Source organism: Bos grunniens, chromosome 13, assembly GCF_055505025.1.
Source record: "Bos grunniens cultivar Pamir isolate PY7600 chromosome 13, Bosgru_T2T1.0, whole genome shotgun sequence".
Lineage (NCBI taxonomy): Eukaryota > Metazoa > Chordata > Mammalia > Artiodactyla > Bovidae > Bos > Bos grunniens.
Genome location: NC_141177.1, coordinates 78854076 through 78998254, shown reverse-complemented (window position 1 = coordinate 78998254; position 144179 = coordinate 78854076). Strand labels below are relative to the sequence as shown.

The window sequence follows — 144179 nt, the reverse complement described above, 5'->3', positions numbered from 1 at the left end:
TGACTGGGAAGCACAGAGGGGCTTGTACAGATTTGACAACCCCATCCCTAGAGCCTGGGGTTAGCAGGTGTGGGACAGACTCAGCATCTGCATTTTGGCACACCTGGAGAGGGCATGAAGCCCCACACCCTCTCCCCTCACGTTTCTCCATGTATTTCTCTCGCTGCTCAGGAGTTATAACCTTTTGTAATAAACTGGTAATCTAATGGGGGGGAAAGGGCACAATATTTTCTGAATTATCCCCAGATGTTGCCACTCCTCACTAAAATATTGTCTCCTAATGTTATCTTATGGACTAGACAGTAAGGTAAGTGGCTTTAAAAATAATAACAAGACTAAGATTTTAAAGATGATAATAAAATATTCTCATGTTTGCCCCAATATAGAGATGTTTTTGCTGATAAAAGGGGTGATTAACCCTAGGATGATTTGCAATCTTTGATAGAGAATAAATGATAAGGCTTTAAGAAAAAGAAAGAATCTGCATTTTGAGCAAGTGCCCAGATTTTGTGGATGTTGCTCATTCAGGAACCGCTCTTCAAGGGGAGGTCATTTTAACCTCCAAGCACCCACGATGAGGAAGATGCTATCATCTCCTTGAGTTCCAGGGTGGCTTAAAGGTTACATTGTCTCCAACGAGTGGCACAAGGCAGGTGTCAATCAATGAATCTTGAATAAAGCAGTGAAATGACTTGCACAGCATCATGCAGCTGAATGGCACTCTGAAGACTAAATTTACACTGTCATTCCAGAGACAAAGCATGTAGGGACTCCCCAGATTGCTTTTGAAGAATGTTAGACCAGCAGGACATCCAAGAAGCTGAGATTCAGGTGTCCTCCAGCTCTCACAAGACCTAGAATAGCTTCCTGCATGTAAAGATCACCCAAAAATCATCTGCTAAATTGAACTGAAGTGGTATATTCCTCATTCTTCTCCCTGGAGTAAATATTCAATAATTATGTTAAATTAGGAAATACTTGCTTCTTGTTTTCTTCCAGCATGTGGTCCTTTCTCTCAGGGATCACAATTTAATTTGCCTGCCACAGTGTGCTTTTGTATATTCTATTACCAATAGAACTTTTTTTTTTTTTTTTTTCATTTAGACTAACCCTGGAAGACAGAGAAAATGTGTAACGGTTTCTTGTTCATTCCTGGTTAACTTGAGCAATACAGGTATGTGATAAATATCTAGTTCAATTTCCATTGTTAGTAACAATGAAACATTGCCATCCCTTGATATGTTTCCTCAGAGGAAGTGAGAGCATTCAATCACACTTCATCCTATTCACCCTCCTGTGTGAAAGTTAGGTAGATATTTTTGGAAAATGGAAAGAAATCAAGGCACTGAGGTGGGAAATGGAACCCTACCATCACAGAAGCTTGGAATTCATACAACTCAGAATGTTGTAGGGCCTTTGCGTCACTTGGAAATTGAGCTGAGCCTCCAGTATTCTGGGTTTCCTTGGTAGCTCAGCTGGTAAAGAATCCGCCTGCAATGCAGGAGACCCTGGTTCAATTCCTGGGTTGGTAAGATCCGCTGGAGAAGGGATAGGCTACCTACTCCAGTATTCTTGGGCTTCCCTGGTGGCTCAGCTGGTAAAGAATCTACCTGCAATGCGGGAGACCTGTGTTTGATCCCTGGGTTAGGAAGATCCCCTGGAGAAAGGAACAGCTACCTACTCCAATATTCTGGCCTGGAGAATTCCATGGACTGTATAGTCCATGGGGTCACAAAAAGTTGGACACGACTGAGCGACTTTCACTCTGGGGTTCTGGATAATGTGTTTATGGAAAAAAGAGTTTTGTACACTATGTCAGAGAGATGCCGCCATCTTCCCTGTCCTCCTTCGTTTGGCCTGATTTTCCCTCCTGATATTTCTATCCCCAGCACAGGCACCTTCATTCTCCCAGGGCAAAGGGCCATGGGGTCTGTGCTGCCCTCGGTTCCCTTCCACTGGTCCACCGTCACATCCCATCAGTGACTCTATCCTCAGGCCTCACTCTATCCATAGCTGCGGCTGTCAGTGAGCCCCTAGACACGTGGAGCCGCTTCCGCCAGCTCAGCATGCCTATCTAGCAGGGTGTGCCACTTTGCTTCCAGTGGTCCGTACCTGAGGTCTGCTTCAGAAAGCGCCCTGAGACTACAGGAACTCTTCACTCTGGTGCCTGGGGGTTTATATCACCCTAGGCTTGGCCCACCACCAAGGGGTGACCAGGGCAGAAGGAAAAAAGCCCAGCTCCGTACTGCCAAACGAAACAAACTCCGAGGCGGTGCTGATGCTCCAGAGTGCCCCGTGGGGCGAGCCTGGGGCAGGGGCTTCACTGAAAGCTCCCTCTGGCCTGTCTCTTCTCCTTCTCTGACTTGTTTCCCTCCCCATCACTGGTTTCTGCTGAGAGCAACTCCATGGAAAGTTCCTTTCTATGGACCCTTGCCTAGAGAGCCCGCCCCAGAACAGTCTAGTGGAGTGTCCGCCTTTCCACTCTGGAAGCTACCACCTTAGTTCATGATCCACCATGGAAGTACCCGGATCACCATCTCAGCTCCTGACTCATCCTGCTCACCGACTGTTCCACATCATCCTAAGGATGTCCCTGAACACTGCACTCCTCTGATCAAAAGGCAGTGATCATTGCTCATCTGCTGTGGGATCAAAGACAAACTCAGCCCGAAGTTCAGAGCCCTCCACACCACGACTCCAATCCATCAATCATTAACTCCGCAGATTAACTCCTGCCATTGTATGAAACTCAATGCGGACAAGCCCCCACCCTACTTTCTCAGCCCCCTCCTTTGCTCAGAGCTGTTCTGTCACCTTAAGAGGGCCTCTCGTTTTATCTAAGTAACAAGTCATTCAAGTCCATCTCAAAGGCCTTTTCTATTATGAATACCTTCCCTTGTTTTTATTAGTTTCCTCTTGCTGTCATAAGAAGTTACACCACAGATTTAATGGCTTAACACACACTGATTATCTTGCAGTTCTGTAGGTAAAAAATCAAGGCAGGCTCACCTCAGCCCTTTACTAAAGATTCCCAAGGAGGAGGTCGATGTGTGGACCAGCTGGGCTCTTGCCTGGAGGTTTCATTTATTTATTTTTGGGGGCAGGTGGGGGGTGGGGGGATCTATTTTACAACTCCTTTGGGTTGTTAGCAGAATTCTATTCCTTCGGGTTGTAGTAGTGAAGTCCGTGGCCCCTCTGTTGAGAAAGCCAGTCCCTGTCAAGCTTAGGTTCTCTTTGACTTCCCCTTCTGTCATATCCCTTCTGCCTTCAATCAAGAAAGTTCTCTGCTCCTAATAGATCATGTGGTTAGACTGAGCTACCCAGATAATCCAGGACAATTTCCCCTCCCCCATCTCACGGTCCATAACCTTAATCACATCTGCAGAGTCCCTTTCACCAGGTAACCTAACACATTCATAGGTTCCACAGTTGACAGTGTGAGCATCTTTGTGGGGGCCAGTCTGCTAGTCACATTCCCCACCCCCATAAAAATGGTCTCTTCCCACTCTGAAATCCTATTTTCCTTCCTATCTCCCTTACGGTAATTTTTCCTCACAATAAAAAGTAGGAATTCTAACACTTCAGTTGTGCTTACAGGCACTCTTCCAAGCACTTTACACATTTGGACCCACTGAATCTTTGTGACAACACTTTGAGGTCAGGACTATCATCATCTCCATTTCACTGAGGAGGAAACAGAGACATAAGGAGACTTATAAGCCGACAAACGGTAGAACCAAGTATGGCAGAGCTGATGCTATGTGCGTGCCAACTAACTGTCCTTCCAGCTCCACGGGAGGACTTCACTTCCAACTGCCCCTGCATCAAGGTGGGGCCGCGTGATCAGTTCTGGCCACTGGAAGATGGGAAGAAGGGCTGATGGTCATTTTTCTAGCTTGGCCCTTCAAATACATGGCACAGTTTTCTATGTGTTTTCTCTTTCTCTCTGGCTAGAAGCAAATGACCCCATGATGGCAGAGCCACACCATGAAGAGCCTGGGCCTCTGAGTCAGTGCTTACAGGATGAGGGGGCCAGGAGGTCCTCTTGCCGGGGCAGTGGCATGTGAGTTAGGTCACCTCCTGGGCTTACGTCACTGGGATTTTGGGGATCTTTGTTACAGCAGCTAGAAATACTTCCTTTGATGAATACACCAACTTTCAAGCGTAGGAAGACTGGCTCTGGAGTCTGTGCCCTTAATGGAAATGCTGTGCCTTCCCTCTTCTTTTCCTGAAGAACAATACCTCTGGGATTACTGGATGAACCCAGCCTTTATGGAGATAACGTAAGGGTGATGTAACGTGTTCACCTTACACTGTGCTGGTCGCTCAGATACTTCTGAGTCTGGGAGGCTGGAGTCTGCTCACTCCCTTTCCCCCTCTTCTCACACTTATGCACTGTTTAATATATAGGCAACAAACACTTGCTGGGTTAAATGTAGAAGATGGGCTTTTCTGAGTACACTGATACATACACATTACCAGATGTAAACCAGACAGCCAGTAGGAATTCACTGTATGATGCACAGAACCCAAAGCCGGCGCTCAGTGACAGTGCAGAGGGTTGTGGTGGGAGGCGGGAGGGAGGTTCAGGAGGGAGGGAATACATGCATATCTGTGGCTGGTTCATGTTGCTGTATGGCAAAAACCAACACAGTACTGTAAATCAATTATCCTCCAATTAAAACTTTTTAAAAAGATGATGTTTTCTAAACAAATTAGTTATATAAAATAATTTCAGAGAAAATAGCCCATGTATCAATATTTGAAAAAAACCACTCACTTGCAGATAGTCAGAGACCATCCTATTGACACAGAACCTGCTTAAAGGTAAAAGCTAAAGTGCTCTTACCTGTTTGCTTACACCTGCCAGGTGGTACTTCCTTGTAACAAGTTTATCAGGAAGAAACTTAGGTTACATGGGAAATATCAAAATATAGTAGCGACTTCTGACAGAGTATTTTGCCTAATGATAAATGTGGTGATTTTACAGGTTCTGTGTCCTCTCCAAGCAGTGAAATAAAGAAGGTCACTTTCTCTCACATTAAAGGTCATAATATAGAGGAAACCCTTTGGTCTTCCCAATAAGAGCGTTCAAACAGAATAATTATACCTATTTCACTTTGGATTTTTCATCAGTTTACATAATCTGGTGATATTTGCTAGGCAGGAAAACCAGCAGAAAAGAGTGGGATGACTGAAATAAACAATCCCACTGTAATTCCCCCAGCTTAAGATGACAGATTCTCAGCAGGAGCAAGAAATGGACTTAAAAATCAAAGAAACAAAGAAACAGAAATACAAACTGTTTGCTTATTACAATACCAAATGTCAGAAGTCTAGCATAAATACATTCTGGTGTGGCCTCAAAGCAATATGCTTCTAAAATGCTCCTCAATGACTCTAGAGCCTCTAAAATTTATAAATCCCACCTTTCATTCCATCCATGCCCTACATCTACTTACTAACATCCTAGAATGTAAATAAAGCCTTTTAAATTTTACATTTAAGCAGATGTTTTCATATGAGTTTATCTTCATACCTATCAATATATTTAAATATTAAATTTTGTACTTATAAATGTATATATTATTCTTCAAATCTGTGCATATATTTTTCTTTTAAATGCTAATATGGATATATGCTACAACTTGGGTTGCCAAATTATAAACATTTGCATAAATGTTTACCTACAGTCATGATGATGAATGCTTTGCCCTCCAGCACCTGCCCCTCACCCCCAAGTTCCAGACCCAAATTTTTACTGTGCAGTAGACCTCTCCTTCTTGGGCAAACTCCAGGAGATGGTGCAGGACAGGGAAGCCTGGCATGCTGCAGTCCTCGGGGTCGAGAAGGGTCAGACACGACTTTGCAACCAACAACAACAACAAAGACCTCTCGGCAAGTATTCTATAGCATACAAGACTCTCACAGCCCCAAATCAATTCCATCATTTCCTCTCCAAAATGTACTCTTCCAGGGATAGTCCTGATCTGGTTGATAGTGCTGGCATCACCCAGAAGCCTGATATAACAAGGAATAAAGGCGCTTTTCTCCATTCCTTCCTTTCCCCTTTCTCCCATGCTTAAACAATCATCACAGCCCCTAGAACTGACCTATGAAACGTTTTCTTTAAACTCCTTACTTAACGCTCTAAAATGCCTTAATCAATGTGTACTAGGTCCCTGCCCTTGTGTTTCTGTACAATTACACTGTAATGAGAAAAGCCAGAAAATAGACTAGAAAAAAAAAAAAAAAGGAAGAAAGGGAAGGGGGATGGGAGGGAGGGGGAAGGGAGGGAGGAATTAAAAGAGGTGAAATGCACTCAGATAAATGCTGTGAAGAGAAGGAAACAAGGATGTGATGAACATGAGGCAAGGTAAGCTCTGGATGGGAAAGGAAAGAGAAGAAAGGTGTCTCTGAAGAGACGACCTCTGAACTGCGAGCAGAAGGATGAGAAAGGGCAGCTGCGGGCGGCCAGCAGGAGGCAGGAGAGCCCCCCGGGTGCGGGTGCGGCAGAGCGGAGCTCAGAGAAGGGCGCTGCGGGCTCAGGGCTCAGGGAAGCAGTGCGAATGCAGGACAGAGGGCAGCGCCCAAGGGGGAGACAGAGGACGTGACACCAGAGAGAAGGGCGGGGCCAGCTCCTTGAGAGCCTTCCACTCCCTGCCACCAGCGGAGTCTGCTAGAACAGGGCTTCAAGCCGGAACAATGCGGTCTGGCTTATGGTTGTTCGAGAAGGACGCTGGCTGCTCTCTAGCTCACACTAGTCTACGCTCTGCTTCTCTGGATTTGCCTTATCTGGGAAATCAGAGTGGGAAAGGGAAAAAGTCGGAGGCTATCTTCCTCATCGAGGCAGGAAAGGCATCAGCTTCGACTAGAATTTCTGCAGCAGATGTAGCGAAGCGTTGCCAGGCTCAGAACATTCCTGCGTGGGGAACCGGGTGTGCTCGCTAATGGAATTGCTGTCTGTATGAGTGTCGGGGTGGGGGCTGAGGGTGTAGACAGAAAAAGGAGAATAGAGGATGGCTCTTTTGTCTTGGGCTGAGCAAACGTTCTCTCTCCCATGGCCCCTGCCTTAGTCAAGGTACCTCATAACTTTAGCCGGGAAGAAACTGAAGTCCTGTCTTGATCTCAATTTTTTTTTTTCCCTGTCCCCCATTCTCCCCACACAGTCCTCTTCAAAATTATCCTCCGTATTATCCTGTCAACCTCAGAATCATTTCCCTGAAGAACTGGATCAGTCATGCTCTGGTTAGGATGCAAGAATGCACACTAAGTATTGTCAGAGAGGATTTAACAAAGGGAACTTTTTACTCAGGGCGTAAAGGGAGGCTTGGAGATAAAATCAGATATTAGCGACTTCAACACGATTGTCAGCTTTAGGGTTAATTAAGATCATGAATATGTGAAAGATACAGTTACTACAGTTACTCCCCTAAAGGCTGAGCTAAACAGAGGGGAAAGTGGGGACCCTAGAACTCTGGAGCTTAAAGAGGTTCCTAAATGTCCTAGATTCCAGACTTATTATTCTCTGAATCTATTGTGTTCTTTGGAATCTACTCTCCTTTCCACTCCAGACCACATTCTGTCAGTTGAGCTATTTCAAATCCTGAAAGATGATGCTATGAAAGTGCTGTACCCAATATGCCAGCAAATTTGGAAAACTCAGCAGTGGCCACAGGACTGGAAAAGGTCACTTTTCATTCCAATCCCAAAGAAAGGCAATGCAAAAGAATGCTCAAACTACCGCACAATTGCACTCATCTCACACACTAGTAAACTAATGCTCAAAATTCTCCAAGCCAGGCTTCAGCAGTACATGAACCGTGAACTTCCAGATGTTCAAGCTGGTTTTAGAAAAGGCAGAGGAACTAGAGACCAAATTGCCAACATCCGCTGGATCATGGAAAAAGCAAGAGAGTTCCAGAAAAACATCTATTTCTGCTTTATTGACTATGCCAAAGCCTTTGACTGTGTGGATCATAATAAACTGTGGAAAATTCTGATAGAGATGGGAATATCAGACCACCTGACCTGCCTCTTGAGAAATTTGTATGCAGGTCAGGAAGCAACAGTTAGAACTGGACATGGAACAACCGACTGGTTCTAAATAGGAAAAGGAGTACGTCAAGGCTGTATATTGTCACCCTGCTTATTTAACTTCTATGCAGAGTATATCATGAGAAATGCTGGACTGAAAGAAACACAAGCTGGAGTCAAGATTGCCGGGAGAAATATCAATAACCTCAGATATGCAGATGACACCACCCTTATGGCAGAAAGTAAAGAGGAACTCAAAAGCCTCTTGATGAAAGTGAAAGAGGAGAGTGAAAAAGTTGGCTTAAAGCTCAACATTCAGAAAACGAAGATCATGGCATCTTGTCCCATCACTTCATGGGAAATAGATGGAGAAACAGTGGAAACAGTGTCAGACTTTATTTTGGGGGGCTCCAAAATCACTGCAGATGGTGATTGTAGCCATGAAATTAAAAGACGCTTACTCCTTGGAAGGAAAGTTATTTCCAACCTAGATAGCATATTGAAAAGCAGAGACATTACTTTGCCAACAAAGGTCTGTCTAGTCAAGGCTATGGTTTTTCCAGTGGTCACGTATGAATGTGAGAGTTGGATGATGAAGAAAGCTGAGCGCCGAAGAATTGGTGCTTTTGAACTGTGGTGTTGGAAAAGACTCTTTTTTTTTTTAATTTTATTTTATTTTTAAACTTTACAATATTGTATTGGTTTTGCCATATATCAAAACCACTATGAGGTACCATTTCACGCCAGTCAGAATGGCTGCGATTCAAAAGTCTACAAGCAATAAATGCTGGAGAGGGTGTGGAGAAAAGGGAACCCTCTTACACTGTTGGTGGGAATGCAAACTAGTACAGCCACTATGGAGAACAGTGTGGAGATTCCTTAAAAAACTGGAAATAGAACTGCCTTATGATCCAGCAATCCCACTGCTGGGCATACACACTGAGGAAACCAGAAGGGAAAGAGATACGTGTACCCCAATGTTCATCGCAGCACTGTTTATAATAGCCAGGACATGGAAGCAACCTAGATGTCCATCAGCAGATGAATGGATAAGAAAGCTGTGGTACATATACACAATGGATTATTACTCAGCCATTAAAAAGAATACATTTGAATCAGTTCTAATGAGGTGGATGAAACTGGAGCCTATTATACAGAGTGAAGTAAGCCAGAAAGAAAAACACCAATACAGTATACTAATGCATATACATGGAATTTAGAAAGATGGTAACAATAACCCTGTATACGAGACAGCAAAAGAGACACTGATGTATAGAACAGTCTTCTGGACTCTGTGGGAGAGGGAGAGGGTGGGATGATTTGGGAGAATGCCATTGAAATATGTATAATATCATATATGGAACGAGTCGCCAGTCCAGGTCCGATGCACGATACCGGATGCTTGGGGCTGGTGCACTGGGACAACCCAGAGGGATGGTATGGGGAGGGAGGAGGAACACATGTATACCTGTGGATAAGACTCTTGAAAGTCCCTTGGAGACTTTCCAAGTCCCAAGGAGATCCAACCAGTCCATTCTAAAGGAGATCAGTCCTAGGATTTCTTTGGAAGGAATGAGGCTAAAGCTGAAACTCCAGTACTTTGGCCACCTCATTGGAAGAGTTGACTCATTGGAAAAAACTCTGATGCTGGGAGGGATTGGGGGCAGGAGGAGAAGGGGACGACAGAGGATGAGATGGCTGGATGGCATCACCAACTCGATGGACGTGAGTCTGAGTAAACTCCGGGAGTTGGTGATGGACAGGGAGGCCTGGCGTGCTGCGATTCATGGGGTCACAAAGAGTCGGACACGACTGAGCGACTGAACTGACTGAACTGAACTCCTTTGCAAATGTCATTGATGCTGGGATTTCACTCCCTCTGCACAGGAAATAGTTCTGGAAAGCCACTCTTCAAGCAGAGTAAATCACACTCTCTTCTTTGACAGCCTTGTGCTTCCAAAGCTCTATGTCAGCATGTATCATATGGCACTGTCATGGATCTACTTACGGAGCTGGCTTCCCCCCAGGACTATGAATTTCATGCAGGTAATAATTATGAACTGAAGACTTCTCAGCATACCTCTAAAGATGCTGGTTGAATTGATGGTAACCGCAGACAGGCCAGGAGATCCACACTGGTATTTAGTTGAAGTTCAAATTAGAGTGAAAGGGTAAATACCACCCACCTCTTCCATAGAAAAGGATACAGAGTGGTGGTAATTTTACTTGTATGACATCTACTGTTAGTTTTTATGCCATAAAAAACCACTTTGTGGTTAGCTCAGCTGTCTGTGGGTTCAGAGTTTCAGCTGGGCTCAGGGGAGTGGTCCTTCTGGACTCACTAGGCTCAGCCACTCATCTCTGGTCAGCTACAGGTAGGCGAGGGGCTGCTAGCCTAGGAGAGCTTATGTCTGTGCAGTATGAAACCTCCCCTCCAGCAGGTTAGGCTGGACATGGATAATGGGCAGGGCCCAAGACCATGGAAGGCTATGCTTGCAATAGTTCACCATCACTTCTGCTGCAATCTATCAGCCAAAGCAAATCACAAGGGCAGACAAAACTCAAGAAGTGGAGAAATGACCCCATCTTAGTCATTAGGCATATGGGATCGTAGTTCCCCAACCAGGGATCAAATGCCTGCAGAGGAAGCATGGAGTCTTAAGCCCTGGACTACTAGGGAAGTCTCTCTCACTCTCTTCCTTGAGAACTTATGTCGAGCAAGTGAAGTGAAGTCACTCAGTCGTGTCTGACTCTTTACGACCCCATGGACTGTAGCCCACCAGGCTCTTGGTCCACGGGATTTTCCAGGCATGAATGCTGGAGTGGGTTGCCAGTTCCTTCTCCAGGGGATCTTCGAGACCCAGGGATTGAACCCAGTCTCCCGCATTATAGGCAGATGCTTTACCGTCTGAGCTACCAGGAAGCCCTACCTTGAGCAAAAGCCTGTGTTAACCAAACGGAGAGGCTAACCACATGGAGCAGAGTCCAGTGGTCCTTGCTAAAATCACCCTAGACTAGTCTACACTCTGCCAGCTCTCACACATGAAGGATAGGGCAGCAAAGGCCAGCAGAGTAGCTGCCCAACCCACAGTGAACCACAGACACATGAGTGAGCTGAGCCAACACAACAGGTACCATCATAAACCCGTACTTTCAGTTTTGGGGTGGTTTGTTATGTGTCTGTAGCTAACTAATAGGAAACTTATTACCAACCTGCCATAACATTAATATCTATGCTGTCCTAAAGTAATTGTTCAGGAGCTGCTGTTTTCAATTTATTATCAACAGTATTTTTTTGAGTCTCCCATTGATACACACAATCTCTTTCTTTCTCATCCTTATAATGTCCATGGCCAGTTTTGCCTTCATGCTTTTTGAAAGGGGAATATATACAGCCTACAGCTCGAGTCAGCTATGTTACCTATTTTTCAGCAGAATCAATAGGCAGAGCAGTTTCCACAGTCAGACAGACCCATGATTAATCCTGGTTCTGACACCAGCTGGCAGTGTATCTCTGGGCAAGTTATTTTATCTGTAAGCTGAAGATGATGCAAACCTAGCACCCCCACATAAAGCTGTCCAGGTCGAGTACTGTACAAATCCAAATGTCACCAACTGTTGTTCTTCAGCACATCATCCTCATGGCCAGATACAGCAGGCCTATGTTTTGGGGGTAAATAAGAGATGCTTTGTATTGTGTTGACCAAAATGTTCCTTCAATTTTAAGTAAAAATAAAAGATACATTCTTCACTTTCATCAAAAATATCATTGAACAACATATTCACCATTTTGTTCTACTACCTTCTGCTATTTTTCAGGCAACTTGAATTTACATCTTCCCATAACTTTTTATCTTTTTGAGCAAAGAATTGTCCCAGGAGCCTTTTGCATTCTGCCAAGGAATTAAAATTTTTTCCATTAAGAGAATTTTATAAAGACCTAAATAAATGGAAATCCGAAGGGGTGATGTCTGGTGGATATGGCGAATGAATCAGAACTTCCCAGCAGTTCCCTTCTAATGGTTTTTGACTGCTTATCAAAGAAATATGCAATCTTGCTTTATCCCGATGGAAGATTATGTGTGTTCAGTTGACTAATTCTGGACACTTTGGGTCAATTGCTGCTTTCCGTTGGTCTAACTGGGAGCAGCACTTGTTGGAATTAATCACTTGATTTTCTACAAGGAGCTCATGATAGAGGACTCCCTTCCAACCCCACTACAGACACAGCATCACCTTCTTTGGATGAAGACAGGCTTTTGATGTGCCTGGCGGTGGTTGATGTCACCTGCCCCATGATCTCCTCCATTCCACGCTACTGTACAGTGTCCACTTTTTATCATCTATCGCAACTTGTCTTAAAAAAACGTTTTAGTTACATATAAGTAGAGAATCGCATGTGGAAATAGAGTCAAGAAGGTTTTTTCCACTTATGTAGAACCCAAACATCAGAATGATGAACATAACCAAGCTGGTGCAAATGATTTTCAGCACTTGATTTGGATATTTTGAGTGTGCCAGCTATCTCTCACGTGGTATAATGTTAACTGTTCTTAATCAGTGTCTTGATTTTTTCACTATCAACTTCAACTTGTGTATCTGACCACGGAGCATAGTCCAGTGAGAAATTTCCAGCATGAAACTTTACAAACCACCTTTGACAGGATCCGTCACAGTACCTTCTCAATACACTGCATAAACTTTTTACTGCATTTCAGTTGCTTTTTTTAAACCTTTCTTGAAATAATAAAGCATAATAAGCCCAACATTTTTCTTTTTTTTTTCTTCCATCCTTAATATTAAAATGGCTACACAAAAATTCACCAATTTTGGTAAGTTTGTTTTTTTTTAAGTGCACATGGATAGGATAGCTTTCACAATTACAATTTCATAAAATTGTTTCAAATGAAGTTAAAGACAGCTAAGTGCTGCTAGAGCCAGCTCACAGGGAAAGCAAATGAACTTTTTGGCCAACCCAGTACACAGCAGGCATTCACTTTCTTTCTTTCTGTTTCCCAACATCCAGACATACTAATAGTACTCAGTGAACTAGCTCCTGAGCCAAATCGGGCCCATTTTGCATTTTATGAATAAAATGTTTTTTGAACACAGCCATACCCATGTTTATGCTTACTTCTGCTTTGTATATAGTGACAGAGATGAGTAGTTACATCCCCACACACAGCCCGACAAAGCCTAAAATACTTATGATCTGGCTGGCCCGTTAGAGAAAAAACTTACTGATCCCAGCAATAAACTTCTATACCTCAAGTTTTTGTTGTAGATAAAAAGCGCCTGGAAATCTTATTTAAAACACAGATTCTTTGGGTCCTGCCAGCCAGAGACTCTGAATCAGTACATCTGGGTGAGACCTGAGAAGCCGCATTTCTAACAACCATCCAAGTGATGTTGATGCTGCCAGCTTGGGAACCATGCTTTAAGTGGTGCTACACTAACCATCTGCAGTAACTTAATTGTGCTAAATCCCTAGTTTTTAAATGGTGAGGTATTAGAACACTGAAAACCCAGACAAACAGAAGCCACTTTGTGAAAAGGCTCAAAAAGCAGAAGGAATGGAGCAATTAGCAAACTGTAAGCCATTTTAAGTACAAGGTTCTTTATGGGTAATTCATGTTTATTCACAGAAGGAAAAAGTTAATCTAGGCCAGAGACAGTAACCACCAGCCAAAGTCGGAAGTCACAACACAAAGACAAAATAAGAATGTAAAGCAGGCTCTAATTATTGGCCAGTGCACAAAATGAAAATGCCGTCTCAAGGTTTTCTTAAATTAGAAGCTTTGGCTCCTCCTAATTGTGCCATTTGTCCAACTCTCTCTAAAATATCTAATAATGGTGCATTCAGTGATAACCACATACTCCATGGCTCAAAATAATTTATATTTTTCCCCACTAATAACAGATTGCAGATGCTTGTCTGGCAGTCCTCAAGATTTCAGACTGATTACTAATGAAGCGACTTACTTAAGATACACCAGGTCAGATCTGTTGTGATCCAATGAATGGTATTTGAAAACCCTCCTATAATGAGCCTTTATAAATTATTATAATTAAGCTGGTTGTTATTAGCCTGCCCTTCCTGGATCTCTAGTTTAATTTCCTTCAGTGATTTCTTTCTTCTATCCATCTCTCTACTTCAGTGCTTAAAATTTTTAAAAAGGTAAATTATTTTCTTTTAAAATTGCATAATGTACTTTAATTTAACTTGATCATTTAGATCATACCACTGTATTAGTAGGAAAGTAACCCAAAACTATTTCGAGTCCATTTTAAATATGGAATAAGCTTCAAAGAGCAAAGGCTCTTAAAAGGGGCTGTGGGAGAGTTTACAGTCACGTCTGTGTCCAGCCCAAAGGCATAAAGTTAAAAGTAAATGCTAGTTTCTGTGATGTGAGCCCTTAGAGGGGAGACCTGAAACCAAAATACCACAACCTCATGTGCAAATTCAAAGATTTATTCAGTCTTATGACTAAACATGCACCCATGCACTCTAACGGAATTGTCCTTACAGCTCATGATGTCTTCCTGAAATAAATCCTCAAGCCAACTACAGTTTAGAAAAAAGAAGTGCTTTGGATGGAGAAAAATCTGGTGTGTGTCTTGGTTCTACCTCCTACTTTCTTCCTCCTCCTTCTCTTCCCTCTTCTTTCTTTAGCTGCAGTCCCTTGACTAACTTTCCTAATGCATTAGCTCTTTCATTTTTAAAATAGATTGAAAATTCCTGCGTTACAAACTTCACAAGTTCCAGTATGACTGAGTTCAGTTCAGCTGCTCAGTCATCTCCAACTCTTTGCAACCCCATAGACTGCTGACGCCAGGCCTCCCTGTCCATCACCAACTCCCAGAGTTTACACAAACTCATGTCCATTGAGTCAGTGATGCCATCCAATTATCTCATACTCTGTCATCCCCTTCTCCCACATTCAATCTTTCCCAGCATCAGGGTCTTTTCAAATGAGTCAGCTCTTCACATCAAGTGGCCAAAGTACTGGAGATTCAGCTTCAACATCAGTCCTTCCAATGAACACTCAGGGCTGATATCCTTTAGGATGGACTGATTGGATCTCCTTACAGTCTAAGGAACTCTCAACAGTCTTCTCCAACAACACAGTTCAAAAGCATCAATTCTTCAGTGCTCAGCTTTCTTTATAGTCCAACTCTCACATCTATACATGACTACTGGAAAAACCATAGCCCTGACTAGATGGACCTTTGTTGGCAAAGTAAAGTCTCTGCTTTTGAATATGCTGTCTAGGTTGGTCATAGATGGGAGCAAGCATCTTTTAATATCATGGCTGCAGTCACCATCTGCAGTGATTTTGGAGCCCACCAAAATAAAGGAGGTCGCCATTAACCCCACCATAGAGCTGCCATAACTTACACAGTATGGGAAACAGACTCTTGGAGGGCACAATAGAACCTTGTGCACCAGGACCCAGGAGAAAGGAGCAGTAACCCCACAGGAGAATGTCCTGGACTTGCCTGTGTCGGTGGTGGCCTGTTGCAGGGTTGGGGGCACTGAGTGTAGTAGTGCATGCATGGGACCTTTTGAGGGAGGTCACCATTATCTTCGTTATCTCCACCATAGTTTCAGTTCAGTTCAGTCACTCAGTCGTGTCCAGCTCTTTGCCACCCCATGAATTGCAGCACGGCAGGCCTCCCTGCCCATCACCAACTCCCAGAGTTCACCCAAACTCTTGTCCATTGAGTCGGTGATGCCATCCAGCCATCTCATCCCCTGTCATCCCCTTCTCCTCCTGCTCCCAATCCCTCCCAGCATCAGAGTCTTTTCCAATGAGTCAACTCTTCGCATGAGTTGGCCAACTGTCACATCCTTACATGACCACAGGAAAAACCATAGCCTTGACAGGACGAACCTTTGTTGGCAAAGTAATGTCTCTGTTTTCAATATGCTATCTAGGTTGGTCATAACTTTCCTTCCAAGGAGTAAGCATCTTTTAATTTCATGGCTGCAGTCACCATCTGTAGTGATTTTGGAGCCCAGAAAAATAAAGTCTGACACTGTTTCCACTGCTTCCCCATCTATTTCCCATAAAGTGGTGGGACCGTATGCCATGATCTTTGTCTTCTGAATGTTGAGCTTTAAGCCAACTTTTTCACTCTCCACTTTCACTTTCATCAAGAGGCTTTTGAGTTCCTCTTTACTTTCTGCCATAAGGGTGGTGTCATCTGCATATCTGAGGTTATTGATATTTCTCCCAGCAATCTTGATTCCAGTTTGTGTTTCCTTCAGTCCAGCATTTCTCATCATGTACTCTGCATATAACTTAAATAAACAGGGTGACAGTATACAGACTTGACGAACTTCTTTTCCTATCTGGAACCAGTCTGTTGTTCCACGTCCAGTTCTAACGGTTGCTTCCTGACCTGCATACAAATTTCTCAAGAGGCAGATCAGGTGGTCTAATATTCCCATCTCTTTCAGAATTTTCCACAGTTGATTGTGATCCACACAGTCAAAGGCTTTGGCATAGTCTGGTTTTTCTGGAACTCTCTTGCTTTTTCCATGATCCAGTGGATGTTGGCAATTTGATCTCTGGTTCCTCTGCCTTTTCTAAAACCAGCTTGAACATCAGGAAGTTCACGGTTCACATATTGCTGAAGCCTGGCTTGGAGAATTTTGAGCATTACTTTACTAGCATGTGAGATGAGTGCAATTATGCAATAGTTTGAGCATTCTTTGTAATTGCCTTTCTTTGGGATTGGAATGAAAACTGACCTTTTCCAGTCCTGTGGCCACTGCTGAGTTTTCCAAATTTGCTGGCATATTGACTGCAGCACTTTCACAGCATCATCTTTCAGGATTTGGAATAGTTCAACTGGAATTCCATCACCTCCACTAGCTTTGTTCATAGTGATGCTTTCCAAGGCCCACTTGACTTCACATTCCAATATGCTACTGGAGATCAGTGGAGAAATAACTCCAGAAAGAATGAAGGGATGGAGCCAAAGCAAAAACAATACCCAGCTGTGGATGTGACTGGTGATAGAAGCAAGGTCCAATGCTGTAAAGAGCAATATTGCATAGGAACCTGGAATGTCAGGTCCATGAATCAAGGAAAATTGAAAGTGGTCAAACAAGAGATGGCAAGAGTGAATGTCGACATTCTAGGAATCAGCGAACTGAAATGGACTGGAATGGGTGAATTTAACTCAGATGACCATTATATCTACTACTGCGGGCAGGAATCCCTCAGAAGAAATGGAGTGGCCATCATGGTCAACAAAAGAGTCCGAAATGCAGTACTTGGATGCAATCTCAAAAATGACTCAAGAATAATCTCTGTTCGTTTCCAAGGCAAACCATTCAATATCACAGTAATCCAAGTCTATGCCCCAACCAGTAATGCTGAAGAAGCTGAAGTTGAGTGGTTCTATGAAGACCTACAAGACCTTTTAGAACTAACACCCAAAAAAGATGTCCTTTTCGTTATAGGGGACTGGAATGCAAAAGTAGGAAGTCAAGAAACACCTGGAGTAACAGGCAAATTTGGCCTTGGAATATGGAATGAAGCAGGGCAAAGACTAATAGAGTTTTGCCAAGAAAATGCACTGGTCATAAAAAACACCCTCTTCCAACAACACAAGAGAAGACTCTACACATGGACATCACCAGATGGTCAACACTGAAATCAGATTGATTATATTCTTTGCAGCCTAAGATGGAGAAGCTCTATACAGTCAGCAAAAACAAGACCAGGAGCTGACTGTGGCTCAGACCATGAACTCCTTATTGCCAAATTCAGACTTAAATTGAAGAAAGTGGGGAAAACCACTAGACCATTCAGGTATGACCTAAATCAAATCCCTTATGATTATACAGTGGAAGTGAGAAATAGATTTAAGGGCCTGGATCTGATAGATAGAGTACCTGATGGACTATCAAATGAGGTTCGTGACATTGTACAGGAGACAGGGATCAAGACCATTCCCATAGAAAAGAAATGCAAAAAAGCAAAATGGCTGTCTGGGGAGGCCTTACAAATAGCTGTGAAAAGAAGAGAAGCAAAAAGCAAAGGAGAAAAGGAAAGATATAAGCATCTGAATGCAGAGTTCTAAAGAATAGCAAGAAGAGATAAGAAAGTCTTCTTCAGCGATCATTGCAAAGAAATAGAGGAAAACAATAGAATGGGAAAGATTAGGGATCTCTTCAAGAAAATCAGAGACACCAAAGGAACATTTCATGCAAAGATGAGCTCGATAAAGGACAGAAATGGTATGGACCTAACAGAAGCAGAAGATATTAAGAAGAGATGGCAAGAATACACATTAGAACTGTACAAAAAAGATCTTCACAACCCAGATAATCACAATGGTGTGATCACTGACCTAGAGCCAGACATCCTGGAATGTGAAGTCCAGTGGGCCTTAGAAAGCATCACTACGAACAAAGGCAGGGGTACCAGAGATCAAATTGCCAACATTCGCTGGATCATCAAAAAAAGAAGAGAGTTCCAGAAAAACATCTATTTGTGCTTTATTGACTATGCCAAAGCCTTTGACTGTGTGGATCGCCATAAACTGTGGAAAATTCTGAAAGTGATGGGAATACCAGACCACCTGACCTGTCACCATAGTTTGGCCCCAGGTAAATAGCAGGGAGGGAACACAGCCTCACCCATCAACAGAAAATTGGATTAAAGATTTACTGAGCATGGCCCTGCCCATCAGAACAAGACCCAGTTTCCCCTTCAGTCAGTCTCTCCCAATCAGAGGGAAGACAGACTGAAAACCACAATCACAGAAAACGAACCAATCTGATCACATGGACCACACACAGCCTTGTCTAACTCAATGAAACTATGAACCATGCCATGTAGGGCCACCCAAGAGGGACAGGTCATGGTGGAGAGTTCTGACAAAATGTGGTCCATGGAGAAGGGAATGGTAAACCACTTCAGTATTCTTGCCTTGAGAACCCCAGGAACAGCATGAAAAGGAATGGATGGATGGAGATAGATAAATATTCTAACACTTTGGGTCAGTTGTTAAGTGCTGTAAATGTCTTCTCCCAGTTTTTAACTTGACTTTTCATTCTCATTGATGTCTTACTTAAAATTTTATCTTATAATACATTTACATAACAATATAACATTTACTATCCAATTATAACTCAATCCTTAAATCAACTCTGTGATGTAGGAACTGTTATCAACTTTATCTTACTCTGGAGAAAAGACAGGCAGGGAGTGTCAATGATCTGCCCAAGTGTAAGGTAGGAAGTGGCTGAGCCAGGATTTAAACCCAGGGCATTGGTCTCTCAAGTGTGTGGTCCCAACTCCTGTACAGTGCTGCTTCTCTGTGCACTGAAAAACAGAATTCTATTTTTAATATATCTAAATTCATTAATCTTGTCCTTCATCAACTGAATTTTATTTATTTTAAGAAATCCTTCTTTATCTGAATATCATAAATATGATTGTATTATCTCCTGAGAGTCTTACACTTTTGCCTTTTAAACTAAAATTTTTTATCCAATGGAAACTGTGTGTGTTTAAAGGGCCCAATTTTATTTCTTTTCCCATGAGGATAAACAGTTGTTAAAATATTGATCTTTCTCAGCTGATGTGCATGTGTGCTGAATCATGTCCTACTCTGGCCGACCCCATGGACTTAGCCTATCAGGCTCCTCTTTCCTTGGGATTTCCCAGGCAAGCATATTGGAGTGGGTTGCCATTTCCTCTTCAGAGGATCTTCCCAACCCAGGGATTGAACCTGTGTCTCCTGAATTGCAAGCAGATTCTTTACCACTGGGTAAAATTTAGTTCTAGGAGTTTTTAAATTTATTTCTAATTAGTTTTAATTTAGTTTTATTTGATTTATTTTATATTTTTATTTATTATTAGTTTTTATTATTTCTAATAAGTGATGAAGCATCTCCAAATGAAATGAAAAAAATATACTACTTACAATAGCACAAAAATCTGAAATACCTAATGATAACTTGAACAAAATAATATTAATAAGTAATAGTCCTGTACAATGAAATCTCCAAAACACTGCTGAGGAAAATAGAGAAGACTTAAATAAAAGGAGATGTAAACCATATTTAAGGATCAGAGGAATCCATATTGTTAAGATGTCAATTCTAACCAAAACAGATATATAGAATCAAAATGACATCAATCAATATTTCAACTCGTGGTTTTGTGGAAAGTCACAGGCTAGTACTCAATTCCATTTTAAATAGGTTTTTGGTTAATCATCATTTCTCTATCTACTATTGATGGTTTACAGAAATAAAATTAAATTCTCTATACTGATGTCGTTTCAGCAAACTTGCTAAATTCTCTTGTCTATTATAATAACATGTCCGTAGCTTTTTGGAGGGATTTTTTTTTTTTTACTGGACAGTCATAGTAGCTTTGAATGATGACAGCTTTATATCTTTCCTTCCAATCCTTATGTTTTATAATTCTTGGCCTAGTTCACTTGATAATATCCAATAGATGCAGTGACAGCAAGCTTTTTTCCTGTCTTCTTTGTTCTTAAACTCATTAGAATTTTCACATAAAATTAGATACTTGTCATAGTCCTTCCTTCTTTCCTCGTAAGATAGTTATCAAACTAACACAATTTCTTTCTGTTCCTAATTTGTTCAGAAGTCTTTCTTAAATACATATAATAAATATAAGCTTAATATCATGAAACTTCCTTCCTAACTCTATTGAGATTTTAGTATATTTTCTCTTTTAACCTGCTATTTCTTTAACCTTTATTTATTCCTTCCCTAATGCTCTTCCTTTCTTTATGAAGATCTGAGTTTCTGACCTATATCATTTTCCTTCTCTCTAACAACTTAACATTTCTTGCAAGGTAGTCCTATAGGCAACAAGTTTCCTCAATTGAGAAATGTTTAGTTTCTCCTTCACTTTCGAAGTATAATTTTGCAGAATACAGAATTCTAGTTTGGTGGGGTTTTCCTCTCAACACTTAAAATATTTCACTGCACTCTTCTTGCTTGAATGGTTTCTGAGAAATCAGATGTAATTCTTATCTTTGTTCTTCCACAGAGTAGGTGTTTGACTTTGACTTCATTCAATTTTTTTGTCTTTATCTTTGTTTTTTTTTTTTCACTTTGAAAAGATACATTCAGCTGTAGTTTTTTGTTTTATTTTGTTCACACTTTTCCAGTTTGTTATTCTCTGAGCTTCTGAATCTGTGGTCTGGTATTTGCGAAAATTCTAAACCGTTAGTGGTTCAAATATTTATGTTGTTCTTTTCTTTCTTCTCTGTCTGATGTTCCATCATAGGTATGTTATACTTTATGTAATTGCCCCATAGTTGTTGAATAGTCTGTTCCTTTTTTTTTCCCCAGTCTTTTTTCTCTCAGCTTTTTAGTTCCTATTCACATGTCCTCAAGCTCAGAGATTCTTTCCTCAGTCATATTCCTTCTACTAACCAGCCTATCAAAGACATTCTTCATTTATGTTAGTGTTTTAGTTTCTAGCATTTCGTTTTGATTCTTTCTTAGAATATCCATTTTTATGCATTTTCTTGCATGTTATCTAGTTTTCCCATTAAAACTGTTAGTATGTTAATCATGGTGATTTTAAATTGCTAATCTGGTTGTTACAACATTCCTCCCATATCTGACTCTGGTTCTGATACTTGTTCTGTTTTTTTTTTTGGTTTTTTTTTTTTTGGTGTTTTTTCTTTTTTTTGCTTTTAGTATGCTTTGTCATTTTTGTTGAAATTGGTCATGATATCATGATATACTAGATAAAAGGAAATGCAGTAAATAGGCCTTTGTACTGTGTGGTGAGCAGTTGGGGAGAGGAAATGTCCTGTGGTTCTATGACAGGTCTTAGTCTTTTAATGAGCCTGTGCCTCTGGACTGTAGACTTCACAGGGGCCTCTTGGTTCTCCCCCAACTTAGATGGGGCAGAATGACTAAAAGGGATGAAGACGGGTGTTTTTTATTTCCTCCAGGTCAGCTAGACTCTGATAGAATCCCAGTAGTTTAGGCTCAGGTTAAATAGTTTGCTCTGAGGGCAGGCCTTGCTAAGAACGGAATGATCTGGCGTATTTCAACATGGCTGCTTTTCCCCCTGCCCCCATTGGAAGCAGGAAGAGATTTCTTTCCTGTCTTCTCTGCGAAAACATAACGGAGCTCCAGGAAGTAAAACTCACAGAAGTGTGGCATCCCTCACCCTGCCAAGACTGCATCCCCATGGACTTGTTCACCCTCAGACTTATCCACACTGAGCCTTGAAAAATTCAACTGCTGTTGGGACTTTCCTCCCTCTAAACTGATTCTTACAGAGGTTTCTGCTCCTTCAAAGGGATTCTCTTTACCTTCCTGACTGTGTCACCAATATTTAGTTCAGCAGTTTGCCCTGCTGGTAGGCCAATTGTCTGATGGATGTAAGAAGAGTTGTTGATTTTCAGTTTCTTCAATATTTTAGTTGTTGTTAGAGCAGAGTAACAACTTCCAATCTCCTTATGTGCCTGACTGGAAACCAGAGTTTTTTGATGTGTAAATATAGTGAGTTTTATTAATATATCTATAATTGTATCTAGGAAAAGACTCTGATGTTGGGAGGGATTGGGGACAGGAAGAAAAGGGGATGACAGAGGATGAGATGGCTGGATGGCATCACCGACTCAATGGACATGAGTTTGAGTGAACTCCGGGAGTTGGTGATGGACAGGGAGGCCTGGCGTGCTGCGATTCATGGGGTCACAAAGAGTCAGACAAGACTGAGCGGCTGAACTGAACTGAATTGTATCTATAATTTGTTATATAAATAGAATTTAACTGTATATATTTCTGAACCAACATCCTATTCCTAGAATGAATCTAACTTGGTTATGATGTGTTAGCTTTTCTATACTCTGCTCAATTCAGTTCGCTAAAATTTTCTTTCAGATTTTTAGACACATGTTCATGAGTGAGAATATCCTGTAAATCTCCATTCCCTGAGCTTCTTGTTTGGTTTTTGTGACATGATTATACTCACCTCATAAAATGTTAGGGGACAGTCTTTTCTCTTACTGTTCTTTAGAAAAGCATGAGTAATATTTAAATTATTCTTTCTTTGAATGTTTGTTACAACTTGCCTAGAAATCTGTCAGGACCTTGGATTTTCTTTGTGGAGAAGCTTTGAAGTGCTTATTCCTTATAGGGCCACTCAAATTTCCTGTTACTCTTGAGTCATTGCTGATACATCATATTTTGGGAAATCAGTTTCTGTTTACTTTTTCTTGGCTTTGTATCTTTTTGTGTTCTTTTTAAATAGCTATAATAGCCAGAGTTATGCCTCCTTCATCTTTAGGCTTATTTCAAAGTGTATTCTGACTCTCTGAAGTCTGAAGTATAGGTAGATTTCTTTAGGCACTGTTTGTTTCTACCTGTGCTAAGTGCTTGGAATCTATGGAACAGGGCTCATTTCTGTTTTACAAACAAGCTAGTTGTCCACCAAAACATGTTCTTCCTCATCCTAGGTATATAATGAGACTGTTTCCCAGGCATCCTTGTAGTTGAGGATTGTCTTGGGCCTGAATTCTTGTCAGTGAAATATGTGTACAGTATTTCACACATTTCTAAACCTGTTTAGATAAACCAGTTTCTAAACGTGTCCCATAGAAACCTGCCACTGAATGAACACCTGTTTGAGCTTCCTATTGACGTGTGACAAACAACTCCCACAACCTCGTGCCTTAAGACAGCAACTATTCTATTATTTCTTATGAGCCTGTCAGTTGACTAGGCAGTATTTTGCTATCTTACCTGGGCTAAGTTATGCAACTACGTTAGTCTGTAAGTTAATGTGGGCTGGGAAGTCCAAGATCGTCTCTCTCCCGCATCAGGGGCCCATTACTCATGGTAAGCTGGGGCACCGTGACTCTCCCCTTGGTAGCCTGTCTCTCCACTCGATGGCCCCATCCCTCATGGCCTCTGTGTGGCCTTTCTCCCCAGTGGGACCTGGACATCCTTTCTACATGGTGATTGGGCTCCAAGAGGGAAAATGTGGATGCTGCCAACCCCCTTCGGAGGCTTGAGCTCAGAATCCCCAGGAAGTTGTGTCCCCTACATTTCTGTTGGCCAACACACATCTCATGTCTAGCTCAAATTCAAGACGTGGGGAAGTAGATTCCCACCATTTATGGGAGAAGCTTCAAAGTCACAATGAGCAGGGGCACATGAAGGCATGATTCCTTGGGGCCATTTTTCATATTCTGCCACATCACCCATGAATGCCCCCACATAGCACCCTCTGCTTGTCCCCCCACGGATAGATGCAGGTGCTCAGGGAGCCTTATGAACCCCATGATAAAAACAAGGGCTTCTGTTAGAGAGCTTCCCAACCCCAGGTCCTGTTCTCTAGGAACCATATGTGTATAAGCAAGAAATCAGTAAGGGTTATGTTAATCCACTAATATTACAGGATTTATTAAAGCAGCTAATCTTACCCTAAAAGTAGAACTTGAAGCTCAATTCACAGCTTGAAATTTTTCAGACCATACAGGTTATAGGAATTGGATTGCAAACCTGGGAGAGGAGTATCCTGTGACTCTAGTATCTCAGAGGGTATTTTGCCCTTTTCACTGAATGCCATGGTCTGAGATGATCTGCTTGCCTTACTGATCCATGTGGTGTGAAGCTTGAGAGGGTTTGGAAAAGGTAAACAATGAGGACAACTTATTTCTCCATTTATCTTTACTCTGAGGACTTCACTTTACGTGGGTGAGCGCTGGCCTTGTCTCCTGATCCCAGCCAACTCTATCCCCAATTCAGGCTGTGGAAGCCAACAGCTCTCAAATTCCCTTGAACTTGCAAATGCCCTCAGCCTGAAGCTGCTTTGACTCTGCGGGCCTGTCTGGATTGCTGTTCCCAATCAGCGTCTGGCCTCTGAGAATTCCACACTTCCTCACTCACTCATGCTTGCATTTAAAAATAGGTTATTTATATTTTAGTTAGCATTTTAAATTGTTTTCACTCAGAGGGTCAGTCTCGTTCTGCAAATTGCAATACTGCTATAAAAATAATCAGACATTTGTTTGCAGAGACATTTAAAATCTATGATAAATTTAAGTGTTTCTCACGACTTCTACAGATGAACTCATCTCATTCTGCTTGTATGAATTTCCTATTCATATCCCCTGATTTCTTTTTAAGTTGGACAATAGTACCAAATGTACTCCAAGAAATGTCTTGGTGGTATTTCTACTCGCTTTGATCTCTGATGGCTAGTTTACATCCCAGAACCACTAGTCACATCAAAATTAACACTACCACCAACTCTCCCTGCACACAGGAACTTACTGGACAAGTTCATTCTTGCCTTCAAGCCCTGCTTTTCATAGTTAAGTAATGGTTGTTCCATTCCAGCAAGCTCTGTCCTATTTCCTGGGTAGCCTGTTATGAATTTTAGGTTTATCCATGTTTCCTTCAATTCAGCATTCTCAGCATTAAATCTGTGTCTCAGTCTGAGATCTCCCAGAAGCAGACCCTGAGACAAGGATTCAAAGACAAGTATTTATTTGGGAGGTGATCCCAGAAGGCTGGATCATTCATTAAAACAAACTCTGTTTGCACTATAAAAAGAAGAGAAATATTAATGTTCCAGGAGTCAGAATCAGAAGAAAAGAGGATTAAATGAATAGCACCCTGTTCTATGGAGAAGGCAATGGCATCCCACTCCAGTACTCTTGCCTGGAAAATTCCATGGACGGAGGAGCCAGGTAGGCTGCAGTCCATGGGGTTGCTGAGGGTTGGACACGACTGAGCGACTTCCCTTTCACTTTTCACTTTCATGCATTGGAGAAGGAAATGGCAACCCATTCCAGTGTTCTTGCCTGCAGAATCCCAGGGACGGGGAAGCCTGGTGGGCTGCCGTCTATGGGGTCACACAGAGTCGGACATGACTGAAGTGACTTAGTAGCAGCAGCAGCAGAAACCCTGTTCTATAATCACCTAAAATAACCAAAATGATTATGATGATGATTAACACTATTTTCCATGAACTTTTCACTAAGTTTAATTCATCTGAACCTCAAAAAATCCAATGAGATAGGGTGCGTCCTATATTTCCATTTTACAGAAAGATAAATTAAGGCAGGCATGGATTATTTAGTTGACTAATATCACAATGTAGTAACTAGTGGAACCAAGTGTGAGCTCAGGCACTCTGAAGAGGTCCATACTGTCAAATACTAAGCTATATATTACCTCTCAAGTTTATTCTACAAATGGATGTCCACTGAGGAAAATTGGGAAGTGAAGGAATAAAATTTGACACTTATTTCAGTCAAATTGAGAAGGGAATGGAGATGAGAATGGCAAACCACTTCAGTATTCTTGCCTTAAAAACCCCATGAACAGTATGAAAAGGCAAAAAGATAGGACATTGAAAGGTGAATTCCCCAGGTCGGTAGGTGCCCAAAATGCTACTGGAGGTCACTGGAGAAATAACTCTAGAAAGAATGAAGAGATTAAGCCAAAGCAAAAACAACACACAGTTGCAGATGTGACTGGTGATGGCAGCAAGGTCGGATGCTGTAAAGAGCAATATTGCATCAGTTCAGTTCAGTTCAGTCGCTCAGTCGTGTCCGACTCTTTGCAACCCCATGAATCACACCACGCCAGGTCTCCCTGTCCATCACCAACCCCTGGAGTTCACCCAGACTCACATCTATCGAGTCAGTGGTGCCATTCAGCCATCTCATCCTCTGTTGTCCCCTTCTCCTCCTGCCCCCAATCTCTCCCAGCATCAGAGTCTTTTCCAATGAGTCAACTCTTCACATGAGGTGGCCAAAGTACTGGAGTTTCAGCTTTAGCATCATTCCTTCCAAAGAAATCGCAGGGCTGATCTCCTTCAGAATGGACTGGTTGGATCTCCTTGCAGTCCAAGGGACTCTCAAGAGTCTTCTCCAACACCACAGTTCAAAAGCATCAATTCTTCGGCACTCAGCCTTCTTCACAGTCCAACTCTCACATCCATACATGACCACAGGAAAAACCATAGCCTTGACTAGACGAACCTTTGTTGGCAAAGTAATGTCTCTGCTTTTCAATATGCTATCTAGGTTGGTCACAACTTGTCTTCCAAGGAGTAAGCGTCTTTTAATTTCATGGCTGCAGTCACCATCTGCAGTGATTTTGGAGCCCAAAAAAATAAATTCTGACACTGTTTCCACTGCTTCCCCATCTATTTCCCATGAAGTGATGGGACAAGATGCCATGATCTTCGTTTTCTGAATGTTGAGCTTTAAGCCAACTTTTTCACTCTCCTCTTTCACTTTCATCAAGAGGCTTTTTAGTTCCTCTTCACTTTCTGCCATAAGGGTGGTGTCATCTGCATATCTGAGGTGATTGATATTTCCCCCGGCAATCTTGATTCCAGCTTGTGTTTCTTCTAGTCCAGCGTTTCTCATGATGTACTCTGCATATAAGTTAAATAAGCAGGGTGACAATATACAGCCTTGACGTACTCCTTTTCCTATTTGGAACCAGTCTGTTGTTCCATGTCCAGTTCTAACTGTTGCTTCCTGACCTGCATACAAATTTCTCAAGAGGCAGATCAGGTGGTCTGGTATTCCCATGTCTTTCAGAATTTTCCACAGTTTATTATGATCCACACAGTCAAAGGCTTTGGCATAGTCAATAAAGCAGAAATAGATGTTTTTCTGGAACTCTCTTGCTTTTTCCATGATCCAGCAAATGTTGGCAATTTGATCTCTGGTTCCTCTACCTTTTCTAAAAGCAGCTTGAATATCAGGAAGTAAGGAATCTAGAATGTTAGGCCCATGAATCAAGGCAAATTGGAAGTGGTCAAACAGGAGACGTCAAGAGTGAACATCGATATTTTAGGAATCAGCAAACTAAAATGGACTGGAATGGGTGAATTTAACTCAGATGACCATTATATCTACTACTGCGGGCAGGAATTCCTTAGAAGAAATGGAGTAGCCCTCACAGTCAACAGAAGAGTCTGAAAAGCAGTACTTGGATGTAATCTCCAAAATGACAGAATGATCTCTGTTCGTTTCCAAGGCAAAGCATTCAACATCACAGTAATTCAAATCTATGCCTCAACCAGTAATGCTCAAGAAGCTGAAGTTGAATGGTTTTATGAAGACCTGCAAGACCTTTTAGAACTTAAACCAAAAAAAAGATGTCCTTTTCATTATAGGGGATTGGAATGCAAAAGTACAAGTCAAGAAACACCTGGAATAACAGGCAAATTTGGCCTTGGAATATGGAATGAAGCAGGGCAAAGGCTAATAGAGTTATGCCAAGAGAATGCACTGGTCATAGCAAACACCCTCTTCCAACAACACAAGAGAAGACTCTACACATGGACATCACCAGATGGTCAATACTGAAATCAGAGTGATTATATTCTTTGCAGCCAAAGATGGAGAAGCTCTATACAGTAAGCAAAAACAAGACCGGGAGCTGACTGTGGCTCAGATCATGAACTCTCCTTATTGTCAAATTCAGACCTAAATTGAATAAAGTAAGGAAAACCACTAGATCATTCAGGTATGACCTAAATCAAATCCCTTATGATTATACAGTGGAAGTGAGAAATAGATTTAAGGGACTAGATCTGATAGAGTGCCTGATGAACTATGACAGAGGTTCATGACACTGTCATGAGACAGGGATCAAGACCATCCCCATGGAAAAGAAATACAAAGAAGCAAAATGGCTGTCTGAGGAGGCCTTGCAAATAGCTGTGAAAAGAAGAGAAGCAAAAAGCAAAGGAGAAAAGGAAAGATATATGCATCTGAATGCAGAGTTCCAAAAAATAGCAAGGAGAGATAAGAAAGCCTTGCTCAGTGATCAATGCAAAGAAATAGAGGAAAACAACAGAATGGGAAAGACTAGAGATCTCTTCAAGAAAATTAGAGATACCAAGGGAACATTTCATGCAAAGATGGGCACAATAAAGGACAGAAATGGTATGGACCTAACAGAAGGAGAAGATATTAATGAGAGAAATGGTATGGACCTAACAGAAGGAGAAGATATTAATGAGTTTTTCTGTGTATACACAGAAAAACTATTTAAAAAAAGATCTTCATGACCCAGATAACCATGATGGTGTCACTCACCTAGAGCCAGACATCCTGGAATGTGAAGTCAAGTGGGCCTTAGGAAGCATCACTATGAACAAAGCTAGTGGAGGTGATGGAATTCCAGTTGAGCTATTTCAAATCCTAAAAGATGATACTGTGAAAGTGCTGCACTCAATATGCCAGCATATTTGGAAAATTCAGCAGTGGCCACAGGCCTGGAAAAGGTGTTTTCATTCCAATCCCTAAGAAAGACAATGCCAAAGAATGCTCAAACTACCACACAGTTGCACTCATCTCAAACGCTAGTAAAGTAGTGCTCAAAATTCTTCAAGCCAGGCTTCAACAATACGTGAACCGTGAGCTTCCAGATGTTCAAGCTGGATTTAGAAAAGGCAGAGGAACCAGAGATCAAATTGCCAACATCCACTGGATGATGGAAAAAGAAAGAGAGTTCCAGAAAAACATCTATTTCTGCTTTATTGACTATGGCAAAGCCTTTGACTGTGTGGATCACCATAAACTGTGGAAAATTCTGAAAGAGATGGGAATACTAGATGACCTGACCTGCCTGTTGAGAAATCTGTATGCAGGTCAAGAAGCAACAGTTAGAACTGGACATGGAACAACAGACTGGTTCTAAACTGGGGAAAGGAGTATGTCAAGGGCATATATTGTCACCCTGCTTATTTTAACTTATATGCAGACTGCATCATGAGAAATGCTGGGCTGGATGAAGCACAAGCTGGAATTAAGGTTGCCAGAAGAAATATCAATAACCTCAGATATGCAGATGACAACACCCTTATGGCAGAAAGTGAAGAACTAAAGAGCCTCTTGATGAAAGTGAAAGAGAAGAGTGAAAAAGTTGGCTTAAAGCTCAACATTCAGAAAACTAAGATCGTGGCATCTGGTCCCATCACTTCATGGCAAATAGATGGGGAAACAGTGGAAACAGTAGCAGACTTTATTTTTTTTTGGGGGGGGGGGGTCCAAAATTATTGCCCAAAGAAGAAAACAAGGAAACTTTGAGGATAATTTGTCAATGTTTCAGAAAGTTAAGGGCTTCCCAGGTGGCTCAGTGGTAAAGAATCTGCCCACCAATGCAGGAGCCAAGGTACATGTGCATTCGATCCCTGGCTCAAGAGGATGCCCTGGAGGAGGAAATGGCAACCCACTGTAGTATTCTTACCTGGAAAATTCCATGGACACAGAAGCCTGGCTGGCTACAGCCCATGGGGTCACAAAGAATTGGACACGACTGAGCATACAGTGGAACAGGAAAGTTAATTGCTTTTATTTTTTATAAAATAAAAAATAAAAATAGCATTATTTATAATAAATGCTATTATCTTATGACCCAGCAACTTCATTCTTTAGAATATACCCTGGAGAAATCATTATTCCCATGCTTCAGGAGATTTATACAAGAATGCTTATGACACTGCCAATACAAAACAAAAACAAACAAAAAACACCAATTTCCAATATCAGTAGACTTAGTAAGTTGTGTTGTTCAATTGAACAGCTAAATGTACTGATCTAGCTGACTCTCAAAAACACAATAATAAGCCCCAAAAAGCAAGTCACAGTGAAATACATGCAGTTTGAGTCCCTTGATATAAAGTTAAAAACATGCAATATGAAAACAACATATAAGCATACGTGGTAAAAGAAACGACAGAAGAATGATACAACACATCATTCAAACTAGTTACCTCTGAGGGAAATGGGAGGTATGGGATCAGCATGGGGAATGGGGCACTTCAATTCCAATGGAAATGTCCTGTCTGTGTGCAAATGTCCAGACTGTGTCAATGGTACTAGGGTTTTGCTGCATTATTACTCTTTATATCCTCATATGCTTTATACCATATTTATTGTATCTACTCAATTTCTGATGGAAAAAACAGCAATCAATGCTAAAGTTATCACTAGTAGTAGAGAATTACAATGTATAACTCTGAAGTGACCTCAGAAAGAAAAACAGGAACAAACACAGTTTTGATCATGTAGCACAGGGATGGAAGAAGAAATCCCCCTCAAAACTTGGAAATCCTAAAGTCAAAATAGAAGGTTTTACAAATAAAATTAGCCAAAACAATTATAAAAACTTATGTTCATTAAATTGCTTATTATATGGCAATGATTCTCAGACTCTTTTCAAAACAAAATTTAACTATATGGAGAAGTATATTCCAGGAAAATACAAACAGAACAAAAAAAGAATAACAACATTATAGCTATTACAATATATATAATATAGCATAGCAAGTACTATCCAAAATTAAGCTTTTGAGACAGGAAGTTTTAATTTGGGCAAAGGGATTCATTTCCAAAATTATAAAAACTTCATTGAAAAGATTAGAGTCAGCAATCAGCCAATTAATAATCTCACAGTGTACAGCTGCTCCTTGTTGTCCACAGAGTCCATATTTGTGAATTTGCCTCCTTGAAAAATGTATTTATAAACCCCAGATGTATACTTGTGGCACTTTTGCAGTCATTCACAAATATGTACAGAGTGGCATAAAAACTGGGTCTCCCAATGCGCAATTATCTGCGGAAGTCAAGTCAGGTTGTGCTCTGCTTCCCTGTCTCAGCTCTCAGACTATAAACCAGTGTCCTTTTCATGGTCGATACACTGCTGCGTTTTTCACATCTCCATGCTTTTGTTGGTGATTTCACTGTTTAAAATGGCTCTAAGCAAAAAGCTCAACTGCCAGTAACGTCTCTAAGCACGAGCAGGCTGAACGCGCCTTATGGATGAAAAAGGTGTTAGATGCACTTCATTCAGGCATAAGTTATGATGCTGTTGGCCATGAGTTCAATGTTAATGAACTAAAATGCATATTAAACAAGACGTCTTTAAACAGACACATATATAAAATAAGATTATATATTGATCAATGAACAAAAATGTGATCAGAGGCTTGCAGGAAACTAACTTAAAATTTCCCGTAGGAGCAATGACAGTATTTGTAAATTCAGTTTTCCAGGGACTTTTAAAATGTAAGTAATACAAACAACAAGCATCAAACATACAAAACAAAAAATCATAATCACCTAGCAGGAAGATTTAACAGAAAGCTGAGAAGTCAACAAATCATATAGATTAAATCTATTTAAAACATAGAGAATCTAACAGTAAAGTAAGAGAAGACTCTACACATGGACATCACCAGACGGTCAACACCGAAATCAGATTGATTATATTCTTTGCAGCCAAAGATGGAGAACAAAAAGAAGACCAGGAGCTGACTGTGGCTCAGATCATGAACTCCTTATTGCCAAATTCAGACTTAAATTGAAGAAAGTAGGGAAAACCACTAGACCATTCAGGTATGACCTAAATCAAATCCCTTATGATTATACAATGGAAGTGAGAAATAGATTTAAGGGACTAGATCTGATAGGGTGCCTGATGAACTATGGAATGAGGTTTGTGACATTGTACAGGAGACAGGGATCAAGACCATCCCCATGGAAAAGAAATGCAAAAAAGCAAAATGGCTGTCTGGGGAGGCCTTACAAATAGCTGTGAAAGGAAGAGAAGCGAAAAGTAAAGGAGAAAAGAAAAGATATAAGCATCTGAATGCAGGGTTCCAAAGAATAGCAAGGAGAGATAAGAAAGCCTTCCTCAGCCATCAATGCAAAGAAATAGAAGAAAACAACAGAATGGAAAAGACTAGAGATCTCTTCAAGAAAATCAGAGATACCAAGGGAACATTTCAGGCAAAGATGGGCTCAATAAAGAACAGAAATGGTATGGACCTAAGAGAAGCAGAAGACATTAACAAGAGGTGGCAAGAATACACAGAAGAACTGTACAAAAAAGATCTTCACTACCCAGATAATCATGATGGTGTGATCATTGACCTAGAGCCAGACATCCTGGAATGTGAAGTCAAGTGGGTTTAGGAAGCATCACTACGAACAAAGCTAGTGGAGGTGATGGAATTCCAGTTGAGCTATTTCAAATCCTAAAAGATGATGCTGTGAAAGTGCTGCACTCAATATGCCACCAAATTTGGTAAACTCAGCAGTGGCCACAGGCCTGGAAAAGGTCAGTGTTCATTCCAATCCCAAAGAAAGGCGATTGCAAAGAATGCGCAAACTACCACACAATTGCACTCATCTCACATACTAGTAAAGTAATGCTCAAAATTCTCCAAGCCAGGCTTCAGCATTACGTGAACCGTGAACTTCCAGATGTTCAAGCTGGATTTAGAAAAGGCAAAGGAACCAGAGATCAAATTGCCAACATGTACTGGATCATGGAAAAAGCAAGAGAGTTCCAGAAAAACATCTATTTCTGCTTTATTGACTATGCCAAAGCCTTTAACTGTGTGGATCACAATAAACTGTGGAAAATTCTGAAAGACATGGGAATACCAGACCACCTGATTTGCCTCTTGAGAAATTTGTATGCAGGTCAGGAAGCAACAGTTAGAACTGGACATGGAACAACAGACTGGTTCCAAATAGGAAAAGGAGTATGTCAAGGCTGTATATTGTCACCCTGCTTATTTAACTTATATGCAGAGTACATCATGAGAAACGCTGGACTGGAAGAAACACAAGCTGGAATCAAGATTGCCAGGAGAAATATCAATACCTCAGATATGCAGATGACACCACCCTTATGGCAGAAAGTGAAGAGGAACTAAAAAGTCTCTTGATGAAAGTGAAAGAGGAGAGTGAAAAAGTTGGCTTAAAGCTCAACATTCAGAAAACTAAGATCATGGCATCTTGTCCCATCACTTCATGGGAAATAGATGGGGAAACAGTGGAAACAGTGTCAGACTTTATTTTTCTGGGCTGCAAAATCACTGCAGATGGTGACTGCAGCCATGAAATTAAAAGAGGCCTACTCCTTGGAAGGAAAGTTATGACCAACCTAGATAGCATATTCAAAAGCAGAGACATTATTTTGCCAACAAAGGTCTGTCTAGTCAAGGCTATGGTTTTTCCTGTAGTCATGTATGGATGTGAGAGTTGGACTGTGAAGAAAGCTGAGCACTGAAGAATTGATGCTTTTGAACTGTGGTGTTGGAGAAGACTCTTGAGAGTCCCTTGGACTGCAAGAAGATCCAACCAGTCCATTCTGAAGGAGATCAGCCCTGGGATTTCTTTAGAAAGAATGATGCTAAAGCTGAAACTCCAGTACTTTGGCCACCTCATGCGAAGAGTTGACTCATTGGAAAAGACTCTGATGCTTGGAGGGATTGGGGGCAGGAGGAGAAGGGGATGACAGAGGATGAGATGGCTGGATTGCATCACTGACTCGATGGACCTGAGTCTGAGTGAACTCCCGGGGTTTGTGATGGACAGGGAGGCCTGGCGTGCTGTGATTCATGGGGTCGCAAAGAGTCGGACATGACTGAGCGACTGAACTGAACTGAACTGAACTGAAACTTATTTTGGTGTCTAGTTTTCCTCTCTGCCCAAAGTCCTAAACGATATCTGTAAAGATGAACTTTCCAACACTCCAGATCCCTAGACCTTATCTTTTCACCACCAATGTATTCTCGAGTCCAACTAAGTCACCACCTCTCATCATATCTTAGATAATATCATCGCTGAAAAGGGCACTGTCTCTAAAATCTTTTTTTTTTTTTGTCTCTAAAATCTTAAGTTCAAACACCCAACTCTGTCCACCACACTTGCTCTACCTACTTCGTTAAGTCACAAACCCTCAGGGACAAAGTTCTTCAGTTCTTCAGAGATTGCCGAAATACTGGCCCCGTAATTCTCTGACTGCGTATTTCTTCCTCCTTTATCTGTCTAATCCCAAGAGCATGACCTTTCACTATAATTATTCCCTTGCAAGTACCCCCAGCTCCCTGTTTCTCTTCCATACTCTCTCCAGGGAAAGCTCTCCCTCCAAACCTTTACCCAGCCAGTAGGCTATGATCCTCTACTACGCTTCATGAGTATAAGTTCCTCTGGAGACCTTTCCTGATCACACCAATGCAAACAGAGTGCAGCCTGCTATCTCTGCCTCAACTCCTTTCCTTGATTTTTTCATAGAACTCACTGCATCTTACAAACATGTTATTTGCTATGTGCCCCCCACTGTCTCTTGCACTAGAATGTAAGTTCCATTGACACAAGGCTACTGTCTCGTTCTCCCTACATGCCCAGTACCCAACATCATTCCTTGCACATATTAGAAATTCAGTAAGGAACGGTCGTACTGAGGAATGGTTATCGAATATTCTAAGCCTAGAAAATACATACATAATTTCAAAGTGTCTGTGGAATGATTAAAATTTGATAACATATAAGAACACAAATATATACAAGCATCTGAGTGCAGACTTCTAAAGAATAGCAAGGAGAGATAAGAAAGCCTTCCTCAGTGATCAAGGCAAAAAAAATACAGCAAATCAATACAATGGGAAAGACTAGAGATCTCTTCAATAAAATTAGAGATACCAAGAGAACATTTCAGGCAAAGATGGGCTCGATAAAGGACAGAAACAGCATGGACCTAACAGAAGCATAAGATGTTAAGAAGAGGTGGCAAGAATACACAGAAGAACTATACAAAAAAGATCTTCATGACCCTGATAACCATGATGGTGTGATCACTAAAGCCAGACATCCTGGAGTGACAACTCAAGTGGGCCTTCAGAAGCATCACTATGAACAAAACTAGTGGAGGTGATGGAATTCCAGCTTAGCTATTTCAAATCCTAAAATATGATGGCGTGAAAGTGCTGCACTCAATACGCCAGCAAATTTGAAAAACTCAGCAGTGGCCACAGGACTGGAAAAGGTCAGTTGTCATTCCAATCCCTAGGAAAGGCAATGTCAAAGAATGCTCAAACTACCGCAGAATTGCACTCATCTCATATGCTAGTAAAGTAATGCTTAAAATTCTCCAAGCTAAGCTTCAACAATATGTGAACCATGAACTTCCAGATGTTCAAGCTGGTTTTGGAAAAGGCAGAGGAACCAGAGATCAAATTGCCAACAACCGCTGGATCATCGAGAAAGCAAGAGAGTTCCAGGAAAATATCTACTTCTGCTTTATTGACTACACTAAAGCCTTTGACTGTGTGGATCACAAAAAACTGGGGAAAATTCTGAAAGAGATGGGATTTACCAGACCACCTTACCTGGCTCCTGAGAAATCTGTATGAAGGTCAAGAAGCAACAGTTAGAACGGGACATAGAACAACAGACTGATTTCAAATCAGGAAAGGAGTACGTCAAGGCTGTGTATTGTCACCCAGCTTATTTAACTTATATGCAGAGTACATCATGTGAAATGCCAGGCTGGATAAAAGACAAGCTGGAATCAAGATTTCCAGGAGAAATATCAATAACCTCAGATATGCAGATGATACCACCTTTGTGGCAGAAAGCGAATAAGAACTAAACAGTTTCTTGTTGAAAGTGAAAGAAGAGTGAAAAAGTTGGCTTAAAACTCAACATGCAGAAAACGAAGATCATGGCATCTGGTCCCATCACTTCATGGGAAATAGATGGGGAAACAGTGGAAACAGTGGCAGCCTTTATTTTGGGGGGCTCCAAAATCACTGCAGATGGTGATTGCAGCCATGAAATTAAAAGATGTTTGCTCCTTGGAAGAAAAGCTACGACCAACCTACACAGTATATTAAAAAACAGAGACATTACTTTGCCAACAAAGGTCCATCTAATCAAAGCCATGGTTTTTCCAGTAGTATGTATGGATGTGAGAGTTGGACCATAAAGAAAGCTGAGTGCCAAAGAATTGATGCTTTTGAACTGTGGTTTTGGAGAAGACTCTTGAGAGTCCCTTGGACAGAAAGGAGATCAAACCAGTCAATCCTAAAGCAAATCAGTCTTGAATATTTATTGGAAGGACTGATTCTGAAGGTGAAATTCCAACACTTTGGCCATCTGATGCGAAGAACTGACTCATTAGAAAAGACTCTGATGCTGGGCAAGATAGAAGGCAGGAGGAGAAGGGGATGCCAGAGGGTGAGATGGTTGGATGGCATCACCCATTCAATGGCCATTAGTTTCAGCAAGCTCCAGGAGTTGGTGATGGATAGGGAAGCCTGGTGTGCTGTAGTCCATGGGATCGCAAAAAGTTGGACATGACTAAGCAACTGAACTGAAATGAAGGGTGTAAATATGGCTTCCCAGGTGGCTCAGCAGTAAAGAATCCACATGCCAATTCAGACATAAGAGACACAAGAGATGCAGGTTCGATCCCTTTGTCGGGAATATCCCCTGGAGAAGGAAATGGTAACCCACTCCAGTATTCTTGCCTGGAAAATCCCATGGACAGAGGAGCCTGGTGAGTGACAGTCCATAGGGTTGCAAAGAGTCTAACACAACCGCACACAACACAGAACATACACATACAGAGCGCACAGCACACAACCAGAACATACACATAACCTTAATTAATTTGGTAATAGGATAAGTTATATCACCCACATTCTTCCACCATAATGTAATAAAACCAAATAACTAATAACTGACTCTAAGCCATTGGAATCAAAATTGATTCTAACCCATTGAAAAATCTAAAAATTCTATTTCAATAACTCTTGGGAAGAAGGGAAAAAATGGGAGATTATAATTAAATTATAAACATTTTACAAATTGAAGAATAGTATATATTAAAATCAGCTGCATGCATCCAAAGTTACCTTTAGAAAAATGTACAGTAATAAATGCTTTTTATTATTAAGCAAGAAAAAATAAATAAAATATGTATTCATGGATAGGTAACTGAGGAAAAAAAAAATCACTGAAATGAACAAACATAAATGAGAGTTAAATTAACCAAATAGAAAACAATATATTGGAAATTAAAAGAAAAAAAAAGAATATTACTTGAACATATCAATAAAATAGATAAACTTTTGTCCTGTGCACTCAAGAAAAATGAGATAATACATAAACAAGTAGAGATAAAATCGGGAACAAATGTGCAGGGATATAAAGAAATTTGAGTCTTCTTTTAGGTAAACTTTCCTTTTTGCTTCTGTAGATCTCTGCCTGAACCAAGCATGGCTGGGGAGAGAGAGCTGCTTAACAGTTTACCCAACGGCTTCCCCATAAAGGCGCTGGTGTCAACTTCAAAAGGACCTCCTCAGTGTTCCCCTAAACGGTGTAAGTTTCTCTGTCCTTAGTGACAAGGATTTCATACTCTCCCTTTGGGTCTCCTCAAATCTCCACCAGCCTCCTTCCAGAAAGAGCCTGACTAACTTCTAAAAAAAAAATTGCAGCCACATTCAGTTCAGTTCAGTTCAGTCACTCAGTCATGTCCAACTCTTTCTTGAATTGCAGCACGCCAGGCCTCCCTGTCCATCACCAACTCCCAGAGTTCACCCAAACTCCAAACTCATGTCCATTGAGTCAGTGATGCCATCCAGCCATCTCATCCTCTGTCGTCCCCTTCTCCTCCTACCTCCAATCCCTCCCAGCGTCAGAGTCTTTTCCAGTGAGTCAACTCTTCGCATGAGGCGGCCAAAGTACTGGAGTTTCAGCTTTAGCATCAGTCCTTCCAAAGAATACCCAGGGCTGATCTCCTTCAGAATGGACTGGTTGGATCTCCTTGCAGTCCAAGGGACTCTCAAGAGTCTTCTCCAGCACCACAGTTCAAAAGCATTAATTCTTCGGCGCTCAGCTTTCTTCACAGTCCAACTCTCACATCCATACATGACCACTGGAAAAACCATAGCCTTGACTAGACGGACCTTTGTTGGCAGCCACATTAACACATAAAAAAAAGAAAAAAAATATAATAAAGAGAAATGATCAAAATTGACTCTAACTCCATAAGATCTTTGTCTGTGTCATTCATGCATGTATCTCAAGCACCTAAGACACTGCTTGGCTCAAAGCCATTGCTCTAACCCATTTGAGGATAGAGTAGATATGGCTATGCACGTCTCCACCCATTCTAAATCATTCTCTCTCCACCCTCTTCTGAATCAATGAAACAGGGGTCCCTCTTCCCAACCAAGATCAAGCCTTTCCGCCCATGCCTGAACTCCTGCCCATCCCTTCTTAGGGGTCTTACATTATCAGTTACCCTTTTCCTGTTATTCATACTCTAAACCACACTTTTCCCAATAGCTTTTAGACATGCTCAAGAGTCTGTCCCACTGAAACCATAACTCTCCTTCAACAATATCTCCCCTCCAACTTTCATCTCTCTACCTCCAGTGTGCTTCCTAGAATTTTTAAAGAACAGTTTCTATTTACCACCATATGCTATGGACAATCTCCATCTATCAGCTTCTATAAGAGAAAAAAGTAATCACTACATTTTTTCTTAACAGCATATATTTTATATTATATGAGTAACATATTAATTGTAGAAAAATTTAGGATACACACAAGGACCTATTTTTTGAATAGAAAATAAAACCACCTACAAACACAAAACCCAGAGAGAGCCACTCCCACTTAACATCTTGCTGCAAGCTCTTCCAGGCTCTTTCCATGCAGTCCCTGATCTGTGTGATGTTGACATGCAAAACTTCCAGCTATCATGGTTTAGTTGTTAGCTGTTTAGTCCCCCAACACCATGGATCTAATTTCAGTTTTCTTGTTCTACTGACCTTGAGTAATTGCACAAAGTGCAAACTTTGCTTCTAGCTCTTGGGCCCACCAACCACTTCACAAATAACACATGCATCATGATCAGTGACCAACGATATTATTTCCTTCAAAGTCTGTCAGGGATGGATCACTGCACATTTGCTATTCCATTCACACAGACAGCAAAGTCTGTAGCTGTGTTGCCTCTTTGTCTTCCAGGGATAAAATTGTTACATTTTTTTCAAAAAATGAATAATAGAAAGAGGAAATTGGCCAACAAAGTGAAAGTTAAGCAAAAAAATAATAATAATAATAATTTTTTTCCCTGGGATCTTAGTTCCCTGACCTGTGCCCCTGTAGGGATTGAACTTGTGCCCTCTGCATTGGGAGCTCAGAGTCTTACCCACTGGACCACCAGGAATAATGTTAGAAGTGAAGTAAGAATAGAATGTAAATGGACTATGGAAGAAATGAGCTTCCCAGGGGGTGCAGTAGTAAAGAATTCACCTGCCAAAGCAGGAGACTCGACAGACGTGAGTTCAACCACTGGGTCAGAAAGATTCCCTGAAGAAGGAAATGGTAACCTGCTCCAGTATTCTTCCCTGGAAAATTCCATGGACAGTGGAGCCTGGTGGGCTACAGTCCATGGGATTGCAGAACTTGGACATGACTGAGCAACTGAGCACACACACATGGAAGAAATAGCTGCCCATTGGAATGCTGACACTGCTACCATTGAAGAGGAACTACATGAAGGGACATTTATAGACAGAAATGAGAAATGTAGTTCTAAGAAGAAGCTGTCCCAAAGTGACGCCAGTAAGGAAACTCTCAGACAAATGTCGTGATTCATGATGGAAAGAATAAAATGTTGGAAGATGACCCAGACTTTCAAAGGAGAATGACAATGCACAACATAGCAAAGATGGCTGTTCCATATCATAAGTTATATGACAGAAAAGAAGACAGGCACTATTCAAACCACACTTGATAACTTTTTAAAGAAATGAAACACTTCAATCCTTAATGCTTCTAAGGTGGCTCAGATGGTAAAGAATCCGCCCATGATGCAGGAGACCTGGGTTCAGTCCCTGGGTAGAGACTTGGCAGAAGAAATGGCCACCCACTCCAGTCAGTATTCATGCCCGGAGGATTCCACAGACAAAGGGGCCTGGCAGGCTATAGTCCATGGGACCACAAGGAGTCAGACATGACTGAGTGACTAACACACACCCAGACAGATATAAATTTTATTTTTTTTTTCATTTCTTTATGCAGTTAAAACAGGTGGCAAGGAACAGTTTTCACAGTCCATTCTATAGACCACACTATTGTGCAAAGCAAAGGCTGCTTGTTCTCTCTCATTCTCTCTCTTCTCTTCTCTATGTCAGATCAGCACATGCCACTGTAATAAAAATGGTATCATAATAGAAATGTTGTGAATCCTACTTTTTTTGCTTCATATATACTATTTCCATGTCAACAAATTTAAATCAACAGTGAATGCAAAATATACCACTGACTGTGTCAACATTTATACAATGTTTTTCTTATTAAGACATTTGAATTACTGCTTTTGCTTTATGATTATGAGCATTGCTATAATGTGCTTCCTAAAAGTAGAATTGCTAAATCAAAGGGTAAGTGTGCATATTTTTTCATTAGATAGCACAACACTGAACTGAGTTTCTGAAAGTTATGCCAATTTACACTTCTTCCTGAAGTGAAAGAGAACTCAAGACTCAGATCAAAAGGAATCCACATCAAAAGTTATTATTAGTAATTTTTCTAATATTTGCTATCCAAAGCAGTAAAATACTACTTTTCATTTTTTTCAAATTGTGAGACTGAACTATATTTGTATTCAAGCAAAATAAGAGACCTCAAAAATTTCTATTTTATATTAGGAAGTATAAATGTTTAGGTCACATAGTTTAGAGATGGCTGTTGCTAAAGCTGAAGCTCCAATACTTTGGCCACCTGATGTGAAGAGCTGCAATTCACTGGAAAAGACTCTGATGCTGAGAAAAGTTGAAGGCAAGAGGAGAAGCGGGCAGCAGAGGATGAGATGGTTAGCATAACTGACTCAATGGACATGAATTTGAGCAAACTCTGGGAGATAGTGGAGGACAGAGGAGCCTGGCGTGCTGCAGTCCATGGGGTTGTAAAGACTCAGACATGACTTAGCAACTGAATGACAACAAACACTCAAAGAAGCCTTTTTGTAATTCTCCAAAGACTTTAAGGGTTATACAGCAATCAATGATACCTCTGTCTTCCTGGACAAGGAAACAGAGGTTACACAAGAACAGAATGCAAGTTTTAAATTCTGTTTATTGTTCTTTTCACTTTCTTATTGACTACAGATGTTTAGATGGTCATAGCAGTCCATATGGACAATTAGGTACACTAAAGATCCTTCTAACATTGGAACCCCCAGAAAAGAGAGCAGAGATTAACAGATATTGGTTAAGGGATTGGTTTTATATCAGGACTGTAAACATAACACTGAGACTGCAAAGGGCTGAGAAAAAAAGTAGATGTAAGTTAAAACTAAGCAATAAATCAAATTTACTTCAATATCAAAAGGTTAATTATAAACCTCAATATAATAACTTCAAAATTAAGCAATAACTTCATAGTTTATTCTGTTGTGAAACCATGTCCTTACAATTTATGAGGTTTGGCTAGCAGAGTAGTAGTTTTTTTTTTTAAATAATTGACAAAATTTTTATATTAGAAGTGCTCAAATTTCCATTTTTTATTGAGTCCTCAGAAGGTCTGATAACATGAGGCCTCTCATTACCACATTGCAACTATAGATAGGGGCTGGAAACAGAGCTGCTTCCTTTACAAAGGGCAAGGTCCATAGTTTCTAGCTCACTTTATCTTTTCATTTATATTCCCTGCCTATCTTTTGCTCAAGAGAGTAAATCAATCTTGAATTTCCTTACAAATCTACATTACTAGGGGAAAGAAATGAAAACTTATTAATGACTCTGAAGACTGTATCAATTATACTTGAAAGGGATAGCAGATAAATTTATCACTCTTTTACACATTTTGTTTCAGGGAAATGATTTTTTTCTTTAATATTGTTCCATTAAGTTCTTTATGACTAGCTGCCCAAACCCAGGGCCTAATGCCTAAACATTGTGAGTTAACACACCATGTAGGGAATACACAGATTTCCACCGAATTTTCCATGGTCCAGGTGGAAGCACTTATGACAGTGGATGCCAGTGTGATCTGCATTGTAGCTGAGAAACCTAGTCTTTTCATGTATGATCCCCACCAATCCTAGTCCACTTTTCCCTCAGAAAAGTGCATAGTCTGTCTGAAGTCATCCTCAATATTTTCTATCTGTGTGGAGTTACTTCTATCTATTTCAGTGCCCTCTGAGAAGGGTTAGGCTCTTCTACTCTTTTTTAATTTTTTTAAATTATGAGAGCATGATAGCACATTTACAGGAGACTTGGAAAACACACAAAAAGGTCACATATAGTTCCACTATATAATACAATCATTCTTTTAAATTAAGGGTTTTAGTTGGAGTTTCAATATCAAACTCTCAGAAAGTAATAGAATGAATATACAGAGAAGCAGAAGGATATAGTTGACCTAAAAAGCACTGTTAACCATTTCAATGTAATCAAGAATTATACAGTTTTAACACAACAGTAGGATACAAATTCTATTCAAGTTCCCATAGACTGTAAACTAGAATAAACAGGAACATATCCAGGGACAAAACACAGGGTACAAACATTTCATGATTTAAAGGTACTGAAATCACAGAGTCTGCTCTCTAATTACTGTGGAATTACGTTAGAAATCAATATCAAGAGATATGTGAAAATAACTCACATATTTTTGAGTCAATGCAACATTTACCAAGAGAGATTTTTGACCTAGCCATGGAAAGCCTCCAATAAATTAGACTGTAAAAAACATAAGGGGTAATTGCAAAGAAAGCATTTAAATGAGAAATTAGTGTCAAACAGACAATTCAGGAATGACCCAAATCAAATCCCTTATAATTATACAGTGGAAGTGACAAATAGATTTAAGGGATTAGATCTGATAGACCTACTGCTTGAAGATCTATGGACACACACTTGTACCACTGTACAGGAGGCAGTGATGCAAAACCATCCCCAAGAAAAAGAAATGCAAAAAGGCAAAATGCTTGTTTGAGGAGGCCTTATGAACAGCTGAGAAAAACAAGAGAAGTGAAAGGCAAAGGAGAAAAAGAAAGATACATCCATCTGAATGCAGAGTTCCAGAGAACAGCAAGAAGAGATAAAAAAGCCTTCCTAACTGATCAGTGCAAAGAAATAGAGGGAAACAATAGAATGGGAAAGACTAGAGATCTCTTCAAGAAAATCAGAGGTACCAAGGGAACATTTCATGCAAAGATGGGATCAATAAAGGACAGAAATGGTATGGACCTAACAGAAGCAGAAGATATTGAGGAGAGGTGGCAAGAATACACAGAATTGTACAAAAAGATCTTCATGACCCGGATAATCACAATGGTGTGATCACTCACCTACAGTCAGATATTCTGGAGTATGAAGTCAAGTGGTCCTTAGGAAGCATCACTACAAAGCTGGTGGAGGTGACAGAATTCCAGTTGAACTCTTTCAAGTCCCAAAAGATGATGATGTGAAAGTGTTGCACTCAATATGCCAGCAAATTTGGAAAACTCAGCAGTGGCCACAAAACTGGAAAAGGTCAGTTTTCATTCCAGTCCTAGAGAAAGGCAATGCCAAAGAATGCTCAAACTACCACACAACTGCACTCATCTCACATGCTAGTAGAGTAATGCTCAAAATTCTCCAAGCTAGGCTTCAACAGTCCATGAGCCGACAATTTCCAGATGTTCAAGGCAGACTTAGAAAAGGCAGAGGAACCAGAGATCAAATTGCCAATATCTGTTTGATCATCAAAAAAGCAAGAGAGTTCCAGAAAAACATTTACTTCTGTTTCATTGGCTATGCTAAAGACTTTGACTGTGTGGATCACAATAAACTGTGGAAAATTCTTAAAGAGATGGGAATACCAGAGCACCTTACCTGCCTCCTGAGATATCTATATGCAGGTCAAGAAGCAACAGTTCGAACTGGACACGGAACAATGGACTGGTTCCAAATTGGGAAATGAGTACGTCAAGGCTGTATGTTGTCACCCTGCTTATTTAACTTACATGCAGAATACATCATGAGAAACTTTGGGCTGGATGAAGCACAAGCTGGAATCAAAGTTGCCAGGAGAAATATCAATAACCTCAGATACGCAGATGACACCACCCTTATGGCAGAAAGTGAAGAAAAACTAAAAAGCCTCTTCTGAAAGTGAAAGAGGAGAGTGAAAAAGTTGGCTTAGAACTCAATATTCAGAAAACGAAGATCATAGTATCTGGTCCCATCACTTCATGGCAAATAGATGGACAAACAATGGAAACAGTGACAGACTTTATTTTGGGGGGCTCCAAAATCACTGCAGATGGTGACTGCAGCCATGAAATTAAAAGACCCTCGCTCTTTGGATGAAAAGCTATGACACACCTACACAGCCTATGAAAAAGCAGAGAGATTATTTTATCGACAAAGGTCCATATACAGAAAGCCATGGTTTTTCCAGTAGTCATGTATGAATGTGAGAGTTGGAACATAAAGAAAGCTGAGTGCGGAAGAATTGATGCTTTTGAACTGTGGTGTTTTAGAAGACTCTTGAGACTCCCTTGGACAGAAAGGAAATCAAACCATTCAATCCTAAAGGAAATTAGTCTTGAATATTCATTGGAAGGACATGCTGAAGGCTGAAGCTCCAATACTTTGGCCACCTGATGCAAAGAACTGACTCGTTAGGAAAGACCCTGAGGCTGTGAAAGATTGAAAGCAGGAGGAGAAGGAGACAACAGAGGATGAGATGGTTGGATGGCATCACTGACTTGATGGGCATGAGTCTGAGCAAGCTCTGAGCATTGGTGATGGACAAGGAAGCCTGGCGTGCTGTGGTTCATGGGGTCGCAAAGAGTCGGACATAACTGAGCGATTGAACTGAACTAAGAGAAATTAATATTAAAGGTACTTCAAACAAAATCCCATGTATTTAAAAATTAAATGTTCATTTTTAAATGTTGGGTATATCTAAGAAGCCATAAACTAGGACATATTTGTAATAGAATGAAAATGTAAACAGAATTTACCAGGATTTGTTGCACACAGCTAAAGCTGTGCTGTGCTGTGCTTAGTCACTCAGTCATGTCCAACTCTTTGTGACCCCATCGACTGTAGCCCATCAGGCTCTTCTGTCCATGGGGATTCTCCAGGCAAGAATACTGAAGTGTGTTGCCATGCCCTCCTCCAGGGAATCTTCCCAATCCCTGGGAATTGATTTAAGGATCAAACCCAGGTCTCCCGCATTGCAGGTGGATTCTTTACTGACTGAGCCACCAGGGAAGCCAAAGAATACTGGAGTGGGTAGCCTATCTCTTTCAATGCAATTACATACAATATGGAGTCTTGAATAACGTATGAAAACAAATAGTGGTCACTAGAATAAAATTTTGTGAAATTGGAACAAAATCTATATTTTAGTTAATAATACTGTATCATTTGTTAACTTCCTGTTTGTTTGTTTTTTTTTCTTACAACATAGTATTTCTATTATTTCCACAACTGGATTAGATGTTTCAAGTCTTAGTCAAATTTTTTTTAATAACTAAGATAATGAACTTTGTAGACTTTTAGCAGTAATATTAGATGCCAAAATACATGAAACTATATCTTAATTTTGAGTGAATATAAATTAGAAATCAAGTATTCTATTCATACTAACCAAACAAGTAGAATCAAAAGGTTATAAGTTTTAAACTAGCAAAAATTCATAAAATCTAAAATATATATATTATACATTCATATGTATATGTATGCATGTATATTGTTGCTTAGTTGGTAGGTTTTGTCCAACTCTTTGTGATCCCATGGACTGTAGCCCTCCAGGCTCCTCCATCCATGGGATTTTCCAGGAAAGAATACAGGAGTGGGATGCCATTTCCTTCTCCAGGGGATCTTCCCAACCCAGGGATTGAACCCTCGTCTCCTAGATGGATGGATTCAGATGGATTCTTTACTGCTAAGTCACCAGGGAAGTCCCATGTATATGTATACAAAAGCTTTTCTACTATGCTTGATAAAGGATTAAGAAATTACAACAACAAAAAGAAAAGGACAAACTGGAAAACATAAACCTAAATGAAATGGGAACACTGAGTATGAAATAGATAAAGGATAAAGTGAAACAAACTAGATAAAAATAAAAGATCATTGTTTTTAAACAAAAGCCAGTTGTTTTTAAACATGGCTGCTCATTAGAAACACAACTGGACCTCGTAGAAGAACAGCAATACCTGGGCATTTGTATTTTTCAAAAAATTCCAAGATAAATCTGGTATGCATCTAGATTTTAAAAAGTGATTGCAGGTTTTTCTATTAAATGCTAGTTTTAGTGACATAGAATTCTATTATTTTCTATTGACCAATCATGATACAATGGTATTAAGCCAATAATAGTTACATAATCACAAAGTAAAAGCTGTTTATCAGTTTTCACAATCAATAGACAAAAAAACAAAAGATAATTATAATTGCAAACCATACTGTAAACATGATTAACCTAAAAATATGAAATAATTACACATAATTTGGGGAGTTAAGTAGAGTGATCTGCTAAGTGGAAGTGCATACATGCACATTTTCTTATCCACCCAGCCAGTCTATGTCAGGAGAGCTTTTGATTTCTCTATCAAATTTGAAGGAGAGCCATGATGGGTAGAGTATTTTTGCTTGTAGGTTCTTCCCTTTCATCACTTAGAATATATCATGCTATTCCCTTCTGGCTTACAGAGTTTCTATTGAGAAATCAGCTGATAGCCTGATGAGAGTTTCCTTGTACATTATTTGTCATTCTTTCCTTGTTGTTTTTAATATTTTACCTTTGGCTTTAATTTTCAATTACTATATGTCTTGCTAACAGAAGCAGAAGATATTAAGAAGAGATGGCAAGAATACACAGAAGAACTGTACAAAAAAGATCTTCACAACCCAGATAATCATGATGGTGTAATCACTCATCTAGAGCCAGACATCCTGGAAAGTGAAGTCAAGTGGGCCTTAGAAAGCATCATTTTGAACAAAGCTAGTGGAAGTGATGGAATTCCAGTTGAGCTATTTCAAATCCTGAAAGATGATGCTGTGAAAGTGCTGCACTCAATATGCCAGCAAATTTGGAAAACTCAGCAGTGGCCACAGGACTGGAAAAGGTCAGTTTTCATTCCAATCCCAAAGAAAGGCAATGACAAAGAATGCTGAAACTACCGCAAAATTGCACTCATCTCACATGCTAGTAAAGTAATGTTCAAAATTCTCCAAGCCAGGCTTCAGCAATATGTGAATTGCAAACTTCCTGATGTTCAAGCTGCTTTTAGAAAAGGTAGAGGAACCAGAGATCAAATCGCCAACATCCGCTGGATCATGGAAAAAGCAAGAGAGTTCCAGAAAAACATCTATTTCTGCTTTATTGACTATGCCAAAGCCTTTGACTGTGTGGATCACAATAAACTGTGGGAAATTCTGAAAGAGATGGGAATACCAGACCACCTGATCTGCCTCTTGAGAAATGTGTATGCAGGTCAGGAAGCAACAGTTAGAACTGGACATGGAACAACCGACTGGTTCCAAATAGGAAAAGGAGTACGTCAAGGCTATATATTGTCACCCTGCTTATTTAACTTATATGCAGAGTACCTCATGAGAAACGCTGGGCTGGAAGAAACACAAGCTGGAATCAAGATTGCCAGGAGAAATATCAATAACCTCAGATCCACAGATGACACCACCCTTATGGCATAAAGTGAAGAGGAACGAAAGAGTCTCTTGATGAAAATGAAAGAGGAGAGTGAAAAAGCTGGCTTAGAACTCAACATTCAGAAAACTAAGATCATGGCATCTGGTCCCATCACTTCATGGCAAATAGATGGGGAAACAGTGGAAACAGTGTCAGAATTTATTTTCTTGGGCTCCAAAATCACTGCAGATGGTGATTGCAACCATGAAATTAAAAGACGCTTGCTCCTTGGAAGAAAAGCTATGACGAATCTAGACACTGTAGTAAAAAGCAGAGGCATTATTTTACTGACAAATGTCCGTCTAGTCAAAGCCATGGTTTTTCCAATAGTCATGCATGGATGTGAGAGTTGGATCATAAAGAAAGTTGAGTGCTGAAGAATTAATGTTTTCCAACTGTCATGCTGGAGAAGACTCTTGAGAGTCCTTTGGACAGTAAGGAGATCAAACCAGTCAATCCTAAAGGAAAACAACTATGAATATTCATTGGAAGGACTGATGCTGAAGCTGAAGCTCCAATACTCTGGGCACCTGATGTGAAGAGCCGACTCATTAGAAAAAACCCTGATGCTGGGAAAGACTGAATACAGGAGAGAGAATACAGGGGCTACAGAGGATGAGATGGTTGGATGGCATCACTGACTCAATGCACATGAGTTTGAGCAAACTCCAGGAGATGATGAAAGACAGGGGAGCCTGGCGTGCTCCAGTCCATGGGGTCACAAAGACTGAGTGGGACATGACAGAGGAACCAAACAATAACAATGGAGCTTACTGTGTCTCCAATGAAAAGTGAGACGGTAAACTATCACTTTAACAGCTTTGTTCTTGGCCACTGTAATGGGCGTGACATTTAAGGAGATCTGAGAAAATCACACCAGCTGTGCTGGTTGCTGGTTGAAGTCTCAGATGATCCTGAGACTTGTTTCATTGCTGCTCTTGTTTCACTCTGGGAATCTGGAGAAACTGAAAACTAAATTTGTGTCATCCTGCTATAATAGGCAGAGCCTATTCTTTGTATTGGAAAGATAAATTTCAACATGGAATGTCCAACACAGTCTTATTTATGGTACAAACTGATACCTCAGTTGGTAAAGTATCCACCTGCAATGCAGGAGACCCCAGTTTGATTCAGGTCGGGAAGATCCCCTGAAGAAGGGATGGGCTACCCACTCCGGAATTCTTGGGCTTCCCTTGTGGCTCAGCTGGTAAAGGATATACCTGCAATGCAGGAGACCTGGGTTTGATCCCTGGGTTGGGAAGATACCCTGGAGAGGGGAAAGGCTACCCACTCCAGTATTCTCGCCTGGAGAATACCATGGAATGTATGGTCCATGAGGTCGCAAAGAGTCAGACATGACTGAGCGACTCACCTTCACTTTCACTTCATAAAAGAAACCTTGTTTGAGGTGTTTTATTAAGCAAATGGTTTCACTGTTTTCTAATTTTCACATGCTGGTTCCAATAAAGATATTTAATTAATCATGATACACTCTTTGATTTTCTGGGTCATCTTTCATAATTGTGGTATTTTTTTTTGATAGTTCCAAATATTCATGTCTTGCTGCTACTGCTGCTGCTGTTGCTAAGTCGCTTCAGTCGTGTCCAACTCTGTGCTGTGTTTAAATTAAACTACAACTTATCAGATGATGGCCCGCCCTAAGTGGGCTTTAGAGAATGTTAATGTATCTGTGATTTGTGTTATATTTGAAATTATGTTTTTTCCCATTTTAATTGTATTGCTGCCAGTGGTATTTTTTTCTTTAAAAGTCTTCATCCTCTGCACTCTCTGTACCAACAGAGTATTCAAATAAAAGAAATTATGCTTTTTAAAAATTAGACTAAATTAAAACAAAATGCAGTATCTTTATGATGTGATACCACACCTAACAGAAGGAATAAGATGAAAAATGACAGATAAGATGAAGCGTTGGCAAGGATAAGAAATGACTCTCACACAATGACTGTTGGAATTGTAAATTTGTACAACAAATTTGTTGAGTGATGTCTACTAAGATGTCTTATACACAAATCCTCTGACTCTGCAATCCTCTTTCTAAGTATATATGTGTTAGTTGCTCAGTTGTGTTCGAGTCTTTGCAAACCCATGGACTGTAGCCGGCCAGGATCCTCTCTCCACGGGATTCTCCAAGCTAGAATCCTGGAGTGGCTTGCCCTTCTAGGTTTAAGTCCAGTGGAAATATGTCCCTGTGTTCACCAAGGACATGTACATGTACACCACTGTGGCTGGAAAACAGCCACCATGGTCATCAATGGTCACACTGGACGATGAAATTTTGAAATAGTCACACGTGGGATGAATAATCCGAATGACCTACAACCAAACCCAAAATCTGAATGGAGTTCAGAAACTTAACACTGAGAAAAGAAAGACAGAAAAGATATACAGTGTATGATTACATTTATAGAAAATCTAAAAATAGGCAAAATAAACCAATACTGTCAGAAACAAGTAAGGTGTTACCCTGGGGAATTGTGCAGTGGTGTTCAAAATGGGTATGTGGTGGGCTTTTGGGATGATGGTCATGCTCTGCGTCTTGGTCTGAGTGCTAGTTACATGGATGCTTCTAGGCTGTGAAAATTAATTGCTTTGCACAATTATGATCTGCATACTTTTCCATGCGTATGTTATACTTCGATAACATTTTTAAAATTTGATATTAAACACTGTCAAAGAAATATGATGTGATATGATGTGATAAAAATTTGCTTGTCTTACAAATAGCAATACCGTATGGTTTTGATAAAAGAGAAAGTGTTAGTTGCTCAGTCGTGTCTGACTCCCTGTGACACCATGGACTGTAGCCCACCAGGTTCCTCTAATCATGGAATTCTCCAGGCAAGAATGTTGGAGTGGGTAGTCATTCCCTTCACCAGGGGATCTTCTCAACCCAGGGATCAAACCCACGTCTCCTGCATTGCAGGGGAAGTCTTTACCATCTGAGCCAGCAGGGAAGCCTTAGTGTTTGCTATTTGTAAGACAACCAGTGTTTTTTTTCTTTTTGGTGGCTGCTCGACTTGCAGGATATAGGATCTTATTTCCCAGGTAAGGGATTGAACCTGCACACTCGGCACTGAAAGTACAGTCCTAACCTCTGGACTGCCAGTGAATTCCTGACAACCAAATTTTTATTTCAGTACACTATGTCCTCTGAATTTTAGCTTCCTAATTTTAAAAATGGGAAAAATGATATCTACTCCATTCACAGAGTTAATTTGAAAATCAAGTGAGTTAACAGGTATGAAAAAAAGAAACTCTGTAAACTGTGAAAATGCATACACAAGGAAGACATTCTTGTTGTAATAAAGCAAAGAGGGTTTTAATTTTAATTTTTAAATGATTTTTCACTGTTACGGATAACTCTCTTTGGCATATGACAGTAATTGTGTTTTAGATCAAGTTTTAAAAAGCAGGTTTGTCAATTATATAATGGTCTTTAATGTACTCAGATTGTTGCTTTTGTTTCAGAAAACAGAAAATTACATGATAGCTTGTAAATGGCACATTCAATTTCACACATTGAGAATGCCTGAAAAGCAAAAGGTCCACATATAATGCAGGAACTCAAATTTAATGGCATCAAATGATCCATAATTTGATTCGTTCAGCCACATTTCCAGAAATTAATCACTGAGTGTCAGTCTCTTTCTGTCCTTCGTGACTTGGTTTGTCAAAAGAAAACTGCCCTTTTTGCCATATCACTACTAATCGGCATTAGTTGGTTCTTTGGATTTAACATTTCAATTCAGTGCCCAGCATCTGAAAACATTTGAAAAGGTCAGAATGCTATTCCTTTATTCATTTACTCAAGTTTCACAAACATAATGAGCCTCCCAACATGCTTAGAAACACCTTTAGAAATCAATGGAAATTTTGTTAAAGCAAAAATTGGGAGTAAAGATTAGGAGACAAAATTGGAATGAATGACCTGTAGCTTCTTCCTTTCCGACTGATGTTTCTTCTCTAGATCAGAGTTCCCGAAGGATACCACAACTGAACGTTTAGGATGGCTAATTCTTTGTGGCATGGGAACTGCAATCCCGTGCATTGTAAGATGTTCAGCAGCAGCCTTGACTTCTAACCATCCTCCCCCCATGATGAGACAAGCAAAAAGGTCTCCAGCCAGTGCCAAACATCTCCAGGAAGGAAGAGAGGGTTAAAATTTCCTCCAGGTGAGAACAACTGCCCTGGATGGAAATTGCCTAATGCCCTTTCTTCAGATCATCTCCAAGTTGTTGATACCTTGGTACAATTTTCCCAAACTTTCTGCAAACAATTTGGATGTAAGGTGCCCTGCTCAGGTGTGCAAATAACTAGGTCATTTGGCAAACCCATGTTGTCCTGGGCATGAAGTGTCAGTCACTCAATCAAGTTTGACTCTTGTGACCCCATGTGAGCCTGCCAGACTCCTCTGTCTATAGAATTCTCCAGGCAAGAATACTGGAGTGAGTAGCCATTCTCTTCTCCAGGGGATGGTCCCACCCAGGGATCAAACCCAGGTCTCCCACACTGCAGAGAATTCTTTACCATCTGAGCAACCAGGGAATAGTGGGATCACTATCTGCTATGCATATCATTAGGGCATACCTCTACTGAGAGGTTCAGGAGATCAGAGAGGATCAGAGAAGAACTCAAGGGACAAGAGACTATCATTGAGGGAAATTAAAACAATATTGAGCCTCCCAGGGCCCTGGGACGGGCCTGATGATGCCCCTCTGTGTCCATGTATACCTGACGCACGTGGACCTACCCTGCTCACATCCCCTCACACTTACTGGTGCAAGATACCTGGCCTCCAATTGCCAGCAATTGAGATTCTTTGCCTTTTTTTCTGGTCACTGAACCACCTTTTCTTTGGCATTGCCTTTCTTTGGGATTGGAATGAAAACTGCCCTTTTCCAGGCCTGTGGCCACTGCTAAGTTTTCCAAATTTGCTGGCATATTGAGTGCAGCACTTTCACAGCATCATCTTTCAGGATTTGGAATACCTCCACTGGAATTCTATCACCTCCACTAGCTTTGTTCATAGTGATGCTTTCTAAGGCCCACTTGACTTCACATTCCAGGATGTCTGGCTCTAGGTCAGTGATCACACCATCAAGATTATCTGGGTCATGAAGATCTTTTTTGTACAGTTCTTCTGTGTATTCTTGCCATCTTCTTAATGTCTTCTGCTTCTGTTAGGTCCATACCATTTCTGTCCTTTATTGTACCCATCTTTGCATGAAATGTTCCCTTGGTATCTCTGATTTTCCTGAAGAGATCTCTAGTATTTCCCATTCTGTTGTTTTCCTCTATTTCTTTGCATTGATCGCTGAAGAAGGCTTTCTTATCTCTTCTTGCTATTCTTTGGAACTCTGCATGCAGATGTTTATATCTTTCCTTTTCTCCTTTGCTTTTCGCTTCTCTTCTTTTCACAGCTATTTGTAAGGCCTCTCCAGACAGCCATTTTGCTTTTTTGCATTTCTTTTCCATGGGGATGGTCTTGATCCGTGTCTCCTGTACAATGTCACAAACCTTATTCCATAATTCTCCAAGCCAGGCTTCAGCAATACGTGAACCATGAACTTCCTGATGTTCAAGCTGGTTTTAGAAAAGGCAGAGGAACCAGAGATCAAATTGCCAACATCCGCTGGATCATGGAAAAAGCAAGAGAGTTCCAGAAAAACATCTATTTCTGCTCTGTTGACTATGCCAAAGCCTTTGACTGTGTGGATCATAATAAACTGTGGAAAATTCTGAAAGAGATGGGAATACCAGACCACCTGACCTGCCTCTTGAGAAACCTATATGCAGGTCAGGAAGCAACAGTTAGAACTGGACATGGAACAACAGACTGGACTCCTTTTCCAAATAGGAAAAGGAGTACGTCAAGACTGTATATTGTCACCCTGTTTATTTAACTTATATGCAGAGTACATCATGAGAAACGCTGGACTGGAAGAAACACAAGCTGGAATCAAGATTGCCAGGAGAAATATCAATAACCTCAGATATGCAGATGACACCACCCTTATGGCAGAAAGTGAAGAGGAACTAAAAAGGCTCTTGAAAGTGAAAGTGGAGAGTGAAAAAGTTGGCTTAAAGCTCAACATTCAGAAAACGAAGATCATGGCATCTGGTCCCATCACTTCGTGGGAAATAGATGGGGAAACAGTGGAAACAGTGTCAGACTGTATTTTTCTCGGCTCCAAAATCACTGCAGATGATGACTGCAGCCATGAAATTAAAAGACGCTTACTCCTTGCAAGAAAAGTTATGACCAACCTAGATAGCATATTCAAAAGCAGAGACATTACTTTGCCAACAAAGGTTCGTCTAGTCAAGGCTATGGTTTTTCCTGTGGTCATGTATGGATGTGAGAGTTGGACTGTGAAGAAGGCTGAGTACGAAGAATTGATGCTTTTGAACTGTGGTGTTGGAGAAGACTCTTGAGAGTCCCTTGGACTGCAAGGAGATCCAACCAGTCCATTCTGAAGGAGATCAGCCCTGGGATTTCTTTGGAAGGAATGATGCTAAAGCTGAAACTCCAGTACTTTGGCCACCTCATGCGAAGAGTTGACTCATTGGAAAAGACTCTGATGCTGGGAGAGATTGGGGGCAGGAGGAGAAGGGGATGACAGAGGATGAGATGGCTGGATGGTATCACTGACTCGATGGATGTGAGTCTGGGTGAACTCCGGGAATTGGTGATGTACAGGGAGACCTGGCATGCTGTGATTCATGGGGTTGCAAAGAGTCGGACACGACTGAATGACTGATCTGATCTGGTCTGAACCACCTTTAACTCACGAACAAGAGTTGAATGGAAGTGCAGAGAAATCAGTTTTCCTGGGAGCTCAGATCATGAACTCCTCATTGCCATATTCAGACTGATATTGAAGAAAGTAGGGAAAACCATTAGCCCATTCAGGTATGACCTAAATCAAATCCCTTATGATTATACAGTGGAAGTAACAAATAGATTCAAGGGATTAGATCTGACAGAGTTCCTGAAGAACTATGGACAGAGGTTCATGACATTTACAGGAGGTGATGATTAATACCATCCACAAGAAAAAGAAATGCAAAAAGGCAAAATGCTTGTTTCGGGAGGCCTTACAAATAGCTGAGTAAAGAAGAGAAGCTAAAGGCAAAGGATAAAAGGAAAGATATACCCATCTGAATGCAGAGTTCCAAAGAACAGGAAGGAGTGATAAGAAAGCCTTCCTCAGTGATCAATGCAAAAAATACAGGAGAACAATAGAATGGGAAAGACTAGAGATCTCTTCAAGAAAATTAGAGAAACCAAGGGAATATTTCATGCAAAGATGGGCCCAATAAAGGACAGAAACGGTATGGATCTAATAAGCAGAAGATATTAACAGGTGGCAAGAATACACAGAAGAACTATTGAAAAAAATAAAAGATCTTCATAATCCAGATAACCATGATGATGTGATCACTCACCTAGAGCCACACATCCTGGAATACGAAGTCAAGTGGGCCTTAGGAAGCATCATGACAAATAAAGCTAGTGGAGGTGATGGAATTCCAGTTGAGCTATTTCAAGTCCTAAAAGACGATGCTGTGAAAATGCTTCATTCAATATGCCAGCAAATTTGGAAAACAGCAATGGCCACCTGACTTGCCTCTTGAGAAACCTGTATGCAGGTCAGGAAGCAACAGAACTGGACATGGAACAACAGACTGGTTCCAAATAGGAAAAGGAGTACATTAAGGCTGTATATTGTCACCCTGCTTATTTAACTTATATGCAGAGTACATCATGAGAAATGTTGGGCTGGATGAAACACAAGCTGGAGTCAAGATTGCTGGGAGAGATATCAATAACGTCAGACAAGTAGATGACACCACCTTTATGGCAGAAAGCAAAGAGGAACTGAAGAACCTCTTGATGAAAGTGAAGGAGAAGAGGGAAAAAGCTGGCTTAAAACTCCACACTCAAAAAATGAAGATTATGACATCCAGTCCCATCACTTCATGGCAAATAGATGGGGAAATAACAGAAACAGTGTCAGATTTTATTTTCTTGGGCTCCAAAATCACTGCAGATGGTGACTGCAGCCATGAAATTAAAAGATGCTTGCTCCTTGGAAGGAAAGCTGTGAAAAACCTAGACAGCATATTAAAAAGTAGAGATAATACTTTGCCGACAAAGGTCTGTCTAGTCAAAGCCAGTTTTTCTAGAATTGATGCTTTTGAACTGTGGTGTTGGAGAAGACTCTTCAGAGTTCCTTGGACTGCAAGGAGATCAACCAGTCAATCTTAAAGGAAATCAGTCCTGGATTTTCATTGGAAGGACTGATGCTGAAGCTGAAACTCCAATACTTTGGCTACCTCATGCGAAGAGCCGAAACATTGGAAACGACCCTGATGCTGGGAGGGATTGGGGGCAGGAGGAGAAGGAGATGACAGGATGAGATGGCTGGATGGCATCACTGACTCGATGGACATGAGTTTGAGCAAGCTCCGGGAGTCGGTGATGGACAGGGAAGTCTGGTGTCTGCAATTCATGGGATCGCAAAGAGTCAGACACGACTGAGTGACTGAACTGAACTGAACTGGGAGCAGAACCTCATTCTTTATGGTCTAGAGGAGAATCAGTGCATAATGATTCCAGTTCCCCCACCCACAGCACCGAGCTCCCGTTCAGTGTTTCACTTCCCCGTGTTTCACGTCCCCATCAGTGTTTCCTTGGACCACCTCCAAAGACACTACTTGCACTTAAATTCTGTTTGGAGGGCTTGGTTTCTGCGGAAAATCAATCCAAGACTGTCCAGTAGGATACAACTTCTTGCTATCACATTCCAGAATATTCCCAACTTACAAAGCTAACCTTGGAAGAATTAGACTCCTCAGGGCTTCTTCTATTCCAAGTTATTTGATCAGCAATAATACCTTTTCCAGCTTTATGGGGAGCTGCTCAGTAATAACCCTTTTGAGAATGGCAAACAGAGCAATATAAGTAGGTGGTGTTTTCTTCATCTATTTTTTGTCATTACTCATGTAGGCTTAGAATGTTGCATGGTAATTCACAGCTCCATGAACTGTAATTTACTCTTGTAAGGTTATAGTCTAGTAACAAACAACTTACAATGCCTGTTTAAAGAGAAAAAGGATAAAGGTTTCTATAGGACTCTGAACCTCCAAATAAGCCAAGTAAGTAAACCCAGAGAAGGAAATGTACTTGCTTATATTTCTTAAAAACACAGCTCAGTCATATAACCAAGTGATAAAATCCAATGCCTTTTACTTTAAAGTCTGGTTTTAAGAAAATCTCTCTATATTACTCTTTAGCATGTTTTCCTGAAAATTCAATCAGAAATTATTTTATATGATGAATTGAGCCATTAATTACAAATAAATACATTGGAAAACACACATGTGAACTACAAATGTTAAATGGATAACAGACAAGTAGGGAGTATTTATCAACACTGTATGTACATAAGCATTGGTTCACTTAATGATTTTGAAATCAGGTTAAGAATTTTGATGAAATATAAAGCATTTGAAACATTTTTGGAACTCAATACAATGCACAGTCTTTTGAACGTATTATATCAGTTTACTGATTGTTGGGCTGATCAAAGATTGTATTTGTTTTTGCTATTCATCTATAGAATCAATTTTAAAAAGAGGTTTTAAAAGTATAAAAATGACTAAACCCCAAAGAAAAGTTCTATAAGACAAAAGGATACTAGCAACACTCAGAGAAAGAGAAATCCTATCTACAATAGGAGGAGATATTCAACATTGCAATACCCAGAGCAGATTTATAAAAAACAAACAACAACAACATACCCTGCAGAGTAAGAGCAACTGGAAATACACAGAATCAAGTGTGATAAGACTAATCAAATAGGACCAAGGCATGGCAGATTGAATGAATCTACCTGTATCCCCTCTGGGCTTGCCAGTGGCTTACTTTGGCCAATGAAACAGTGTCAACTTCATGCAGTCAGATGCTTTAAAATATGCCTTCATACTTTTAGTTTTTGGAAGGCCACCACTGCTGTGAGAACACACTGGGCTAGCCTGCTGGAAGATCAGAGACCACGAGGAGCAGCGCTGGGTTATTCCAGTTGTCCAGTCTAGACCAGCTAGCCTCCAGACACCCACCCTACCAGCTAAATCAGGATGCTTGAGATTGTTCAGGCAAGATTAGGCAAGCCTGGCCCAGAGCAGAATTGCAGAGCAGACTCAGAGGCTTGATGGAAGTATTGATAATAAAGGTTGTTGTTTTAAATTCACTAACTCTTAAAGTGGTTTGTTACTAAGCAGTATTAAAATATATCTAATATATGAAGCACAGATAATCAACAATCACAGAGTAGAAACCAGGAGGGAAATATTTGTCATGAATGTGGGTTAGCTCTTATATTTTCAGTAAGAAGTTGGACACAAGAGTTAAACATATTAAATAAATGCAGATATCATAGAAAAATTTTGTGATTCCATTGTCAGAGGTGATTTCTCTATTAAGAGATTTGCTAAACAAACATAAAGTTAAAAATTCCAGGGAACAAATACAGAAATGTCATACTTAACAGTTCTCATTAAGAACTGAAGTTAAATCTTGACTGGAATTGTCCATGTTACAGCTGAATTCATGGCCAGATAACCAAAACGTGAAATCTTATTAGCAACCGTTAATTTTATTAAGAAATACTAGTGGACTTCCCTCAGAGAAGGCAATGGCACCCCACTCCAGTACTCTTGCCTGGAAAATCCCATGGACGGAGGAGCCTGGTAGGCTGCAGTCCATGGGGTCGCTAAGAGTCAGACACGACTGAGCGACTTCACTTTCACTTTTCACTTTCATGCATTGGAGAAGGAAATGGCAACCCACTCCAGTGTTCTTGCCTGGAGAATCCCAGGGATGGGGGAGCCTGGTGGGCTGCCGTCTATGGGGTCGCACAGAGTCGGACACGACTGAAGCGACTTAGCAGCAGCAGCAGCAGTGGACTTCCCTGCTGGTACAGTGGATAAGAATCCACCTGCCAATGCAGGGGACAGGAGATTGATCTCCGATCGGGGAAGATCCCACGTGCCACAGAGCAGCTAAACCCAGGCATTGCAACTACTGAAGCCTGCACGCCCTGGAGCCCATGCTCCGAAACAAGAGAAGCCATCACAATGAGAAGCCCACACAGCAACGAGAGAGCAGACCCTTTCTCTGCTGTCCAAAAGCAGAGACAGCCTGCAAGAAGCAACAAAGATCCAGTGCAGCCAAAAATAATTAAAATTTAAAAAAATACTAGTGATGTACATGTGCCATATATGGCACATCACTAGTATGTTTCAGCATGATTTTTAAATTCTATTGGTTTCAAGGACAATTGACACTGCTTTCATAACATTAAAGTTTTGATAATGTCTTAAATAAAACTGCTGCTACTGCTAAGTCGCTTCAGTCGTGTCCGACTCTGTGCGACCCCATAGACGGCAGCCCACCAGGCTTCCCTGTCCCTGGGATTCTCCAGGCAAGAACACTGGAGTGGGTTGCCATTTCCTTCTCCAATGCATGAAAGTGAAAAGTGAAAGTGGAGTCGCTCAGTCGTGTCCGACTCTAGCAACCCCATGGACTGCAGCCCACCAGGCTCCTCCGTCCATGGGATTTTCCAGGCAAGAGTACTGGAGTGGGGTGCTGTTGCCTTTGTTACATGTTAGAATCACCTGAATTTGTTTTTGAATTCCCAATGCCCAGCTGATACCCCAGAGCAAACACACTAGAATCATGGGACCATGACACACGTATCAACATCTTTTCATCTTTTCTCAGGTGATTCCACTGTGCAGCCACGTTTCAGAACCAATGACCAAGTCCTAGATCTTTGCTGTCCAGTTCTATGGCACCTAGTCACAGGCAGCTACTATCAAGGACTATTTGAAACTGTTGTCTGTATTAGGATGAGCTATAAGAGGAAAATACGAACCAGATTTTGAAGATGCAGTATGAAAACAAATGTAAAATAGGCCATTAATAAATTTTTTACATTTATTACATGATGAAATGATAATATTTTGAATATCTGGATAAATAAAAGACATTATTAAAGTTAATTCACCTAGTCTTACTCTTTAAAATGCTACTGGAAAATTTTAAATTTCATATGTAGCTAGAATTTGTGGCTACCACGTCTTTCCATTAGACAGCGCTCACCTCGACTCTCCCACTAAACTAGAATATAAATAATTTTAATATTCATGTGACTTTACAAACTGTTGCTTAATGAAGTATGTGTTTACATTGCAAACTAGATATAATATTCTGTAGGCAGTTCATTTTTAAAGAAATAACCCTCTGTAACCCAGTCCTGGGTTTGCCACACGGTTTTTATCATTGCTTATGCAAAATAATTTGTTGTTGTTTAGTTGCTAAGTCTGGAGAAGGAAATGGCAACCCACTCCAGTGTTCTTGCCTGGAGAATCCCAGGGACCAGGGAGCCCGGTCAGCTGCCATCTATGGGGTCGCACAAAGTCGGACACGACTGAAGCGACTTAGCAGCAGCAGCAGCAGTTGCTAAGTCATGTCCAACTCTTTGTTACCCCATTGGCCGTAGCCCACCAGGCTCCTCTGTTCAAGGGACTTCCTAAGCAAGAATACTGAGTTGCCATTTCCTCCTCCAAGGGATCTTCCTGCCCAAGTATTGAACCTGCGTCTCCTGCGTCTTCTGCACTGGCAGATAGATTCTTTACCACTGAGCCATCACAGGAACCCTGATGGAAAGTTAACTTAGGATTTAAAATTACAAGTATAATTAAAATGTGCAAACTCATCATATTGAGAAGCTATGTGTCAATCAATGACATTTGTCAGTGGGATAAAATATTAAAAGGGAAGAGGAAGGTAGGATCTGAAAAAACAACAGCAAATGTGCCTGCTGGGCATTCTAATAAATTTTGATTTTTGATAATCAAATATTCTTATAATAAGAAATAAGTTCACAGGTGGCTCAGTGGTAAAGAAGCTGCCTACCAATGCAGGAGACTTGTGTTCCATCCTTGGGTTGGTAAGATCCCCTGGAGAAGGAAATGGCAATCCACTCTAGTATTCTTGCTTGGGAAATCCCATGGACAGAGAAGCCTGGTGGGGTACAATCCATGGGGTCGCAAAAGAATTGGACACGACTGTTCGTGACTAAACAACATTGACAACAAGAAATAAGTATACTGCAATTCTCTTTATTGAATAGGCAACACTCAGGATATTAATCAAGTTGAATATTTTTAAAATAATAATTTTTTAAAATCACAGAAAAAAGACGCTGTGTATGAAACTGTAGTGTAGAGCTAATTCTGTTTTCAGCTAATTTTAAACCATTTAATGCCAGCACATTGCTTAAATTTGCAATGCACCATTCCAGGGTTGGTAATTTTTTTTAAAAATTAAAAAATTTGACTCAGCATGTATTTTTTAACTTATTTCACATGTCCTATTATTATCATTATTATTCATCAGATGATAATTAACACCCATGGCTGGAGGCCATTCCTTGCGATTTTATTAAAACTCTTCCTTTTCTAGTATAGAGTTTCCTTTAATCCCAGATTAATTTATTTCCCATTCACTGTGGCAAAGCTCCTGAAATGAATATATTCACAAATTCTTATGATAAAATTTAACATCCTGATTATTTAAAAATGACTAAAATTGCTGTGTATTTTCCCCAAAATCACTTGCTTCTGTCAGTCCTACAGTTGGCTTATTCTCATCCATGGTGGAATCTTTTATTCTCAGCCAAAAGGAAAAAGGAGGTCACATCATGGCAGCAGCTACAGGTAAACATGATGGCCATGTCTGGCCACCCGGTTTATAGTTTCCAACTCAATTATTCCTTGTCATTTTAGGAACACCAATCCCCACCATTTGCTATTGTCATGTTTGTTTTTTATGTATTTTCCTCATAAATCTTCATGAGATCAGGGGAATTTACCTTAGGTTTGTTTTTGTTTTCTGTTTTTAACTCTAAAGTAAATTCCCCTTTAAACAAAACAACAGCTTCGACATGAAAAGAAAGACAATGAAGAAAAGAGGAGCTTTCACCTCTGAATGGCTTGAAGAGGCCTGCCGCACCCTTTCTTATTATACCCTGTAAGCTCTGGAGTGAGTGAGTCAGGGGAATCAGAAGGTTATTTTATTTAATATTCATTACTTTGCTCAAAACGTTTTTAAAAGATACTCCTCTGTTCCACTGGTTTGCATCAAACCAAATTGTGCAAAACTGGGGCTCACAATGGAGGCAGGATGGGAAAGGGAGCCCCCAGCATCAGCCTCTTGAACGAGGTAACAAATAGCTCAATCATCTATGTTCCTCCTGAGGCTCTTGCCACATTCTGCCTTAAATTACAGCTATGGTTACTCACAGGCTATTTGATCAGTTCCCCGAGGTCAGGAATGTTGCCTAGTATGTAATAAATGGCAATATTTGTAGATTAAATGGGATATCTTATCCATTTTTGCATGCTTCTAATAGCTATAGGCTTGTCCCAAAAGGGATTCAATAAACGCACTGATTGAGTGCTATATCACGCACCTACTCTGAGGTTGGGAAGTATTTCCAGTGTAAACACTTTTAAGGTTTCTCTTTCCTAGTAGCCAGTAGAGTTAATTGAACTGGCACTTGAATTGAAATAAAATGCTCAGATGTGAATTCATATCTTTGCTTTGCATGTCTGGTACAGTGATCTTTAGCTAATGACTTATTAGGCATTTATTTGCAAATAATTAAAATCTTCATATGTTATCACCTTTTTAGTGTATCACCTTTTTCGGTATATCACAGCTAGAGAGACCAAAATTTTGTTATCTCTTAAATCAATGTTTAAAATTTAATAATATTACCCAGGGAACTGAGGAAAATCTCACAGGCTCAATAGCCACCTTCTCTCCTTTTTTGGTTTTTACCTTCGGTATTCATTCAAAAGTAATAGTAGTTGCCATTTATTCAGACCCTAACATCTGCTGGGTGCCTTACTCATTTTTATTTAACTTTTCACAACAGTATAAATTAAAGATTATAATATCCACTTTTTAGATTCAGATGATAATTAACTTCCGTTATATTCATAACTACACAAGGTATATTACCCAGGGTTCTTTAGAGAAGCAGAACCAACTAGAGAGAGAGAAAAAGAGAGAGACTCATAAGGAATTGACTCACATGATTGCGGAGGCCAACAAGTCCAAAATCCTCAGGGTGAGCAGGAATGCTGGAGGCCCAGGGAAGAGTTGCAGTTCAAGTCCAGAATTCTTTTTTTTTTTCAAGGGAGTTCAGTGTTTTTCTGTTGTATAAGGCCACCCACATTATGGAATGCAATCTGCTTGACTCAAAGTCCACTGACTTAAATGTCAATCTCACCTGAAAAAAAACAACTTCACATAGACATGCAGACAATATTTGACCAAATATCTGCGTACAGTGGTGGCCTAGCCAAATGGACACATAAAATTAACCATCATACAAGGTAAATATTATGATTCCATGCTACTGCAGGGGAACAAAACTTGCCATCCCAAATGTCTCTTTAGTATGCAGATTTTTTTCAAACTGAAAACAATCAAACCCAAAAGACTCAGGAAGAAACTTTGACCTTCCCCAAAACTGCAACAAATTTTAGTTAGGCACTTTCCTGGTGATCCAGTGGTTAGGACTCCACATTTCCAATGCAAGGGGTTTGGATTTGATACCTGGTTGGGGAACTAAGATCCTACATGATGTTCAATGAAGTAAAAAAAAATTTTTTTTAATTATTTCAGATAAAAGGCATATTCCAGGAATAGCGCTATTACCAGAGACACCAGCCAAAAAAAATATGTGCTAAGGGTGGTAGGGGAATAGAGCTTACAGACTAGAGTCTACTCAGTGTCTTCTTGTCTCTGCGGGGCCTAGAAAACATTTACCAAACATTTGCTTTTCCACCTTCATAAGAATTGTCTTCTTCCCCTCTGAAGTCCCAGCCACAATTGGTAACATCTTTTGTCTTTACACTGAAGATACTTAAGGTGGGGTTTGAGCCATTTTGGTGAGTTACTCAGTTTTTTTGGCTTTCTCCCATGAATACGATATTAAACTTTTGTTTTGATTTTCTCCTGTTACTTTGTCTCAACCTAATTCATGGAAAAAGTAAGAGAGTTCCAGAAAAACATCTATTTGTGCTTTATTGACTATGCCAAAGCCTTTGACTGTGTGGATCACAGTAAACTGTGGAAAATTCTTCAAGAGATGGGAATACCAGATCACCTGATCTGCCTCTTGAGAAATTTGTATGCAGGTCAGGAAGCAACAGTTAAAACTGGACATGGAATAACAGATTGGTTCTAAATAGGAAAAGGAGTACATCAAGGCTGTATATTGTCACCCTGCTTATTTAACTTCTATGCAGAGTACATCATGAGAAACGCTGGACTGGAAGAAGCACAAGCTGGAATCAAGATTGCCAGGAGAAATATCAATAACCTCAGATATGCAGATGAGACCACCCTTATGGCAGAATGTGAAGAGGAACTAAAAAGCCTTTTGATGAAAGTGAAAGTGGAGAGTGAAAAAGTTGGCTTAAAGCTCAACATTCAGAAAACGAAGATCATGGCATCTATTTCATGGGAAATAGATAGGGAAACAGTGGAAACAGTGTCAGACTTTATTTTTCTGGGCTCCAAAATCACTGCAGATGGTGATTGTAGCCATGAAATTAAAAGACGCTTACTCCTTGCAAGGAAAGTTATGACCAACCTAGATAGCATATTCAAAAGCAGAGACATTACTTTGCCAACAAAGGTTCGTCTAGTCAAAGCTATGGTTTTTCCTGTGGTCATGTATGGATGTGAGAGTTGGACTGTGAAGAAGGCTGAGCACCAAAGAATTGATGCTTTTGAACTGTGGTGTTGGAGAAGACTCTTGAGAGTCCCTTGGACTGCAAGGAGATCCAACCAGTCCATTCTGAAGGAGATCAGCCCTGGGATTTCTTTGGAAGGACTGATGCTAAAGCTGAAACTCCAGTACTTTGGCCACTTCATGCGAAGAGTTGACTCATTGGAAAAGACTCTGATGCTGGGAGGGATTGGGGGCAGGAGGAGAAGGGGATGACAGAGGATGAGATGGCTGGATGGCATCATTGACTCGATGGACATGACTCTCAGTGAACTCTGGGAGTTGGTGATGGACAGGGAGGCCTGGCATGCTGTGATTCATGGGGTTGCAAAGAGTCGGACACAACTGAGTGACTGAAGTGAACTGAATTCTTAGACCAGCCATAAGACAGGTAGAGTGAAATTTCTTCCTCCCTGACATAACCAACAAATACAGTAAGCACTGAACAATTGCACAACATCCAACAGTTTACTATGGAGGATCTGGAGTTTATAAAAGAACTTTTTGTTTTCCAAAATCCATTTATTTTTCATTTTGTGTACTATCTCCCAAATTAATGTTGCTATTGTTTTTCAATTAAGAAGAAGTATATTCTCCCAAGGCCAAATTCATTTTAAAAGAAGTATTGGGTTGGCCAAAAATTTTGTTCGGGATTTTCTATCACATCTTACGAAAAACCCAAATGAACTTTTTGGCCAACCCATATTTAGGGTTTGTAGCTGTATATTTTGGCAACCCACTCCAGTACTCTTGCCTGGAAAATCAAAGGAGCCTGGTAGGCTACAGTCCATGGGGTCGCTCGGAGTCGGAGACAACTGAGCGACTTCACTTTCACTTTCTTGCATTGGAGAAGGAAATGGCAACCCACTCCAGTATTCTTGCCTGGAGAATCAAAGGGATGGGGGAGCCTGGTGGGCTGCCGTCTATGGGGTGGCACAGAGTCGGACACGACTAAAGCGACCTAGCAGCAGCAGCAGCTGTATATTTTAGAGGTCTAATTTATCCACTAATAAATATCTACCAAGGTTGATGATCAAGTCTAATGAAGTAGGCATCGTCATGAGAAATAGAGAGCTATTTCTCAAACGAGCAGTGACAAAAACTAGGCTGTGACAGAACAAACAGTGACAAAATCTAGGGAATTCTCTCTTTCACAATCTCTGAAAACTTGTCCATGCATTCCCTGAGGCCAACACTTGAATTCAGGACCCTACTACTTCAATAGAATTTCCTTTCTGGTCTTCACTTTATGTTCCAAAATTCGGCATTAATCAGACCCCGACACCACCGGACCCTTCTCCCCGACATCTCTAGTAGTTACCAATCGTCTACTGAAAAAAGCCGAAAATTTGAAGTGAAGCATCAACAGTCTTTTCCAAAGGAGCATCAATTACCTTTCTAGCCACCGTTTTTGCCCTTCACTATGAACAAGACTGGGAGGGATTGGGGGCAGGAGGAGAAGGGGACAACAGAGGATGAGATGGCTGGATGGCATCACTGACTTGATGGACGTGAGTCTCAGTGAACTCCGGGAGGTGGTGATGAACAGGGAGGCCTAGCCAGTGCTGCGATTCATGGGGTCGCAAAGAGTAGGACACGACTGAGCGACTGACCTGATCTGATCTGATCTGATGAACAAGACATTCAGGTTTAATTTTGGCCCCAAGAAAAGTTCATGTATTATTTGATTTTGTGTGTATGTGTGTGTGTGATTTCTGCCTTTGCCTTGACCCAGGTGATCTTATCTTCTGACTCCATCTCTTTCCCCTTTAGGCTTCTCAAAGTTTTCTCAAGACCCCAGCCAGAGGGAACTCTCATTCCCCAAATTGCTTAACAGTGTCGTTAAGGTTTGCAGGTTCAGGTACTGGGTAATACTCTGGCCACCTGAGGCGAAGAACTGACTCATTTGAAAAGACCCTGATGCTGGGAAAGACTGAGGGCAGGAGGAGAAGGGGACGACAGAGGATGAGATGGTTAGATGGCATCACTGACTCAATGGACATGGGTTTGGGTGGACTCTGGGAGTTGGTGATGGACAGGGAGGCCTGGCGTGCTGCGGTTCATGGGGTCGCAAAGAGTCAGACACGACTGAGCCACTGAACTGAACTTAATCTCTATTTATGCGCTTTTCTCATCTGGTCAAAGAGAGGGCTTGAACCAGTGTCCGAAAAGGAATCCCAAAGCCAAATGCAATAGGTTCCCCATGACCTGAGTATGTCCCGCGTTCTGCACGAAGGCTCTACTACCAATGTAGGTGCTCAATAAATATCTAACACCTTAATTGACAAATGACACCGAGTAAAAGACTGCAACCTCTGGGATAAGGGCGAACTTGCCTCTCCGTGAAGGGTGCCTTTTGGCGCTCGTCCACCGGCCTAGGTTTCACTGGTCCAGGGTCAGCGCCCGCCGCCACCAGGGCAGGGGCAGGCAGGGCAGTGCGCATGCCCGGTATCCAGGGGCGCCTCGGAGCGCGAGGACCGCTCGGCCCCGCCCCCGGCGCTCGGGCGCGCGCACTTCTCGGACCCGCCCCCCGCGCTCGGGCGCGCGCGCGGCCCCGCGGAGCGTACCCTGCGTGCGGGTCCCCGCCGAGCCCGCCGGGCGCCGCATCCCCGAGAGCCCTGGTCGGGGCCTGAGCAGCGGCCCCCGCCCCGGGCGGCGAGCGGAGTGCGGTGTGCGGTGCGCACGGCGGCGCCGCCTGCGGAGACGGGACCGGAGCGCGGTGAGTGAGGGCGGAGGCGGGCGGGCGCCTCCGCGCGTGCGCAGCGCCGGGCCGCCGAGCTGGGGCGCGCGCCCGACCGCGGGCCGCAGGGGCAGAGCGCGGTGGGTCGGGGCCGGGCTGCGGGCGCGGCGCGGGGCGTGGGGGCCGCGGCTGGCGGTGTAGGGGGCACCGGCTCTGGGGGCGCGGGCCGCGCAGGCGGCTTCCGGACGGGCTCCCCGGAACGGCGCCGGTCCCTTGCTGGTCCCGGCGTCCGGCCCGGGGCAGGGCCCGCTGCAGCCCGGGATCCCGGGGAGGGCCGAGGCGAGCCCCCCCAGGGCCCTGCCGGCCGCTCGGGCGCCCGTCGCGAACGCGACCCCGGGAGGCGGCCGCGGTCCGGGAGGGGCCGGCGGGCCGTCGGGCAGGTGGCGGCCGCGCCCCCCGCCTGGGAGCCGAGGGCTGAGCGCGAGCAAAGTTCCCCGGAGTGACTGTCCCGGGGCGCCGGGGGTCCCGGTGGCCGACACCCGCCCTCGGCCTCCCCGGGGGCTGCGGGGCCCAGGCGAACGCTGCTGGGCTTCTGCGAGTTCGGTTTTCTTGTGGTCCTGCAGCTCGTCCTCCAAGTTCTGAGCGGTGTTCACGGCCCATTCGCTCTTGAGATAGATGTGCAGGTTTGGTGTTTTGTTAAGAAGGGTATTTGCTCTCTTGGGAAAAAGAGACTTATATTGCCTGGTCTTGTTATCTCAAAGAAAGTATTGTTAGGGCATGCCGGGGACTCCTATTTATCAAGAAACCTATTGTCCCGTGTGCGCTTGGAGAAAGCCAGCTAATTTCTATTATTAGCCGTGAAAAGACAAAGAGCGATGATTGTGCTTTCTTTCCCCCCTTCTCTCTCTCTCTCTCTCATCCTTTGATTTAAATACTCTCGGCCACATCTTGGAATACTGTAGTTATCAAAACTGGCTGCACGAAAGCGTCACCGGGGAGTTTTAAAACTCTAGTCTCAAAACTGCAGACCAATTAAAACGCAGTATGTAAAGTTCCCTCAGTGATTCCAGCAGTGCAACAGAGTTTGGGAAGCACCGGTTTAATATAAGAAAGTCAAGTTTTGAGTTTTGCGAAGTAGCAGTTTGATACCGCTGAGATGAAACGCTAGCTTCGTTCTCCATAGGCAGGAACTCACAAAGAGTAGCTTGTTCCCCGCCAGGGGACGGAGGGAAGCGTCTCTAAAGGTTCAAACTTTGGCTAAACACGACTCCGGCGTCCAGGCATTGTTCTAACTACAGCGTTGAATTTCTTAGTAGTAAGGCCACCCTCTCCGACCGCTGCCTTGGCTTCTTCCAACTCGCTCTCAGCCTCCTTCCCCACCCTTCCCCAGCTCCCGCTTTTTAGCCATCCATCCCACAACCTCTGGGAGGATCCCCTCCCCCAATAAGGTCTGACTCTTTGGGGGGGGGGTGCTGTGAGATGCGGGTTACCATAGCAACGGGTCTTCCAGGGGAAGTGGGCGGGTCCACCTTTGGTTTGCTGAATAGGACGCTTCCTTTTCTAAAGAGTTTGAATCTCCCTTTTCTTGGCCTTGGCTCAGGTAAAGGTGTGTTCACACAGTCCCAGTTTTTCTTTTTAAGTGATTACAGAATTATTTATCAATGCTGTTGTATGGAGTGACAATACGAGCGGCTCTGCTGTTCTCCCCTGAAGAGATTCTCTTTACCAATCTCTGCACTAAGAACTTGTGTAACAAAAGTTCTAAAAGAGATGAAAAACACCTTTAAAAAAAAAAACCTTGATTTTCCTTTGGGGCACACGCATCTTCGAAGGGTAAGCGTCATTTTCCTAAAGTCTGAAAACATACTTAAGAAGTTTTAAAAGTGAAATATAACCCTACATCCTTGCCAAAACCTTTGCTAGTTTGTGACCAGATACTATTGTCAGCTTGTAAATTGTTTCATTCCTAGAAAGTTCTTTGCCATGATTCTTTGCAAAAAGTTAGACCACTTGTAATGTTATACTTTAAAATAACGAAGGAAAGGCACAGTTCTACAGATTCACCCACTCCTTCCCTTCCCCAACACACACATATCCAAAGACAGGTTTTTTTTTTTTAATGTTTGTTCTTTTATGCACAAAACAGTTATTCCCTCCCCAACTCATTCCAGTTTATTTTGCAAGGAACTCTTAAAACTGTTCATGTAAAACAGTTTAGACGTGTCTTCAGGCTTGTTTGTGTTTTGAAATCTTTAAACTTTGCTGTGTAAATGATCAGAATTTGGTCAGTCAATCCAAAATACTTATGGTGGTAGTACAGAGATTTCCAGCATGTATTAGGGATTGAAGAAGTTTTCTCTACTCTGGTGTTTTGTGCTAGTTAACTTTTGGACTATCAAGCAAATTCTGTAAGGCTGATTTTTCCCATTTTACTCTCAGCAAAGAAAAATAGTGGAAAACCCTTTGATCTGATGGACCTTGTAGTTCAGCAGTAATGCTGTGCAGCTAAGGCGGTAACTTCTCACCTAATCTTCAGTTCAGTTCTGTCGCTCAGTCATGTCCAACTCTTAGCGACCCCATGAATCACAGTATGCCAGGCCTCCCTGTCCATCACCAACTCCTGGAGTTCACTCAAACTCATGTCCATCGAGTTGGTGATGCCATCCAGCCATCTCATCCTCTGTCTCCCCATCCATCCTTCTCCTCCTGCCTTCAGTCTTTCCCAGAATCAGGGTCTTTTCCAATGAGTCAACTCCTCGCATGAGGTGGCCAAAGAATTGGAGTTTCAGCTTCAGCATCAGTCCTTCCAATGAACACCCAAGACTTATCTCCTTTAGGGTGGACTGGTTGGATCTCCTTGCAGTCCAAGGGACTCTCAAGAATCTTCTCCAGCACCACAGCTCAAAAGCATCAATTCTTCGGCGCTCAGCTTTCTTCACCTGGTCTTAAGGACACAAAAATCACAGCAGTATCATCCAGAAATAAACAGCTATGCATGGCATGATATGCTTCCATTTGTCCCATTTTATGTGTCTGCATAGATACACTTTTAAGCAAAATTGGTACTTTAATTTCATTTGTAGTTTTAAATATTGCCCCTTTGCGAATATATCACAGACATTTCTTGTGCCCTTAAATCGTCCTCAAAAGTAAAATTTTAAATGATGGATATGTCAAAGTTTGTTTAACTAGGTTTCTCTTGTTTGACATATTCCATTTTTAGTGTTTGGGAATATGATATTAAACTCTAGTTGCAAATCTTGGCCTTTTCCATTAAGTGACCTTAATTACCTAATTACTTGATTGTGCTTCCTTTATGCATAGAATGGGGGTAATAATTGTGCCTGCAACATAGAGTTTTGGCGCAATGGAATGAACCAAATAGAGCAAGGTCTTCAGCAGAGTCTGGCAGAGGAGGTAGGTAGAAAGTAATACACACACAGGTCGAGCTGGGGTAAAGGCACTTGTCTGAAAGCCTGGATGTCTGTGACGCCTCAGGCTAGATTTATAGCAGAACTCCTGGGGCAAAGGTGAACTCCTTTATAACTCCTGAGGCCTGTTGCCAAATTGCTTATCCCAGGACACACTGATTCCCTTACATGCCGGATGGCCTTCCTGTAGTGTCAGCACTCCAGTGTTTAATCTTGCCTAATTTGCAGGGAAAAGGTGGCCTTATTTTAATTCATATTATTTTGGTAGCTAGAGAAATTAGTAATTTGCTTTTTATTCGTTCATTTGCCTTTTGAGAGTTGTCTGTTCAGGTACTTTGCCCATTGTACTCTTAATTGATGAATAAAATCATTTAATAAATGATTTTATTTATTTAATTTTTTTTTTTTTAATGATTTTAAAACGTCTGTTTAATGTATATTAGATTTGTACAATGGCTTCCCTGGTGTCTCAGTTGGTAAAGAATCTGCCTGCAACGAGGGAGATCTTCCCTGGGTTGGGAAGATCCCTTTGAGGAAGGCATGGCAGCCCACTCCAGTATTCTTACCTGGAGAATCCCCATGGACAGAGGAATCTGGCAGGCTACAGTCCATGGGATCACAGAGTCCGACACGGCTAAGTGACTTAGCACAGTACAGGTTTGCACATTTAATTTTCTGTTAGCACACGGGTGTGAACTGTCTTACAGCACCCTCTCCTCCTGAGTCAGCCCTGTCTACCAGCAGATCTGTTAGACAGTCCACCCTTTCTTCACTGGGTTGTGGTCTTCCATTTTATATTTTAAGATCTTGACGAACTTTTGGGTCTGATTCTGTTTTAGGTCTTACTCATCAGTGATCGATCTATAATCTTAATCCATGCTAAATCTTTTTAATTGTACATTTAGAATATATGGAAATATCTGCTAGAGGAAGTCACACTATTCTTTTAAAAATCCCACTTACAGACATCTGTCCTTTCAGATAAAAATGATCTTATTATCTTTATAGTAGTACATGCATGTAATTAAATGTAAGAGTACTGAAATACTTAAAATAAGTGGCCATCTCTCCATCCCCTCAGGCTCCTCAGTGGCAGCCTTTAGGCTCTTGATGGGTTTTTGAGTTTTTCACTGGGGCCACAAGTACCATCTTTTCCTCTTGGGCTAGTCAGAAGCTGGTCCTCTGGTGACACCCTGTGCTGGGGAGAGGGTCCAGCTGCCAGTGATCCTGAGGCCTCTGGCTGGAGTCTTAGCATCCTCTTCACTTTGGGGAAGGTTCTGATGCTCTTACGGTCTGAAGACTTAATCAGGTCCAGGCTGTTAGGGCTCTGGGACTGAGGGCCAGAACTCTACAGTGTGCAGGTGGGAAGGGCGTCCAGGAAGTCGGGCTTAGTTTACCCCGCCTTGACCCTTTCTCCTCCAGTCTTGGAGCAAACTGGAGTGCTTCTCAGCTCTCCTCACGGGCGGTGGGGCATCTCACTCTCAGGTCTGCTGAGTTGCTGTTTGTCTGTCTGCTTTTCACTTTTGTGATTTTGTTGTCATCTTCACTACAGGTCTTTCTGTGCTTGATGCGTGTGTTCTGGAAAGATCTCTTTACTGACATCTATGTGGCATGTAGAAAGAGGATGTTTGAATGCTTGATGTTTTGTTAAACTTGCCGTCTTAACCTGGAAGCCTCTGCAGATGAATCCTTAGACCTGAGAAGTATCCAGTGATTTTGGTTCTTTGACAAGAATCGTCACGTATACATAGAGTAGTCTGTTTTCCTGAAGGGATGTGAAAAGTTACACAGACCTGTCTGTTAGCGGAGGTGTTTTGTTTGTTTGCTTAATCTTTATTAAGTCCTAACATTTCTTGTTAGGGTTCTCTTAGGTATTTATGTTTTTGTTGCTGTTGTGAAGGGTTCATCAAGTTGGCTATTGTTGGTATAAGATGGTTGTTGATTTTGTTCTTTGTATTATACCTGGCTGTTATTCTAAGAGCTTTCCAGTTTATTTTTTGGGGGTTCCTAGTTATATAATCAGTTGTATATAGTGACACTTGTATCTACTTCTTTCTAATAATTATACCTTTTATTTTGGTTTTATGGCAGACTGCTCTAGTGTTAGCCTTTTGGAATATTATAAAATACTTTTGGAACATTATCAAATAGTAATGGCAATAATGTGCAAACTTTTGTTCTTTAATAGGAAAAACTGTAGTACAGTATTGGCTTTTGTTTATCATAATTTCTCATCAGGACAGAGAAAATCTATCCTTTTATTTCCAATTTACCTAGAGGTTTTTTGTTTTTTTTTTTAAAGAGATAGGACTCATTTGAAAAGACCCTGATACTGGGAAAGATTGAGCGCAGGAGGAGAAGGGGACGAGGATGAGATGGTTGGATGGCATCACCGACTCAGTGGGCATGAGTTTGAGTAAACTCCGGGAGTTGGTGATGGACAGGGAGGCCTGGCGCGCTGCAGTCCATGGGGTCACGGATAGTTGGACAGGACTGAGCGACTGAACTGAACTGAGGAATGGAATATTAGCAGATTACTGTTAGCAGCTACAGTTATCACTAGTATTTCTTAACAAATCTACTGACTTGAGTCCCAAATATTAAACTGGAGTAAATCCTTCCCTTTTGAATAGTTCTTTAGAAAAATAAATTCCGTTCGTGACGAAACTAAGGTAACGTCACATTCGGGGCTTCGCGGTATCTCGGTGGTAAAGAATCCGGCTGCCAGCGCAGGAGGGGGACGGGTTCGATCCCTGGTCCCGGAAGGTTTCCAAATGCTGCTGAGCCGCTAAGCCTTCGTGCCGCAACTACTGAAGCCCGCGCGCCCTGAACCCTGTGCTCCTAAGACAACGTATTTAATACAATACTCATGTTTTCTGGAATGGGGGCTGAGTGGGATTTTTCCAGGGATTTTTCGAAAGAAAATATTGCAAATTGCAACAGTCATCTCTCATCTTTATCTCTTGGCAGCATTTGATATAATTGGTCATTCCCGTTTTCATTTAACGTTCTTCAGTTGATTTTGAGGACACCACAGTCTCCTGCTTTTCCTTCTGTATCACTGACTTTTCAGTCATTTTTAAATTCTAATGTGTGCTTTTTTTCCCCCCACACAGCCGTTAATTTGGAGTGCTTAGGGCTCAGTTTTTGTAGGACTTCTGTCACAAACAATTGTAAGATTTTAATAAAATACCATGCAGCTTAAGACTCTCAGTATATACTTCCAGCTAGGGTGGCACTCTTAAACTCCTGATGTGTGTTATCCATCTCCTTTCTTGACTTGAATATGTAAAAGATACTTCACTTTTAAAGACTAAAGCAGAATTTCTGATCTTCCTCTGCAAACCTGTCCTCCCTGTAGCCTGCCTCAGTTACTGTGTTGGGGTAGTTCCATTTTTCAGGTTATTTAAGTCAGAAACCTTGGAATCATCCTGACTCTTCTCTTTCTCTCCCACTCTACATCCAGGCTGTTAGCAGATCCTGCTGGTTTATCTTCCAGATGTTTCCACAATCCTGTCCTCAGAATAAACCCAGGAGCTCAGTCTATTTTCCCACCTCTGCTTCAAGCGCCTTCCTGCAGGTCTCCAGCACCTCCTGCCTGGGTGGTTTCAGTGGCCTCTCCTTTACCGTCCTGACTTCCCTTTAGTATGTTATCAGCCTAACAGCTGGAGTGATCTTTTTAATACATAGGTCAGATATGCTTCAGATTCTTCACCTGCTTTCCATGTCCCTCAGAGTAAAAGTCAGAGTCTCATGATGGTTCACAAAGCCCAGTGCATTCTCTTTCCCCCACTGTGACCTCCCCTCCAGTCCTTTCTCTGGAATGGAATGCTCTCCATCCAGCCAGCCTTCCCTCCTGACTGACCCTGGAACCCTGCAGGCACATTCCCCCTTGAGATCTTTGTGCAGGGTGTTCACTCTGCCTGTGTCCCTCTGCACCTTCAGGTCTTCACTAAACTGCAGTCTCAGCAGTGATGTCGCCGCTGTTTACAGCTGCAAACTATGCCTTGTGTCCTTCGTGGAATGCATTATGTTTCCATTTTTTTGTAGCATCTAAATTACTGTATGACTTATTTATTGTTTTTGGTGAATCTCCCTGTCCCTGCTAGACAATAAGTTCCATGTGGCCAAGTATTTTTATGTCTGTTCATTAATGTGTCTCAAGTGTCTGATACACAGAATGTAGTCAGTAAAATTTTTTTGAATAAATGAATATAGTCTACTTTATTTTTTTCCAATGACTTTCTTATAAAGCAGGGTAGTTGTATAGCATCTTTGGATCCAACACTGGTGATTTAGCATCCCCCCAGCAAAACAGAAGTTGCAGAACATGTATAATTCATAATGGATATAATAATACAGAGAGTGGTTATGAGGATTAAATAGGGTACTGTCTGTAAAGTGCTGAACCCTGCCAGAGTGTAGGAACAGGCCACTTAACTATCAGAAAGCCTTAGCCAATTGCATTAATTCACATCTGAATGATATGAATTAAATTCTAGAATCTGCTCTCTTTGGCTTTCAGTTTTTAACCAATGGGGTGAGGAACATTTCAGAATAAAGGGGTCTGCTCTCCCTGGTGAGTATCAGCGATCTACGGTTTGTTTACTCTCTAACCCATCTCAGAATGGGATGCAGCCACTTGTTTTCGCTTTTCTGTGTTTTCTTGCTGTTCAGACATCTCCCCATCTCTAAGCCCATCTCTCTCCCCATCTTTAAGTCGTTTTTCCTCCAATGTTCTAGCTGAAATAAGTTCTTATATAAGATGGTTTTGAAGTCCTTCAGAGCCACAGAGAAGCACGTAGTTGAACATGGTATTAAATCCACAAAATCAAAGGCAGTCAGGCCTTTGGCCTCAGTTTCCCCGACAAGCGTGCGTTGTGGCCATCCCTGCAGCAGAGCAGTCATTTACAGTTCTGCATACAGTCTCTTAGTGTCTTTGCTGTGCTTCAAATATCAGTACGTCTCAGAAACGTCAGCCTCACTCTCTTTCTATAGGGCACGAAATGTTCGTGTGTTTTATACTATTGGAATTGCTGTGCAATTAAGTGGTGTCATGTGCCAGAAGAAGATGATTTTAGGGATCATGTCGGCAGCCAAAGAATAGACCATAAACCAAAACCATGATGTGTGTCATCTCTAGAAATGCATAAACCCAGTACCAGTGAGGTAAACACAAATATGAACATTTGCTTCAATTTCTAAATTGTTTCCTACAAAACATATCTAGTTCCTTATTTTTTTTTAATCTTAATTTTTCAGTAATAGTAATGTGAGCAGGGTAGGTCCCCATATTTAGAAGGTGTAAACATTTTAGCCATGATTACCATACATATTAGAAATAAAATGTCATAAGCACCACTGTTCTGAATGCATCACTTGATGAATTTGTGTTGTCTTTGAAGCTCCGATCATTGTATTTGTGTTTCGTTAAAACAAAGATTCATTCTTTATGAGTTATCACTTACAGTTTATTTTATTTTGAACTCTTAAAACAGTCAGTGCTGTTGGCCAAGGTTGAATGGAAAGCACTGCTTTTCTGCTGTTGAATTACAAAACACCCCTTAGTTTAGGCTGTTAATGGATAGCCCACTTGGAAAGCACACCTTGCTTTTTACAGTTACACACCTGGGCTGGGACCTGGGCAAGTACAATGTTTGTTTTCTTTGTGAAGATTTTCTTTTTAATTGCCACCTTTTCTTGTATTTGCCAGTTTTTTAGAAGTGGTGATTTTGCCTGTCCAGCACCAGCAAACACACCTCCTCTGTAGCAAGGGGCTGGTTTTGGCCATCAGCCATTATACTGTGAGCCTCTGCAAAGACAAGGGCTTACATCTAGACCATCACCTATTTTCATACCTGTGTTCATGGGATGTGCAGTGGCAAGTCAAGTGTAGTAGTCAAACTCCATCTAGATATGTTCCTGGGAAATGACCTATATTCCTAGAAAGTTGAGAGAATAATAAAATTCTTGACTAGGGTTACAGCAAGCCTCTCTTCTTAAAATAATGTTAACGTCCACATTAAAAGTGTGAGAAGCTGCTCCCCTTGCAGGTTCAGATACCCAACAGCTGTTCTGGCTTTTGCTTTCTCTCTGGCACAGCCCTTACCCGTCTCCAGCCCCGTGTAACACACCCACTGTGTGCACCCCAGGTCTCCCCCCCCATCCCCCGCCCCCGGTCTCTTCCCTCACTCCTCCTGCAGCCTCAGGAGATGAGCTGAAGAGCTAGAAGCTGGCCTGGCTGCAGGAGCGGGTCTCTGGCGGCCGACTCCCCACCCCTCCGCTGGAGGATTTCAGCACATACTAGTGAACGCTGGAGAACGCCTTTATGGGAATGAGTAGATTTTCTAGTTAATGTAACACTATTGAACAAGTCTTTCTTTGGGACTATGGGATCAGCCCATGTGTATGTGAGACTCTGAGCTGTGTTGTTAGCCTCTTTCCGCTGTCCGCACCAGGAAGGATGCCTCAGAATGCCAGAGTTGGGCCTGGACTCCAGGACAGCACACAGCTCCCGACACATTCTCAAAATCCTCACCAGATCGCCATGTACTCGACCAGGAGGGTGTCGATTAGAGATGTCAAAACCTAATGGTGTTTGGATTGGGCTATAGGAAAATCAGATTCTTGAGATCAGATCAATCTGTATTTTGATTTTCTAGTCTTTCTTTAATAATAATTACTGAATGTAAGGTAGGTAGGAGAATCACAAACCTACTGACACAACCTCTAAAATCTTTTGAGAAAGTGAACACCAGCTCTTTAAGGAAAGGCAGTTTTTAAATGAAAAGTCACATCTAGTAGATATATTCCCTTTGTTTGGACTTCTGCAGAGTCCTAACCTAAATTTTATTTCCATCGCACTGTTTTCAATTATTTAATATAGAGGAATATTTTGATACTACATAAACCACAATTAAAATGGTGTGTTGGAAGTGGAGGCAGTTTCTGTCTAATGTATCTTTAAACGAAGGCAAATGTGAACAAATTCTCCTAAATGTCGGCAACCATGTTACTACTTCTCATTTTCCTGTAGCAGAGAGCAAACTATCAGAGAGAAACTTGCTTCTTTCTTGCTGGTTTATGTGACGCTACTGGAGACAATAGTCTCCTCAAAGCTCATTTAAATTTCTTTCTTAAGATCTTTGAAGAAGATGTCTATATCTTGCAGCTTGCATTTGAATTTTCTGAGGACAGGACAAAGTTACGGTGCCAACCAATGTAATAAAACATGGAATATTAGCTCCTTGACTGCTGTTTATTTTTTGTGACAGAGATTGTCATTTTCTCATGTCTTCCATTCTGTCTACCTAATAGTTGAGAATTATGCTCTGGGAATTAATTATTATTTTCTGGAAGAGTAGAACCAAAAAACAGGTATGTGTAAAACCCTGGCCCTGATCACTTAAAGTTTTTTTTTTTCTTTTTTTTAGGAATCTTCACTAAAACTGCTAATAGCTTACCACAATTACACTCAGAGTAAAATCCAAACTCCTTATGTCAAGTGGGCATCAATGGTTCTTATACTTTTTGACTTCAGGATTCTTATACTTTTGAATATTTCAAGCAACCCAGAGAGCTCTTGTTTATGTAATATTTACTGAAATAGAAATGAAAACAAAGAAAAAATTTTAATATTTTGTTTAAAAATAAATGTTTTGATTGAAGCTTATGAAGAAAATATGGCCTCACACAGATAGCAGCTGAGCATTTTAATAGTCTTTTGAGATAATTGTGGATATTCTCTGATACCTCATTGAAACTTGAATGATAATTTCTTAAAAGTTGATTGCTGTGTGGAATCAACTGATGAAACCATCAGTGAACTTTCTGTATTACTCTTATACTAAAATCCACTGGTTTGCTGTATACTTTGAATGAACCTTTTACCAACATGCATGATTCTTTAATGTAATTGCAGTACTATTAGAAAATATTGGTTCACTGAGTTATGCAAATCTTTAAAATGTTGACATGTTTCTTTATACAGTGTTAAAAAACTAATGTCACCAACTGTTCATCAGAAATGGTCTTTCAGAAGTCGGTGACAGTCTTGGGAGGCTATCAAGCTCATAGTGGCACAATCAAGAATTCCAAAATTCCAACTTTTGCTCGAAGTTTGAATTTTTTCATTTGCAATAAATAGTCAGCTCATTGCATTCATTTTTAAGAAATGTCTTTTAAATACCTAAGTGTGAATAAGCATATTTTGCATATTTTCTCAAGTGCATTGGTGTTCCATGAACTAAGTGGCTGGTTCAGTTCTCACACAATTTTTTCTTTTTCCCATGCCAACCATTCTGTTTCAGTTTCACCAGAAGTGCTTTAAGCATACTTTCCACTTCATCACATACACTGTTAAGAAAATGTATACTCAAGGATTGAGATTTAATAAAATCAAAAGTTTTTACTGCTGCATCTCCCAGAGATTCCCTGTGAGATGGTCCATTGATTATGGCAGAAGAACACACAGTAGCTAATCTGCCTTCACACAAGCTGTTTCATCAGGGTTCCTAAGTCCCCCAAGTCTCCCAAGTATGAGTTGGGGAGGCATGGGGAAGTCAAGACCACTTGACATGCCTTTCGGTGATGTTCACTCTGGCTGCTGAGGGTCCACTGGAGTGACCATCCAGGTTTAGGAACCAGCAACTTCAGCTGTGAAAGGAAAGAAGAGTCCCCGAGCCTGGTGGTAGACCCATCCTTATGTGTTTGAAGCCCCCTTTTCTGTTTGGGGCAGAAGGCAGGGCTTTTGGTGATGCGTCACCACCGCTGGTATCACAAGGCGGTTTCAGAGGGCTTCAGTACCTATGTCAGTTACCGTCTGAACCAGTGCAATTCAGACCTGCTTAAAATACTTAATATGTTAAAACACACACACTTTAACCAACAGATGCAAAACAATGTGTTTACTTCATCCCACCTTCGAAAAAAATGTGTTCTTCCAGCCAGTTGAACTTGTTATTTAGAAATTCAAGCTATATTTTTTGCCAGTACACAATACAAGCCATTACTTTTTAGCAGTTTAATCCTACTAATGCTTTTAAAAATCGCTGCTGGTGGTAAGACGAATAAACACACCAGCAAGAGACTGCAGCCATGGCTAGGCTGTTCAGCTCCTCCACTGTTGATGGGATCATTTCCGTTAATGCTTACTCCAGTAATGTCAGATAGTATGTAAACTGAAGTTGAGAATTCTTTATTTTGGGGGGAAAAAAACAAACACATGATTACTTAACACTCCAGTTCTTTACAGTAGAGTGTTTTCGTGGAGACACGCACATGTTAAGAAGTGAGTTTTTCTGCTTGTGCCTGTGCTGTGCAGTAATCTGAAGTGTGACATTGCCCGTCCCTAGCTGTGTGGCTTGTTTGCAGGATGGGGGTGAGTTTCCAGACTATTCATATACTCAGCCCTAAACACACAAGCCTGTTTTATTACTTTGTTTGAAAATTGGGTGTGTCTAATGTAGTGGAAATTCACCCATTCAATGTTAAGTACAAACGAAACACATTTCAAAGCCACATATAAACGTCTTTTTAATTACCCATTTTTTAAGATTATTCATATGACTGCTTTCCTCCTTTCATGTGAGTCGCTGAGAATTTATTATCCTTCCTAGTTCATTAAATCACTAAAATTCTCTACTGGTGCTATGAATAAATATGCTAGACCATGAGCTGAGACCAGTTGATAAAGGCAGCTTTGTCCCGGTAACGGAGTCTTGCTCCTCATTAGCCCACACTTCTCTCTGAGTGTGTGAAGATCTGTCTTCCAGTTAAGTTTTAGATGGTAATGAAGCGAAGCCTTGGTCTGAGTGCATGTGGGGACTTGCTTTAAGTCGAGCTTTAATATTTTCAGTTGGACTAGATGCTCGGTGGATGCAGGGTTATAAAGCTGTGTTTGTGCTCAGACATGTTCAGGAAGCCTCAGGACACTGTTGCCCAGATGTCTCAGTTCTTTACTGGTGTCTCTTGTGGCTTCACCTCCCTCCGCTTCAGCCCAGGGCCAGTTGCACTCCCTGAGGCAGTCTAGGGTTCCAGGTGGATTGAGAAGTGCTGCACTCGCTCTTTCCTGCTGTAGAGCAGCTGGAAGGCGGCTGTGGGAGTGGCGCTGTTGGGTCTTGCTGGGAGGCCCTCGGAGAACTCACCTCATCAGACCACCCAAGGCAGTTGAAACGTGAGGCAGTGCGTCTTGGGGAGGCCCGGAGACCCTCCCTGTCGAGGAGTCTCAGGACTGCATTGTGAAGGACGAACGGCTTCTAACAGTGAGGATGGCAGGAAGCAGCAGGCTCATTTCAGTTCGAGAACAGTCTTGTTTGTAAAGGGAGTCAATGAAGAGGACAGGTCACAGGCCTTGGAGGCAAGTCGTGGAGATCCAGAATGCACTGCAAACTGTGGCTTTCCCTCGCCGAGAAAGGTGAGGCAGGATTTCTTTTATTTATTGTTTTTGTGGCTAGGTGCTTGGTGCGCACTTCGAGCATGCTGATGCAAAGACAGGCCACCCTTCTTCCCGTGATGACCTCTTTAGGAAGAGCAGCACAGAGCAGTTGGTTAAGACCTGGCCACATGCCACTTAGATACCACTTTTCATTTCCTTTTTATGCCATATTTTAAATTCTTTGAAACAGTGCTGCATTAAAGAAATGCTGACCGTGGCCAGGTCTCCTGTACTGAGCGCTCAGGGGATCGCGGCGTCCCTGCAGCTGCCTAGTGGAGTGCTTATGCGGAGGCCTGGCTCTTGTAAATTTGATCACCCTTTTCAGAGACTGTCAGCTCTGCCGTGGTTTGGTTCCAGTCATCATCATAACAGTGGCTCTTGTATGAGTCCATGCAGTTCTTGACTGTGATGAAATGGTTGCCTCTCCGAGTGTTAACTAAAACAAAAATCCCAAACCAAAAATTTGAGGTACTAACGATTAAGTTGCTACTTTTTGAAGATGTATTTTGACTTGAATGCTTTTAATTTGCTCATTGTGGTTAAGGTGCACGTGTAAATACTCTGCCTATTTTTATGTGGTGCGGAGTTTGGGGAGACCCAAATTTGAGTACATATTTTCGTGAATAGTCTTGACTTTCTAAGTGAGGCTTACTTGAGCGTTGTTTTATAAGCAGTTGTTTTATTCTATATCTCTGGGTAGTTCAAGTATTGACCTACTTAAAGAGTAGCTTTTAATTAAAAAAAAAACTTGCTGAATATATTATTAGAATGGAATTTTTGTTTGAAACACCTTATTTTCTTAGTTCTGACACAGGCAATGAAACTAAGTATTCTGCTAAGTCGCTTCAGTCGTGTCCGACTCTGTGCGACCCCATAGACGGCAGCCCACCAGGCTCCCCCATCCCTGGGATTCTCCAGGCAAGAACACTGGAGTGGGTTGCCATTTCCTTCTACAATGCATGAAAGTAAAGAGTGAAAGGCAAGTTGCTCAGTCATGTCTGACTGTTTGTGACCCCATGGACTGCAGCCCACCAGGCTCCTCCGTTCATGGGACTTTCCAGGCAAGAGTGCTGGAGTGTGGTGCCATTGCCTTCTCTGAAACTAAGTATAGAAACCCCTCAACTTTAATTCTGATTAAAACAGCGTGAGAGATGGAAGCAACAAGGGGTTCTTCAGTGGTGCCAAACAATTATTCCTGCAGCGAATGGTGGCGGTCTCTGAGTGTTACTTGGTGTTGATACAGTTACGGTTATCCAACATTTACAGTCAGCGTGCCTTTATACTGTGTCCTTCAAAACATCGTGGGGGAACTGTAGACTTTAAAGCTAATTAAAAGTAGCATAAAACATATTTTTTTTATTTGGACTTAAAGCAGAAACAGATTTTACTTTGAGTTTTTGCCAGAAGCTGGTTTCTATAATAACCCTCTGTCACAGGCTTCTATTTCTATTTGGATTATTTGTTAGAAGATATTTTTGTGGCTCAGTATAGAAATGCATGTGCGTTTTTCATTTTCATTTGGTGGTCTCCACTCCAGAAAGATAGGGTAAAAGTTGGGCCTGAAGGTGCCTGGTGATTTCAGATGTGTTTGTGTTTTCCTGTAGCACGGTTTCTCTCTGTGTAGCACATCTCTTATTTTTAGATCTTGTATTGTTTGCCTAAAATAACTATATTTCATTCTGGTCACATACATTATAAAAATGAAGGAAGGCATTTCATTAAATAGTAATTAATTGAGGCCCTTGTGGACATGTGTGGTGATGGTCAAAACACAAAACTGATAACTAGTCTTTTCTGTGTGGCTTTGCTACAATAGGAAATGAAATTTTTTTCTTTGAATCTGCCTTGCCTTTACCAAGAGTATCCTCCTGCTTTTACAGTGGTGAAAGTATTTAAGGTGACACATACCCTTACTTCAGGTGTTGTGTAGTGTGTTGAGGGAGCAGAGCTGTGCTGTTGTTGCTGCTGCTGCTTAGTCGCTAAGTCGGTCCAGCTCTTTTGCGACCCCATGAACTGTAGCTGGGCAGGCTCCTCTGGCCACGGGATTTCCCAGGCAGGAATACTGGTCCGAGTTGCTCTTTCCTTCCTCAGGGGATCTTCCTGACCCAAGGATTGAACCCACATCTCCTGCATTGGCAGGTGGATTCTTTACCGCTGAGCCACCAGGGAAGCTCTGGGGGAGAGGAGAAGTGAAGTGAAGTCGCTCCGTCGTGTCTGACTCTTTGTGACCCCATGGACTGTAGCCCACCAGGCTCCTCTGTCTGTGGGATTCTCCAGGCAAGAATACTGGAGTGGGTTGCCATTTCCTTCTCCAGGAGATCTTCCCCACCCACGGGTTGAATCTGGGTCTCCCGCATTGTAGGCAGACGCTTTGCCGTCTGAGCCACCAGAGCAGTGCTTATTTCTAAGTGTCATTGAGTGACTTAGGGCAAACACACATGGTGATGTGACTAGTATTTGGGAATCTTATTTTATCTTGAAGAGCATTTTCACTACCTTGTGGAGGTTGGGGAAGTTGGTTTGCAACACCTACCCTGTTAATAGGCCTTCCCAGGTGGCACCAGTAATAAAGAACCCCCCTGCCAACGCAGGGGTTGGATTCAGGGGTGATCCCTGTCTCGGGAAGACCCTCTGGAGAAGGAAATGTCAACTCACACCAGTATTCTTGCCTGGGAGATCCCATGGCCAGAGGACCCTGGCGGGCTACAATCCATAGGGTCACAAAGAGTATGACTGAGCATGCATGCACTCACCCTGCTAACAGCCGGAACTGATACAGAACTCCTGGTTTGAAGGCTGTTGGGATTTCTTCTTCCTGTTCCATGTGCCCTTCGGGAAAGGGTGACTTCATCTGATAAAGCCACACATTCCTTAGTTAAGTGCATAAATGAAGAGGCCTTTGAATTTTAATGATCTGATTATGGAGATATTTTTGGTTATTATCTTCCAAATATCAGAAAAAATAAATATATGCTAGCTAAAGTAAAAAAAAATACTTAGGAAAAATTTTTTTTCTTTTGACTAAAACATTATTTTCCTCCTCTGTCAACTAAAGCCAACAGTAAACCTGGAGAAAGTTGCAGCCATGGTGGGCAGGGCCTTCCCTTTGGCATCTCCGATGGGATTAACGTCCCCTTTGGGGTCAGAGCAGCCCCCGCCTTGGGCCTTCTCAGAAGACATCTCCTGAGGCCTGGCTTTAGTTTATCCAAAATAAGCTTTACCATGTCATCGGTTGTCAACAGTAGTAGTTGTCAGCTGAGGATTTCGATTATATATTAATACTTTATCAAATGACTACTTGATGAAAGCTCTATTATTCTGATGTAGTTCAGCCAGAATTCTGAGCCATCATCTTACCTGGTTAGCAGAATAATTAGCCAACCTAAAGAAGAGAGCCCTTTTTTTTTCCTTTTGAATTATGTATCTTTTACTTTATTTCACTGAATGTAAGGAGCCATCAGTTGTAAGTTATGCCTTTATGTACCAACAAGAACATGGAGGAGCTTAAAGTTATAGAATGCCATCAGTTATAAGATTCAACCCAATTTCAGAGATGTTAAAATGTTGGCGGGGCAGTGAGAGAAAAAGGAATGTTACAATCAGTAAATTGTAATACATGTCTATATAATACATAGAGTTTTAGGTGGGTTTTGATCATAATCATAATGTTAAAATATAAAGAAGACTATATTAAATAAATCATTATTTCTGCCAAACATTATACAGATTCTTTAATTCTAGAAATCTAGATAAGAGATTATGTAGTCAGCAAGTTTACACGTGAGGAAACTTAATATGAGATCACCCAGAGTACATGTAAATTAGCAATTGATTACCTGGTGTACTAAAGTATCTTAAACTTTACAAAAGAGATCATAGTAGTAGTCTTTTAAATATCTATCCTTAGAGTATCTTGTATGATATATTTTATATGGTCTTTTTCAGGATCACCTCATTTAACACATGATAGAGAATGATTTGGCATTTAGATGAGTTAATAGTGCAAACAAAGTACACCCAGACACAGCTATAATCATCAAATATCGTGTTAACTGTTACATGAAATTTTAAAAGAATCATTGTTTTTGCCTTCACAGAATTGTCACATTCTGCCTTTGGACAGTTTACCCAAATGTAACGTACAGTTTAAGGTTGAATGGGACTTGGTGAGGAGGAAATGACACAAAGGAAATAGCCCACGAGCTTCCTCCCTCCAGCCACATGGAGACATGCCTTGCCCGAGGATTTGTCTTAGCTTCATCATACTTGGTGCTAGAATGCACGTCGGGTCATTGTTGAGAGGCCAAACTGAGTTGCTACTGTGGACATTGCTGAGTGGCTCTGGACTGCCTGCTGCTTTGGGCTCTCTCAGGAGGAGGGCACAGCTGGGCATCTGCCAGTAGGTGGTCTTGAAGTCCAGGGACACTCAGCCTGGAGTGTGTCTTCCAGGGGCACAGTTGAGCGTTGGGTGGAACCTGGTCACAGTGCACCCCAGACATCCTGATTGAGCCTCACCTGCAGCTTCGGAAGGAGAGGTGCAGCAGCCCAGGGCCATCGTGGTGGGGCCGAACGAGCCTGCGGATGGATGAAATGTCCATGCTGTAAAGCAGGAAGATGAGGAGGGCAGGGAGCCAGATTAATCTTTGGGTGTTTGTGTTTTGAAAGATTGTATCACAAATGTTCCCTGCTTTGGGTACCATTGTTGCTAATAGTGGAAATTTACCTTTGCAGAGTGTTTTCAGCTTTTATCAAAGTGCTTTCACAGACCTGTAATCTTGCCTTTCAGGATCATCCTGAAAGGAGTGAGCTGAGCGGAATCACCCCATTTGACAGACTAGGAGAAGGAGGCTCACAGATTCTGAGTAACTAACCCTAAGGTCATGTATTATTGGCACTTACTTTTTTCACTATACTGTGTTGCCAATGCTTGACTCAATATTTATTTCCAAATTTAGCACACATATAGTCTTGTTTTCCAGCAGCTGCTGCTATCTTTAGGAACTGTCAACATTTTGTCACTTATATATGTACTTTTTCCCCTCCAAAATCACAGGCATAACTTTTGCTCAGTATTGAAGAGAAAACTAAGCAAAACCAAACACTGTTCCATCGTAATGTATCATTACTCTTCTCTGTTAGGTTCTGGAAATGTCCAGCCTACCTTCTTTAAACTTCAGTCTTGCAGTAAACCAAATACAAGTCCAGGCAGGAGTGCAGGGTTAGAGCAAGTTAAACAAGAGTTGCCAGTGCGGTTAGTTGTTGACATAGGATTTGTTGGTGCTAACCGTGAATGGCTGGTTTTCTAATTTTCATTTTGTTGGAGAGCCTGTTCTGTTACTGCTTCCCCATGACTGCTGTGCTCCTGGGTTCCTTCCTGTTACAGGTCCTCTGCATTTCTTTCCAGAAAGGGGCTTCACATTTGTCTAGCAGTTTCTTCCTGCAGGGCAGAGAGCATGTGTATGTTCATGGTTTTCATAGCTGTAAATTTGGACCTGTAGTTTTCTTTTAAAATAGATTAGAAATACAAAGATAAAGCATTACATAAGGATGTAGGGTGATTACTGTGGGCGAAAATTAGAGTGAATAGAACAGACACAGTTGAAAAAGCAGTCAGGGAATCTGTACCCTAGTCCAAACATTGCCCACAACCTAACTGTGGAGTTTTCTCAAATCCCTTCATCTTCTGGACCCCTTGCATTAAGTCATTACTCTCATATTTTTAGTTCCAAACCTTACTCAAGTCCCCCAATTGAATAAACTAGATTCTCCTGTATAAAGGTAGTTCAGTTTAGTCACTCAGTTGCCTCTGACTCTTTGCGACCCCATGGACTGCAGTGCACCAGGCTTCCCTGTCCATCACCAATTCCTGGAGCTTGTTCAAACTCATGTCCATCGAGTCAGTGATGCCATCCAGCCATCTCATCCTCTGTTGTCCCCTTCTCCTCCTGCCTTCAGTGTTTCCCAGCATCAGGGTCTTTTCCAGTGAGTCAGTTCTTCGCGTCAGGTGACCAAAGTTTTAAAGTTTCAGCTTCAGCATCAGTCCTTCCAGTGAATATTCAGAACTGATTTCCTTTAGGATTGACTGGTTTGAGCTCCTTGCAGTCCAAGGGACTCCTTTCAGTCCAAGAGATATGAAGGTAGGGTGTCTGGCAAACCTTCCAGTGGTAAGGAAGATGAACTAAGTGAGTTTAAATCCTGTTCATAGTTTTATTATTACTGGGAATTGGATGGAAAGAGATAAAAGTGATTGAACTTTCTGACAGTTATAAAATTATCTGAAATCCACTGCTGTTAGCTAACCTTTTAAGCTTGGCTTCTAATCTTGGTCACCCTTGCATGCCTGACACCTAATATACTGCATGATCAGCATATTGTATTTTGAGAATACTTTCATAAAAAATTGATGGGCTTCTCGACTTGACCTATTTATTTACTTTATTAGGGCAAATTAACCATGTCTCATAACAGCTTTGAAAATTCAGGACATGTAGGAACAAGTGATATGCTAGACAGAAAGAAATTTTAGAGGTGAAATTTGATGGTAGATACTGGGCTGGTATTCTTTATTCTTCAACCCAGTGGGTATTCAATATTCTTTATTCTTGTAACCCAGTGTTTCTGGGTTACAGATTCAATAGAGGGAGTTTTAACTATTTGAAGTTAATTTCAAGGGAAGGAAAGAAGCCATTATTTGTGTTTAATAAATAAACTATAGAAATAAAAGCAGAAAATAAAAGTGATATGAATATTTTGACTATTCAAATTAACCTGAGATTTCCATAACATTTTATGGTGTTCTGCATCATAAATTATTCTAAAAGACAGATATAGCTTCTCTTTTCAAAAAAATAAATACAAACTCCCAATTTTGCACGCAGTTTGAGGGATTTCATGGGCCCCATTAGGTTGATGCAGCCTTGTATTTTTCCTTATCTGGTGGCTCTTAATCCAAATTCCCGGTAGGAAAAAACCCTGGATGTTAAGCCTTAGAAGTCCTTAGAAATAATCTAGACCAGTGTTACTTCAGCTGTGGTCTTTAAGTCAGGTGACTGTATCAAAACCAATATTTAAAAGAAAAGAATAAAACAGAAAATATCATAGTGTTTCATAACATGCCAAGCATAAGTTTAGTTTTGTGACCTGCGTTTTCCTTTGTGTATAGATCTGCGTGTTTATGTGTGTCACTGCTAGGTCTGAAGACAAAAATAGATTTCTTATTGTGGATTGAGGGTAAAGTTTGAGAAACACCCATCAATTCTGGATGAACCTCTTCACTGTGTAGGCGCTTTAAAGGCTAAATGATTTGTTCAGACGCTCTCCCTGCCGGCACGCATGCACACACACACACACACAGAGCTCTCATTTGTAGTGGCTAACCAGGACTGAAGCAGACTATTTGATTGCTAATTGTGCTGCACCACAGTGCTAATTTTTTGAAAATTAACTGTGAGATAGATTATTTTAAAAATTAAGTTATTCATCTGTTCCACACTTGGCATTTTTTTTAATCCTTCATTTTTCCCACTAATTGTCTCTTTCATCACCATTTGAAATAATTTGGGCTTGAGCTTCTTTTCCTGAGTATTGAAAAGTATTTGGGGGCCTCCCCATTGGCCCTCTTAGTCTGCACATCTGAATCATAGAATCTGACTCTTAGGGGCTAATCAGAATTTCAGAACAAGACATGAAGGTTCAAAATGAAGTTATTTTGAATTATTTGTCCATTCATTTGAAAATGGAATGTGATATGTGGCCCCAGATGTTGAGAAGACCTTACAACATTCCCTTATTCCGTTATACAAACCTCATCTGTATGAGGTTTTCTCAGACTTGAATGTCATGGAAATGGCTTGGAGGGTTTTGTTGAAAACGCAGATTCTGATGCAGAAGCTGGCCGAGACCGAGGTTTCCAGCAGCACCCCCAGGAGATGCTGCTGCTGCACCCCGGACCACATGAGCAGGCGCAAGTGCCATGTATTAACTGCCTCATCATCGTGGTAAGAGGGAACTCTCGGCAAGCTTTTGTCATGGTTTTATTAGCATTTTCATGCCTTTCCAAACTGGCTACAAACATTAAAATGTCTTTCTTGTTTTTTAAAAACTGGATTAGTTTTTGTAGTGAAAGACACGTCTTGAAAACAGCCGCGCTCCTCAGTCCCCACGGCCGAGAGGAAGGGCAGGGCCCCTCTTGGCAGCGCTGTTCTAGGTGATTCCAGGTTAACACACTTTTCCAAGCTTCTCCGCAAACTTAACTTTCTAAATAAAGAGCATTTTCTAAAATATTATATAATTTTCTTTCTTAAATTATTACGTGCACTTTCTCCTTTATTCTAGCCACATAAGAGCAGTGTTTTTTTGTAGGCACAGGTGAAGGCTGTTGAACTATATGCAAAAAATGAATAAAACCCACAAAACTACATGCTTGTGTCTGCCTATTATACTTTTTCTATTTTGTCTTTCCAGCTGCTGGTAAGTCTGTCTCAAAAGCCTTCATTTCCCTTCCATTCTAATTGATTACTTCTGACCTAAAAAGCCAGCTACTAGATTTTTTAGAAATACGAAGGGAATTATCCCCAGTCAAAAGGAGCTGCCTGGCATGGAGCCTGTTCCTGGGAGGGTGGCGGTCAGGAAGCTCAGTATCACGGAGCCTGCACGAGACCCTCTGGCTCTAGTTGTATTCTGAGAAGGCAGCTCTGGAGGAATGCGCTCGCTCCTTCTCCGTGCCCTTCTGCATGAGTTTTGCTCCCTCCCTCTCTGTCGTTCTGGCTCACACACACACTCTGGTGAAGTGAATTGGAAGTGTGTGTGCGTGGGCGCACGTTCACGTGTGTGTTCACCCTGTGACTGAGAAGGCAGTACACGTGGCACAACAAACCAGGGGTGAAGAACCTGTGCTAAAGGCCATGGTTCTCTGCTCACAGTCTGTCCTGCAGAGGCTTTGTAAACAGGTCTGAGAATAAAATGATGACAGTAAAGAGGGCATTCCTCGATTGACTTTAGTGATTCAGAGTCCCAGGGATTTAAAGTCTGGTTTCCAGTGTGCTCTGTGTAGTAGATGGTTGGTTATAACCATGACCAAAGGGCCCGCTCACTGGACCCTCGCTGTCAGGCACTGGCTGTTCGGATGGCAGTGGTGCAGCGCCGGGCTGTGGTCCTGCAGGGGCGGCAGATGGGGCCGCCCGGGAGCAGCCAGAGTGCAGAGCTTGGCTCATCAGGCCCCCTGAAGGTACCTGTGCGTGTGTGGGGCCTGTCCTTCCTCAGCAAAGCTAGAAACTGTTGGAGGGTTCACGTCTGTGGAAACCACACAGGAGTTGGTATTATTCTGATTCAAAGCAGAGGGAACCTGTTTGCGTCTCAACTACACAGCATCAGAACATACATCATTTTGGATAGCCTTGTTAATGTGTGTTAGAATTTGAGGATTATACTCTAAAATTGTGATGAAGCTAAATGTAACCATACCATTTAGTTTGGATTTTTCGAAGTTCTGAACAGGGCCCCATTTCACATATTCTTAGTGAGTTGTAACCTTTAAATGCTGATTACCAGATTGGTCTCATTTGAATCTTATTTTTACATCTAGAATGAGTTTTATGTTTCAGTGCAGCTAAACCTGCTGGTATCATTTTAGTCTAATTAACAGTATTTTGTGATCTGGGGCTCCTATCAAAGTTCATCATAAGAGCTAGAAAACCCTGGGAGGTAAAATGAACACATGACCTCATCTCCTGTTTTGCACTAGACTCTAACTTGCATTAAAAGAGACTAAAAATGGAAAAAGAAAATTTTCATTCTTTTATTACATTAAGCGTTAATAAATGTGTTTAATATGACTTCTCTATGTGTAATCCCTCTTAGCTGGTAAAATGGAGGGCTTTGTTTGAAGTACTAGAAACTAAATGCTGCCAGAAGGATTTTACTAGAAACATAGAGTAGATATCAGTCCCTAAGCTTTGTTAATTGATCCTGCTTGTTTAACCGGGGAAATAAAAATGCACGTCTGCTGAAGAGAAGTCTGTGGACATACACTCTTCCTGTTTTCAAATATGTTCCGTAGGTGTTTATCTTAGTTAAACGTACAGACATATAGTAGCCAAGAGAATGCAACTGCTGCTCCTTTAACGTCAGAACTGTGCACGCTGCAATAGGTGTCACTGTTTGGCTTGGCCCAATCAGGGTTGGTGACTTCAGCTATTGGCTCTGAGCACTGGCTGTCTGACTCCATCTGCAGGGCTGTAATACCTACTCTCCTCCGGTCCATTCACCACACAACTTCAGCCGGCTGAACAGACTCACGCAGCTCCAGCACATCTTGATAACCTAATTCAGAAAACAAGCACTACGGCTCTCTCTGCCTGTCGTCTCCTCTCAGTGTAGCATTTTCAGGTGATCTAGGAAAGTGGGTTATTTTTATGAGCAAATAAGAGAAACAGGAATCATGATGGGGATGTATTTAACAGACCCAGTACTGGATAAAACTTAAAACCTGTGTCTCATTCAACATAGTAAAAAGGTCACCTTGCCTGCCTGAGAAAAGAAGCAAAATATCAGCTTGTTGGTTTCTGTTTTCATCTCAGCTCGTGCTAGCCTCTTTTCCCTGATGCTCGCACCGACTTGGGATATCTGGCTATAAAGAGAGACCTACTGTACTCATGGTAGATGACAAGGAAAGGAACATGAAATGTCTCACCTTCTTCTTGATGCTTCCAGAGACGGTAAAGAACAGGTCCAAGAAAAGCTCGAAGAAAACAAATCCAAGCAGCAGCAGCAGCAACAGCAGCAGCAAGTTGCCTCCAGTTTGTTATGAAATAATTACCTTGAAGACTAAAAAGAAGAAGAAGATGGCTGCTGATATATTCCCCCGCAAAAAACCAGCCAGCTCCAGCAGCAGCACTGTCCAGCAGCACCACCAGCAGAATCTCAGTAACAACAACCTTATTCCTGCCCCCAATTGGCAGGGGCTCTATCCCACCATTAGGGAGAGGTAAGTGCCGGGGCAACATATTTACTTGAAAAGTTTTCCTGTGTTGAAGTCTCTGCTTTTACACAACCTGTAATGTATTTTAACATAAATCTGTGTTTCCTCTTTTCCCAGCAGCTTTATTGGTAATGGAAAACTGCCTTGTATCTTTTCCAGAGCAGTACAGCTGTTTTCCTCTTAGATAAAAATGTTTTTGTAAGCTGTAACATTTAAGTGACAGGGTTGTGTCTTTGGGTTATAGGAGACAGAAACCTCTTATTTGTCCTTAAGTCTAAAAAAAGTTTGGATAACTTTTTCTTTTTAAACTTCAGTTACTTCCATGTGTTTGCAGTGATTACAAATGCAGTTGTATAGTTGGAACCTTTATTTGTAGTTTTACCCCGAAGTTACTCAACGGTTGTTTATCTTGTGACTCTTTCCTGGGTTTTCTATGTTAGGGAGGGGGTGTTACAATGCTGTGAACTAATGAATTGCCTCTGTTTATAGAAATGCGGTGATGTTCAATAATGATCTGATGGCAGATGTACATTTTGTGGTTGGGCCACCAGGTGGGACTCAGCGGTTGCCAGGACACAAAGTAAGCAACAGCTGCATTACTGGTTTCGCCCTGAGCTCTCCACAGAGGGACCCTCTCCCTGATCCCGGAACAGGGCTGGGCAGCTCGCAGGCAGTGCTTGGTTTCCCCCCATCACAGAGTAGGCACAACCTTTCCAGAGGGCCCTGGCCACGCTTGCTTTTTTTTTTTTTTTCCTTTGTTTCCTTCTACCCTGCTTTATATCCCCCACAAAAACATGCCCTCTTCACTCCCCAGTCATGGGAAGTTGTTGTGATGGGTTTGGAAAGTCATATGCTGACCCTTCTCCTAGAAATCAGTTAGATATGCTTTTATTTATTTTATAATGAGGGACCTTGTGTATTAATCTGTGAAAGCCTTGATAATTAGCAGCACAGAGACTAGTTTGCATGAACTTCTGTCTTTTGCTTTCACAGCCAGATCCTCTGGACCTTGGCTTTGTTAGTAGAGCAGGTGTTAGGTACTCTGTGTTCACTAAAGCTGATCACTTTAGAGTGTTTTTCTGGAATAATTTGCTGAAAATGTTTTCAATTTGGTGCATGAAATAAGATTTCCCCTTCTCCACAGTACGTTTTAGCTGTTGGGAGCTCTGTGTTCCATGCAATGTTTTACGGAGAACTTGCCGAGGACAAAGATGAGATCCGAATACCAGATGTCGACCCTGCTGCTTTTCTCGCCATGCTGAAGTAAGCATCACACGTATGTTTGCAGAGAGTTTGTTTGTGCTGTGTTTGTGCTCTGCTGGCTTCACAGTTAAGTGTAACTTCCAGGTAATACAAAAGGGAGGCCGATGAAGAAAGAGGGTGCTGCCTTACCTAATACATGTTTTCAAAGAAAACTCCTGTGTGTCTTTCCATGGGAAGCATGTGGAAGGAAGCAGGAGTTTGTAATCACACCTTGGCGTGGGATCTGGGAGCAAGAGGCATACAGTGATTTCATCTTTAATGACTTACAATTAAAAATAGCTTTCTGGTTAGGGATTATCTAATAGAGTATGTTCTCTCTGTGTGTGAAGTCTTTAAGAACACATAAATTATACTTTGGTGTCACAGTTCCGGAAATTGTATGCATTATTTAAATCCTACCAGTTAGGAGGTTTTTAAGTTTTCTAGGAGTTACTGTCTCCTATCAGCAAATATAAAATTAATTATCTGATCTTGATGCACATGTACATACACATGCTCTCACATAAAGTCACATACCATTTCTCAGGGGTAAGAAGCATTTGCATTTTGTAGTAAAGGAGAAATTTTTGAAAAATTTGATTAATTTTCTATAGTTTTATATGGATTTGTTCCAAAAAACTTTAATTGGTCATTCAGAAATACAGTTATAAGATATACATTTATTTAAAAAATAGTTTTCTATCTCATGAATCTTTTTCAAAATCCAGTACATGTTAACCAGATAAACAGAATCTTCTTCTCTGACATGGGTTGATGCTGGAGAGTGTTATAGTCTACAGTGTGTGATTAGAGTCCAGTGATTATTCTAAGTGATGTTTAGGTGATTTTTGTTGAGCCTTATTCTAGCAGACCAAAGTGTCTCAGAGTTCAAGGTTATATGCTCCTGTGGGGATGTTGAGTCATTGGAGTGCATTACAATGGATGTTGAAAAAAAATTATTCATTGGGTCAAGTTGGACAGTAATCCCACAAACAGTTAAAATGTTAATATATATTGTCTTCTGCCTACTGAAAAATAAGTATTATAGTTAATTCCTGAACTTTAAAGTGTTGTAATTCTTTATTTATAGTCTAGTTTTGAAATCCATCTGCTACTCTTTAGAACTTTCACAGTGGGAGAGGTTGGAAAATTAAGAGGCAAATGAGCATGTAAAGTACCAAAACATAAACTAATCCACCACTTTCAACCAACAGAGACTTTATGACTTTTGTAATCTCTTAGAGATCTACTTGCAGAAACCTGTCTTACCTGTAGGAATTTTTGTGTGCTGTTTTTCCCCCGTGAAGTTAGCTTTGTATGTTTGACATTGTTTCTGTTGCAGAGGAGAATGCTGACACTAGTTTGGTGTTTCGGCGTCACTGTAGTCAAGTAGAGTGTTCTGTTGCTGCAGAAATATGTACATAATTAGAAAGCCCGAGTACTAGTCACAAAGTTCCATTTCACCAAAGCCGTTTGATTCATCATTTGACAAGCATCTTTTCTTATAAATGTGTTGCCTAGAATATATCTTGACACAGCTTTTAAAATTATACGTGCAGTCCACATAAAGCGGCGAGAATCAGAAGAATAGCAGGTGCCGTTTACTGCCGTGCCATGCTGGATCAGCACTGCGTGATCACCTGGGCGAGCGGAGGCCAGGCTCGCTTCACCCCTGCCTCGTGGGTGAAGCGCCAGGACTACTGGGAAGGGCGCTGTCAGGAAGGAAGAGAAGACTGCTCACTTGCCCATTCCAGGGAGAGAGCTGCAAAGCGCTGACCGTGCTGCAGAGTCCTCCTACGGTCCCCGTGCTCCGGGCAGAGCATCACTGCTGCGGGTATTTTGTCCAGCAGTCTTGCCATCTTGCCAGTAGCTGTCTTAGTCTCAGAGACAAGGAAGGGCTTCCTCGGCGCAAAAATGCAGCTTCCATTTGTGATTGCGGTCCTTTTTCTCATTGCCATCCTTATATTTTTTGTATTTTCTTCCAGAAGCCCTCTAATTTCTTGTTTCACTAAGGAAAACTTAATAGCAAGTTGCTAAACACCTTAGCTAGAAATTTTTAAAAAATTATGTTTATTAGTATGTATTTTTCACCTGTGTGCAGTTCTCACTGACTTATCTCTTGATCAACAATAGAATATGAAAGAAGCAGATGATTTCTACCTTGACATACCATCCTGGGAGATTGCCACTGTCCCCTAAAACAGTAAGAAGTGTCTCCTGAAATACAGACACTTGAGAGAAGCACACAAATAGTGCATATTTAGACTTTTTTATTTGTCTTTTAATTAAATATATCTAGAAATAATGTATTCTTTAATTCTGAAGGTGGAAGGAATGTGTGGAGGAGAGGAAAGAATTTAGAGTTTAAAAAAAGAGCAGATACAAAGCCTGCATTGGATTCTACATAAAGTTAACTGTGAGATAGCATCAAGCATCGAAGCCCATACTTAAAAATCCATTGAACTTGGGACTACTTCAAAAATATCTTTTTAAGATCAGATTTTATTTTGTGCTTCAGGAAAATCCAAGTCATTCTTAATTAAAAGCATTAAGATGCAATCATTGCTAACATTATAGTATTAAAGATATTTGTTTCCATCTGAATGCACAGAAACACTTTTAAGTAAAACTATATACATATATTTCTCCTAAAACATGGGGATTATTTCTAATATAATACAGTATATATATATATATATATATATATATATATATATAATTTTGCTATTTTTTCCCTAATATTAACTGTCTTTGATCTCAGTCCTTTCTCAAACAGTTCTCGAATCCTCAATTTCGCCCCCCCCCCCCTTTGAGAGGACAGGGAACATAGCTTTAAAATAGAGGCTAGAATAATTACATGAAGTTAATGTCTTTAATTATACACACTTTCTACTAAATTGAAGTGTTGATGATTTATGAATGTATTTCAGATGTTGCTGTAATGTCTAATCATTTTTGTAATAACTGTCACTTAAAGATGATTTTCTTGGAACTAACTTGAAAGTAGCTGCATCTTTTCTTGCTGGACACAGTCATTTGGTGAAAATTCGATTTACACGCCGGACTCTTTCTTGCAGATACATCTATTGTGATGAAATTGACTTGGCTGCTGACACGGTCTTGGCCACTCTTTATGCTGCCAAAAAGTACATCGTCCCTCACCTCGCCAGGGCCTGCGTCAATTTCCTGGAGACCAGCCTGAGTGCCAAGAACGCCTGTGTGCTCCTGTCCCAGAGCTGTTTGTTCGAGGAGCCGGACCTCACCCAGCGCTGCTGGGAGGTGATCGACGCCCAGGCCGAGCTGGCGCTCAAGTCCGAGGGGTTCTGCGACATCGACTTCCAGACCCTGGAAAGCATCCTCCGCAGGGAAACTCTGAATGCCAAAGAAATTGTGGTCTTCGAGGCCGCTCTCAACTGGGCTGAGGTGGAATGCCAGCGACAGGATCTGGCTTTGAGCATTGAGAACAAGCGCAAGGTGCTGGGCAAGGCGCTCTACTTGATCCGCATCCCGACCATGGCCCTGGACGATTTCGCCAACGGTGCTGCACAGTCCGGCGTCTTGACTCTGAACGAGACCAACGACATCTTCCTCTGGTACACGGCGGCCAAGAAGCCCGAGCTGCAGTTCGTGAGCAAGGCCCGCAAGGGGCTGGTGCCTCAGCGCTGCCACCGCTTCCAGTCCTGCGCCTACCGGAGCAACCAGTGGCGCTACCGGGGCCGCTGTGACAGCATCCAGTTCGCCGTGGACAAGAGGGTCTTCATCGCGGGCTTCGGGCTGTATGGCTCCAGCTGCGGCTCGGCCGAGTACAGCGCCAAGATCGAGCTCAAGCGGCAGGGCGTGGTCCTGGGGCAGAACCTCAGCAAGTACTTCTCGGACGGCTCGAGCAGCACGTTCCCCGTGTGGTTCGAGTACCCGGTGCAGATCGAGCCGGACACATTCTACACGGCCAGCGTCATCCTGGACGGCAACGAGCTCAGCTACTTCGGGCAGGAGGGCATGACGGAGGTGCAGTGCGGCAAGGTCACCGTGCAGTTCCAGTGCTCGTCGGACAGCACCAACGGCACGGGCGTGCAGGGCGGCCAGATCCCCGAGCTCATCTTCTACGCCTGAGCGCTCCGGCTCCCCGCTTCACGCTCAGCTCGGCCGCAGCCAGCCATCGGCGCGGGCTGTTCGTAAGGAACAGAGCTATGCGCCGGTTCTGATTTCTTTCAACCTTTTTCGTTATGTACAGGCAAAAATGCAGCACTCAGCTTTTAACTGTATGTCGGAAAGCCAAATTCTTAGCAAGGCTTGTGGTTCTTAGAGTTGCACCTATCCACCCAGGGAGATTTTGCATTCTTTTCCGACTGCCCCACTGACCTCCCAGTTTAAGAAGATTTTTGGATCACCTCAGATTTCCTTTTGGGCTTTATTTTGACAAAGAGAAGGAAATACTCTAAAGTAACAGTAGCAATTATTTTTAAACGGAAACCCTCCCTCTCCCCAAACAGATAAACCTCAGTGTACAATTTTGAAAGACATTTTGCTTGATAATAAGTAATAATTTAGAAAGTAGACAGTAGTCATCTTTACCTTCTTATTTCCTTTTAAATATTTTGGGCATTTGCTTTTGGACATTGCTTTTTCTTAAATCCTAAATTCATAAGTTTGTCAGATTTTTAAACTGCAGCTGTCAACGGAAGGTAAAACAAGAAATGGAAGTTTTAGATCACGACTTTTGCTACAAGCAGATTTGTGTTCTTTTAGTTTAGAAGACAGGCAATTCCAGTACAGAGGCTTCTTTTGGAAGTAACTAAATTGCAAAACTTTATTGTCAACTAGAGAAAAATTGCAGGTCTGTTAATTGAAACTCAAATAATCTTGAAGCCTGAAAAAGTCCCACATGACAAATAGTTTAATTGATGGCACATTATAATCCAGAGTTTGAAAAAGTCAAGCTCTTTTCTCCCTGCTTAGCTTCTGATCCCTGCCACTTGCTGGTTTTCAAAAGTTGTACTGTATAGAATTCCTATTCCCCCATTCCCATGAAAAGAGGACCAAACGATTTCTTCAGATGAATAGAATAACGGTTAGTTTTGTAGTGCCACATGTTAATGTAATAAGATACTTTATGCATTGATTTTTTATTTTTAATCTGAAATATATTTTACTTAATCTGCTTTGACCACACTGTCTCTTCTTCGTTAATTATGATTCTGTCCCATTCCTGGACTGCTAGAATCTGGCCTGTGACCATCTGAACGAGCCATATATGCCTGCAGGGTTTTTAAAAAGTGGTCTGGAGTAATAAACTCGATGATACCTTAATGTTCAGTGCCTCAGCATCACATCCAGTTCTCTCTTTTTTGTTTTTTTCCCATGGATAGTGTAAACAAAGGCGGGAAAAGCTCGTCAAAACATTCTCCTTCACAAAGGCTTGTGCTGGCTTAGTGCCCGTGACCCTAGTGGTGTACACTGTGGTCGCTCCCAGTTGAAGTATCCACGTGTTTCTGGGCAACTTTTCTGCCCAGTGTGATCCTGAGATGGCTTCCCCGCCACCCAGAGTGTGGTCCCTGGCCACCTCCTTCTCCTGTTCTGAGCCCGAAGCTGGCTCTGGAGCGGGGGCTAGTCCCGGGGTGGGTGTGTGCGTGGGTGCCCGTGCGCATGCGGTGCGCGCCGGCTCAGGAGCTGTCTCCTGCTGCCCGGCCAGCGGGGCTGGGACAGAAGGGGCCCCCTGCCGGGCCCACCCGGCCCGCAGAGGGAGACTGCCTGTGTTTCCGGGCCGCTTCTCTCCCGTAGACGTGGGCTGCTGCTTCAGCCAGCTTCCCCAATGGAGAAAAACACTGGATTACAGAAATGTTTTAATCATCTTTACCCCTACCCATGTCTGTTAGCATGGAGGTTCAGAAGCTGTTACCAGTGATTAACAGATGCGTGCTCCCAGGACAAGCTTCCAAAATTATCTAACAGTTATTTCTTATTAGCAAGATGACAGGTAGTAGTTGTGGCAAACCGTCTATGAAACGGAGGTAGGTTTTCAATTAAAAAAATATTTCTACAAAGGGTTTTGTTTATAAATTATGGTTAAACATTTCGGTAACTCATAGCTACCTTGCAATTGGTAGACTGTAGATTTACCTGATTGGAAGGCACTTATTTATAAGCCAGAGGCGAAGAAACTTTTTAGCACTAATTTCATCATACTAGATTGTTTTGGAGGGGAGTGTGATAACCTTGTTCATTCAGTAACACCCACGATCAGTGCTCCTATTAGTAGCTACCCTCCAGAGGCTGGGAATCTGCTGGGTGAGAGCCCCATGAGATCCTATATACTGGGTATGGAAGAACTTAATTTTATGATAATTGCTGTCACTTGAAGAAAAATAAAAAAACCGTCATCTCATTGGCTGGTGCCAAGAGCTGTGGTATAAATTTGAAGATTGTATTTAAAATAAGAAAATGTTATCTTTTAAATCCTATTCTTCCTTCTGCATTTTCAATGACATGGAATTAAGGCTAATATGCTTGCTTTATTTTCTTTGGTAATCTCAAATTTTGTAGCTTTCAAAACTAGAAACCATTGTTCTGACAAGGCAGGCAACTGCAATGCATAAACACAATTTTATTAAACACTGCCCTGTAGATGCTTTTCCCCACGTATCTGGCAGTCTTTGTTGTCGTTTATATCCTGGGGATAAGGGGAACTAGGCTAGCAGTTCTAATGTAACATTCTTTAAGCATATCTTAATATAGTATTTAAGTAAATGGTCTAATTTCTACATAATTATTGCACTGAACTGTCTTTTTTTTTAAGGTGTCTAAATAAGCTTGCTAATTCAAGACACTAGCCAGTTGTGCATCAGAGTGCTTGAATTCAGGAGCTTACCGCATTATTTATGAAGGAAAAATATATAAATATGAAGTACCTCATGTTGAATGTTATTGTACTGTATTTTTAATGTAACAGTGCAGATCTTGTTAGACACATGAATGTGTGTAATCATGTTAAATGCAAATAAAATAAAACCGGTTCATATATTTGTCTTCCTTAACATTTTTGTAGGTTCCTTAAAGTAGTAAAAAAAACCCATTCTGGCATTTTGGTGCCACTTAACCGTTTAGAGATGGTTTTTTCAGGAGCATTTGTTTGCTAAGCTAACACATATCATTGATCCCTAAAGAAGTAAAAATCCGGTAAAGAATAATAGAATAATGAATATGTTAATTGGTTGCATTGTTGAAAACCTGAGTGTTAAGTCGATGCACGAGAGTGAGTGGATGCGTTTATGTTCCAGTTGCGGAACTTTGTAGTTGGCTGGTATTCTGATGGCTTAGTTGCTCACATGCCTGTAGAGCTCCCTGAGCTCACTGCTGTTGATGGCAGATCACATCTAGCATTAGCGTGGCCAGTGCTGCTTATCCCTGCTGTTATAATAGCTTACACTAGGAATAAAGATCAGTGTGACATGACAGTGATGAATATAATTTTATGTCTTCAACTGGTTTTCCATTATATTTCCCTATATCAAGTACATTTATATACACACATAACTATATACATGCATTTTTTTTCACTATAACTTTGTTACTTATATACTAGAGTTTATTGTAAAGCCCTGTGTATTTGCTTAACTACTTCATCTACCCTTAGTTCAGTTTCTATAACATACCTGCTCAAAGAAATTTTGGAATTATTCCATAGAATAAGAGAACTGGAAATACCCATTCTCATCAGCTTAATTACCACCTGAATTGCAAAGGTCTTTAATCCAGCAGAGTCTTAGCCTTTATGTCCTCTCTGGCGCTCTTTAAGCTTAACCCACATGTGTTTGTTTTCAATATCCCAAGACAATTCAAAATGATCCTCCTTTATTTTTGGTACTCAGAGTCAACACTTCACTGAAATTACACTTTCTTCCCAATGACTCTGACTTCCCTACAAAAGCCATAGACTTAATGTTGAGGAGGAAAAAACAAAAACACAGAACAGGAAGGAGAAAAATTATTCCTGAGGAAGTAAGTAGCATGAAACTTAGAGGCCAAAACAAGCAAGTGACTCTGAGAGCCTGCAGTATCTTGATTAGAGAGGGCTTTGTGTGCCTTTGAGGTGCTGCAGTAGAAGATGACTGTATTTTTTGATTTCTAATCAATACGTTTCAGCATATTTTCTAAGCCATTTACATTTATTGGTTAGCTACTTTCTTTGCTCAAAACTTCACGTTATCCTCCATTTTTTTAAGAAAAGATCATCTGACAAAACTAAAACCAGGGGGAAATTTCCACAATAGAATCACTTTGTTTATTTCTATAACTACCCTAAGGGCTGGTGAGAAAAGTCTCTCAACCAAGATACAGTTCGGTAAGTGTAAAGAAATTATTTGTGAGGAAGACAATGGTTGCCTTGGTCACACACACACACACCACGCAGTATATGACGGTAGCATCTGTAGGTGAGTCACTGAAGAGTCTGGGTGCGTTTGCCTAACGTAGGCACCCCCCCTGTTGTTTCATCTCGGCCTTTTTGAGTGGGAGAGGTGGGGAAGGTACCATTCCTATTTATGCAGATCTTAAATGTCCTTATAATGGTAGTTTTCTATTTGCCTGTTTACTTAAATGTCCATTGGACAGCAGTTGTACCAGCAGATGCTACTGTTTTATACTTGGCCATCTGAAAAGCCAAATATCAAGAGAGATAGTTAAACAGAAAACCCACCATTTACTTTGTCAAATCCATACTTTGTGTATAGGATATAGTTTACGTTTCCTGTTAAACTGCTACCCCTGAATCGTTGGTTTGTTCCCACTAACTCCAGTAGTAACCAAGCTGAGTTGTAAGACGAGGGGCTGTGCTTTAGATGGCAGGGATGATTTTTTCACTTCATGCAGCAGCAGTACAGAAATTGTTTCAAAATGGAGGTGTATTTTTTTTGTTTTTATGACTTTGATGAACAGTTTGTATTCAGTAGACCATCTCTTTCACATCAGTTTATTTTTAGAAGAATGAAACTATACCTGGAAAATTTTTTAAAGTCGTACTAGTGGGCTTGTTAATTTAATTTTGTACTTTTTAACTTATTGAAGTATAGTTGATCTACAGTGTTATTAGCTTTTGCTGTACAGCTACAGTCACACACACATATGTGTGTGTACATATATACACATATGCTGCTGCTGCTGCTAAGTCACTTAAGTCCTGTCCGACTCTGTGCGACCCCATAGACGGCAGCCCACCAGGCTCCTCCGTCCATGGGATTTTCCAGGCAAGAGTACTGGAGTGGGGTGCCATCGCCTATATATGTAAATATACAAATGCCAAAGAATGCTCAAACTACTGCATGATTGCACTCATCTCACGTTCTAGCAAAGTATTGCTCAAAATTCTCCAAGCCAGGCTTCAACAGTATGTGAACCTTGAATTTCCAGATGTTCAAGCTGGATTTAGAAAAGGCAGAGGAACCAGAGATCAAATTGCCAACATCCACTGAATCATCAATAAAGCAGCAGAATTCCAGAAAAACATCTACTTCTCCTTTATTGACTATGCCAAAGCCTTTGACTGTGTGGTTCACAACAAAGTGGAAAGTACTTAAAGAGATGGGAATACCAGACCACCTGACCTGCCTCCTGAGAAATCTGTATGCAAGTCAGGAAGCAACATTTAGAACTGGACATGGAACAATAGACTGGTTCCAAATCGGGAAAGGGGTACATCATGTATATTGTCACCCTGCTTACTTAACTTATATGCAGAGTACATCATGAGAAATGCTGCACTGGATGAAGCACAAGCTGGAATCAAGATTGCCAGGAGAAATATCAATCACCTCAGATATGCAGATGACACCACCCTTATGGCAGAAAGTGAAGAGGAACTAAAAAGCCTCTTGATGAAAGTGAAAGAACAGAGTGAAAAGTTGGCTTAAAGCTCAACATTCAGAAGACTTAAGATCATGGCATCTGGTCCCATCACTTCATGGCAAATAGTTGGGGAAACAATAGAAACAGTGGCAGACTTTATTTTGGGGGGCTCCAAAATCACTGCAGATGGTGACTGCAGCCATGAAATTAAAAGATGCTCCTTGGAAGAAAAGTTAGAACCAACCTAGACAGCATATTAAAAAGCAAAGACATTACTTTGCCAATAAAGGTCTGTCTAGTCAAAGTGATGGTTTTTCCAGTAGTCATGTATGGATGTGACAGTTGGACTATAAAGCTAGCTGAGCACTGAAGAATTGATGCTTTTGAACTGTGGTGTTGGAGAAGACTTGAGAGTCCCTTGGACAGAAAGGAGATCCAACCAATCCATCCTAAAGGAAATCAGTCCTGAATATTCATTGAAAGGACTGATGCTGAAGCTGAAACTCCAATACTTTGGCCACCTGATGTGACGAGCTGACTCATATGAAAAGACCCTGATAATTTATGCAGATATTTATGCAGATCTTAAATGTCCTTATAATGGTAGTTTTCTATTTGCCTGTTTACTTAAATGTCCATTGGACAGCAGTTGTACCAGCAGATGCTACTGTTCGCTGATGTTGGGAAAGGTTGAGGGCAGGAGGAGAAGGGGATGACAGAGTATGAGACAGTTGGATGGCATCACCAACTCAATGGACATGAGTTTGATTAAACTCTGGGAGTTGGTGGTGGACAGGGGGGCCTGGCGTGCTGCAGTCCATGGGGTCACAAAGAGTTGGACACAACTGAGCAACTGAGCTGAACACATACATCCTTTTTCCATTATGGCTTACTATAGAGTGTTGGGGAATACAATTCCCTGTGCTATACAGCAGGACCTTGTTATTTATTCGTTCTTTATAGCAGTTTGCATCTGATCATCTCAAGCTCCCAATCCATCCTACCCCCACCCCCTTCCTCTTGGCAACCACAAGTCTGTGCTTTATCTGTGAGTCTATTTCTGTTTCAGAGAGAAGTTCACTTACGTTATATTTTAGATTCCACATGTAAGCCTTATCACATGGTATTCTCCTTCAGACTTGATTTAGTATGATAATCTCTAGGTCCATCTGTGTTGCTTCCAGTGGCATTATTTCATTCTTTTTTATGGCTGAGTAGTATTTCACTGTGTGTACACCACATCTCTATCCACTCATCTGTTGATGGACAGTTAGGTTGCTTCCTTGTCTTTGCTATTGCAAATACTGCTGCTATGAATATAGTATATTTTTGAATTATCTTTTTTTTTATATTTTACTATTACAGTTTTGTCCAGATACTTGCTCAGGGGTGAAATTGCTAAATCATATGGCAACACTAGTTTTTTATGGAAAATTCCACACTGTTTTCCATAGTGGCTGTACCAATTTACATTGCCCCCAGCAGTATAGCGGGGTTCTCTTTTCTTCACACCCTCTCCAGCATATTGGCCATTCTGACTGATTTGAGGCGTTACCTCATTGAAGGCCTTGTTCATTTTAACAAGAAGTGTTGCAGTAAGTCTTCATGACCAGTATAGAGCATAAAGACTGTTTTGCAAGAAACTAGAAAAGTACAAAATAATATTTTGATATGTAGCAGTCTTCACTGTGTCTGTACAATTTGCATTTTCCTTCCTAAGCTATTATGTTCAAAAGGTAATCAAAAGGAAGATAATAACTATTTAAGGAAGCTTCAAATAATCTTTCAAAGCTTGAAATGGAGAGTACCACCTTCTGCTATATAGTAGAATCCATAAAATCACACTTCTGAGATTCTTTACATCTTAGAGAATTTTCACTTTTGTGCTTCCCTTAACCAGCTCCAAACTTAAATTTTTTTTCTGCACCTTGTCCAGTAGTGCAGAAACACTCAGAACACCTGAGCCTTATCCAGTTCAAAACTCAAGAAAAATTTCAATTCTGAGAATATTTGGAGGCATTAGTGGACTAAGGAATTTTAGTATTGTAGCTTCCCAGGACGGAGAAGGCAATGGCACCCCACTCCAGTACTCTTGCCTGGAAAATCCCATGGACAGAGGAGCCTGGTAGGCTGCAGTTCACGGGGTCTCAAAGAGTCAGACTCAACTGAGCGACTTCACTTTCACTTTTCACTTTCATGCACTGGAGAAGGAAATGGCAACCCACTCCAGTGTTCTTGCCTGGAGAATCCCAGGGACGGGGGAGCCTGGTGGGCTGCCATCTATGGGGTCGCAAAGAGTTGGACACGACTGAAGTGACTTAGCAGCAGCAGCAGCAGCAGCTTCCCAGGAAAGATAGGTTTAATGAATCATTCGGGGGGTTAACTCAACGTTCATTCATTCATTGACCATTCATGGATCCTTGGCTTCATCCCAGGCATAAGGTGCTAGGAAACAAGTGCTTTCAGCGGCTTCTGGTTCAGTGCAGTGCTGCCCTCCTGTTAGCGCCAAGCATTGTGCACGGCTGCCTCCACCCACAGAAGTGCTGATACGGTGGCTATTGAGTGGAGCCTCGGAAACTGCCTCTCCTGGGAGCATGCACACGATGCTGACTGACAGCCTTGTCTGCAGATCACACTTTGAGTAGCTCCCACCTACCTCTGGTAGAAGAAAAAGCGATGCTGAGCTGGACTTTGAAGGATGTGTTAGAATCATCTAGTGAAGACTCATGACACAAATTAGAAGGGAAGGAATAAGGATTGGGGCTTTCCATGTGGTGCTGATGGTAAAGAACCCTGTTAATGCAAGAGACATGAGACGCGGGTTTGATCCTGGGTTGGGAAGATTTCCCTGGAGGAGGAAATGGCAACCCAATATTCTTGCCTGGAGAATTCCATGGACAGAAGAGTCTGGTGGGCTACCATCCATAGGGTCACAGAGTGGGACACAACTGAAGTGACTTAGCACACACACACACAGATAGGGATGAAGGGAATTCCAGAAGAGAGAGCAGAGGGATAGTATTGGAAACAGCTTAATACAGCTCACATAAAGGGCACCTATGAGAGAACAAGAGCGCCTCCTGTGTGCCAGCTGTGGTACGGGATAATGAACTGGGCAGGCACGGGGAGCACTTATACGTTTGGCTGAATTACTGGCTTTCATCTGCAGAATAAAGCAGTGACACTGAAGATATTTGAGATAGATAAGGCAGCAGTTTCTTGTTTTAAAACCATTTTTCTGAACTTAAGGAAGGCCAGCCTGGATCAGATTAGAGGCAGGAGGAGAGGGTGGACCTATGAGTAATGCATGCAAAGATCAAAGAAGGCTGGGGAATGGAGAGGAGGATGAGGATTCCAGAGGAACAGAGGAGAGACAGTCAGGGTCCAGTGGCTGCAACATCCAGGCAGAAGCGGGCTTGTGAGACTGGAGTGAAGCCTCTTGTCTTATATTTACCTTTATGGAGAGGGAAAGAAAACAGCTTTTATTCTACCATCCTCTATAGATGGTTTATAGGTACCCATCCTTGATTCTAAGATTCTTTTCAGTTCAGTTCAGTCGCTCAGTCATGTCCAACTCTTTGCAACCCCATGGACTGCAGCACACCAGGCCTCCCTGTCCATCACCAACTCCTGGAATTTACTCACACTCATTTCCATCGAGTTGGTGATGCCATCCAACCATCTCATCCTCTGTCGTCCCCTTCTCCTGCCTTCAGTCTTTCCCAGCATCAGGGTCTTTTCCAGTGAGTCAGCTCTTCACATCAGGTGGCCAAAGTATTGGAGTTTCAGCTTCAACATTAGTCCTCCCAGTGAACACTCAGGACTTTTTAGGAAGAAGAAAAACAAGAGAGTCCACTTAGAGTGCTGGTTCATAACAGGCTGCAGGAAGACTACCTGGATTTGAAGCTCTAATTGCATGTGGCTTCAGGCAAGTTACTTAACCTCTCTGAGCCTCAGTTCTCTTAAGGCAGTAATAACTGCTTCCTCACAAAGTTATGTTGATGATTAAATAAATTAATATTTCTAAAGAGCTTATGACAGTACCTGGCAAACAGGAAGCATCATTATAGTATTATGTGAAACCAAATATAAAAGGCCACAAATGAAACCCATGCATTTTCCTCTTATGTACGCTTGTATGAAAACCAGTTTGCACACACTTTTAATAAGTTGTCAGTGCTGAAAATTAAAGTCATTTTGTTGCTATCCTTTAAAATATCCAGTGACTAGGAGTATATAAAGTTACAAGGAGCTGTGTTGTTGTGAAATTCTCATATTGTAACTGAATTTTTAATAATTATTTAAATTCTGTGATGGTAATGAGAGGCAAATGAGATAGATGGATTCTAGTGTATCAGTGGCTTCTGTGCTAGGAAATTATCTAGGATTCTTCAGAAAAGTACCCTGGAAAAGCTGGGTGTGAGAGTACTTGGTGAGTTTTTGAAAGACCTTTTGAAGACATTTTCCAGGAGGAGTCTGTTTTGCAGGTAAAAGAATAGCCCCCTTTCCTAGTTCTGCTAGAGTCAAAGTAAGCTCTTTTCTTGGCTAAGAGTCTTAGACAATTTTGGACATAACCCCTTCTCCAAATATTTGGGAATTAAAATGGGTTTTAGCTTTGACATTATTTGCTGTGTGTTGAGAGCAGGTTTGACCTTTATTATGAGTGATGTGACTATTACAGGGACTGTTTCAATGGCTGATTGTTTTCACTCGGGTAAACACAGGTGTGTCAGGAGCCCTGGCAGCTGAGTCGTGTCCCCCGAGGGTGGCACTCCACCACCCCCCCACCACTATACACCCATCTGCAGGATCAGTACTGGGCCCTGGTTTCCCAGAAGTTCATTTCTGATCCCTTTCTTCTGTATTCTCTGTTTTACAAAATATTACTTCAGGAGCCTCACCCCCAGAGATTCTCTTTTAGGGGCCAGTCACTTCTTTGCAAAGCTGACAGCATGAATGAGTGACTGACGCCCATGAAAGGTTGAGAACCCCTGGTGTAGATAAGTTGTGCTAAAACTTTTACACACGTGCACGTCTAGCTTCTGCACTCTTTTCCCTGCTGGGGACTCCGGCATCACACATGCCCTGAAATCGGTCTGATGCTTATGTTCTGAAACCATGGGTGCTGCAGTGAACCCCAAATGCAACCAAACCACTGTTGGTGGCGTTAGTGTATGAAATAAATGCGGGCTTTCAGAAGGCCCAGTCTCTGATTCCCTGACCTCTTGACCCTGACCTCTGCCTGTTGGGCTCACTCGTGTCAATCTTCCTGTACCCCAGCCCTCTAACCTGTGCCCCAAACTTTAGAGACCCAGCTCTTTCATCAATGTCTGGCTCACGGACCATGCCACTTGTTTAAGTTCAGATCACCATTAACTGGTGTCAGTGCCTGCCCTCGTTTGGGATTCCAGTTCTCAGCCCTTTCTCTGGAACATTCCACCTCCTTCAGGAGTATGCTGGCCACTCGGGCTGACATATCCTCTCCCAGCCTCCAGGCTCAGGCTGATCTCCACTCCAGGCCCAGTGGATCAGGAGATCCACTCCCTGGTCCTAGGGGAAACTCCTGTCCAGCCTGTCCTGTAGCTGTTGCTCTCTGTTCATTTCTTCGTACCTCTGACCCGACCCCCTAGAATGGCATACTTACAATACCACAGAAATCCATCTGTGCTCCCAAGTTTTGGAGCTATGCGGGCAGTCTGGGCAGCTCTGCACACTGACGGCCTCACGTGTGAGGGCTGGCCGCCTTCGGCTGGGCGGCTTTGCTCTGTCTGTCCTCCAGCAAGCTAGCCTGGGTTTGGTCCCATGGTGATGACCGAGGCCAGGAAAGTCACCTGCTGATGCAGGAGGAAACGGGGGGCCTCTCGAGGCTTGGGTTCAGAATTTGCATATCATCATTTGTCTATGGGATCGCACAGTCGGACACGACTGAAGCGACTTAGCAGCAGCAGCAGCCAGAATAGGTCAGAAGACCCCCCGATACGGGGGGTAGGGGGATTTAGGCTCCATCTCTTTACTGAGAAGTGCAGCAAAGGCACGTGGCGGAGGCTGTGAGTAAGTAGGGGTGGCTAATCAGACCATTTATTTATGTTCACATTTCCTTTTAAAAATTTTTTTAGTAAATTTTTAAAATTAAGTTTTACTGGAGTGTAGTTGCTTTGGATTCCCAGGTGGTGCGGCAGTAAAGAATCTGCCTGCCAGTGCAGGAGACAAGAGTTTGATGCCTATGGGGAAGATTCCCTGGAGGAGGAAATGGCAACCCACTCCAGTATTCTCACCTGGGAAATCTCATGGACCGGGGAGCCTGGCGGGCTACAGTCCGTGGGGTTGCAAAGAGTCAGACACAGTTGGGCACGGCACGGCACAGCATCGATAGTGTATGTATGTGTCAACCCCAATTGCACCCCCCGCCTTTCCCCCTCGGTGTCCATACGTTTATCATCCGTGTCTGTATTTCTGCTTTGTCAGTAAGGTCTTCTATATAATTTTTCTAGATCCCACATATATGCATTAGTGTAGGATGTTTGTTTTTCTAACTGACTTCACTCTGTAGGACAGGACACTCTGTGTCCATCCGTGTCTCTACAAATGACCCAGTTTCATTTAATTGGACCATTTATGCCATCAGGCAGTGAGCACATGTGCCTGGAATGTGGGAGGGGCCCACACGAGCATACAGTGCTGCTTCTAACTTGGCCCCAGACTCAGTTCCTGCTGAAGTTGTCCACAGAGACTCCACTTGAGCAAAAGGCACTAGTGAACATGATTATTTTGTAGGGGAGAGGAGAAGGAATCCCTTTCGTGCCCTTAAACTGCCAAAACATTCCCTTAGCAGGTCTCCTCCCCAGGTAACTAGTTGGTTGTTCTACCAAGAGGTTCCCAGTCCCCCAGGCACAACTGTGTCTTCTCCCCAGACCACTTCTTGCCCGCTAGCTCCAGCTCCTCACCCTGGAGTCTTCACCTGGAGCTAGCAGACACCTCAGTGTCAGATTTGTCTTGTCACTTACAGCATCCCTTCTGCTCTTGTATACCTGCCCTTGGCATTGCTGTGCAGTTGTACTCAAAAGCCAGGCCTTGGGAAAACAAGAAAGAGCTGTGGAGGTGGGTGGGAAGGAGCCTTTCCCTTCTGTGTGGTTGTTTTTTTTTTTGTTTTTTTTTTTTTTAAGGTTTTTTTAAAAAATATGGATGTGGGTGGACCATGTTTAAGATCTTTATTGAAGGTTACAATATTACTTCTGTTTTATGTTTTGGTTTTTTGGCTACAAGGAATGTGGGATCTTAGCTCGATCTTGCACCCACTGCAGTGGAAGGTGAAGTTAACCACTGGACCGCCAAGGAAATCCCCTTTCGAATGTCTTCATCATCATTAACAGCAACACCCCAGGAAACCTGTGCTGGTCCAAGAGCTTCGCCCAGGAACGAAGACAGGCAGTGTTGGCCCTCAGAGGGTCAGGAAGGGAAGAGGGATTGGACTGGGATATCACAGCTCAGCCAGTCCTGGGGGGATATAAATAGTGGGGGGGTGGCAGGAGCAGAGAGGAAGCATGGGGTCTCAGGTGAGCAGGAAACGTCATGTAACTTCTCTCCTGGGAGCTGCTCACTTCCATGTCTCCTAGAGAGTTCCTGACCGGGGACCACCCAGGAGAATCAGCAGGTGGAAAGGTTTAGGAAGAGCCCAACAACTGACGGGCTGGCTGTATCACCTGCTTTCCTAAGGCCTGTGTGGCGAGAACCTGCTTAATCTGCTCTGTCTCGTGGCCTTAGTGAACAAGTGCTCGGTGTGGCCTTTGTAACACTGCTTTGTCACCTCACACGTGTATTTGTCAGTCCGCTCTTTCCTCTCTGGTCTTTTGGGAAATAAGGCAATGCCCTTGATTCTGCTTCCATTCCTTTCCTCTCTGAGGAAGCCCTCCCTCACCAGCATTCCTGCTCTCTCTCTGTTCCTCTCCCGCAGTACGGAAAGTTTTCACTGGTGGAGTATCCTAGATCCTGTGTTCCCCACTGAGGAATTATGCTTGATTACTGTTAGTTACCAGCCAGAGCCTCAGTTGCTAAAAGAGTTGCTATAAATCTGGGGGAGAATTGCATGCCTTCCCCGAATGTCAGATTTATTTGCCACATGAGTTTATCAAAAATTCAGAAAGAAGCAATTCATGCCCTAGAAAAATCAGTCTTCCCCTTAGGAAAAGCCCCGTGACTGTAGGTCCAGTTTGGTTTGGAGGGAGCATCCAATGTGAATGGGTGCCTCAGGCCCTGGGGGCTTCCCAGAGATTGGCTGCCATCCACCAATCAGAAGCCTGGGCTGAACATGAGCATCTCCTGGGCAAACTTCTGCCCAGCAACGCAAGGTGAAAGGTTCCCATCCCCCTTTCCTCCCCTCCTCACACTCAGGAGCAACATGCTTCCCTCTACAGACAGCTCCTGAGAAAGCAAAGAGTTGACTGCAGCCATTTCTGGTAAGATTCCCATGTCCAGACTGACCAAATGTGCAGAGAACTCTTAATTTGGGGTGGATTTCGGGTGTCTGTGGTGGGTTTTATTGCCGTTCTTCAGTGTTTATTCAGACCAAGTTCAGAAGTCAGGAAGAAAATGAACGGAGCTCTTCCCTGTAATGGCAGAGAAACTCCCTCCTTTCCAGGCAGACAGTTATCAGATGGAGAAAACCAGATCTTCCATCTACACGTGACCTTGGCCTCCAACTCCTGACGGCTTCAGAAATGAGCAGGAAAGTGACTAGAAACAGGAAGGTGCAGCAAGATTAGTCAGGAAAGGAATGGGAGGGAGGGAGGGAGAGACTGATGTAGAGCTTCCTCTAGAGGCCAAGTCTTTGGAAGGAGGAGGAAGGGAAGCAGTGCTACTGAATCTTGACAAGCCAGGAAGCTCTGGGACCCTCCCTGGCCCGCCTCCCATGCTCCCCAAGGAGCCTTTGAGGCTTGCCAAGCCGTCCATTAGAGTTCTGTGAATGGCCTCCCCAGGGCTTTTGCTCAGAGGCTCTTCAGCTTCGGGGCCTCCAAATAGAGCCCAGAGTGCAGGGCGGACCCAGCAGCCATCTGAGGATGAGAGGGAGACAAGAAACCGGCCTGCCTTGACTCATCTTTGTCAAGCATTGCCCTCGGGCCCTGGAGGCGCTGAAAGGATGTGTCCTGCACCAGAAAGAACCAAGTCTGTACAAAGTATGCATAAAATAGATAGCTAATGAGAACCTACTGTAAGGCACGGGGAACTCTGCTCGGTGCTCTGTAGTGACCTAAATGGAAAGGAGATCCAGAAAAGAGGAGACATACGTAGACGTAGAGCGGATTCACTTTGTTCTGCAGAGGACACGGAGACAACACTGTCAAGCAGCTACACTCCAATAAGAATAAATTTAAAAAGAAAGAAAGAACCCAGTCTGGCTCGGGGTAGCCCCAGAATACCTGGAGCCTCTGATGGTGTCGAGTTTCCTGAAGTCAGCCTCATCTGGAAAGTCTGAGACCCTTCTGGCTTGCACATGTCCCTCTCTTTTCTATGTCTTTCCTCAATGGCAGTACCCCCTTGCTCCCCGCCTTCCAGCTTTCACCCTTGAGCTCAGGCAATCCATCCCATTCCTGCCCCACCCCGTGCCCACATTCATCAGGAAAGGTGGTGGGGTGAGAACCGCCCTAGCCTCTCACAACACAAGAGCACTTCACAACAGTTGGGGGAGAGAGAGGGGCAGAGACCCCCCTGAAGAGGCCACAGGCCCCCGTCCCATGATGAGGGCAAGTGGGAACCTGGGCGACTGCGGCCAGACCCCTGATCTCCAACCAGCCAGTGGACAAGGAGAGGCAGCACACGTGGCTTCTTGCAGCCTAAAAAAATAAAAGGAGCTAGTTCTCAGGCTTTGCCATGTGCCTGCCATTTACAAGGAGCTGTGCCGTCTTCTTAAACTCCTGCTAAGACGCCCTGGTTAGAGAAACAAATTACCAAGTGCAACCAGAAAGCGGTCTTTCACAGGTCATTATCAGGGCCTTGTCAGTGCCACGCCTGATTGGGAGCCACTCTCAGAATCATGTAGATTCTCTTGTCAGGGGGAGCTCTTTCTACTGCTTCCTGCTGTCCTGTCATTTGTGCTAACCCCCAAAGGCAGTGTTAAATTGATGTCATCGTTCCAATTTCTTCCTGGAAGCATTTTTCCTTTCTGGTTAACAATGGGAACATTTGCACAATAATCAGGAGAGACTAGTAGCCAAACAAGAATTCTGTGAAAACCCCTAACTGGAATGAAGGCATTCATTTCTGCCCTGGTCCCAGGCCCCATCATTCTGGGGCTACAAAGAAGGATGAATCACACACGTGATAAGATAAAGAAAAATAAAGAAGTAAAGTAAAAACATCTGCTTTATTGACTATGCCAAAGCCTTTGACTGTGTGGATCACAACAAACTGTAGAAAATTCTGAAAGAGATGGGAATACCAGACCATCTGACCTGCCTCTTGAGAAACCTGTATGCAGGTCAGGAAGCAACAGTTACAACTGGACATGGAACAACAGGCTGGTTCCAAATAGGAAAAGGAGTATGTCAAGGCTGTATATTGTCACCCTGCTCATTTAACTTATATGCAGAGTACATCATGAGAAACACTGGGCTGGATGAAGCACAAGCTGGAATCATGAATGCTGGGAGAAATATCAATAACCTCAGATATGCAGCCAAGAAGGCAATGGCAACCCACTCCAGTACTCTTGCCTGGAAAATCCCAGGGATTGCAGAGTCTGGTAGGCTGCAGTCCATGGGGTCGGGAAGAGTCGGACATGACTGAGCGACTTCACTTTCACTTTTTGCTTTCATGCATTGGAGAAGTAAATGGCAACCCACTCCAGTGTTCTTGCCTGGAGAATCCCAGGGATGGGGAAGCCTGGTGGGCTGCCATCTATGGGGTCGTACAGAGTCAGATGTGACTGAAGCGATTTAGCAGCAGCAGCAGCAGATATGCAGATGACACCACCCTTATGGCAGAAAGTGAAGAAGAACTTAAGAGCCTCTTGGTGAAAGTGAAAGAGGAGAATGAAAACGTTGGCTTAAAGCTCAACATTCAGAAGACGAAAATCAATCATGGCATCTGGTCCCATCACTTCATGGCAAAAAATGGGGAAACAGTGGAAACAGTGACAGACTTTATTTTGGGGGCTTCTAAATTACTGCAGATTGTGACTGCAGCCATGAAATTAAAATACTCTTGCTCCTTGGAAGAAAAGTTATGACCAACCTCGACAGCATATTAAAAAGCAGAGACATTACTTTGCTAACAAAGGTCCATCTAGTCAAAGGTGTGGTTTTTCCAGTAGTCATGTATGGATATGAGAGTTGGACTAAAAAGAAAGCTGAGCACTGAAAAATTGATGCTTCTGAACTGTGGTGTTGGAGAAGATTCTTGAGAAATCCTTGGGCAGCAAGGGGATCAGTTCATCCTAAAGAAAATCAGTTCTGAATATTCATTTGAAGGACTGGTGCTGAAGCTGAAACTCCAGTACTTTGGCCACCTGATGTGAAGAACTGACTCAGTGGAAAAGACCCTGATGCTGGGAAAGATTGAAGGTGGGAGGAGAAGGGGATGACAGAGGATGAGATGGTTGGATGGCATCACTGACTCAACGGACTTGAGTTTGAATAAACTCCAGGAGTTGGTGATGGACAGGGAGGCTTGATGTGCTGCAGTCCATGGGGTCACAAAGAGTCAAGACACAACTGAGCGACTAAACTGAACTGAATGGAAAAGCAGTTCCAAAATGAGAAAAAACTTATTGCCTTCAATCAGGAAGAGGATTCAGTTTGAGAATTATGGAAGTGTAGAATTACTACCAAACTAAAAATTGAAAAGAATGTTGATAATTGTTGAACTGGGTGAGAGATACATACATGAATTTCACTGTACAATCTGTGTTTGTGTATACTTGAAAATTTCCATAATAAAATATTAGATTGTGGTAGGAATCGGATCAAAGAGGTCATGCATGGCACAGTAGTTCCTAGGCAGAGACCATTTGCCCCCTAAATTTAATTAGCTAGGCTGACAGGACCCATTCAGTCAGTTACAGCTGAAAGCATGTTTGAAAGTAAACCTGGCTTATTCAGACACACGTGGGCAAAGGGGTCTCTGATCAGCCCACCTTTCGTATCATATAATGCAGCCTAAGGTTTTCATAAGTGCTGGATTTGGGGATTTTAAAACAAAATGTACACGCACTTAAATGCAAGGATTGACATGTATACTTAGTTGCTTAAATGAGGACTCCTACTTCATAAAATTCTTAATTAAATGGGAAAAGCGTTCTACATTCCTGATCTTTGTTAATCATATCTGGGAGAAGCCTGGACGTTTAGGTCGTGATTTCATTAGGGCATTCTTACAGTTCCCTGGGTGGCAACCTAATCTAATTTTAGCAAATTTTAATTGCAAGTGCTGTGAGTGTTTGAACTGGAGTTGAGTCTGAGATATTCTGTCTTCTGGAAGTAGCACAACCAACCCTTCTACTCCAGACCCTCCATTGAACCAAGCCCAACCTGAAGAGTTATACAGCCCAGGACAGTTGTACAAGTGGCAACCTGAGAATTATGTGTTTAAATATGAAAAATTGTAAGTCCAGCTAACAAATCGCTAAATAAAATATATTCTAGTATTCTACCTTGACAAGTATGACTTTGTAGCAGCCTGTAAGGCCAGGCTCAAATTTTGAATGCTTGGTCCCTGGGAGGCCTGCCCCAGGGAACGTGGGGGTTGAGGCAAGGTGGTCCCTGGCTCCTAGGCTCCTGGCCATAGCCCACATCCTTTCTCCAGAACCCTGTCTTTATCTCGCAGCACAAAACAGGGGCCTCCTTGCTCATGCATGGTTTCCTTAGCCCATACATTCAACTCCGTCCATCCCAGTCCAACCCCAGTTACCCTATGGCCAACCCTGGGGCCTAGAGGTGGACAAGTCCTCGCTTGCCCTGTCCTCATGAAGAGGTGAGCTAGAGGCCACGAGGACAGAGAATTCCAGAAAACCAGATACTACGTGATCCAGAGACTGAAGCAAATGTTCTAGAAAGACATGTCCCCTTGACCGATTTTCAGGGCTTAAGGGAATCCATAGGAAAGAGCTCTGTCTCTTCCTCTTCCTCTGTCAGACTCCAGATATTAGCATGTCCCCAGGGGCTCAGTGTTGAGCTCTGTAACCCTCTAGTACTTTCTGGTACTTTCTTCCTAAGTGATCTCATCTGTTTCCATGGTTTTATATCCCTATTCATTCATTTAACAAATATTCCTATTTCTAGGTACTGGGGATACAGTAGTTTAAAAAAGGGGAAAAAAATCCCTGGATCACAGAGCTTTCTTTCCACCCAGGAGACAGATGATGAGTAAGATGTGGCAGTTTTAAGCATAACCCTAAATTCTCTGTTACTCCATTCAGTGTGAGATAGGGTCAATGGCTACTTGCTTGAACTCCAGTGGTCCTTGGAGTCCGACAGAAGTGATGCTGTGTGACTTCAAAGGCTATGTCAACAAAGGACATGACCTCGTTCAATGGAAATGCTTACTCCTAGAGCCTTGCATGGTCACATTGGAAATATCCTGAGACCACCATGCTGGAGAGTCTACATGTTGGCGTTCTGGTCGACATTGCCAGCTGAGTCTGCCCTTCCGCCCAGGCATGAGATGCGAGAGGGAAGCCAGCTTGGAAGTGGATGCTGCAGCCCTGCTGTTCTGGCCCCAGCCATTTCATCACTTCCAGCTGAGGTCCCAGATATCAGGGGCAGAGAGGACCTGTGCTCACTGTGCCTCCTCCAGTACTGGCCCACAGAGTCTATGAACAGGATAAAATGTGTAAACGGCAGGCACATGGCAAAGCTCAAGAGCTAGCTCCACTATTTGGGGGCAGGATGTATATACTGGGTTCTAAATTCATATCTCCAGCCGAGACCTGAGTTCCAGGTCATATGTATAGCTCCACTATATTCAACTTCATTTGAATCTTTAAGCAGACATCTGAAAATTTCCTCTTCCACCTTCCTCTGCATCATAGTAAGAGGGAAATGTAGACCAATTAAAACAGGGAAATGCGTTTCACACGCCTCTTTTGTTAAATTACTTATTTATTTATTTGTGGTTGTGCTGGGTCTTCGGTGCTGCACCTGGGCTTTCTCTAGTTGCTCAAGTGAGGGTTACTTTCGAGTTGCAGTATGCGGGCTTCTCACGATGGTGGCTTTTCTTGTTGCAGAGTGCAGGCTCAGTAGTCATGGCATGTGGGCTTATTTGCTCCGCAGCATAGGGGATCTTCCCAATCCAAGGATCGAACCTCCTGCATTGGCAGGAGGAATCTTTACTGTTAGACCGCCAGGGAAGCCTCCATGCACATCTGCACACAAGCACATACATACACATGCACACATGACAAAAAAGAAGGTTCCTTCCATTCAGCCAGAGAGGTGAACACCAGAGCTCAGAAAGTGGCTGGTGACCCACTGGAATTCTCTTCAACATCAGAGCATCTGGAGGTATCTGGGAATGGGAGTTCAGGTAGCAACAGCAGTAGCATCAGAGAGAACAGGCTCCGAGGACAGCTCCATGCAGAAACGGCCATGTGGACCAGTCGTGGAAGAGAAGCAACTGCAGTTGACAGAAGCAGGGGTTAGAAAGAATTAAACGTGAGACAAATACGACTATCATCTGCCAACGCTGCTGGCTGCCGGAGAGACACAGGAAAGGGACAGACTGAGATCTCACCATCTGGTAGCCAGTGAGTCTACAGATTTCAGGGTATACCACTGAAGTAGCATTCCCTGGATTCTACAAGCTGGTAAGGTGAGCAAACATTGGGTAATACAAGAGACTAATCTGGAAGGACACATACGGTTCTTTGAGCACTGGCTTGCAGATCAAATCTATAAAATCATATGCAGATGTTAGCCTCTAAGATGTCCTCATTCAAATCACTGTGAGGTTCCACACACATGGAATGGAACTAATCTGAGAAACCAGTAGAATATCGCAGAAACAATGGTGTGGGATTCTGACAACCAGGCCATGGAAGACACCATCAATTCTGAGCTGCCGTTTCGGGCCGTTCACTCTGGGGAGGCCAGCAGCCATGTTGTGAGGAGCCTCAAGCCATACCGGGGAGAGATCCACGTGGCTCAGGACTGAGGTGTCCTGACAACAGTCTTGCAAGTTAGTCATCTCAAAAGCAGGTGCTCCAGGCCCAGTCAAGTCTTCAGCTGCCTGCACCCATCTTAGCTTCAACTCCATTAGAAACCCTAAGCCAGACCAGTCCCATTAAGCTGGACCCAGATTTCTGACCCATAGCAACTCCATGGGATAATAAATGTTTATTGTTTTTTAATTACCTACATTTCAGGGCAATTTGTTATGTCTCAAGTGATAAGTAAAACAGGTTTTGGCAGCAGAGGCGAGGTCAGACAAAAGATTCTTTAAAGATTTAATGACTGTATCTTCTCCCAGATTTTCTGGATGCAGTGTTTTCACGAGTTCAAGCCCCATGAAACTGAGGTGACTTTGTGGGCTTCATGGACTGACTCCAGCAGGCAAGGCTGGGCTTGTAAACACAAGAATGATAGGAATTGAAGAGACAAAGAGAAAACACACGAGCACTTCTGAAGCGTCTGTATGTGTCAGGCTTACTGGTTTCGTTAGCCAAAGAGCATCACATGTCCAAGCGCAGGGTTTAGGGAGGCTGATACTGAAGGACATGGATACAGGCAATTGTGATGAATCGAGGCTATCAGTATGGTTAATGCACCACAATAATCTACTGAGGTCGCTTTAAATATGTCAAGTTATAGGAACATTTTAAAGATGAAAGGCCTCTTATTCACATGTCCCTGTTTTCCACAGCTGTTTAATCTAATCCAATTTTCCACAAGTTTTAATGAGTGAGTCCTTAAATATCCACAGGGTTTTTAACATTAAATCCACTCCAGTCCATTTGGCCAGTTTTCACACCAAAATTCCTTCTTTCATCAGTTGCCAGAGGCCTCCCCTAAGCTTTGATATGCTGTCTAGTAATAAAAGTCTGACTGCTTACAAATACAATTTTTAAAATGCCTTTAAATCATTTTCTTAGGACTGCAGCTCACTTCTCCCAGTATATGCACGCAATAGGTCTTTTTCTTCCAGAAGCAGAAGGGAGATTCAAGAGAGAAAATGCAGTGCATGGGATGTGGACTCACAGAAACCCCATGATTATCTCTTCCCCCAACTGGAAAGAAATACCATCCTCCTTCCTTAATAGTAGCTCTTGGCCCTTTGAAGTTCAACTGCCATTGCTGATTTTGTCCTGGGTGATTCTTTTGCAACATTTATACCTGTTGGGTTAGCATGCTTATATTGCATATGCTTTCTTTTCCTTTTTAAAAAATATTAAGCATAATTTTTATCTTTTTCCACTTGCATAAAGAAAAAACACCTAGAACAGAAAATTTGAAAGGCATATTTAAACCAAATCTGATGGTGTTTTAATTTAACTGCAAAAACAGTTGTTACAAGGCAGTTTCGTGGCACTGATCTGTATTGCAGGAGGAAGCCTCAGCTGCACAAAGCTCCTGAAGAAAATGATGTGTGACTTATGGGCCTTGAAAGTCTGCATCAGATACTCGTGGGGAAATGTGCCCTACTTAGTGCAGTCAGCTCTCTTCTTTGAAGGCTTTCTGAACTTAAAAGATGTGGAATTTGGCCTCTTTATATATATATATATATATATATATATATATATATATATATATATATATTTGTAATATATATATGTGTGTTATATATATTTGTAATGTATATATATATTTGTAATATGGAGTGTGAGAAACCATTTGCACTTAAAATGTTGACATTGGTGGATTTGGCATATTCATTTCAAGAGTTTTCAAGCAACTGGAAGTTTCAGGGCTGTTAGTAACTTGTAACTGTGTGGAGGCAGATGAAATATCTGAAAGTACTGTGAGGCTGGCTTTTGGGTAAGAGCCACTCACCCCCCACCCCTGGGGGGGGGGGCGCTCCTCATCCTCCCGTTCCATCCTCACCCACCTGGGAGCTCTTTTGAAGCTATAGTGGTAGCCAGGGTGTTGCCACTGCCTAGCCATCCCCAGGCTTCACTGCTCAGCTGGTAAAGAATCCGCCTGCAATGCTGGGGACCTGTGTTGGGAAGATCCCCTGGAGGAGGGTATGGCAACTCACTCCAGTATTCTTGCCTAGAGTATCCCATGGACAGAGGAGCCTGGCGGGCTACAGTCCATGGGGTCACAAAGAGTCGGAAGCGACTGAATGATTAAGCACAGCACAGCACAGCCATCCCCACTGTCCAGCTGCCTTCTATCCCCTTTCTAATAACCTGTGATGTTCTTTCTGGTTTCCACTTCTGTTGGGTTGGCCCAAAAGTTCATTCAGGCTTTTGTATCATCTTATGGAAAAACCCAAACCAACTTTTTGGCATCACAGCTCAAGGTGGCCTTGCTTGGATTAGAGTCAGTTATAGTGATTGGCTGTGGGTTGACCAGGTGATTTAAAAAGAAGATCTGCATGTCATTTAGCTATTGCTATGTAACAAACCACCCCAAAACTTAAGTGATGAGCTTTTGTTATAATTCTGCAAGTCAGCGGTGTGGTTCTTCTGCCCTCAGATGGGCTCACCTACGTGTCTGTAGTCCGCTGCAGATCAGGGAGCGGCCCTGCTGCTTCTGGCCGGACTCTCACATGTATGTGGGTGGTTGGTTGTAGTTTGGTTGAGGTTGGTCCCCATGAAGATGGCTTATCTCTACTCTGTGTGGTCTTTCATTGCCCCTAGTTTGTTCTTATGGTGGAGACAGAATTCCAAATGAGAGTGCAAATGTTTCTCATGAGGCTCAACGCTCAGAACTAACCTTGTCACTTATTCCATATTCTGTTGTCTAAAGCAAATCAGGAAGCCGGCCCAAATTCAAGAAATAGAGATATAGACTCCACTTCATGATGGGAGGAACTATAGGCTCACATTGCAAGGGGCATGGTTTCAGGGAGAAGTGGAGAACTGGGATCCTTTTTATAATCAGTCTACTGGAGCCAGAGTGAAATATCAAGATTGACTATCACTCTGTCTCACTTCTCTTTCTCAACAAGGAAGTAGATGGAAGACCTGCTTGAAGCCAGTCTCAAAACAAGGACAGAACCACCAGAATTGCAGAAGCAAAGTTCCACAGCCCTCATGATGGTGTGGACATCTGAATCAAGCCAACTCTCCTCCTGGACTTTACAGATACTTAAGCCAAATTAAGTAAATTCTGATATCGCACCAGCCTGTATGATTGGGGTTTTCTATGTGGAACAAAAAGATACCTAAATGATACTGCAATTCAACTGAACAATAGCTTTTTTTTACTACCTTAAAACTGCCCTTACCCCCAAGAAATTCAGCTGCTAGTGCATCTATGAAAATCAAAAGAATGCAGAGATACGCGGGAGACTGTTCTTAGTTGGACAAAGTTTCCTATAAATTAAAGAGTAAAATATCTTACTCAACAGAAGCTCACATCTGTGACTTTAATCCTATATTTATGGAATATTCAAGAGTCTGAACGGGTCACTTAAAATTTTCAGTTATAATTTACTGTCTCTTATGGAAAAAAAATTACATGTTTCAGTAGACAGTTACTCAAGCTGTTTTTTTTTTTTCTTTTAAATTATGTCTTTTGAAAGGCATTCAGCTTATTTTCTCTCTCTTCCCACCCATCGATTTTGTTGACCTTTGTGTTCTATGGCTTATATAAAAAATACCGTTGGTGTGTTGAATATTCTTTTCTTAAGTGATACACAATTTCTTTGTGATTCCAACAAAAATGTCTAGGGGCATTGACTTCAAACTTCCCCACCTAGTTTGAGAAGTATAGCTTTAATAGTATTTTAATACTTCTAGATTTACAAAGGACCTTGGGACATATTTTTCCCAAGTCTCAAGTGTCTACTCTATTTATCATTCCTTTAAGCAACAAATGGATATTTGTAAGTCATCATTGTCGAAATGATGTATAAGTAGTTTCAAACTCCAAGAGCTCTGACAGGATTCCCAGGCATGAAGCTTCTAAGCTCAGTCGTGCTGCTGAAGGAAGCCTTAGGCAAGTCACATAAGGACTTCCTAGGACAGTTGTCCTGTTGATCAAATCAGAGTCAGTCCTTTCCTTCACTCACTCGCAGACTTCAACAGTTCAAGTGAAGACTAGGAAGACATACTTCTGAGTGCCTTGAACTCTAGCTGCAAGCAGTTTATAATACAGCATTCACATCAGCAGTAGCAGTGATATAGCTGGGAAGACACAGGCCGTCGTTTCCACTCCATTGTGACGGGAAGGCAAGCATGGGATGGAAACACTCTAAAAAGAGCCTGGGAATCATATACAATCTCACACCTGCCCAAATTCTCAGGAAAAAAAACTATTCCAAATGTTCGATCAAGTTTGGATTAAGCCCTCACCGATAGAAAGCTGTTAGTGTTTCAAAGGACTAATACCAAAGGAACTTACAGAATCTTCATGTTAGCTTAATAATTTACAAAGGTCCACCTCCGCAGGGCAGTCACGTACAGCTGTGTGGTTTGTCTACTGCACAATGTCGGAGAGCAATGTTTGCATAGTCTGTGAGGTGAATGGCTCCCTCAGGTACAGTATACACACCTATATATGACATCCCTACACTCAGGTCCCTGTGTCATTTGTTAATAGAGCTGGCACCGTCTTATCCAATGTCAGAAACTGTGTGTCTCCTTTCCCTGGCTGTTCAGTCTCCCAGCACAAGCTTTTCCCTATTAAGGAAAAACATGGCTCTGAGACATCATGACCCCTTTGTTGTCCCCAGCCTAAGGACCCAAGCCCTGAAGCTTGTTGTCCTCAAGCCTCTCCTAGGAGACGTGACCAGAGAGGCTGGAAAAGGGGAAGGGATGCGTCCATCCCAAACCCACCAATCAGCTCTTTCTTTCACGGACTGAAAGAAATCAGTTATCAGTCAGATATGTGTGTTTCCTCTCCTTCCTGGGAGAGGCATTTCTTCATCCCACTAAGCTGTTGGCTTAAATATTCATCAAGCCCTTTCCCACCGTCAGTAAATAAGCTCCACAAACTCCTGCCACTGCTAATGGGTCTCTCTGGGCCACTCTATCCTCATCCCTCCTGCTCTTCCATTTACCTTGTCTTCCCAGACAATAACTGTGATGGTAAAGGCTGTGAGTGACTCAGTTTCCAGTGCATGCTTTCCGCCTCCCCTTTTGAAGATGAAGACACTAAGTCAGATAGGTAGGAACTGACTGGGTTCCAGGTCTGTGTGGAGAGCTGTGCTCTGAGTCATGGGATTTCATGATGGGCTGGGCCTGGGGCAGAGAGAACCAGCTCTGGACCATGACACATGGGCACGAGGGCCAGCTCACTGTGTCTTTCCTTCACTGTGCTATTCTTTGAATATAGGATCAACGCTAATTGAAAAGTGAGCCCATTGGTGGGTGCGGAGGAGGCCGTTAGTGACTATTCTCCATTTCTCCTCCATCGTCACCCGCTCTCCCACCTCCTAACACAACCAAGCCCTGCAGCTAACTGGTCCTGGTGCTGTAGAGGGCGGGTCCCTGCTGACGGCTGGGTCACTCTGAGTGCCCACCCTCGCTGTGCACTCAGCCATGTGGTCTGCCTTCGTTGGGGGATACAGCATGGACTTGCACAGCACAGGGACATTTTCACTCCTCTTTGAGAGAATATGCCTGATTCCCCTGGAGAGGCGTCCAATATACACGTGGAGTGGAGGCAAGTCATCCCAGCTGAGGCCACGCTGGAACCGCCAGCCCCCAGCTGACCAGTTAGCAGAGAGTGGACCCACCCGCAAGCCTTGCTGAGATGGGCTGAACCCAGCCCAAGTCAACAGAACCACCCAGAAACCCAGAAAAAAGCAAAGATAGCTCTAACAAGTTGGTTACAAAGCAGTAGAAAACTGGTACAGTGTCCATGGATTATTACTGGACTTTAGGCGTAAGTATCCTCCCCAAGTGTCCCTTGGATGTAGGGATGTTTTCCAAGAACAAAGTGCATGCAATCTTTAGCATTCACCTGAGACCACCCCATGGAGATCTCACCTTGAATGAGGCTGCTCCTTGCTGAGGCGGTGATAGTGCTTGCTCCTCAGGCCCTGATCCTTGGCTGACTCTTGCTGTCCACGTGGCATAGAGTCAGGTTGTGCCTTGTGACCAAGGTTAGCACCTTCACTGAGACCTTCACTTTTGTTCACTGTTTTGCCTCCACAAATAAGTCTACTCACTGATGAACAAAGCCTGTGTCAGAGTGAAGCCTTGTGGGGCTGGCACCGGAGGCTTAGGGCCACCTGCCCATGTCATGGCACTGGGGACCCATGCAAAATGAGACAGTAAGACAGCCAAGCCCCAGGACCCGCACAGGCATCTGGAATTTCTGTGTCCACCCGCCTACATCCTGAACTTCTCTGCCACCAGAGAAGGGATGTGACCTGCCAGTGACATCCCTTGATGTTCTTCCAGGTACCTAGAGCACTCCTCCACTAGCTACAGGTTTTCAGAAGGGCACCCATAAAGATTATCCCTCCTCCCCACCCAAGTTCTGAAGCAACTCTTGCTGCTGCTGCTGCTGCTGAGTCACTTCAGTCGACTGTGTCCGACTCTGTGTGACCCCACAGATGGCAGCCCACTAGGCTCCGCCATCCCTAGGATTCTCCAGGCAAGAACACTGGAGTGGGTTGCCATTTCCTTCTCCAATGCATGAAAATGAAAAGTGAAAGTGAAGTCGCTCAGTCGTGTCCGACTCTTAGAGACCCCATGGACTGTAGCCTACCAGGCTCCTCCGTCCATGAGATTTTCCAGGCAAGAGTACTGGAGTGGGGTGCCATCGCCTTCTCTGGAAGCAACTGAGAAGTGAGATTTTAGAAATGGCCGGTGGAGGGGACTTCCCTCGCAGTCCAGTGGTGAAGACTTTGCTTTCACTGCAAGGGGCTCAGGTTTGATCCCTGGTCAGGGAACTAAGATCCCATATGCCACATGGCACACACACCCCTCCCCCAAAAATAAAACTTTAAAAATTAAAAATGTCAGATGGATGTGGAGTTTTTAAAAATAAAGCTGATATTGGAGAATATGACTTACATTTTGGGGAAGGTGACTTTCTGTATACTAAGCCTCAAGCTTGGAAAGGCTTAATCACTGAGTTGTGGTTGGATTCACTGGGTAGGCTCCCTATTCAAAGGACTGGACACGATGCTTGCTTCCTGTAGGCAGTGTGTTCTGTGTCTAGAAAGCACTTCCCCATATTGTTGTATAGATGGCTTTCTGGTTACTTACATCTGAGTGATTTTTGAGTGTGGCCTTTTCTGACTTCCTGGCCACCATCACATTCCCTGTGTGGCAATTCTAAGACATGTCTACAAACTCTGCAACACTCCTCTTATCCTGAGATGGCACCTAAGTTCTTCCTCCTTGAATCTGGGCCAACCTTAAAGATGTTGTTAAAACCAATAGGACACAGCAGAAATGATGGCATAGCTCCCATACTTTCTGAAGTCAAGTCATTAAATAAAGGCCATGGAGTTTCTGCCTTGCCTGCTGAGATGCTTGCTTTTGGAGCTGTGAGCCTGTGTGGATAAAGGTCAGCTGCCTTGAGGCCGCCATGCTGGAGGAAGCCCAAACCACAGAGCAGGTGCCCCAATCGGTGCCCACAGCCCAGGTCCCGGGTGACAGTCAGCATCAGCCACCAGACACCTACACTAGATGCCTGAAGCCTGCAGAAGTCACGTGCCCCTGTCTCAGAATCTTCTCAGATGAAGCCCTAGGTGTCATGACAGAAGCAATGTATGTCTACTGTGCCCTGCCAAATTTCTAAATTACCCAATCCCTGAACATAGTTAAACGGTCTGTTTAATGCCATTAGCTTTTGGAGCGGTTTGGTATGACATATTTGGAGGAGGAGATAGTATGACATAATAATAACTAGGACACTCTGTTTTTCACTTTTCATAGCACGGTTTATCACTGTCAGAAATCACATTGTTTATTTATTGTGTATTTACTGGTCCCTGTCACTCCTCTTCACGTGTAGGTTAGCTCCGCTAGTGCAGGGGTGTGTCTGTCTTAGACCTGGGACAGTAATGGCCCCTGGGAGGCAGTCAATAAATACTTGTTGAAAGGATGAACAAACGAACATCTTTCCCTTTGCAGAATAGAAATAAGAGCTTCTGGGAGAGTATTTCAGTCTTTTTATTCTTGATCTCTAGGCCCTGGGCAACAACACTCAGGCTATTTGTGTGAAATAGAAAATAGACAGTTCCTTTTATAATATCTGAGCAAACTATCCTGTAAAACATTCAGTTCTTCATTCAATGATATGGGTTCAGCAGCTGCCCTCACCCCAAAAGCCAAGCATTGTAATTCCCACTAGAGACACAGAGGTGGATAAGACACAGACTGCCCCTGCCCGGGACAATCCTCAAGGAGGGGCATGGATGAACTGAAGGGTGGAGAGGACTCTGGAGTAGAACACAGCCTCAAAGGCAAAGCCCTTGAAAGGCAGGGGCAGTGACTGCCACTCACATATCACCTCACCCCTAGACCCTGCTCAGAACCCGCCCACGACAGGTGCCGTAAGTATGTGTTGGCTCTTGAGTGGAGGAAACAGAGAGTGTTCCGAGCTGGGCAAATGGCAAAGGTTCGTATCAGAAGAGAAGCCTAAGTGCCTTTGCGAAAAGAAACTCTTGTTAGATGTCTAAGGAACATCTAGTGCTCAACTGGCCTTGCTCCGCCAGCATAAAAAGTCATTACCGAAGCCATGTCATATGGAGTGAAGTAAGTCAGAAAGAGAACAAATATCGTATGTTCATGTATATATGTGGAATCTAGAAAATGGTACTGATGAACGTACTTGCAAAGCAGAAATAGAGACACAGACAGAGAGAGCAAACATATGGGCATGGAGGGAGGGAAGAGACAGTGAGGTGAGCTGGAAGGTTGGGACTGATGTATATATACTGTGAACTATGTATGAAATAGTTGACTGATGAGAACCCACTGTGTGGCACAGGGAATTTTATTCCGTGCCCTGTGATGAGCTAAATGGGAAGGAGATCCAAAAAAAGAGTGGATATATGTATACATATTGCTGTACAGCAGAAAATAACACAGCCTTGTAAAGCAACTATACTCCAATAAAAATTTTAAAAAATAAATAAAATACCAAGGACCCCAGCACAAACACATTGCTATTTTTTCAAAGGAAGCCCATTTGAATGACATGAAAAAGTAATGAGATCTGTCTCAGGTTTCTACTTGGAGAGGATTCATGCAACCTCAGCATTTTATCTTGGGCAACTCCCCAGAGAAGAGGTGCTGGGGAAGCAATTTGTATCTCTTTTAACTAAGACGGGAAGCCTTGATGTCTGTGGGTTGTCCATTTCCGTAAGACTCCAATCCAATCCCACGGAAAGGTGCCAGATCTGAAGCTTCTATATGCTGTTAACTGCATGTGGTTTTTTTCCCCGCTGGTATTTACATCTAAAGCAATGCAAAGCCTCCAATTTTACAGCCAAGTTAGGATGCTGAGAATATTCCTGAGTAGAATGTGCCTGAAATTAATTAAGATAGGGAGAAAAATCGAGCACATCACCAGGAACAAAGGAGGTATTATTATTTGTTGAATGAATGAATGAGAATAATGTATAAGATCATTCTGTAGTTTCACATGTTTCAAATGTAGTCTCATCCAGCCAGGCTTTACCAAGACAATTCCATGGAGGGAAAAAGGTAGTTTAAGAAAGCAATGCCAAGAGCAGTCACTCAGTACAAGGACGCAGCAGTTACCGTTTGATGGAGTCCTTAAATGGGATTTTTTTTTTTTTTTTTGCACAATTTGGCACAATTTGGTAGCTACAGGACCTTTCTGGCCCCTGAAATATCACCATCAGAAAAGTCCAGGATGGGACTCTGCCAGCGCACAGACAGAAGCAGCTGAATCAGTGGGTGGTGGCGCCCAGGGAAAGGGTGAGTATTGAAATAGTCGGTGATCTCTGAACATCCCCAGCAGTTCAACAGTGCTCTTTTGTGCCGTTTAACCCTCAATAACCCGCCTGACAGTTCTTTTTATTTCTTTATTTTTGGCTGCACTGGATCTTCGTTGCGATGAGCAGGCTTCTCACTGCAGTGGCTCCTCTTGTGGCAGAGCACTGGCTCTGGAGCACGCGAGCTTCAGGAGTCAAGGCGCATGGGTTTAGTTACTCTGCAGCATGTGGGATCTTCCCGAAGCAGGGATTGAACCCATGTCCCCTGCATTGGCAGGCAAAGTCTTTAACCAATGGGCCGCCAGGGAAGTCCCTGATAGTTTTTATGTGTGCATGTTACTTTCCATCCAGGAAGCAGTAAAACGTATTGAGGGAAACACAGGTGTTAGTCAAAAAGTTCTGTTTCCTGGACTCCATTAAGCCTTGAGTCCCTCACTAATAAATTAGGGACTATGACACCTATCTTGTAGGATGAGTATGATGACCACATGTTCTTATTTCTATAAAGTCACGTATCCATGGACGGCCACACAGGAAGGCAAACAAACATTAGTAGCCTGTCCTTATATTTAAGCCAGCGTATAAGAGCCTTGCAGGCAGAAAGCCAGCACAGAACCTTGTATATGAGATTTTATGAATATTTATTGAATGAGTGAACGCATGAATAACCATGGGATGAAATAGCATATTAATCAGGGTAACTCCCACAGCAGAAACAAATATAGTACAGTGGCTTATCATAATGCAATGAGTATTGCTTACTCACCTGAGATCCCAGCTGGGGTGTTCCAATCAGCAGATGGTTTCCTTGCCCATGCTGATTCCTAGACCCAGGCTCTGTATGGCTGATGTGTCTTGGGTCTTGATGTCTTTGAAGACCAGCTCCAACTGCTTCTTAACCTCAGAATTGGAAGGGAAAAGGATACTCACCACTCTCACTCAGATCGTATGGCCATCCCTGGATGCAAGCCAGACTGGAGGACATAATCTCTCCTTAGCCAGCTGCCTTCCAACCGCCCACCAGGGAAGAGGGATCCAACTGTTACTGCCTAAATCATTTAAACAAAGGAGAAACAGAGAGATGGACACATGGCAGTGTTTTGAATAGAAGTTAGTTCTGAAACACACTTTTTTTTCGCCCGTGCTGGGTCTTTGTTGTGGTGTAGGGCTTTTCTGTAGCTGCAGGTCATGGGGACTTCTCTGGCTGCAGCTAGAGAATCCATAGGCTCAGTGGTGGCAGCACGCAGGCCTAGCTGCTCTGTGACACGTGTGATCTCACTTCCCAAACCCACACGCCTTGCACTGGAAGGTGGGTTCTTCATCACTGGCCCACCAGAGAAGTCCCTCAGAGATGCGTCAACCCGTGGCAGTACTTTGAGTTGAAGTTCCTTCTAGAACCTGCTTTAATAAGAGACATCCTTCAATAACCGGCAAACTCAGACGCCTGTAGGAAATAGGCCCCTGACATCATGAGTCAAGGGTGAGATGATGGGGTGAGCGGAGAGCTGACTGGCCGGGGCTGAAACCTCCTTTCTGTCTTGGGCTCCTGGAGCAGGGAGTTAAATTCATCAGGCCCCTCCTTTTGTGTCATAGGTCCTATTTTAACAAATTTTACTTTATTTTGACTTTTAATTAAAGTAAGGAATATCTACAGAAAAGAGTAAAATCTTAAGTGTATAGCTTGGTGGATTTTGACAAACTAAACACTCCGTTCCACCACCTCCCAGAGCAATAACCAGAATATCCTCAGCATCCCAGAAAGCCTCCTCATGCTCCCTTCCATGAGCTCTTCTACTATTTCACAATGAGCTATAAGTCTGAAGTTTAAAATGATTTCCCCCACATTCTTTTTTCTTAAATATTTATTTGGCTGCAGCAAGTCTTGGCTGCAGCACGCGAACTCTTAGTTGCTGCATGTGGGATCTAGTTCCCTGACCAGGGGTCAAACCCAGGCCCCCTGCACTGGGAGCACAGAGTCTTAGCCACTGGACTATCAGAGAAGCGCCCTGATTCTTCACAAATTGGGTGGTGACCAGGTAAGAGACATCTGTAGGCTAGACCTGCTAGGCCTTTAAGCACCCACACTGCCCACCAGCCCTCCTCCCAGGGAGGGGGTCTGTGCTTAAGAAACCACCCCAAAATGTAATGGATTGAGTAACCATGTGTGGTTCCTCCTGAGTCTGGCTAGGCTCATGCAAGCATTTGTAGGCATCTGGTAGGTCACCAGGGGGCTGATGGTCTGGGGTAAGCTCAGACATCTCACCTCCACTCCACACGGGGTCCCATCCTCCAGCAGCCCAGCCCGAGCTGGCTCACATGGTGGCAGAGAGGAATTGGCAGCTCAGGCTTAGAGGCAGGAGGGAGACAGGAGAGAGGCAGGAGGGCCAAAGTTGGAGAAAGAGGAGTGATCGTAGAGCAAAGGTCTGATGGATGTGACTGGGAACCAAAGAGAGTGGGGCAGCCTCTAGAGTCTGGAAAAGGCAAGGAGTGGATTCTGTCCTCGAGCCTCCATGAGACATGTTGCTTTTGACTCATTTCAGTCTTGGGATCTCCAGCGCTCCAATATAAACTTGTGTGTTGCTTTGCTGCTAAGTTGGTGATAATGTGTTGCAGCAGCAACCGCCAACCAGTATCACGTGTTCTTGCCATGTGGCAGACTCTGCCTTTCCCAAGTCCTGGAGTGACTCTGGACTTTCTTGCATGGCTGAGAACACACCACCCAAGAGCCAGGTAATTGGGCCCTGCTCTGGACCCTGCAGCTCAGAGGCAGCCCCTCTCTGGCCCTCCTCCTGCGGTGCCCCTCCCCGTGGAGCCACAGGACTTCTAGGCCCACGCTCCTCCAGCTGGATCTGTACAGCAGCGTTGTCTATGTGTTTGTTAGGTGCCAATTCCTGAGTCCACCCAGACCTACTGAATCAGGACCCTTCAGGAGTCTGTGTGTTTTGTTTTGTTTTTAATTTTTGGCGGTGTGGCCATCCCCAACTAGGGATCAAACCCTGGCCCTTTGCATTGGAAGCGCAGAGTCTTAACCACTGGACCACCAGGGAAGTCCCAGAACCCTGTGTTTTAACTGCCCTCCAAGAATTCTGAAGGAAGAATTCTGAAGGAGACTTAAGATTCAGAAGCACTGCTACCTGGGGTCTGTGGGGGTCTTTTCCCAGGTTTTGTTCTTCTAAGGATGGACCATGCTCTAACATATGCAGTCTGGGCCCAAGGAGATGGCTGATTGGAGAAGGGTAGGGAGAGGACCAAGCTTAGTCATATCTACAAACGTGTCTGTATCATTGCCAGGGGAAGGAAGAGAAGAGGGAGTGGACTGGGGTTTTCATTGAATCCTTGTTCCCAGAACATCTGATCTTAACAATGGACTGTCAGAGAGGAAAAGGTAAGTGCTTTGAAAAGTGCTGGAGAAATTATGATCATCACCTTACTTAGGATTTTAAATTAATTTATGGCATAACTGCAAAAATAAAGGGGCTTCCCTGGTAGCTCAGATGGTAAAGAATCTGCCTGCTAATGCATATTTCTTCCTGACCTGAATCTCCATGGGTCAGGAAGATCCCCTGGAGAAGAGAATGGCTACCCACTCCAGTATTCTTGCCTGGAGAATTCCATGACAGAGAAGCCTGGCAGGCTGCAAATCCAGTGGGTTGCAAATAATAAAAGTAGTTATCCTCCTCATCATCATCATCATTATTATTCCTGTAATTGCTACCATCCTAGGTCTGTTTCCTTGGAAGTGGAGCCTGAGCTAAGGATTCCTGTGCGCGTGGGTTACTGGGAATTGTTCTCATGGGGGTGCTGGGGGGCAGCGGAAGCCGGACAGAAAAGGGGAAGGAGCAAGGCAGCAATTACAGGCAGAGCCCCAGCCTCAGCCCGATCCCGAGGGCAGCACTCACTGTCAAGGGAGCTGGGCTTTGTGACTGCTGCCCAGCAGTCGCTGTCTGCTTGGTATGACACCTGGCACCAGGCTGCCTGCGTGAGTGGGTGCCGTGGCTCTGAGAGCTTAGGGGCAGGCCTCTGAGAAAGGATTTGGGTGCCTGCTGTGAGCAGCGGAGCACAGAGAGCTAGGGTGTGGGCGCCCCTAACCAGGACCTGGCTCCCGGAGGGCCTGGACGGCGCACTGACATGTTCGGCTCTTGCCCTGAACCAGGCGCTGCCCTCAGGGCTTCTCTTGTATTCATCCATCAAACCCTTACCACGTGAGAGCAGCTGCCACCCTCCCTTAATGAATGTGGTCCCCGGGCACAGGAGGACAAGTCATGAGACCAAGGATGCAGCAGAGGCAGGAGGTGGCTGCACTGGGCTTCTAAGACGGCAGCACCGCCCCCAGCATCCTGCTGATGGCCCCGTCTTGCCACCACTGTCTCGGGGCTTCACCTGCCCCCCTTGCCTTGGGCTCCTTGTATGGACAATGCTTCTTTGAGGGGCAGCAGGAAGGTGGTTCTCTGAGTCTCCTTTATCCAGGACATAGGAAAGAGGCTTGTGAAGAAAAGGGAATTTTTTATCAACCAAGAGAGAAAAATCTCAATCTATATGCTTAATTAGGTCAGATAACCCCTTTTCCTCTGAGTCTTTTCTGGTTCTTTGAAGTCAGAGTAAGCCCTGGGCATTAGAGAGGGGAAAAAAGTGGAAAGAGAATTGGGAGGAAACCTCCAATGTACACACTTACACCCACACACTAATCAATCATCAATCCTCTTTAAGGACTGAATACAGATAAAGTCAGTTATCAATCTAATCAACATGGAAAAGAAAAAGAAAAAAAAAAAAAACACTTAAAATAAAAACTAGGACAATCCCCTGAAGGAGGGAAAGCTTGCAGTCTTGTCTGAAGACTTTCCTATATCGAGAGCCTCTCTCCCCCCCAGTCTTACTAAAATTCTGAATTTGTTTGCAGTCAGTCCAAAGACTCCTTGATGTTTCAGAGACTTTAGGTGAAGCAGAAGACTCAAAATATAGATGTGAGTGTTTCAAGGGGATATGCAACTGCTTGCCGTGGAGCTGTGTGCTGGGAGCGCCTGTGTAGACGGTGGGGTCAGGATGTCCGGCCAGCCTTGTCGGATCCGCAGTGAGCCTCACTCTCTTGGCTGTTCCTGCCAGCATCTCCAGGACAGTGCCCTGTGATCACAGGCATGTTTTGTACCTGCTCTCCATTCAGTGACCACTGGCCACACGGGACTATTAAACACTTGAAATGTGGCCAGCGTGACTAAGGCTGTCAGTTTTTCGCTTTGATTTAATGTCAATTAATCAAGTTTAAATTTACATTGTTGCATGTGTCTAGAGGCTACCATTCTGTACAGCTCAGCTCTGGGTCTTAACTTTTTCTAGACTTGGTTTTTCAGAAAACACCTAATAAATGAGATATTTATGTCCTACCCCTTTTTGTGCAGATAAAGAAACCGAGGATGTCAGTTAAACCTTGCCACATAACAAAACCATAGTGACTTTGAATAACAGTCACGTATTTAGTGTATGATACTGTGGGCCACACATCTGGGATGGGTGTAACTGGGCAGTTTTCATTGTCTCCTTGGGCTAAACATGGGCATTTGTGGGCAGCGCCCACTCAGCTGAGAACTGGCTGGTCTAGGAAGGGCTGGGCTGGAATGGTGGATCTGGGCTCTGTGCAGTCTCTCATCCCCTCAAAGGCTAACCTGAGCTTTTGCACACGATGCCAGGGCAGGGTTCTAAGAAAGGGAGCCACTATGTTCCAGGGCCCTGAGGCTTAGTCTCAGACTTGGCATTGCCATCCTGCTGCATTCTATTGGCCAAAGCAAATCACAGGGCCCACCAGACTAAGGGGCAGGAAATAGACTCCTCTTGTTTTTGTTTTTGCTTTTTGCTGCGGTGGGCCTTCGTTGCTGCGTGTGGCCCTCCCTAGGTGCAGTGAGGGGGCTGCTCTTCACTGTGGTGCGCAGGCTGCTCATCGTGGTGGAGTCTCACGTTGCGGGTCATGGGCTCTAGAGGGTGTGCACTCCAGGAACTGCTGCTCGCGGGCTCTAGAGCTCCGGCTCACTAGTTGTGGCAAATGGGCTTAGTTAGGCTTCCCTCATGAGTCAGACAGTGAAAATCTGCCTGCAGTGCAGGAGACCCAGGTTTGATCCCTGGGTCCGGAAGATCCCCTGGAGAAGGGAATGGCAGCCCATTCCAGGATTCTTGCCTGGAGCATCCCATGGACAGACCATGTAGTTGCAAAGTGTCAGACACGACTGAGCAACCAACACGTTCGTTTTCTTTCATGGGGTTAGTGGCTCTGCTGCATGTGGGATCATCCTGGACCAGGGATTGAACTGCTGTCCCCTGTACTGCAAGGTGGATCCTTAACCACTGGACCACCAGGGAAGCCTGACTCCTCTTCTTGATGGAAGATGCAGGAGAGACACATGCAAAGACCATTGAGGGACTTCCCTGGTTGTCCAGAGGTTAAGGTTCTGAACTCAGCACTCCCAATGAGGGGTGTCTGGATTTGATCCCTAGTCAGGGAACTAGATCCCATATCCCATAACTAAGAGTTTGCATGCTGCAACTAAGGATCCCATATGCTGCAACTAAGACCCAGAACCACCAAATAAATAAATTAATTAAATATTAAAAACCAAACCAACAAAGAGTGTGGATGGGGGAAGCACATTCAGTTGTGGCCATTTTTATAATCAACTACACTGAGGCCCCCAGGGTCCAATGCTGGGCCTGAGGTCACAAAAGAATAATAGATCTGGTCTGGGACATGGGACCCTTGACCCTCAGACCAGGACTGGGCCTTGGTTCATTTCTTGGATTTTCTATATATGCTTTGTTTTGTGTGCCTCATCTTTCTCAGAAAGGTGGAGAGACACAATGATTTCTCTGACTTCTCCAGCTGTCAGTGCAAAGGATGAGCTTGGTGGTTGCCCTTGAGTGGGGTGCAGGGGAAGGTGTAGAAACACGGCCATGGATGATCTGGAGGGGCCCAGGCAGAATTCCTGAAAGATGCCCCTTTTGCAAAGGACTGTTGGAAAACCAGAAATTAAGGCACACTCGACCAACATAAGGTATTTACCATCGAGCTCAACCTTTTAAAAAAAAGTTCTTAAAGGACTGAGTTTGGAAAGAATAGAATTTTTCCTTCCAAGTTTTTCAAATTTACAATCCACCCACTATCTTTTCCTTTCATAAATATGATGTACATGAGGGGAGTGATCTAAATATCTTCCTAGTTCCAGAAGCTTGACAGTATTTTCACATTGATCTCCTGTTAGATAAATCAAGCCTTGCGGATCTGCAAAATGCAACACCAATAAAAATCCCAGTGGAAAAGGGCTGCTGCTTCTGCGTTTTCAGTTTTGGGGCCGTGAATCTCCGAGATGACATTCCTGCTGATGGAAACGCCTCAGAGCAGCTACCTCGCTACTGTCTGGCCAAATTTGTGTCTTGAGCCAGATTGCTGGCTCACAAGCCCTTACTGGTGACCATAAACAGAAACTGATAGAAGGAAAAGTCTTCTAGGGGAAAGCACCTTCTAGAAGATGACAATGATGACGAACATGGAGATGATGATGAAGAGCTGAGCTGGGGAGTGGGGGAGGGGAGGAGGGAGTGGAGAGGGGTAAAAGGAAGAGGAGGAGGAAAGGGAGAGGAGTGAGAGAGGAAGGGTGGGAGGAGGAAGGAGGAGCAGGAAGGATGGGAGGCAACCCAAGGACAGAGAGGGAGAAGGAGGGGCTGGTGGGGAGGAGAGGAGAGGACAGAACTGAGGAGGGAGGGGGCAGGGAGGGCGGAGCCGGCTCTGAGGAGGGAGGGGCGGGGAGGGAGGAGCCCAGGGGCGGAGCCAGTTCTGAGGAGGGAGGGGTGGGGAGGGAGGAGCCCAGGAGGGAGCCGGCTCTGAGGCTGGTTCCCGGGACGCATACCGACCTCTGCTGCTCTCTGTCTCCTGGGAATCAGTGGGAGGCCCCAGGTTAGCATCAGAACGTGACTCAAGTCCTTAGTATGTTCTGTCCTCGGGGTCTGCATCCCTTCCATGAATTTGATTCACCTCAGTGTGTTTGTCTTTTCAGTGACAGAAACAGGCTTTATGAGGTGGTTTTATTCTAAACTCTTATCGGCTAGGAAACTTCCCTTCATGTGAACTTATGGGAAGAAGCCATATATCCAGCCCACAGATGAGCAGGGCTGCTCTGTGCTCTGGGTAGGCAGTTGGGGTTAGACGGTCTCTTTGGAGCAGCCCCTGAGGTGAGGGTACGTGAGCCAACAGTCTCTTGAGGGAGTGCTCCCAGGAGGGAGTCAGGAGAGCAGGAAGGAGCTGGGAAGAGACCCAACAAAGATTCAATTTCCGGCAAACTGCCTGCTTCATCCTGACTCCGAGGGCTGTCCTGAAGTATTAATGATGCCCCGGAGTTTATCTCCATTGAGTAAGGCAGCTCAGTTTTCATGCTTTGGGTAGAAGCGGTCAGGAGGGTGTAATTCGGGAATTCCCTGTCACTCGGGAATTCCTTGTCCAGTCTGGTGAGTAGGACTCTGTACTTTCGTTGCTAGCCCTGAGTTCTGTCCTTGGTTGAGAACTTAGATCATGCAAGCTGCACAGAGTAGTCAGGAACAAAAAAGGAGGATGTAACTCTTGCAACTGCCAGCTCCAGGAGCTCAAGGGCACCCCTGAGAAGATTCCCTGGGGCCACTCCTCAGCAACAAAGTACAACTCACCCAAGGGGGTGGGCTCGGGGAACCCACCAACTGAAGGGATCCTAGGGTATGAGGCAGGGAGCCAACAGTTTCTGCCATACCATCTTTGTGAGTCTCCCCAGAAACAAGGTCGGCTCTGTAGGCAGCTGAATGAACAGAAAGCGAGGCCAGCCTAGACCAGTGAGTTCATAGGCGACCCACCAGGTGACCGCATAGTGGTGACACGTGGTGGAGCCCAGCCCAGACCAGCAGAGCCATGGGGTAGACCCCCAGATCTTTAATAAGTGACTGTTGTTTTGAGGCATTAAGTGTTGGGATACTATGTATGCAGCATTAGCTCCCTGATACAGAGGAAAGGAAATGATCAGAACCCTGGGTCTCATTTTCATCCCAGCAAAGACCTATCTGTAGCTAGAATTTGAATATGGGGTCAGTACTGGAGTCAGAATTGGCCCGTATCCAAGATTTGCTTTCCTTTCCCCTGCAGTGGTGTTGAACTTCATCAGATCCCAGATAGTTCTGCCTGGAAGGAGGCAATAAGAGTCATGTTTCTCCAGTTATTACTGAATTAATACTAGACAGTTGACCCTTTCTTTCAAGTCATCCCTGACATTTCAAGCTACTCCCGGGATTTAATCTACTGCCTTATCATCCTCGAGGTCACGGATACAATGGAATTTGTTATTGAAAGATAACTTAGATTTTTAAAAAAGAAGGAAGCAAATAATATAAAGACAGAAAGAATAAAATTACATGGCTAAGCAAAAAATGAGGGTGAATCAAAGAAGAAGGAAAGAGAAATTAATTGAACTGTGCTTTGAATGATTGGTTTTTTGGCCAGCTTCTTATACAGTTAAGATTATAGTGGGGGGGGTTATGTCAATATCTCCGTTATATATATTATATATATATCTCTCAGACATTTTCATGACTTTAATTAAAGTTATTTTTAAGCCTCAGGGGAGCCCAAATAAAAATGCTTAGTTCAACTTGACCTTTCTGGAGATTTTGCAGATTGCATGTATCTTGTTCTGGCTGCAGTGAGGTACCTACCATTCTGCTTGACATCATTCTTCCCCAGAATCATATTTGCATAAAAAATTAATATGAAAAGTGTGGTGAGCCGCGAGGCAGATGGAAACGTTTGACTAATTAGTTGAGCACGGTGACAACTTTGGAGACATGCTTCAGAACAGATTTCATCCTGACAGTGCTCTGCAAACAGGGGAACACAGTGTCACTTGCCTGGGAGTTGGGAGGGGAGGGGTATCAGGCTCAGAGAGTCAGTTCCTCAGCTTTGGAAGAGCAGCCACTGAGAGGCCATGCAAGGCCCCGAGGGCCTCACAGACGACAGATCAGTTCACTGAGCTCCTGGGATGCCTGCTTGTCCTCCCTTTTCTGCTCCTTGACCTTGAGGACTGGGGTCCTTCCACTTGATTAGCCCTGGATCTTGCCCTTGACTCCTTGCCCACACCCTGCACATCTGGTACTTAGTGCATCTGGGTCACTGGGATTTTGGTGTATAAAAGGATCACCTGAGGGACTTGTCAAACCCAGAAACCTGGCTCACCCTTCCAGAGGCTGGGTCCAGGACCTCTGGGACGGGGCTTAAAATCTCACCATTCTAAGCAGCTCCCAGGGGATGTTGATGTTGCTGGTACAGGCACCATACCTGGGATAGTTCGCTTTAAGGAAATGGTACAGGGATCAGTCTCAACATAGGATGTCAAATCTGCCTCCCGTGGACCAATTCAAGCTCCATTTTCTTCCTTACAGTATTTTAAGGAGAAATTACCCACAGGTATCTAGATGTTTCATCTTCCTTTGTAAAATAAAACATCTGCTATTGCAATGGTGGAGGTTGCTTCCATGTTAGTACCAGCATCTTCATTTAGAGTGGGCATACATGCCTCAGTTTGCCACAGTCTCCACCATCCCCTCTTGTACTACATGGGGCCTACTTCCATCATGTCCTTTATGTTTCTGGTCTCTGTTGGTCCCTAAGTTTGTGTCTCTTAATTTAAGTTTGCATAATGCAAATGAATTAACGTTAACCTTCGCAGGTAACATATTTGCATTTTTACAAAGGCTTTCTAGTGATAATGCCTTTAGTTCAGAGATATTATACTGATGGAGAATACTGATCTCAGGCTGTGGTGGTCAGCTTCCAAAGAGAACTCTGGGGCTTCTCCGAGGACCTTGCAGGACAGACATCTGTCATGTCTCCATGAGGAGGTTAACCTGGTTTCCCCAAAATTGACATGTAATAATGTGGAGATAGAAGCAAAAAGACTACATATGCCCTCTTGGGAATGAAGAGCCTTTTAAAACCAGAGTTTCCCACTATGGTGAAGGTGGTATAATAGAGACAAGTTCAGAGATGCAAAATGTTTATAAGGACACTGCTTATGAAAAACTCAATTTTCTCCTTTCTCAATACCCTGAAAGATGCCATGTATAGTTGACATCAGTTCCCGGAGCATTGCCTGGGTTCAGATTCTCCTGGTAGTTTTCTTTCTGTATCGCCTTGTTTACATTACTGAGCATTGGAGTGCTTTGGCTTCCCTATGCATAAATCACGGCAACCTCACAGGTTTATATGTGATGGTTAAACAAGATAAAGCATATAAAGGTCTTAGAACAGCCTGACGCCAAATGAAGTCTTGATAAATGTCATTACCATCTGCTTCCTGTTATAGAAAGTACATTAGAGAAAGCAAGCCAATCTAAGCTCAGATCTCCTTACAAGGAGATCAGACCAGTCAACTGCAAGTTCAGACCAGTCTATCCTGAAGGAAATAAACCCAGAATATTCACTGGAAGGACTGTTGCTGAAGCTGAAGCTCCAGTACTTTGGCCACCTGATGTAAAGAGTCAACTCGTTGGAAATGACCCTCATGCTGGGAAAGATTGAAAGCAGGAGGAGAAGGGGATGACAGAGGATGAGATGTTTGGATGGCATCACCGACTCAATGGGCATGAGTCTGAGCAAACTCCAGGAGATGGTGAAGGACAGGGAAGCCTGGCCTGCTGCAGTCCATGGGGTCACAAAGAGTTGGACATGACTTAGCGACTGAACAACAACAACAAAGCTCAGATTCCTATCCCACTGAGCACTGGTCTTGTGACCTTGAGAAATGTTACTCTTTCTCTTATTCATTCCATTAGCTGATATTTATTGAGCCTTTATTTCCTTATTTATAAAATGGAAATAGTAGTACCTATCTGATAGAGTGTTCATAAAGATTAAATGGTATAATCCAGGTAAAAAGGTCTCTCTTAGTACTTGACACATGTGAAGATTTTAATAATACTAGGCTGGTCCACATGAAATTGTGATTTTTGCAAATCAAGTATGGCAGGAAACTGACAGTTTTCTACAGTTCAAATTGTGCAAGTAGTATTATCTTTGCTTTTAATATGGTTATTGTTGCTATTTTATCCCTACCAACACTGCAGGGGGTATATCAGTTAGCTATTGCTGTGAAAAAAAAAAAAAAAACCCTCAAAATTTGAAGGGACCAAACAAGGAACCTATCATTTCTCATGAATCTCTGGAGCAGGTGGGTGGTTCTGCTGTTTTAGACCAGACCTGCCTGATCCTGACTGGATTTCTCAGGGGTCTGTAATCATCTGCTAAGAGGGAGGAGGCTGGCTGGTGGTGGTTGGCCTTGGCCTCACTCCCTTATCTGGGGAAGGGAGGTGTGTGTCTCGTCCTACAGCAGGCCAGCCTGTGCTCATTTTAGGTGATGGCAAAGACCCAACTAGAGAGCAAGGGCTCTTGGGCCCAGGCTTGGTACTGGCACAGTACTGGCACAGTACCAAGTCTGGTACCATGCATCATTTCTGCTGCATCCTTTTGGCCAAGCCCAGAGTTAGTGTTGGGGAAATAGACTCCACCATTTAATGGGAGGGACCAAAAACTATTCAGGCCTTTTTTTTTTTTTTCCAGTCAATCTTGATGAGGTAAAAATAATACTAATTTTTTACCTCATAATTTAACCTCTTTAACTTAACAAGTGATTTTTGAAAAGTTCTCCAGCCTCTGATGATTAGGTAATCTCTATCTTCCCCTCTGTTGACTCTCCTGGAGTTGTAGGAAGCTTCAGCCGGGACATGCATGGGGGGCCTCCTTTAGCACCTTGAAGACTCCATCTTTCTACTTTAAAGTATTAATGCAAGAAGCAGATTCACCTCTTCAGGGAATCAAAGTAGCTACATAGCAACTTGGTTGGTTGAACTCATACCTCTTGCTGATGAAATATGGTTGCTCCTGATATTCTTTTTATCTATCATCTCTAATCATAAGCAAGGACTTCAAAGAAGACACAGCTAAATACACTGTAGCCATACATAGGAGTGGGTAAAAATCTGACCTCTCCAATTTTTAAGACCTCAGCTACAAAGGGCTTCATGAAGACTTTGTAAAGGCGTTATGGATTAAAATAATAAAAGCTAAAATTTCTGTGTTGTTATATATATATGCATAAAGCTGTTTTCTCCTCTCAACATTCTAGTGAAGGTACTAATACCTATGTTATAGGCTTAATAAAGTGGAGGCACAGAGAAATTAGAAATTGCCTAAAGTTACACAGCTACAAAGAGAGTCAAGATTTAAACTAGAGGATACTATTAAAAGGTTTGGAGCTATACATTTAACCATTATTGGATTTGCAACAATGTGAATGACTATTGCCTCCTTACCCAAATGATATTAAGTTTTTTTTTTTTTTAATTCTACTGAAAATCTAGTAGAATCAGGACTTGTGAACTGACAGTGGAAGCTTACTGCTCTGTAGAAAAATGAAAACATATTTGAAATTTTAGGAATTGCCCAACAGGACAATCAAATATTATTCCCAGATACAAGTGAACATCATGGACAGAAGGTTTCAGGTCTCAGAGACTGGGTTCAAATCCTGGTTCTTCAATTTCTTACTGTGTGAAAGTGTCTGAGGCAATCAAAGTTATCTTTAGCCTCAGTTTCATCTTGAAAAGACAAATAAAATAACAAAACAGGAAACAACCATAAATAGCTCCATAAATTATTGTGAGACTAAGGTAATACATGTAAAGGCCATGATTCATGATAGATCACCAACGAGGACTGATTTCCTTTTCTCCACCATCAAAGGACTTGCAAAATAGAGTTTATAAGAGATCTTACAGGAATAGGAGGGATGGGACTAGGGATTCACATACCCAGTAAAGGGTTAGTTTAGGTACTTGGTACTGAAAACATCATCTGGGATCCTATTTGACATGCAAATTCATGGACCAGAGGCTGAAGCTGAAGCTCCAGTGCTTTGGCCACCTGATGTGAAGAGCTGTCTCACTGGAAAAGATCCTGATGTTGGGAAGCATTGAGAGCAGGAGGGGAAGGGAACGACAGAGGATCAGATGGTAGGATGGCATCACTGATTCAATGAACAGATTCTGGGAGATGGTGAGGGACAGGGAAGCCTGGTGTGCTACAGTCCATGGGGTTGCAAAGAGTTGGACATGACTTGGCGACCGAACAACAGCAACAACAACCCTTGGCCTACTGAGTCCAGTCATCTTGAGGTGGAGCCCAGCAGTCTGCCCTCCTGGTGATTTTCAGGCTCCATAAACTTTGAGATGTGCTGGGCTAGTTGACCTCCAGAGTCTCTTCCGGCTTTAATTCTGTGGTTCTGGTGTCTCTGGTGTATCCCTTCCTCACCACCACTCATGTAGTAACTGCTACCATTTGTCGACTACATCCTATGTGCAAACATGCTAGTAAATACTTTCCATGCCTTCGTTTTATCCCTGCACCAGTGGGGTTGGTACTCTATCATAGTCTGCACTATGCAGATGAGAAAATTGAGAATTAAAGGAATTGGCAGACTAGAATTCCAATCTGAGTCTGTTTGGAGCTCTAGCTCCTAAGTCCTGCTAAACTAATCACCACCCAGGGTCTCCCATAATTCCAAGAAGGACCCTGTGGGGAGCTGTGTATAGGTCTTCAAATCTATTCCTCTGATAATGCACTGTGCTAAAGGAATTAATCTAAGCATTACAGACAAGTCATAGAGAGGGCCCATGTGGAAGGTTCTTGGTTGATAATCTGAGTCCTCCTAAGACTAAAAAAAGACTGTCAGGTCACAGGGTAGTGGCGAAGGCAGTCGGGCAGTTCCTCCCAGGAGAAGGCTCTGGGAGGAACAACCAGGTGGGTGGAAAAGCTGCCTTAAGTGCCCTGCAATTGAGAAGCGCAGCTGTAGGTAATTATTTGTTCTCAGCTATAAATAAAATAATCCTAAGAAGAACAAGGGAGAAAGAGCAGTTGGGGAGCTTCATGCAGGCTTCCTCCATCAGCTGCTCTTAATGATAAAGCAATGAGTTGGATTTAACCACTTCCTGCCACCTACTGCCTTTTTGCCGATGATGTCTCTTCAGGGAATAG

At 42.7% G+C, this 144179-nt stretch overlaps 2 protein-coding genes and 1 long non-coding RNA gene across 8 annotated transcripts; 2 read left to right on the top strand and 1 right to left on the bottom strand.

The window, feature by feature from the left end:
* Window positions 1–40899: 40899 nt before the first annotated feature.
* LOC147361280 (uncharacterized) lies at window positions 40900–68814 on the bottom strand. Its single transcript, XM_086335213.1, has 4 exons — window positions 67811–68814; window positions 63768–63965; window positions 44216–44418; window positions 40900–41068 (listed from the first exon to the last, which is right to left on the bottom strand). The coding sequence occupies exons 1-2, from the start codon at window positions 68812–68814 to the stop codon at window positions 63962–63964; spliced, it is 1008 nt and encodes a 335-aa protein (XP_086191339.1). The 3' UTR covers window positions 40900–41068; window positions 44216–44418; window positions 63768–63961.
* On the top strand, window positions 68053–101255 carry BTBD3 (BTB domain containing 3). 6 transcript variants are annotated; one of them, XM_086335043.1, is made up of 6 exons: window positions 68063–68193; window positions 76111–76164; window positions 92731–93004; window positions 93488–93578; window positions 94143–94261; window positions 97318–101255. In XM_086335043.1, the coding sequence occupies exons 3-6, from the start codon at window positions 92862–92864 to the stop codon at window positions 98348–98350; spliced, it is 1386 nt and encodes a 461-aa protein (XP_086191169.1). In that variant the 5' UTR covers window positions 68063–68193; window positions 76111–76164; window positions 92731–92861; the 3' UTR covers window positions 98351–101255. The 6 variants fall into 6 exon arrangements, with proteins under 6 accessions (XP_086191166.1, XP_086191168.1, XP_086191169.1 ...); XM_086335040.1 differs by lacking the exon at window positions 76111–76164 and having other exon boundaries at window positions 68053–68193; window positions 92598–93004; XM_086335042.1 differs by lacking the exon at window positions 76111–76164 and having other exon boundaries at window positions 68058–68193.
* An 11177-nt stretch (window positions 101256–112432) lies between these two features.
* On the top strand, window positions 112433–122348 carry LOC147361278 (uncharacterized). Its single transcript, XR_015140007.1, has 2 exons — window positions 112433–112530; window positions 122177–122348. It is a non-coding gene; the product is annotated as an uncharacterized LOC147361278 (long non-coding RNA).
* Window positions 122349–144179: the final 21831 nt, after the last annotated feature.

Bases quoted from the DNA above. Each gene is read 5' to 3' on its own strand.
- LOC147361280 (XM_086335213.1), bottom strand. From the start codon at position 68,814: ATGGGCCGTGAACACCGCTCAGAACTTGGAGGACGAGCTGCAGGACCA.
- BTBD3 (XM_086335040.1), top strand. From the start codon at position 92,673: ATGGTAGATGACAAGGAAAGGAACATGAAATGTCTCACCTTCTTCTTG. The intron at 93,005-93,487 runs GTAAGTGCCGGG...CTCTGTTTATAG, and splicing joins TATCCCACCATTAGGGAGAG to AAATGCGGTGATGTTCAATA. The intron at 93,579-94,142 runs GTAAGCAACAGC...CCTTCTCCACAG, and splicing joins AGCGGTTGCCAGGACACAAA to TACGTTTTAGCTGTTGGGAG.